General features: G+C 40.1%; 1 protein-coding gene across 1 annotated transcript; it reads left to right on the forward strand.

The window, feature by feature from the left end:
• Positions 1-13,756: 13,756 nt before the first annotated feature.
• SNCA (synuclein alpha) lies at positions 13,757-74,360 on the forward strand. The gene is made up of 6 exons (XM_051619675.1): positions 13,757-13,970; positions 15,857-16,002; positions 22,334-22,375; positions 29,387-29,532; positions 72,858-72,947; positions 73,737-74,360. Exons 2-6 carry the CDS (start codon positions 15,882-15,884, stop codon positions 73,767-73,769), a joined length of 432 nt encoding a protein of 143 aa, XP_051475635.1. The 5' UTR covers positions 13,757-13,970; positions 15,857-15,881; the 3' UTR covers positions 73,770-74,360.
• Positions 74,361-144,179: the final 69,819 nt, after the last annotated feature.

Consider the following 144,179-nt stretch of genomic DNA (forward strand, 5'->3'; position numbering starts at 1 on the left):
TAGTTATAACCATTGTGTTCTTAGACAGGAATATTTCTCATAAAAGAAAATCCAGGAAGTTAAAGTTTTGTATCTAAAGTAAGATTCAGAGAATAAGGTTTTTTTAGGTTTGTTCTGATTGCATAATACAGACCACTCTGTCCCTCTCAAAATATGACTCCTCTGAATCTTCCTTTGCATAGAACAGTAGTAACAGGGAAAAAATGGTTGCTTTCTGTGAAAAGGACATAGCAGCAGAGGGATTTTCCAATCGAAGGACAATATGTGCAGTTTGCATGGTTATAGCACAAGTCTTAGTGGTTTTGATGATTCAGCTGCAATCTGGGTCCAGCTAAGGCAGAGTCACATTCCATCATCAGCAACAATCTTGATCAAACTCAGAGAACAAAATACCCTACAGTATTTGAAGACACTTTTGCTGAAGTGTCGTGTAATAGCTGTGATTTTAAAGTGTATTCCAATATATTTTTTTCTTTTGCCTGAGGGCAAGTTTTCAGCCTTCAGAGACATTTAGGTATTGAACTCATCTTTTATGTGGGAACTGTGGCAGCCCATGAAGGAGATTGCTCTCCGCTTTGCTCTAACCTCAGTCTATCCTTAGGGCAAAGTGGACATTGGATAAAGTGGGAATTGGCAATGGCCTGGGTTACTTTTTTAAAAAACCTGTGAGACTTTCCTCGTGTTTCCTTTCTAGCAATGATTTTAATATGCAAATATAGCAAAGAATTTTCCTAGAAAAAAAGAAGTAACTGATGCAGAGCTCTAAGCTAGACCATTTCCTTCCCTATACTGTCTCCCAAGTGTGACAGAGGCACTGATCTTTAGTGAGCATTGTAACCTGTTTTAGCAGCCTTTAGGGGATGGTGCTAAAAGACAGTGCTCTGACTATTCTGGAGACCAAGCCATTCCCAAGTGGAAATAAATCAGCAAAATACATAGTAAAACAACAGTTATTTATGCAGCCTTTAAATCCAACAGAAAGAAAAGCTTGCCTAGCCCTAGGAGTCAAGGTTTTACCTTCAGGAGAATGTGGCAATCTGGAGACAAAGTAGTAATTTCTGAAGGACAGAAACTTCCTGGATGCACTTTTCATCTGTCTGATAGTGTGAAATTCCCACTCATATCTGCTACTGGCAAAGCTTTGTTAGCAACACCCTGTGAAAAACAAACTGGTGCTGCTAGAGATAAGCACTGAAAAGCTCCCATGCTAGCTCATTCCTTAGTACACCTATCAATAATATTCTGTGGAAACTAGAAGGAAGTCTGCGGCTGTGGCAAAAGATCAGAACAGTAAAAACTGTCTCTATTGGTAGCACATATTCATATCTGTGCTTGGCTGCTTTCTCACAGCTGAAGTTGGCTCCACAAGGAGTGATCAACCCTCCTGAAAGCAGTGCTGCAAGTGACTGGAAAAGCAGCATTTACCTGAACACTGGGAGCAGTCATACCCCTTGGCATTCTTATGTTTCGGCAGGGTCGTTAAGAGCTGCTAATTCCTCCAGAGCTTGAATCATCTCTGTTTTGCAGAGTGAAGTGCTAACAGACTGTATGCAGTGTATGTCTCTCTCTCCTTTGGCAACATTGGTTCTCTGATTTGGCTGGGGTTTTGTTCACCCCAGTAGGGGGAAGAAGGGAGATAGGAATGCTTCCACCTCAGCTTTAGTACCAAAAAGAAGGGAATATTGAAGTGTGAGAGAGGTGACTGAAGGGGAATAGAACATCATATGGACAGGAAACTGGTAAGAGACAAAGAACAGGTAGCTGACAATTACACAAGTAGTGCAAGTTCTGGAAAGGGTACCCCATGCTAAAATTTCGGGTTGCAACTTCGATTGAGCTTTCTTAGGGCTCGTAGTTGCTTTTAATTTCAAGCTGGTGTGGATGACACAGATAACTTCAAGAAATAGAACACCAGAATTAGGCCTACATATTTTCTACAGAATATCTCAAAGGACTCTTTCTCCTTCCTCACACTGTGTGCCTGTAGCAGGATGTAAAGCAGCAGGCAGATGAGTACATGAAGTATGGATCTGGGCTACTGCTGGCCTCACAAAAATGAGGTGGGAGTCCAGTTTAAGGTGGATGCCCTTTCCAGCCTTGCTTTCTCCTCTCCATTTCATTCCTTTTACTTCCTGAATATAGTAAAGCATACCTGGGACATTTCAAAAGTAGCAGCCAGAAACGATCCATCATTACCAAGGTAATAAAACTGGTGAGTCTATCAAGCTGCATGAGGAGCAGCCCACAGTTTGCTATGTCTGCATGCTGGAAATATCAGACTGAAGTGATAGTTGATATTCAGCCCATCACTGTTTCTTATAGCTGCTGTTTCCATGGCAAATGTACAGACTTGGCTTTCTACAGCCATACTGATAACTTTTCTTGTAGGTATGTATTTAATGGAAAATAGATTTCTTCCCCCCTCCCTCAGCTGCTCAGTCTGGAGTGAGGATCACAGATACTTTAAGAGATAGTGAGAAGCCATTTGCTTGGGTTTTTTTAAGCAGAAGAAACATTATACAAGGTATGCAAAGAACAAGTCTTAATGGTAAAATCAAAATTCACTAGAAAAAGTCTGGATGTGATTTCCTAAGATCACAGGAGTCCTGTTCATGAGGTTTTGTTTTTCTGCATTTTGCTTTTCTGAGGCACCCTTTAGTAGATTTTATTTCCATAATTTCATACACAGAACTGCTGTTGCCATATTCCAACACTGAGGCCCCACTGTTGCAATTAGTAGCATGCAGATAGCCATGAAGTTCAACTTTGGCCTGGTGCCAAACTTTGAAAAGGCTTAGTAGGATAGAAACCAGAAAGGGAAGGTGATAATAGAGCGGTAGACATTTCAGTATACATAAATTTAAAACTAAGTTTAGCCATAATTCTCTCTCCTAAATTTTGCTGCTTTTGCTTGAAATTTGTTCATGTTTGGTTGGATGCATGATTAGAGCGTGTTGCTGTTCAGAGGGTGGGTGTGTTAATTGTACAGGAACAAATGTGTCAGTCTGAAGTTTCTGTAGCGAGCTTTGGTTTGATAATGAAGTTCTGGTTCAGTAGGGAAAGAAACCTGATTTGCCTGGAGTTTTCCCAACTGGCATCTCTGTGGTCTCAAGGATATTGGGTCAGGCCATGGTCGTGTCTTAATTTCATTCACATGTGGCTCAGGGGTAAGCTGAGTCCCAGAACTGAACCAGTGAGCTGCACATTGTAGGGGAACCTGCAAAAGTAGTTCTCTCTAAAGTGGAGCAGTCCTGTGGCAGAGGGGTGTTTTCTCGAGCTAGATCTGTAAGCAGGTTTATTATACAAATTGACTTGATAGAAGAGCTGAAGATGCTGAATGCCTATGCAAGAGATTAATCTGATTTGCAATGACTGGCTGGAGCCATTTTCCAACACTGATTTTACTTAAAGTGTTACTTGGGGATTGATGTTCCTTTAAGACTCAGCATTTGATAATAGAGCAAATTACCTCCAGATATGTCCAGTGAGATCATGTGCTAATTTTCCAGTCAGAAAATGGTGTATAGCCATGTGGAAAGCTTAAAAATATGGATTTGTCAGAAAAGATATTCCTAATCAGATTAAATTTACTCTTCATTGCAGCTTTTGACACAATCGTTTGAAAAATAACATTTCCATCCAGAGGTAAAAACTTGCTTTCTGCTACTGTGTAGATTGCTGCTGTATGGGGCCACGCTCTTTTTTCCTGGAAACTTTGATAATATGTGAAATCTATCTATGTTGAAGACTTCCCAAAGTCCTCTGATATTGCAAAAGAAGGATGTTGTTCCAAGCTCCAGGAGTCAGCCCTTAGCTATGTACAGAGAAGCTTTCCCCATCATATGGAAAATCGAACTGAGAGACTTTTCTCTGGCCCATGCAATTAATTCTATTTCTAGAAAATTATTTCTCAGCCTTGACATGCCCTAGGAGAAAAACAAAAGCAAGGCAACAGAAACCTCTGTATGTTATCTCCAATTTGTGCAATTGTAGATTTGTTGTAGTGACTACTTTTTCCCTTAGAACCAGAAAGTGAAGGAGGATTAACTAGTGTGCTGTGCAATGGTTGCTGCAGCTGGGAGTTTGGATTTGGACTGTAGCCTGAAAGAGCCTAATTTAGAAAATAATGAGCTTTGGGAGTGAGTAATAAATCTAAATATATGTGTGTATGCTCATGCATAGTGCCATGACATAAAAAGTGCCACATGAATACTTGAATTTGAAAGATCTCTCTTTCTCAGCTGTATCAATAAGAGGAATACTGGAAGTTAAGAGGGGATCATAGGAAGTGACAGCAAGCAGCAACTGATTTCAAATGGAAGAGCTAGAAAAATTTTAATCCATGTGCACAAGCATGATTTCTTGTTTCTTGCAATAGCTTGTTTTGGTGGGGTTTTTTTCACATTTCAGATTGAATCCCCAGAAGCATGCCAGTAGTTCTACAGAAGAGGCTCATTTCTTTTAAAAAAATAGAAAGAATAATAAGGTCTTATTTCATAAAATTATTTGGGAGTTTTTGTTCTTAGAAAGTCCCCAAATTAATCAATTGCGTTTTTCACCACCATGGCAGTCACCAGTGGCAACAAGATGAAAGGGAAATAAAGAGAAGACAAACAAATTGAATAACTGAGAAAAAGCTTTCAAAATACAAATCCCTCACAAAGCAAATCAAACCAAAATGATTGTGAAATTGCTCCACTTTGCAAACTAAGAATTTTAAATTTCAAAGCTTCCCCTGAAACCCTTTTCCTCTCTTCTGTCAGCTCTGCTACAGTGCTAGGCTGGAGATGCATTGAACTTGTTATGCTTTCTCATGTGTAGCTGAAAGGTAGGACCTGCTACCACTGCTTTTAGCAACTGAGGAATGTAAGGTTGCAGTATGACACCTACGCACGTGTTCCTACAGGAGGTACAGCAATATGGGCTTGTTTGATCTATCTTATGGAGTGCCTTTAAATGCTTATGAAAAGATCAGACAGACTACCTGAGCCTTGTCAGGAAGGTACTGAGATATGTGCAAGCCCTCTACATAATATTCAGGCATAAAAAAGAAAAAAGAGAAAAAGATGTTTTCCAAGCATTTAGCAACTAGAGTGTTCACATTTGGTACAGGAGCTGCAAAGGGACTTTGGGAACCCAGGCTCTTGGAGTGCCCAACAAGAATCCATTTTGAAATGGATCAACAGAAGAATTAGGAGTAAGAAAGGCCTGACCTCCCCTTCAATACTACAGCTTAATCCACCATCTCTCTTTTTGGAGGGAACAGAAACATCTAGTATGGAAAGGCCCGGGATTTCATTGCCAGTCACATTGATGGGCCATAAGCAACAGGATCTTTCAGAGACCTAGAAACAGCACAGAAGCCACTAATTTGGCCTGAGAAGGGGCTGATGAATTGTGTTGCAGTGAAAGACCATGTAACTTTTCTACATAATTTTAAGCTCTTCTGATGTAATTTTAATAGAGAGAGAAATCCTGTCCTGCTCTTTCAACATCTGCAAAATTTCATTCTCCAGCTGATCCTACGGCATGTGCAAGTGTCTTTCCACTCCTGGGGAATGCTGGAGCTCTGAGTTCTTTGGGGAGTGATTATTCCTATCCTCCCTAGCAATTTTTTTTCTATTCAGAGGAAGAGAGGTGAGCTAGATGCTTCTTTTCTCTATCTGTACCAAAAAAACTCTTCTGGAATTTCTGAACTCATTTTGGATTCCTATAAGCTTTTTCTGGTTGGAATCAGAGTGGGAGCTTTAAAGCACAGGCACAGGACCTGCAACTATGAGCAGCTCAGCAGTGGTCCATTTTTGGTTATCAGAGGACAGAGCAGCACAGAGCAGCCAGCAGACATCAGGTGGGGCTTAAGAACTTCCCAAAGACCAGAAGGAGATGTGCAGGGCTTGCTTGCTGCAACTCAGAAAGACACTGAGTTAATCTGACAGCAAGTCTGGAAGCAAGAGTTACTGCCAGAACATGGCAATCAGGGAGAAGTGGGGTATAAACTATTTTTATTTTCTGTTGGGTTAATTGGTTGGGCTAATCTAACTGGGCTTCGCTAGTAAATTGGTTTGTTTGCCTAGCCTTTACTTGGATTGTAACTGAATTTTTGCACATTTTGATCTTTTTTAAGGAGCTTCTTTAGGGAAGGGGACAAGGCAGATCCACCTCAAAGCTTTGGCTGACTCAGCGTCTCATACCAGGCTGTGTGCAAAGTTAGTTCTGTGGTTCCTGTGACAAATCAGTCTTCCACAAAGTTGGTCTAAATCAGAGCCCAAATCAGGCAGGTAAAGTCAAATAGAGATCACTGAAGTGAAAAGCAGTCCCTCCAGTGAAAGAGGTGAAGCATTCACAGTAACCCATAATCACAAATCATTGCCTGCCTAGGTACCCAGTGCCCTGTGAAATAAGAGTTTAGCATCCTTGTAGTTTTTTTAGCAGTGACCATACAATATGGAGTGGATGGTTTCTCTTCTGCTTTCACTTGTCATCTTCTCTCCTGTTTGCGGCTGAGGTCCACACTATTCTAGGATTCTCAATGCTCCTCACATTCTTCATCTGTGCTTTATTTCCCTGGTTGCATCTTGTCATGAAACCGAGACAATAATCCCTTTGAGCAAAAACTATTGTCTGATCATGGCTGTAAAACATAAAGTACAATGGGAGATTCGTCAGCAGTTATGAGAACTAATAAGAAATGAATGCAAAGGTATATTGATAGGGAAAAGAAGTATAGTTTGAAAAGATTTTTAATATCTCTTGTAGATTAGGACCACAAGAAGCAGATAAACTGAGACTCTGATTCTATACACGTTCCACATCTATGTTTCAAAACACAAAAGGAAATATGTATTTTAGCCTAGTGAAAAATGCAGATGCCCAACATGAAAGCAGACCAGGCTTTTAGCGTGTATCTCCTGGATACACAGGGAACTGACCACTTGTTTTAAAAAAAAAGATTCAGCTATTTCAGGCAACATCATCTAGACTTCTTACACAGAGCACATACCAGGGGACTGACTACTGAGGGGTTTGAGCCACAACAGTGACTATCAAATGTGCCTTCAGGACAGTGCAAAGCTTTAAATGTCTAAATGTAAAAGCCTATTTAAAGAAACCAAATCAATAGCCTTTTTGGGGAGGCAACTAATTTGGGGCTGTTACAGGCAGAAATGCTGAAAATGTGACCATTTTTTTACAGAGTCACAGAATCGTTCTGTCTAGAAAGGATCTTTAGGCTCACTGAGCCCTTAACCTAACTACAGAGTCCAGTGCTAAACCATGTCACTAAGCAACACATCTACATGTCTTTTAAACAACTTCAGAGACGGTTTCTTCTAATGTCCAATCTAAGCCTCCCCTGGCACAACCTGAGGTCATTTCTTCTTGTTCACTGGGAGTGAATGTTCATTTACCAGCTGCCTGGGGTGACTGATTTCACTTACCCAGGCACTGAAATCTGAATCTCTCTCAATCTGACAGCGAGCCACCTTAGAGTCACTGATGGTACAAACAGCCTCAGAAGCAAGCACTCCTGCAGCTGGAACTTATGATTTTTTTGTCCTAATAGAGGTAGGATGTGACTGCTCTAACTCTGACCTTGCTGGCTGGAGGCACTTAAAATTGTCTAGTCATCTGAAAGCTTGTAGGTTGTGGTAAATACAGCTTCTACTCCAACTTTGATATATGAATGCTTCAAACTGCTTGTGAATTGAAACAAATTGGAGAACCTAACAGAAATTAAATGTTCCTAAGGTAGTTGGTTTTTTTCAAGACCTGAGCTTGAAGTTGTAACTGGAAAGGTAATTTAAATTAATTTAAATTTTCAGGTACATTTATTTTGTTCATGACTATGAGGAAAACATTTTTTGAATTGTCTACATTGCCCAAGCCTGAGTATACAGCCCCTTGTGAAGAAATCTGAAATGGTTCCATGCAGTCCTTCTGTGCTTTGCTTACTGCTGCATATAGAGAAATATGAATAGCCCAGATGTTTCTTTAAAATTAAGAATTTTAAATCAGGACAAGTGTCTGAATGTTTAGTGGCAATAAAAACATAGACAAGAAAGTACAGGCCAGTGGGTTGATTGCATTAGGGCAGGATTCCAATAAGTGATTCCATTTAATAAATAATGAAGCCAAGGAAACCAGAACAGTTAATAATGTTCTATCAGATATTTCTTTTGTTATCTTGGCTCCCTTGAGTCAATCTCTGGTTTAATGTCACTATGAATCGGAGTTGAATTGGATCTGTAGCTGGTGCTACAAAAAAGGGCTGGCAACTGATGACTGTATCATGAGTTTCTGGTGACTGGAGAAGCACCACCAAACAGTACCTAGGGGACCTACTTGGCTGGGAAGAGCCTGCATGTTGGAATCAGAGAAATGAAAAGAGAACAATGTGTTTCCTTTTCTGGAGAAGATTTTAGGTTTTCCCTATGGGTTAATATAGCAAAACATAATTGAACAAACTACTTAGTCTTTATGTACTTGTTCTGTGTATCATTGTTTAGACATTAATTTATTTTTTGCACATGTAGAATGTTCAAAAAGAGAATCTCCTTTTTGTGTAGCAAATGTGGGTGAACATCAGACACATAGAACTTCTGTTCATTAAACGTATCAGATAACAGACTTCTGGCAATAATGCAAACTTGTTCAAAAACAACATTAATTTCTGTGTGAAGATGCAGTTGTGTTTGGATTGCTCATACACTTAGTGTCCTTGAGTTTTGGTACTGCTGATGGCAAAAGCACCATCTGAATGAAAACTGCCATTCTGCTTTTGTGTGATGCCTACTTTCCCTTAGAAATTGTAGAATAAAGACTACTTGATAGAATGAAGTATGTTCCTGTCTGGGTTTTGCACTTGTTTAAACAGTTTGCTGGTGACTAACTTTAGTATCTAATTAAAGCTTCTGCCTTCCTGGTGTATCTCTTGAGAAATGCTGCCATCCAGGTAATTAATGTGCTGTGCCTTCACGGGCTCTGGTACCTACATTTGCAGCAGGCTACTTTAGAGCACGCAGTCTTATCATTGACCTTGGAGACACCTGGTGCTGGCCTCTTGCTCAGAAAAGGCTTGGAACAAGACAGGCAACACCTGATGCTACATGATGATTCCCACTTCTCTAGCATTAGCATTTTCAGTTATATGAGATGCTGCTAACACGTTGCATCTCATGTGAGGAAGATGATTCTTCAGTTACAATCAACTCATTGGAGCTGTGTAACACAAAAATCTTAAAGAACAAACAACACTGATTTTCCCAGGCACCCTTAGGTCAGCCTCAGATGACGTGCTGGTTGTCTCGGAGTAGAAACATGGTTCCAGATGGCCCCCTTGGCACTTGTGCTGCTCAGCTTCACTTAAGATCCCAGGTGTAACAAGACAGAGGTGCTTTGACCCTCAACACTGAATTTCTAGCCCAGATAAATAAATTATTTTATTGAATATTATCATTGCCTCTGAAATATGTGATGTCTCTGTAACTCCAGCCCTTACTGCAAGTAAGGATGAAGGTCTGGCAGGTTTTGCCTGTAACAGAAGTGGTATAAAACTGTGAAGCCATTATTCCTGTGGGTTGGAGTTATGTCAAGATTAGTGTAGTTGGGCTGATACTTACCAGGTCAGAGACATTCACCCACCTTCTTTAAATATATGTATACATGAAAGTGTATGTGTGTACATACATCCAACATGGTATCTCGGCATATAGATCTGTCTCAGTTAAAACAGTTGTAATACGTATACCTTGTAAATGTTCTCTCTCACATATACATATTCACCCAAAATGTCTAAGCTATGCCAGAGTAGCTTCTGGAGAGCAAGCTTGTATTTTACCTATGCTAGGTGAACTATTCTTTTGAAAATGTTTATGTTGTTCATGTTTGGAAGAAGAAAACTGAGGTCTAGCAACCTCAGATGAGAGGGGGGTTTCAGAAACTGGCCTTGCATGGTCTCCACCCATACACCTTTTTCTTGGTTAGCTCTCTGATACATCCACCTGCACTGGACATGTTCTGGTCTGAAGCTGAACATGGTTTGGCCTGTAGTTTGCAGACATTAGGTGGTACATGCTACACACTGCACCTGAGCTGAGAGCAGTAAGGTCTAGATTGTCTGATCTGACTGTGTCAAACCAAGATCTGGAACTGCAGAGAAATGAGATTTTTGTGAAAAAAACTGACACCAGAGAGGAGTGGGTCATTCAGAGGAGAAGTAATGAGAATAAAGACTGGAGCTAGGTATGGTCATGGAGGTCTATCTGTGTGAAGTGTTCCATTTGGGCTCTGGTTTTGATCTGAGATGAAGGACTCCTTATGCACAAAGACATTGAGAATGTCAAGCTGAATTTCAAACAAACCTGTTTCAGCTCTATTTACATCTCTTTTGAGGGTTCAATAGCATGACAGTGGGCATCCAGTGACCCAGCCTGTAGCCAGCACCCAGTTATAAGTATCAAAATAGCTCACAAGCAGAAAACTTTGCAATAGGAATTAGTTGGAAATGGCAACTGTTGCATAATAATGGATATGAATTTTAAATTAATAAACAATGCTTCCACTGAAAAACTAATTCTGAAATGACATCCTGCAACTTGATTGCACAAAGGCTTTAATGTGCTGAATTTTCAGCTGACTAAGCATCACTGGAAACACTCTGCAAGTGAGATGCATGTTCTTTAGTGTTTCATGACCACACACACTTCTGAATGTTAAGATACTGATGTGCTAAACTTTAGGCTTACCTTTAAACAAATGAGTGGTCATACATAATCAACTTTTTTCTTTTTTCTTTTTTCTTTTTTTTTTTTAAATTAATTGAGCATGTTTTTGAGTACCCAGAAATTGCTCACGCACACAGGTAGTCATAGCATGGTCAGTGATGACAGCAATAGCCCACAGGGGGACCTGAGAGAGAACAGAAATGCCAACATGATGCAAGAGTCTATGAAAATGGTCTCGAGTCCCAATTGTCTCCAAAGTAATGCACACAGTAAACTGTTACCAAGAAATACAAAGACTGAAATACATTTGCATAAAAATTGCAGTTTCATACAGTTAACAGATTTATCAAATTAAGACAATTTTCAGATAATCTGCAATCAGTAGAAAACACCCTGCAGTGGAAAAATCAATGTGACCCATGAATAGCCCACCCTAAGACAACTTCCTTTCTTACTGCAGCTTCTCAGGTTTTCAAAGGTAGCTTTTTACAGAATAACATCACCTATCTGCTCTGGGATAGCACCGAGGGACTGCGTGAGTCACTTGGAATAAATAGGAAAAGCTTTCACTTTAGTATGGAGTGTTCAAGGAGAATACCTTCCCAGTGTTTCCACATGAAGGGTTTTACATTTGAATTTTTTAACCTGAGGACAGTAAATTCTGAACAGTTTTAGTCTGCAACATTGTTAAATTGTAAATAATTTTTCTTTTCAAAGTGATAATGTAAATTTACTTGATTACCAGCAACTCAAACAGTAAGCCTGCAATGCAAGATGGATTTGAGGAGTTTTTATTTGATTGATTTTTGCTCTAGATGCTTATGCAAAGTAAACGGTGTCATTAAATAAAGATCTGCTTTAAGTGTGATCAGTGGGCAATCTGCTTTCCACTATCCTTTCTTCAGTCACGAAAGGCTTCAGGGGAGAATTTACTATGATAGTAATAGTACTGAGGAGACAACCTAAAAAAAACCCCACCCAGCTGTTGTAGACAATGTGGTTTAAATAGGAATTACCTTGGAGATGCAATGCTAATTCCCTACCATATTTAATTCTGTTTTCCACTGAAGTCCCATCCATTTTCAGAATGAAGAATTTCTTGTGATGACGTTCATACTGATTTTTTTTTTTACCCTCTGATTTAGAATTTACCAACTCCCTATTTTGAACATTACAGCTGAAATTTCAAACTTGATTTCTGCTGTGGTAACTGATCCCTCTTGCCTTTACCTCTCTATTTCTAGCTGCATGATTTTATTAACTGACAAGCTGTTCTGTTGTTTAACAGCAGAACATAATGCTTCCCTTTGATAAACACAAAGCTAAAAAAGAACACTTGCAAAAGCTAGGAGTTCAAACATCTGAGCTCTTCTTTGTAAAGTTTTCAGAAATCCAGCTATAAATATACAAGGATATTTATTATACTAGATTCTCTGTTATTGCTAACATAATTAAATAAGTGTATCCAGATTCATATTGCATAATAAAAAGCAACATTTCATACTCATAGTTGCTTGCATGTTAGAGAAGCAAAAGGCTTCTTCAAATCTGGAAAATAATACTTACATAAGGAGTGCAATATTCGTTTCAATTCTAATTTGACATATAAGTTTACTGGCATGGGTAGTAGAGAATGACTGAAGGAGTGGCTTTCAATGAGCCAATTTATATACTAAGGAATATAAATCACTGGGTCAGTTAACAACGTGTACAGAATATTATTTTGATTCACTTCAATTTACTCTCTGAAAGTATACCTATTTCCCTCTTCCCCATATTGGGAGGAACTAGAAATACCACATCTGGTTCTTGTACTACTAAGTATGAATGTGCTTGCATGGGATGAATGAGATCAAACACGATATGTAATTTAATTCCTGGGCTCCTTTATTTTAAGGCTTTTATTGAGAGTAGAATTATGAGGGAATGATTTGTATTCTCTGTCTGCACCTTCATACACAAAGAAAGCAAACATATTGCTGAGTGTTTCTTGGTTAAAACTAGCAGTGGAATTAACCAAAAGAAAGTTTATCAAACAGTATAGAAATATTAAACCTGAGAAGAGGAAGACTCTGCCCTACATGTTCAGAATGAAAACAAAACCAGAGATGCATCAGCTGTCTGCACAGGATAATGGACAAGAGATGCTCCTTGCATTTCATCTGTACCATGTTCTATTTCTTCTTTTGGAATGCAATAAAACCCAAACCGTTTCTATAGGTCTTGGAGGATTTTATACAGCACATGAACTGATGTATTGAAGCTGAAGGTCCATCTGTTCTATTGCCTTGTCTCCTACTGGTCTTGGGTTTTCATTACTAGATTCTGCTCCCAAAATAAAGAAGTTTGATAGCTTTCCCTTTCTGGGGAAAAAAAGGTACTTCTATGCATCAGATTAAGACTTGATCATCAGTAGCCATGGTGGAGGTGTAGGGGTCTGACAAATCTGGCAGGAGTCAGGTGGAGTTTCTCTGTGTTCCTGATTTGGGATGAAATTTTTAGGATTAAGACTCAAATTACTGCTGCAGGAGCATCACCTCCCCTACTTACAAATGAGCTGAGATAATGAATTTTGTCAGAACAGTCATACTGAACTCCAGTCACTCAGGGCTGAGGATTTGGAATGAGAAGAAAAAGCAATTAGATGTTTGGGGAGGTTTTTTAAGGATCTGGGGAAGTGAAACCTGGGTAGTACTGCAGTCAGCATCAACAGCTTCCTTACACTTCTAGGATGTGGCGCTCCAGCCTTTTGAGTGAGCGGTGGGTGTGAGGAGTCACAGGGGAACTAAGTCGCCTGGGGTCCCTTTTACTCTTGTTCCTCACCTGAGCCGCGGGGCTGATACAAGTCCTTACAGCTTATCACGCCTCCCACCTCCCTCCCAGGGAGGACGCGAGGGGGTGGGCGCAGGAGGCGGGGCGGGGGGTGCAGCCCCTCCGCGCAGCCCCCAGCAGAGGGTGGGCCGGGAGAACGCGGGGGAGCGTGGCACGAGCCTTCCTGCCTTGCTCCCTCCCTCCCGCGGCGCATCCTCTATCCACCCGTCGCGCTTGCTTCTCCCGCACACTCGCCGCCTGCGGGGCTGCCGTCGGGGGTGGTGCCAGCAGACCCGGCCCTCTCCCCCCTCCTCGGGGATGTGCTGAGAAGGGGCAGCTCCCCTCGGGCCCCTCCGCGCCTCGCCCGCCGCCTTCCCCGTCCCCCCTCGCCACGCCTGCTCGGAACGGGTCGGTCGCCGGTGGCGGAGGAGCCCGGCGGTAAGTGGCGGGGCAGGGCGGGGCAGGCGCCGTCTCCACGGGCAGCCGGGGCCGCGGGGGCCGCTCGGCTCGGCTCGGCCCGGCCCGGCCCGGCCCGGCCCGGCCCGGCTGCGCTGCCGAGGGGAGCAGTGGGGGGCGGCGGCCCCCGGGCAGCTCCCGGGAGGGAGGGAGGGAGGGAGCGGCGGGGGTGAAGCGCTCCGCGTCGGTTCTGCCAAGGGCTGGGCTGGCTGTGTAGCCGCTGCGGTGCGTTTATGTGTCTGTTCATAATATACGTATATATAATATATATATATATATATATATATTTCCTGTTGACCGTGCTCTTGTGGGCGCGGGGGAGGGAGGAGAAGCCGGGCGCTGTGGCCGCCTTGTGCCGACGGCGTGTCAGCTGGAACCTGTGGGTACCCATATGGTCCCGTCGCCCACCCCTCCTCGGTCGGTGCCTCTCTATATGTACATGTGTATACATATACATGGTCCCGGCGTCCTGCCCTCTCCCTCCCTCTGCAGGTGCTCGTGTATTTTTTGATTTGCATCCGCGCCGCCCGCCTGAGGTCCCCAGGTGCAACCGGTCACGGCGCGGCCCCTTGCCCAGGGATGGGAAACGGGCCTGGGGACTCCCATGCTGGAGAGGCTGGGGCCTGCCTCCCCTCGTCTCTGGGGGCATAAGCCCCTCCCTTCCCCAGCCCCAGGGTAACAGGTACCGTAGGCAGTTTGGCTGGAGCACTAATACTGCCTTTCTTTACACGCTCGTCACGAGTTAGTAGAAAGCTGCAGCAGCCCAAATGCCTTCCTAGACATCCATTCCTCCCACTCAGCATCTGACAGAGAAAAGAAAATAACAGGCAGCACTTTTTTCTGTGTGGGTGGAGGAAGAGAAAGGACTATCCATAACGGATTTATCATAGGGACCCTGACTTTGTTGTTTTAATTTTAATTATGACTTCAGTAGTTTTAGTGTTTTCCTGGGTTGTATAGCTGCCACAGAACTCACTTGATGGCTTTAGTGCAGTGCTTTTAAAATCCTGCATTCTTGCTTATGCTTTTTAGTAAAATCTTTTCTCAGTCCTGATACATGTAAATAACCCATTTGGGAAAACTCAGTTTCGAGAAGAATTATGTGGACCGGGCACAAAATGCTGGACTACTGGAACAGCAGCATTATCTATTTGCTCCTGTCCTTCTGGATTATAATGGCAGTTTCTTGCAACAAGTTAACATTTATCATTTAGAAGGTGTGGGTTTTGTTGTGTGTTTTTGGTTGGTTGGTTGGTTTGTGGGTTTTGTTTATGTTTGTTGTTTTTTAAGTTGCTACTGTTTCTTTGAGTTGGCTTTTTCATCTGGATGAGAAGTGGAGTGTCACCAAATCACAGAGATAAATCTTGGAATTTGTACATAAGCAGAATGGTCCTTTGGAGGAAATGATTCCTTGGTAGGCAAAGAAGGGACTTGTCTTACCAATGAATTGTCTTCCAACCAGAACTGCATTACCAGCAACCTCTGTGTAGGATTCTGTGGAAACAGGGTCTCCCAGCTTTGCTTGGATGGAGGGAACTGCTCAGGAAGCGCTGTTTAACTTCATATGTATGGCAACATGTGTGAAAATGTAAAGCTGATTCACGTAATTGTACTCCTCTCCTTTCTAGTTATTTAACTGCTCTTTCTGTCTGAAATACTGAGTGCAACCTCACATACAAAGATGTCTTTGTGTATTGCTGATAGAGATGAGGAGGAAAGCTACATCATATGGGGTTATAAATAACATAATTTTAAAGTAATTGTGATCCCATTCAGTTTTAATAATTTTTTCTATGTTTTCTAGGATAAAATGCTGAAAACAAATCTTACTGAAAGGGTACTGTCTTTTTCTTTTTTTTTTTCTCTAGAGTTGTGTGAAGAAGTTCTTCAGCCATGGATGTGTTCATGAAGGGACTTTCCAAGGCAAAGGAGGGAGTTGTAGCAGCAGCAGAAAAAACTAAGCAGGGTGTGGCAGAGGCAGCAGGGAAGACGAAAGAGGGTGTCCTCTATGTGGGTAAGTGAACAGCAGCCATCACCCTGCTGGTCAGTGTACCTTCACAGCAGGACCCTCATCATCCTGTTCTTCTGCAAAAAAAAATGCATAACCACTCATTTGAAACCATTGCAAAACAAACAAGTGGAGAGTTGTGCCATCCCCAGCTGCATTTTTTTGAGGCCCTATGTTGGTTCTTGTGTCACTGTGTTGTGCTGGCTGTGCATTATTGCTCTGTGGAGCCACATCTGTACTGCCACAAAGAACGAGGTTGTGTTGTAGGATGTGCCTTGCAGTACAGGTCACTAGCTGGCACTCTATTCAAGAAGTTTGCTAGGTTAAGGCTGAAGGGCTAGTTGGTACAGAATAAATAAATAAATAAATAAATAAATAAATAAAAAGCTGAAGATGAAGGTAACTTCACAGCATCCTGTAGAACATCTAGGTTTTAAATGGAGTTTTAAGAGAGGAAACTTGAGAGGTTAATTCGGAAACTGTGCAAAAGCCATTCTGTCTGCTTGAGATGTGGACAGTAACATTTTCTATGACCAAGTTCTGTACTTACTATTGCATTTCCATAGCAGATATTTTCCATGATTTCTCATGAAAGAACCACTAGAGTTAATGAGGTAGGTCAGGTAGACCCCAAGGTAGCGAAGCCATGAAGTGACTTATCTAGGTCACAAGAACCTTGCACAGAGCCAGGGATAAAATTCTTTTCAAATCCCAGATTGGTACTTTGGTTGCATAATCATTATCTTCACTTAGCAAGTATCAGGCTTTTGAGGACTACCTTGCAAATGCTGCTATGAAAAATTTGCAGGAAAAGAATCTGCCAACACTGTATGAGTAAGTGGCCATTTAAAAATAATTATGGACCTATTTATCCTATTCATCAAATGAAGTTGTTCTCTAAAAAATGGAGAGCAAAATATGCTATTTTTTGTAGGCCCTTTCTCTTTTTCTGATAATGTGGCAGGTCATTTCTGTAATGGATGCTTTTCATACCTAGGGAGATGTGCACAGATACCAAAGAGAAGTTAAACAGAGTTGAAAACCAGAGGCATTTATTCTAAATGGCAGCACTGGGGTCTCTGGAATTCTGATGTCTTTTCAGGATTATCTCTGCCCTTGCAGGATAGTGCCAGTCAGAAATGACAAATTATTTCTGCTTCAGGTGGTTTGGACTAGTTGTTTGAAGTACACTTTTCTCCTGCTGAGCCACAGCAAAGCTCAACAGAGATGGCAGTCATTTTGAAAACTAATTGTAAGATGAGCCTATTTTAAAATAAGTGCCTTCTCATTTTCACTATATCAAACAGTTGTTCTTTCACCATACATTTTGCTTGATATTGAAATTATTTTTCAGAGGTAGAGCTTTCTTTTTTTAAAATTTTGTTTTCTTGTCGTTTCTGACCATGCTTCTGGGGTCATTGATTTCTTTGTATTAGAAATCTACATTGAGTGCTAAATTAATCATTGTGTCTGACCTCTTCTTCAGGTTGCCCAAAGGCAACAGATTTCCTGTTGTCTTCAGTGATACTTTGGCTGAGGTTGAACTTTGGAGAGCAGGCTTGCTATTCATTTCAAGAATAAAATACTGAGGGCAGTGGAGCTCTGAGCTACAATAGGGATCAGTGCATATGACTGTAGTAATGGTGAAGGATATTCTTCCCACAGCAGATGGTTGATTTCAGGGGTGCAGAGCAATTTCAGTCATGCAGGCAAAAAGCCCTTGGTTGGAAGCTGTCTCCAGGAGCTCTGACAGCTCATGTGTCTGCTTGTGTGCCTGCCTATACCTGCTTGTAGGGATGCACGGTTTCCCCAGCTGAAGTTTCAGCAGGATCGAATAAGGTAAGGGGGCAGTGAGGAGCTGGTTATTTCTTTTTCCCAAACACACGGCAGAGGGGTTCTTCTCCTGAGCAACATTATCAAACACTGGTGTGATAATCTCTCCATTCTGTAGGCTGATAATGGTTGCAATGCAAAAGGTGGTGAAATTCCTTTATGAACAGAGGAGGGGAGCAGCACATTGCATTAGAGCTCCTGAAGGTTTATCTCTGCTGGTCTCTATCATTGGGTTTTCAGGTACAAGTTTCATAGCCACATGATGCTGTGAAAGCTGCCTGGCATCTCACAAAAAGGATCCTAAGAACAATGGGCAGAGGGGAACCTGTTAATTGTTTTAGATTTTGACAGTGAGCTCCCTAACATTTAGCTTTCCATTGCTGCTGAAGAACTAACAATAAGCAAAGTCTTTAGTCCATATCCTTTGGGTGATATGGTCTCCCACTGAAATCAATGGAACTTACGTCAATATGGAAAACATTGAACCCTTTTGTCCAGGCTGCTGTTAGCTATTATTGTATCATAATTCTACATGGCAAGAGTTCTGCTAACAAAAGCTACTGCTTGGGATGAAATGTGGTCATTGTATCTTCTCTCTTCCCCCTTCTTTCTCTCTCTCTCTTCCCCCTTCTTTCTCTCTCTCTCTTCCCCCTTCTTTTTTCTTTTTTTTTTTTTTTTTTTTTTTGGAACAAGAAAAATTCACTTTGGTACAGGGGGAGACATAGAACTCTGAGGGAGAGTGGTGTATTGGAGGATTAGCTGGAGATATTTTGCCCTCTCCATATTGAAGCATGTTCTTTCTTCCCTCAGTCTGTTTTCTTCGTCCTGCTTTTTAATTCCCAAGATACTATTCAATACAGTCTGCAGTGTATTTTTATGCTTCTTATGCTTTCAGGTATTCTTTTTCACCTACATTCCTCTGCTGATGTGCTTCAGCATTGGCCAGCTGAAATCAGTGGCTTGGTCTTGACTCATACAAACAGCATCAGAACCTTTGCCTATGTCAAATAATGGCCTGACCATTGATTAGAAAGGAGGGCTGAGACTTAGCAGTCCTGTGCTGTGTATGCCATAAATTTAAAACTGGGTCTTCACGTACCCTTCAAGAGCTGTTGGTCTGAAGCAGTGAGGAAATGAGTGGCAATACTTACCTCCACTCTCTTTCAAACTGGGAGAAAGAGGGATGCTCTTGCCTGCTTTTGATGTACTGCTTAAGAGCTCCTCTGAGCTCTGTGTGTGCTACTAGGGAGCTGAAGTTTTTGTTCAGTTGACTCTTTAGTCCATGTTCAGTGCTCAGGAATGGAATTTTCCAACCTGACTGTTAGGTGTTATACCCTAGCAGAACAAAGAAATAGTTTATCAGGAGCAATGTGGCTAGTGAATGAATTGTTTACTACTCCCAGTGCTTAGCTGGCACATGGCCTTAGAGTAGAACTGTTCAGTCATGACCTATTTGGCAAGACCATACAAATTCCTCTGCTGCACTCTTTTCATAGGGTTTCTTATTTTCCTTTGATAATAGAAAAGCTGCCAGAGTAGTAAAGGGACTCAAGGTCAGCCTGGTGGAATAATGGACTTCAGCACTTAGGAGCAAGTGTTTTCCCTAGACAATGATTTCTTCTTCCCTTAATTTGGGCTCATGTCTTCCTGTCTTTAACCATCTCTTACCTGACTCTCACAGAGGGCTTGCTTGAAGTAGTCTGTTCATCTCAAGCCCAGAAACGAGCATGTTGCCAAGCTGCTGATACATGCTTTCTTTTGGAATAATGATAGCAATGGTAATAAATAATTTCATTAAGAGAGTCTATTGTATTTTTTTATAATTACACAAAGGCAAAAGGCTTTGGCTTCTCCTTCCCCTTGCACAAGTGTACATTATAGGACGGAGGAGTAGCATTAACATATATTATTACTATTCCTTCTGCATCACCTAAGTAGTGTAGGTCAGTGTCAGGTTCCATGGTCTTTATATTATCCCTACTTCCATTCCTCTGTTCCCCCTGTTATGAAAGGTATAATGAGCAAGGCCATTGATGTTTTGGGAATGTCAGAATGAAAGACAGCTAGTTTCTCTCAGAAACATGGATGATCAGTTTTCCTTCATTACCAGCCAGAAGTCATCCTACAGAATTAAACTGTTGTATTTATAGGCCTATTCTGGCAGATCCTAGTGTAATTCTAGATTCTGTTGTAGCTGTGACTGCAGAAACAGCTACTTCCATGCAAGTGTGCAGTAGTGGGGCAAATAGTATTGAGCTCTAACATATGCTGTAAGGTCTGCGCTACCACTTAGCTGGTTGTTGGCCAATTAATGGATTTGGTTCTGCGAGGGTCTGCGAGCAGAGATTTTGCTAAAGAAAAGCCTGTCTTCCAGTAACAAAAGAGATAAGCATTAATTGTGTTTATAGCAGTGTTACATCAGGGTAAGTGAAGTAATAATCAACTTGTGTTTATCTCTCTGGAGATATATATGCATTGCAGGAGTCCTCGGGGTGTTCTGTTGTACCATCCATCTCTTAACGGCCCTAGAGAACTGAGTACTTGCTCTTCATAGGTTTTCACGTGTTAGCAGCTTGACTTGAAGACGATAACTTCAACAATACAAAAGAGGTATTGGCCAGGTCTAACACTGCATTTAAAAACATATGCTTAATATTAGGTATTCCAACAGGTGCACTGTAAGCCTGAAATGGTGTTTAGTCTCTGTCTAGAAATCAGTAGAACCATCATTTGCTTAGATTCCAGCATGTGTTCGAAGTGCTTTCCTTCCCCAGGTCTCATGGTGCTACAAGACTGAGAACCAAAGTCCTAAAAAAAGTCTTTAGACGTTAACACCTTGGATTTAATAAAGTGTGTGATTCTATCCATGGTAAATACTTTCACTTCAATAAGTTGTTTGTGGTTTTTTTTAAGAGAAAATCAGAATAAAATAGGGAGAAAGATTTCTCAGCTATTTAACCTCTTCGTTAGCTTGTTAAAGGAACATATAATTTTACTTGATGAAACTTCCCCCACCCCTGTTATTTATCATGGATTATTATTCTGCTCTAGCTCATAGACAACAGATCTTTTTCAATGCCCTGAACAATCTGATAGTGCCATAAATTGGCTTAAGTTTCATAAATTGGTGCTAGCAGCAAGTAAGACTTTGAATGAACTTGTATTTTATTTCAGTGTTTAATTGTATTATTGTAAAGAATTTTGAGCAAAGTTGCTTCCTTCTATATATTTCTGCTCATACATTTTCTTCTAATGTATTTCTGCTTCTATCAGTTTGTGTAAGATTTTATGCATAGCGTTAAGCCAAAGTTATACAGGTGTTAGAAGTGTAAAGTCAGAAGTATAAATTACAGCGTCACAAATACTGAATGACATACAGACAAAAAATTGCATTACAAATAAGGCCATTTCTGTTTTGGTAATATAAAAAAAAATATAAAAAGTGTCATCTTCTTAGGCAGAATAGGGTAAGATGATAAACTAGGAGCCATAAACTCTGTCTCTGTAATGCTTAATTGTTAAGCACCATAGTCCACAGATGAGTACTAATCCCTGAAATATAGCCAAATTATAAAGCCTGATAAGGACAAGTAGAGTTTTGGTATGGAAAACAACATGAAATTGCATTTTTAAAAGCAGTATATGCTAATTTGTTTCTTTTCCCACTGAAGACAGTAGAGATTGTCCCCCTCTATGCAGTGTGGTTAAAAAGTCTTAGTATTTTTACTTAGATGTTACAGAAATCTGTTTGATCTTCAAGGTGGCAGAGTTACATTGCTTACACAGGTCTTGTGTTACATCTCAGTCTAGAACTAGCTCTAGGTTCCTGTCTGCAGAATCTTTGGGTGAGTTGTCACATGAGCCCGTGACAAGGAGGACACCAGATGTGGCAGATCTTGGCTTTGACCCCAGTGGCATTTTTGTGTTTGAAACCTATCTACTGTTTAATGTTTCCATTTCAGATTAATTTTTGTCTAAATCTGGCTAGCACTACAAGCACCCCATGGTTTGAACCTCTAGGTCTTTATGTGGGTCAGTAGTGATTGTTAATCCCTGCAAACTGAAATCTGGAGAAGAGTTAAAAGATTACATTGTAAGGATTTTCTGGAAACTTTGGCTCTGATCTCCTGCAAATTCTTGCCTGAGTCTCGTTAGGATGTTAACAGTAACATGCTTTCCATTCATGTGAGTTTGCAAAGTGGAAGGCTTAATTAACACCACTATTAAAAAAATGGAAAGGAAGCCAGTACATACATGTAATTAACTGCAAAAGTGTTTCCCGTTTTACTCACCTTTCCACAGTCAATGAACATTCATGCAGTTGCTCTTCGTTGGTGCTTTTGCCCTTTGCCTTAGGTTGAATTCCTCTTGAATAAATTTTCATAATCTTTGGAAATCCTGTACACAGCTGTATATAATCTATATATTCATCTCCCTTTATCATCTGCCTAGGCTTTGCCAGTACTTAACATGTCTTTTCAACCTAGTATTGTTCTTCGTTTAGGTTCCAGGACCAAGGAGGGAGTTGTTCATGGTGTCACAACAGGTAAGACAATTATCTTTTAATTTCAGCTGCTTCTCTATGTTTGATTAACCAACCTTTTAGTTGTTAAAAATTCCAGGTAATTTTGGGAGCGCTCCAATTTATGGATGACAGAAGAGGATAGATAAACTGAGGCAGAAAGCAACACTCATTTTGTCAAACTGCATACACTGTTTTACAAGCAAATATGTAAATTTAATATAGTTATTTATATGTGAAAAGGGTCTTTTGAGGGATGTTCTGAATCAAAGTCAAGCTGTACTATTATGAACTAGGAGACTAATGAAACCAGATTACTGAACAGAAGGAAATAACTTACTTCTCCAGAAACAGATAAATTGAGGGTCTTCTGTTGTTTGTTTATTGCCAAAGGTGAAATATTCTAGATGGCATAAAAAAGTGAATTCTTTCTTAATAGCTTGGGTTTTGGGGGGATGTCTTTGGATTTGTTTTTGGTTTTTGTATTGCTGTAAAGAACTTCTGCCTATAGAATCTGAAATCCTGGCTGACATGTCCAGGTTTGTCTCCTTGTGATCTGAGGAAGCAAAACTGATCTGGAGGTGGGAGTGGAGGGGAGGGATGCCACTGGAGGAGGGCTGTGGAAAGCAAAGTGGCAAGAGACCTGGGCAGATGTCAGGAGGACTTTTATCTGCTGATTTAGGAGATCATAGACAGGTCTGATGCCAGTGGACAAGACAGGGATTACTGCAACAAATGAAGGAAGGAAATGTAAAAGGAGCCTCTTTCATACAGTAGGGACTGTAATAGTTAGGTAGAAAGTAAAAACCACAGGGAGTCTTCACAGTTAAGGCAAAAGAGGTCAGCAGTGTATCCATGCTTAAGACTTTTAGGCTACTGTCATGTCTTAACCCCAGCTGGTAGCTGAGCACCACGGAGCTGCTCTTTCACTCCCCTGTGGTGGGATGTGGGAGAAATGGATATAAGTTCAGAAAATCATGGGTTGAGATAAGGGTCTGGACCTTCTTGTCAGTGAAGTTTGCTGCCTCTCTGGGCAGCAACTGGGGCCCCAGTCAGGGATGTCACCCAGAAACTGACACGTCTAGAACAATTTTCAGACTGTTGCCCGTTGCTCGTCTTTCATGTAGGTACTTGTGATGTTGCAAGCAGAACTGCCAGGTCAATCAAAAGAGATTTGGGGGCCCTGGGAAGACTGCTAAAGGGTTCAGGAGGGTAGTGTTTTCCACAATCTTCCCAGTAATGGGGAGAGACTTTGGAAGAAACAAGTATGCCCAAGACATCAATTCCTGGCTCCAGGACAGGTGCCTCTGCTAGAACTTTAGTTTTTATAATCATGGAAGTGTCTTTGAAGCACAAGGTATGCTTGAGTCTCATGAGATCCAACTGTTCCAATGAGGAAAATGTCTTTGCTTGTAAGCTGGCAGGACTGATTGAGAGTATGAACTTAATAACCCCAGTATTGGCTGTGCTCTTTGTGATTCTTCATCCCAACCTGAGGTGTGTTTCAGATAACACACAGTGCAGTTTCAGATAAGGTGTGCTTGCTGTACTGTTAGTCATGCTGCCACTGCAGTACAGATATGCCCCATTGCTTCCTCCATTTCTAAAAGATTCTTGTCACTCATCATTATTTCCCACTGGAGCTGATTGGGTGGGAAGATACAAGGGAAATGGATTACAGGGAAGAAATAAATCAGTTTTGATAAACTAATTTGAATTTGTCACAGTTATGAGGGTTTTTAAATGTTTTGGTTTTTTGTTTTTTTTTTTAGAATTGCCTAATCTCTCAGTAGCAACAGTGTTTTTAACTTTGAAGTTAGTGTTGGGCATGTATATTTACATTAGCATTTCTACACTGAAAGAGGGTAAATTTGCATTTTAAATTGATTTGCAGATATCATTTTAGGTATGAAAAGAAACTAGTAAACAACAATGTGTAGTAAGTGGCAAAATGACTTGCAGTCTTCATTCTCTACAGAGTTCTTAGCTCACTGTAGTGCATTGAACAGGACATGTAATTTTCTGCTGTAGAGTATGTCTTCTGCAGATGTGAAGAAAATTCATGGTCAAGAAATCTAAGGTGTTTTTCCCCTAAGAAATTAGAAAATAAATAATTACGGGAGCAGAAAAAAACTTTTCTTTTTGTTCCCTGTACAGCCAGTGTATCATTCACCTATGCTCACATAAGCCTATGCAACTGTAAGTAAATAAATGGCAGTACTTAATATCACAACACAAATAAATGGTTGAAAAGTCAATCAAGAGTATTTTTAGTAACAAAACTGAACAGAACTTCTATGATAGTGCTTCAGAATTTAGCCTCAGGCTGAACGTGCATGCTGTTGTTACAAGGTTTGAAATCTCAGCTTGTCAGACCTCAATTAAGAGAAATATTAAGAGGGATCATTGCTATAATCAGTTGAGGATTGCAGCAGAATGAGATCTGAGGCACATATATCTAATAGCATGACATGTGTGGGAATAGTAACTGACAACAGTAGCAAGTAAGTTAATAGGGGTGATGTTCACCCAGCAGGGCTGTGGTAGAATAAAAGTCAAGGACATTTGTACATGTATGAAATGTGCTTAAGCATTGGGACTCAGTAGTAGGCTACCTTAGTGAGGAACTTCTTTCCCTTTTCCTGACAGAAGCAACCAGTCTTGAATGCTGCGAGTTTGCATCTTTATCTGATTGCAGTATGTGGAGTAAGACAGGAAATTTTAGGTAGATTAATAGAATTTTGGACATGTTTGAAGAGATGTTAATATTTTTTTTTTTCCTGAAATATATGAAACAGACTAGAAAGGCAAACATAAGGAGAGCACATCTGTTACATGCTGCTCCTATGAATAGAAAATTCAGAAAAGTTACTGTGTGTTTTAAGTACAAAACAGTGGCTGCTCCTCACCCACTTTAACAAATGGGAGACAAACACCCAAAGCTTGGGAATAATGGGGACTGTGCCTCAGTTTGCTTCCTTCTGGCCTCCTAAACTGAAAGGAGTTTGGCTGTTGAATGAATATGAAAATGAATGTAGGTTGAAATGTGGCAGTGAGGAGACCTAATGCAAAATCCAGAGAGCATAGTTTCTACAATGAAACAGTATGGGCTTGGTTGTTTAAGAACAGAGGAATTGCTTGGGAACATATTTTTAAAAATAATAATAAAAATATAAAAAATTGCAAGACTACAAAGAGTTTTCCTGTTAGGCAGAGAAGGTGAGTAAAACAGATTATGAGATATAATATGAAGACACTGAGAAATGCTAGTGAAGTTGTCTTAGAAATCAAATCCATTTAAATCAACGCTGTTGAAGTTGATGTGACAAAACTGCTTTTTAGGGCAGTTGTAAAGACCTTGTCTCTTTTCACAGAACTAGGAGTTTGCCAGTTCTGGTGGTCTTATGATGGGCCAGAGTGTTAATATCGTGTGAAACCTGAGGTGAAATAACACATTTTATTATATGAATAAAAATAATTCAAGAGGTTGGAGACAGTCAAATGCAAACTAGATTCACAGATGAAAATGAGAGTGTTTTCACAGCTGTGCAGTCAGTCCTTCCTTACTGTTGGAGTTTCAAGGTCTTTTTAGGTTTCCTATTGTTTAATAGTTTGTCATTGAAAAACCTTTGCTGGTGAAGGGGCTGGAAGCTGACACACCTCAAAGTGCTGATCATCCAAATATGCTTTTTGGTCAGCTGATTTCCAAAGCCAGAAATACTAGACTGAGATGCTTTTTGCTTTAAACAAAGTCATGCTTGTAGTAGGTTTAGTGGCATTGAGACATGAAAATGAAGATACCAAGCTGTAAGCCTGTTATTTGTCAGGTCACCCTTTGGCCCAACTTCTGAAGATGAAGGAGGTTTCCTTATTGGTTTTATGGGGTGTTAGCTGTTGTTATCTGACATGCCTACCTAATTAACATGTCTCCTGGCCTTTGACTACAAATGCACAAATCATCCATCTTGCTTATCTCCCAGGGATAAATGTCAAGAAAAGTACAGTATCAAAGATGAAATATTTACAGTCCATCTCCTGATGATCAAAGCCAAAAAGCCTTTGATGTGCATGTCCGTTTCCTGAAACTGAGTCAGACACAATATGTAGTTATGAGCTGTAATCGGGTGTTTTGCTGAATTCTTTTTCTTAATTTTTCTTAAGAATTTTATCTAATATCTGTTCTCCCTGCCATTCTTAATAATTGGTATTCCTGTTGTGTTTCTTTTAACTCCATTAGGTATGTGACAGGAAATTGTATGAATCGAAGAGCCTCCAATGTATTTATGGCTTCTTTGTAAATTAATTCTTTAACCACCTAAGGCAATGTTATTGTCTGAAATACACACTCAGAAGTATATTTACTGCAGAAAGAATAACTTAATTCAGATAAATCCTCTTGTTTTAATCTACTTTTGTTGTTCAAAATTGAAACAAACTAGTTCTGATTTTAAATTGCTTCAAATATTTTGCATTGGTATTGTATGTTAACCAGTTGTCTGTAATAAGTCCAGAAAAGTTAGCTTTAATGCTGCTAACTTTTGCACAGTGCTACAGTCAGTATTAGAATTTCAGTTTCAAAGTTGGCCTTGATATGGCCAATGTACACCATCCCAGGATCATTTACTGGAATGGAGTCTCTGTATAAATGGGCAGAAATAATTGGGCCGTAGAACAGCAGAGCTCTGCAGAAGCGGATTTACTCAGTTCTCAACACTCTTGACACAAAGCAGACATCAACTTTACAAAGACTTAATGCCTTAAGATCGTTAAACAACCTGGTATTCAGATTAATTTAATTAGTTGGTATCAACCCCCTGCATTCTGAACTGATTTTTTGGTGTGCATTTTATGCTTTTCCCGTGTTACTACTTAGTGTAAGCAATAAAATACATGAGACTGGAAATGCTTTTTCTTCTTCTTATCTTGTCACTAGGGTTTCAGAGCTGAAGGGCCACCAGGCTGGAGTTGATTTATAGAGTTGCTCTGGTAATAGGGACTTTGATGGTGTGTAGGTATTCCTCAGAGACAGGAAAGGCGACTCTCTCTTTCTCCTACTAGAATGAGTGTTTTTCCAAATATGTGCCATGTGCTGGATTTATCTTCATGGCCCAGATTTCTGAAGTGTGTAAGAAATTTTTCATGTTATTTCCTGTGTCAGCTTTTTAATGCTATGTCTGTGTTCTGGCTTTGACTGGGGTAGGGTTAATTTTCTAGTAGCTGGTATGGGGCTGTGTTTTGGATTTGTACTGGAAATAGTGTTAACAAGTTTTAAGAAGTTTCCTTCTCATAATGTTGCTCAGTGTGCTGCTAAAAGACTGTGCACAATCATGTCTTAAGGTTCTTCAGAAGTTGTGTTTCTAGGACACACCTTAAGATATGTGTTTGCAAGAACCAGTGAAAAACTTCCCATATATATTTCATGTGTAGAATCCAGAGCTTTTTGCAGTCTGTAGCTGGTAATAATCAAATGGGGCATCTTAACAGATGTCTTTATGCACTTGCTAGCATTAAATTAAACCTTTCCTGCTGGCAAAATTTGCTTTTCAGCAAAGCTGACTTTTTTTTTTTTTACCTACAGAAAAACATGGCAATAGAGTGATGGATGGATATAATTGAATTTCTTGTGAATTTGTATCTTATTAGCATATAGAGGCTGTAAGATAGTTGAAACAGAATTTTTCTGTTTCTAGTTTCAATGTATAGTCCGTTGTCCTGCTCTATAATAAAAGATCCTGGTTTTGGGAGAGATAATACTCAATCAGTTACTAACTTTTCTCTCCAAGTTACTTAGGATGAGCATTAAATGATCTGCCTCCATTCAGCTTATTGTTTGTGTCTTTATTAAAAATCACTTATTTGGCACGTTGTTTACCTTTCTAACTTTTTCCTAGTAGTTGTTGTTTAATGTCAGTCATAGCTATCTATGCTGTGTGCCCTGTCACGTGGACAGCTGATACTCTTTCTGTAGGGAATTAAAGAAATCTAATTTATCCATATAAAGTCTTCTCTACATATGTTTCCCAAAAAAGTCCCTGAAAGGGTGGCTTATCTGCCAAGCAGAATCCATCCCATGTTCATAAAGCTCACAAATAGAGCTGTGAATACATTTTACAGATCAGATGGGATTTGGGCTGGAGAAAAAATAGGGTTACTTAGAATGACAAAACTGTATGCTGGATGTATTTTTCATGACCAGTCCCTTGTGTAGATAAGTAAATGGATGTATAACTTTGAGGCATGAAGTCATCCCATCTCTTTCCTTAGAGCAGTTTTGCTGCAGTGCAAGTGGCTGTCAGAAAGAGCCCTTGAGGATGAATGAGCAGAAAGAACCCAGTGGTATTTTGAAAGGTAGAATGGTAACTGCTGATGTGTATGTAGTCTAAAGGAGTTATTGTTTCCCTGGGGCTTGGAAGTTAGCTATTAATCCAGTTTGCTTTGGCATCTTTGGCATTCAGTCTTTTTGTAGATTAGTGTGTTATAGATGGACACATCAGCAGTGGGGCAGAAATCTCAGAGAATCGGATAAAAGGATGCATTTGAAATTCCCGTGTTGAGCAACAGTAGCTCTGCTTATTAATCAAGTATATTAAAAAATAATAGACTCAAAAGCCATTGATTATTAACATAAAAAAATCTTGTCTTCCATGCCCTGTAACATGCAGAAAGTGTTTGGTAGACTAACTGGAATGCATTTTCAGACTTGGATATATTGAATGCAATTATTATACGTTACACAGTGAGCTGGGCATAATAAGGGCCCTTAAGTAATTCCTTTGCTTCCCTAAAATACAGCTAGACATGAATGAAAATGTCAAATGTCTTTTACATGAAAGAAATTGAGCCACAAATAAGATTTATTTTTACCTCTGCCATTCCAGTGTTACCAGATGGATAGTCTCATTTTTTAAGATCCACTCGGGGTTCACAAAGTATAATGGCCTTATGGCTCTTCATAATGTTGGGCTGTCAGTGACAGATAGATAGGTACAGCTCCCAGAGCCATAATGTGTTTTTCCATCTTCTGCTTCTCCTCAGTGGCTGAGAAGACCAAAGAGCAAGTGTCTAATGTTGGGGGAGCTGTGGTGACAGGAGTGACGGCAGTGGCCCAGAAGACAGTGGAAGGAGCAGGGAACATTGCTGCAGCCACTGGCTTGGTGAAGAAGGATCAGTTGGCCAAGCAGGTTTGTTTATTTTACAGTCTTTTCCTGGTGAAGAAGTGAATAATGAGTGGTGTCCCTGAATTAAGGGGCAGATGGAGTGGGGGTTTTTTTGTGTCCGTCGGTGGGATGAATGCAGGATGATTTGTGTTACACTAAACAAATGAACAGCAAAGAAAATGTCTGCTGTTTCTAGCTTGTATTTTGAGTAACTTGCAGGATTTGGTAACTTGAGTAGAATTGGGCATGGAATGTTACTATTCTGAAAAGTTGTTGAAGATTTGGATCACTGTTTAAAGTGATTTAGTGGTGATTCTGAATTTGGCAGCCCCTCATGGGGGCCAGCAGCTGTAGGATCGCTGTACAGATGAATGGGGAGGTAACTATTTTTCAAAATAACTCAAGATTGATAAGCATCCTGCTAGAGTTGAGAGATCAAACAGCAAATGTCAGGTTTAACAGCACAATTTGTATTCTCTACAGCTGAAGAGCAAAAGGTTTTGTGTACCAATTACTGACCAGTTAGATACATTGTATCTGAAGTCGAGCTCTAAGTGGAGAGTCACTATTTTCCATTAATGGAGTGACACAAACTCAGAAATGCCTCCAAACTATTCTGAACTCCTAGTTTACCCTAGCTCATACTGTAGATGAGCATCCTCATAAAACACTCTATGGATATTTTTATTTCAGCACTGAGGTGAACATTAAGTTATGTGCTCAATGTTACTACATTTGTGGTGCTGATACGCTGTAGTTACGTCTTTCCACTTACACTGGGTGAAAGTGACCCCAGGCAGCTGGTGGGAATGATGCTTTCCAAACTGTGTGTAGTGTCCTATTTGTCTCTTCTGGGTTACTTTTATCTCCAGACTTCCTTTTGTGCTGCTTTGTGTGAACATTTACGTGTTGGGGAAAAAATATTGGTGTTTTCATGAAAATATATTTGTCATTAATTTAGCATGAAGAAGTTTTATGCTGTGTTTTTTCTAGTTAGTGTCCAGAGGAGCTGTTAAAATTGAAGCCTTAAAAACTCTTTTTTATCCTTAACTGTTGTTGAAGTGTATTCCTGTTTGACAAATCCTCTTGGTGCTTCAGTTCAGCAGGGGGAGGATATTACATTGTGGTAGGCATTCACTTCACTGTGGTGGATTGGCCTTGACAACATTTCTCAAGTGGTTTTGCTGTCTTTGAAAGCAGCTTTCCTGGGGGGGTTTTGAGTCCTTTTATATTCAGCTATAAGTGAAATGTTGCATTTGCTGTGGCCATGGTCATTTGTAAAAGCTGTGTGGAAGATTTACAAAATCAAGTATCTAATGAACTGCCAGGGGACACACAAGTATGACATGGCCACAGTGGTCTGTACTCTTAGTTTATGCTAAAGTTCTTTCATAGTTTTACACTGAGAGTATTGGTTTTTTGTTTATAGCTTTTGAAACTCATAAGGATCATAACTGCTGTAATATGCAAGTAGCTACTTTATTATTGACCATACCTAATATTTTTATATTAATATTAATACATATGTATAGATCCTTATAATTGTAAAGTGAGAAGGAAATCTAATCTGACTTTCATTTAACTCAGTTCTGTATATTGTGATGCTTAAATATGAGTCATGATGACTGCAACAGAATAAAATCATGTCTGTGAACTTAAAGAACGTCCATAATGTTCATGCATATTATTCTGCAGCCCTATAAATACTATCATTATTCTGATCTGGTGCTCCATTCTTTAGATACGCAAAACTGTTAATTTGATTTTTTGATACTGATAATTTTACACTGAGATTCCCAGACATCTGTGCAGTATGGCCATCTAGCTTATTAGTGTCTACAGCTAATGGACTGCTTTGCATCTCTGTCCCTTACTGGTTTTGCAAGGGATGAGTAGACATTTCAAAACTGTTAACATAAAAATTTAATCAAGTAATGATATTCTGCAACCTAGTGTTTCTGCATTCCTGTGCTGTTCAGAGGTATGTGAGGTTGATTTTGCTTGGATTTTCCAGGTAAACTGGTAATTGTGTGGGAACCAGGCAGGGGAGGTGGGCTAGATGATCCTCAGAGGTCCTTTCCAACCCTCACTGCACTGTGAATGTGTGACTCTGTACTTCCAAACGTGTGAAGCCCATCAAAGCTAATGGTCATTGCTGGGATCTGCTACTAGTGTTCTGCTCAACTGTATGAAAGCCTGCAGTATTCCATGGTGACTGGCACATTTTTGTGCCATGATGGTTTTGACTTTCAGGTCACTGAAAACAGTCATGATATTTCTTTATCTGTGGATACAACAGTATTAATACAAAGGATATACTACATAGATTAATGGCAAAATACTTTCTTGAGATGTTTGTCTGAGGTTGCCTAGTAAAGTCTTTACTATTGTCATGGTTTGGACCATGAGGAACAGGTTTAACCATCCAACTGAGGCCAGGCTGGAGGGCTACTGTCATACCATGTTGTCACCTACCCACCCCATAGCTGGTGCAAGCAGACAGTGCAAAGGGACAGTGAGATTAGTGAGTGACAGGCTGAGTTGACAGTACCTGGGTGAGAAGTGCCCTGAGGGATTTAAACTTGGGCAGAAGCTCACTGCTTAGCATGGCAAAGGCAGTGGCTGCTAGAAGGCTTGTATCCGTTTTGAAAGGGTTAACATGCTGCAAGTAGCATTATAATAAATGACAAAACGATTCTTATGATTATTTAGATACCAGAGGTCCTTTCATGCATTGCCAGCATGCGTCTACTTAAAAATTATTTCTAAGGCACACTAGTGCATAGAGCCTATTAAAAATGGATTAAATCTTTGTAAACTAGTTGTACATTTGAGCCTAATTTTAAAATCTGCCCATATTAATGCTGTTATTTATAATCATTTGGATTCTTTCTGGAAACAGAAAATAATTTGCTTCTCTTTTTCATGCTTTCTTCTCTCTGTTAAGAGAAGACGATGGACTGAAGTACTGGGCTATACAGACAAAATGTTTATTTTTAATTTGTTCTGTGCTTGTGAGTGTTTTATTTGTGTACACTGGGAGTGTGCTTTTATATTAATCAAGTAAAAAATAAATTATAAATTACAAGTGCATTTGGTGTGGAAATGAACATATTTTTTTCTATTTTCAGCTCAGCATGAGCATACAGTTCCAGATAGTATGGAGGGCTACTAGCTAGTGAATATCTAGTGTATAGTGTTGTTTGAGAACCAAATAGAGATTATAAAGTTTAGTATTTTCAGATAGACAATTAACTAATTGAAGTTCTTAACCTTACTAAATTAATGCAAATTCTTCTCTAGCATCTCAAGAATAAATCTGTTGGTAAGATCCCTGATTTCTGTGGTGAACAAATTTATTTATATTTATTTATAGAATAGCAAGCCTTATCCTTACCAAGTTTAGGATCTGTACGTATTGTATTTGGTATCTGTATGTGCTAAATCCTTTTTCTTTCCAGACTGTCTCTTAATATAACACATTTCCAGTAAATAGCACTGTAAACACAAACCTACAATATCAGATAACATAGATAAATAATACACTTACAGAGAAGGCAATATAACTCATTGGTTTAATTACCAAGATTTCAGGGGAAAAGACAACTATAAGTGGGAATTTAAACATTAGGCTTTCCCCCCCCCCATAGAAAATGGTAATTTAACTAAAAGCCCTTGTTAATTGTGTTTAATATGAAAAATAATTTAAAAGAATGAAAGTCATGGTAACTTTGCTCTATGTTCTTCCTTCCATCCCAACCAGTATTTCCTGGAAATCCTTAGAAGCCAAACACTGTCATAGCACAATTATTCAGTACAGTGGACCCTACAAGTGTAGAGTATCTCTTGTATTATTACTTTTCTTGGTCAGAATAGCTAGTTTTATGAAGAAACAAAATTTTCAGTTTTTACATTGCTTACAGCCAGGGTGAATCCACTTTGGGGAGTCACTATAATAAAATATACCAATATGTAGCAGCCTTTTTCATACTTTTTACAGGGAAGCTCCATGTGACATTGTGCACTGCTGAGTGTAAAGACATGATGAAACACCTTTTCATTTTGAGGAAATGAGAGTAACTAATTTTTTATTAAGCATTCCAATGTGCTCCAGCCAGCTATTATTTATTCTTTTAGCCAGTCTTACTAGAAGAAGGGATGCAAATCCTCTGAAGATTCATTTCTTTCAGTGGCAGAATGGACATTTCTTTTATACTTCATTAAATGCCCATTTTGAAATACAAGTAATACTTCATCTTCCAAAGATTTCTGTTCTGTCTTGTTGCAAACTAAGATTCATGAATGTTCCGAAAAAAGTGTTAATCACCACCTGCAGTTTAAAAAAAAAAAACAAACACAAAACCAAAAACCACAAAAAAAAAAAACCCAGAGTTGAATATAAAATCTATCTTTCTTGCATTTTACGTTTTGTATTTTAAACATTCAGACAATGGTTTAGAAATCTTCCTGCAGAAATCTTACATGGAAATAACTAGAAACTTCAGATTTATGTTTGGCTTTTACTGATGTTATCTTGGATAGAAGTCCCCAGAGTTTAAATGCCTAACATTAACTTCCCCATTGCAGTTTTAGTAGTTCTGTTCTTACCTGCATACAATATAATTGCCTTGCTTAATACTTTGAAAAAGCTCAAGCAAGCATTTTCTAATTTTGTCTCTTTTTATCTTTTTGAGATACAGTTTACATATTTTATTTCCTCCTGTGTCGTAATACTGGCATGCAACATTTAAAGTTCTTGAAACCTTTTAAAAACTGATTTTTTTATGCATTTCTTTTTGTTCCAGAAGTACACCTAATCATGGCAAAATTTTGGTTTAGATGGAATTATGCATTGTGATAGAGTATTGGTATCTGTTAGTTTTCTGACTGTCTTTACACTCAATATACTCTACAGAGTTCTTGGCTTGTTAAAGGATCATTGGTTCCCCATCTTCTTTCCAGTCTGTTAGTCTTGAAAAGCTTAGCTCTGAAACAGAAGAGGAAAGCGACTGAGCAGAGATATTCAACTAACTTCTTCAGAAAGGGAGTTAGAAAGTTTTGCCACCTTTCCGTTGTCTTTTGTGCTATTAGCCTTCTGATGTCCCAAAAGACAATGACAAGCATTGAGAAGCATTCAATGAGAAGCAGGACAGTGTGAGTAACATGAGACTTAAACTGTTGTTACATTATCGGAATAAGTAGGTTCATTCATCTTCTCTAGAGTTTAACATGAGGAAAAAGTCAAGCTTTGAATGAAGCAAGGAAACATTAATAAGATTTTGAACGGGCAAATGCAGGAGTAGACTCCACACAATTAGCTTCTGTCATTGATACTTTTCTATAGACACTGTAGAGCAAGCAGGCTGCAGGGTGCAGCAACATTTAATTGACCTCCTAAACTGCTTCTTGCTACTTAGGGCTCTAATATAAGGCCACAGTAGAGAATGGATGAGTTTCTGATTAAATGTATGTAATCCAGATTCCTAACAAGCCTGTCAAGCAGTGAAAGGTCTAACCCTCTACACCTGAGCTGAGCAGTGCCAGTTCTGTCTGGTGGGATTTTTGGTAGTTCAGGGTGAGCCTGGTGTGACACTCTTGCTTGTTCTGTAGGAGCAATTACAGCAGTGGTTTGGAGAGCTTGCATACTGTGCTTTCTGGTAGAATAACTAGCAGACAGTAAATCTTCCTCCAAGGAGCCAATGTGGTTTAGATGATGTATGGGAGAAGGCCTACTCAGGTAGTCACAAATGAACATCAGTCAGACAATACATGCTTTCAAGTTTCTGTTTAAATCATAGCATGTGAAGAGTTTGAAATAGGTGTTAGTTTTCCCCTTACCATTTTATTTCTTGATCTATGCATAATGTATGAGTGACTGCTGCTAAATATCCTTTCTGTTTTGCAGCAATTAGCCAAGTTTCCTTTTTCAGTGTATGTAGGTGAACTGAGAGTGGAAGAATGAGGAGAGACATTCCCCACTAGGGGGTCCACATTGCTCAGGAGATGACTCACAGAAGACCCCTCTTAGCAGAAAGCATTTGTTAGCTGTTTTTTTGAATTAATGAAGGAAGTGGGACTGTCAGTGAATTGACATATCTTTTTGATTCTAATGTAGCTGGACTGATTTATTTTGGTAGGGCCTTTCTTGCTGGTTTCAGAATTTATGATGGTGAACTTTACTAAAATCTGTAACAAGTCAGTTTTGTAAAGCAAATCCATATTCTTGAAACAGGAGACTCATTTATTACTAATTATAAGACACCCATAGGCAGGTGATACTAAGGTTTTGAATCTGCTTTATACAGAGTCAAATCTGCCTCTCGTGATAGTGCACGTGTTTTATTTTTTTTTATGGGAAAGCTCAGGAATCATCTAGGTTGCACAGAGGTACAAATGTCAGTGGACTTCTGAAATTGCTTTAGGATACTCTATGAATGCTCTATACAGGAATGCAAGTGCCTTTAATTCAATTATTTGTAATTTGTTTACAAAATAAATTCAATAATTACAGTTGAGGCCACTTAATGCAATTTCATTAATACAATTCTGTGTTCTTTTGGTGTTTCCACATGGGCAAGCATCATGTATGTAGCTTAGTACATGTTGATACTGCATAATGACACTGTAAAGAATACAGAGTGCTTGAAGCAGACTCTAATGCTTACAAACAATTATTTTTTGTGAAATATGCTAATGGTGCCCACAGAAAATAGGTTGATAAATAGGAAGGCCATACAAGTCACAAAACCAGCAAGGAAATCCCATGTTTTTCTTCCACCTTTCTTTTGCCTTGTTATAAGATCTTATCTGTAACTTCCCTCTCAGCAGGTATGTGCAAGTTCTGGTAGCACTTCTAGACATGAGTAGCTTAATTTTATTTCACTCTGAACTCCACTATTTGAAATACTTAAAATTAGACTGGGCAAGACAGACATGAATATGTGCAGAAAATAATAATACTCGGGGAAAAAACAAGATGGTGAAAGATGGATGACTCCAGGTAGGAGCGCTAGAGTTTCTGTGTTTGTTGGAGACTGTTTAAGTGCTGGGAGGATTTTTAAATGCAACCTGTGCTTGCCCCCCCGATTAGAAGAGAAAATGCCTTTCCTGCTGTGGGGCACATTGTCAGTTATTTGTCTCGGAGGGCAGAGTAACAGTATTTAAAGGAAGATCATGTTCTTGTCAAAGCATTTCCATGCACTGACATCTGTGATTCAAGCAGAACTTGAGTTGAGTCACAAGGGAAGAAAACTTGAGTGGTATTATCCTAATATCCTGAAGGTGGTTGCCCTTCATTAATTCAGGAACAAATACAAGTTGAAAGGTCTTCTGAGTTTTCCTGTTTTCCTAATAGCTTTCATGCTGTGAGATAACATTTTAGTGCAGACTGATGTTCCGGATCTACCTGCTGCCTTCACTACTTCTGACCATAATGTATTCCTAATTACCTGTGGAGGAATTAAGTAGAGGAGCTTTCAGGTGGCATCATATTGCTCTTTGTTTTCTAGCAATTGCTAAACCACAGATTTAGTTTTGACCCTAGAGAAATAAAGTACCCCCATTCTTAAATGGAATGTGCCTATCTCCCTTCATCTCCAAGAACAAGAATTGTTTGCTAGCTGATAGAAGGGTGAACACATTCTACACTAGTTCATTTGTCAGGATAATGAGGTAATACCTACAATGTCCACAAATAGGAAAACGCAATTTTTCTTTTTTTTTTTTTTCCTAACTTGTGAGGGAGAAGCAAAAATGCTTCCCACCCTTTTACCAGAAGACACAAGTTTTAATTTATTATAAGGGTTTGCTTGTTTGTGTTCTAAACTATTTTTCTTGTGTTCCTTCTACCCCCTTATATTCTCCATATCTAATTGCCTTTCTAACTAACCTAATATGCTGCTCTGCCACCTTCCAGGCTGGTGTTGTGTTTGTCACCCCCATGTGTATATGTCCATTGCATTATGCAAGTCCCCCAGACTAACAGGGGGATGGTTCTGTTTCACAGTGTCCCAGTCTTTCTTATGCATCTATTTGTGGAATTTTGTGCAGTACTTACAGAAATGTGTATTTTTTTTCCTGCTCTAAATAGTTGTCAATCTTATGTTAAATATTCAGGAAGGTGCCACTTTCAGAGAGGAACATGTTTCAGTTTCTTGGGGGATGATTCATATTCATGCCAACTATTCCTCTTCTTGCCCACTGTTGCATGAAAGATTTGGCTGTTTCAGATGTGAAATAGTTTTATTTAACCCATGATAGCTGGGCAAACTAAACAGTAGTATTTTTGTGCAGCTTCAGGTCTGGATTTTATAAGCTTGCAAATAAGCATTCCTGGGTTACAATAATGGTCTCCGTAGCATCTTCTGCCATGTTTCAGTGTTCCTTTCTTCTGCTGGCTGAGAAGAGGAGTGTAAGCCTTGGAAAGTAAGGAGCTTAAAAGTGATTTATTCAGTGCCTATCTGAAAGTCATTATCTTCAGAGGATTTGTGATGATAGCTTCAGAGGATTTGTGTGTAATATCAGCCATTTGCCAATAGTGTAAAAGCCAAACATTTTAGTTGGCAGTTTTTTTAGCTAGCAATGAAAGTTTATGGTACTGAAGTGACTTTTTGGCAAAGCACTGCAATGTGTTTTCATGTCTGCCAGTCTCTACTCAGCAAAGCACCACAGTGGGATGTTTAATAGGTATGAATGGCAACTGAGGTCCTCAGATTGCTGTGGTGATGAGGGTTGTACAAACTTCAAAAATATTCAGGACTGAAGTGTGGAAAAAATACCTCTCTGTGAAGAAATAGATTTATATGTATTTTCAGCATACCAATCCAATGTCATCTCCTGAAAAACCAAGCCAAATAAGCCAGTAAGTCTGAAGAAGGGAATAAAGAAAGAAAGATGCAGAATGCTTTTATTTAGATTACAAAATTGCTGGCAGTACTGTTAGCACTTTTACTAGAAAGGAAGTTTATGTGAGGACTAGTGGTAATCATCAAATACTAGTGGCATGTGATATACACAATTTGATGGGTATTTTGACCACTGATAGAGCTTCCTAAAGAGTCTGTGTATTAATAGACAAAAAGCTTGTATGTAGTCTGGGACTTCTTCAAAGCTGCTAGCACATAACTAAAGAGAGGAAATGACCCATCTGTTCTACAATAAATTATCATTAAATTGTTTGGCTCTCACCTATGTTCAGCCATTTTAAGTATGTCCCTTAGAGAAAGTTGAGTGGTTTGTGTAAGGATTATTGGTAATATTTTTTTCAGTTTTTAAGTATTTGCCTCAAAGAATGAGTTTCAAAAGCTTCTGTAATATATCTGGAGACTGGAATTTGTTATTGAAGAAAGTTACATTGATTGTCTGAAAAATACATCTGAAAATGTTGATTGCAGGCCTCTTTTTCCCAGTGGCTTGTCTAATGCAAAATATTCCCTGTGAGGAAACTGAAGGTGTAAGCTGCTAAATTTGTCCTCTAAAAAAACCATGCTTTTTGCAAGAGTGAAGCAGGCAGAGAGCACAGTTCTCAAATGTAGTGGACATATTGATTGCCCTCCAAGCTTTTGGTGTCAGCTTTTAGAGCTGCTTGCTTGTGCTGTGTAGCACATGCCCAGGAGGTTTGCCAGGCTTAGGTCAGAAAAGTAAAACTGAAGCTGAAGATGAGGAGACACAGCCAAGAAAGAGCTTCTTTTGCCCTGCTTAGCAGGTTAGCTACAAACAGAAAGAGGAGATGTCTGTAACTGTTGTTTCTTCAGAAGCACATAAAACAGGATTTGTGCCTTTGAGGCTGCTTAATCCTCCATCCTGTGTGGAAGGGGCATCACCTAGAGCAGCTGCTACCCTGCCAATATTGTGTCAGCCACACATTTTACTTCTCTGGGGCTGTGGGACAAAGCAAAGACTCCAGGCTTTTTCTGGCTGACCTGTGTTATACCTTTTAATTGTGAAATGCAATCCTTTCTTCATGTGCTATTATACATAGAAAAGATATGGGGATTTTATTTTTTTCTTACTAATTCCTTGTGATGGTTTTAGGGCCCAAATGGTGCTTTCTGGTCTAAATGGATGTGTACAGGCCTGCAGTGGTGTGAAAAATTCCATTAGGGTGTCAGGGTGGGTGTCACTCATGAGAATGTGTTCTTAACCATAGAGACAGTATTTCCATTCAAGCTGAAGAAGATAAGAAGCCAGTAGTTGAACCAAACTATCACACCTAAAGAAACGTTTTTGTTACTATTTATTTATTTATTTTAAACATAGATGTACAAAATACGCTTTGGAAAGGAAAATACAAGGGCAACTGAGCTAGGGTAGAGAACAATTTCAAGACCTGGAGCTTTTGTCTTTAATTTTGTCTAAGTCTGGAACCTATGTAACCTCTTAGCAGTTCTAGTATTGAGAACTGGCTACCACCTTCTGATTGCTTCTAGTGTGAAGTATTTATAATTAATTAAGCTAATAATATATAATTGGTTAATACTTTACAGGTGTTTAAATGTGTGGTTTAACTGTAAGCATGTATGAATTCATTCAACTGCCCCAAACCCCAGTTTGGTAGAATTTATATGCCTAATGCAGTATATAGATATGTGCATGAAACACACTTTGCCTAATGAATATATTAATCACACTTAAAAATAACAACATTACCCTGTGCATTAAACACTTCAGTTAATTACTTAACACCATGTAAGAACTGCATTCTAAGCTGCTTGTTTAACCCGTCTGACTTAGCTAATACTTTGCGTAGTTGATCTGAACAAATGCTTCTTTTCAGATTCCTAGTAGCATGTTTTAATAACGGCTAGGTCACTTTTAATTTTGTGCATGCAATATTTCATCTTACAAATCCCTCAAGATATTAACCGACAGAGTTCAGATAGACACACTGTGTGTAAATGAATATGTAGAGAAAGATCAGAGATCAAACAGAGCTGGAGGCTGAATTAATTTCCCTCTCTGGAGCAAATTATTCCAACAGGTCAAGAGAAAAGTCACTGGAAAGGTGATGTAAATATGGATGTATTTTGCACTGTTCCTTGGATGGAAGAAAGAATTTTCCCCATCCTCCTCATCCTCACCATGGCCTCAGAAATTTGTCTGAAGTGCAATTGCTGTGTTTGATGATTCTGTAGCTCTGCATTTAGCAGCTAAAAGCTCTTCCTTGTCCACAGCATGGAGAGAGGCTACGTACTGTCACCCATTATGAGCATATGTTTGTGTAGCAGAAATGTAAAGGGCAAGGGCAGGAGAGATTAGTGATGGCTATTGTGATAGAGTGTAGTACAGGGTTGTCAGACCAACAGGTGGAAGATGGAAACTTCTGCTAGGAGCTTTGTTTATGTCAGTCCTTTCCTTTTGTTAGCTTGCATTTTAGAAAACACCTTTTTGAAATGAGGTTGAATTTTTTTAAAACATTTTTTTCCCAATAAATGTAATGTGTTTGCTTTTCTAGAAAGGTAAAATAATGGCTATTCTATTAGCTTTGAAGGAGAGTATGTGTTCACATACAGCTGACTTGCTATCTAAGCCAGAGTAGTGAACTTGCTTTTCATGGTCATCAGCATAATGCTTCCTTCGTAGTCTATTTTTGGTAGAGGTGGTGTGCTCATCATTCACAGGAAAGGTAACAGATTTAGCAGTGCTGCTTTTCACCTCCTACACACCATCTAGGCATTTGAGATGGTATTTTTAAGTCTTAGTTTTCTCTGCAGATTTTTTCCTGAGCTTCATTTCAGATGTCTACTTTATACCACGTCTAGTTGGACTGGTGTAAATGCCTGCCATTGCCCAAACTTGAGAAACTGGGGAGGCTGGGCAAAAGGGTGAAACCAGTTTAAAAAGAAGAGGGTAGACCTTGCTCTGTAATCAGTTTGGAGTGGTATAAATGCCTTGATGACAGTTAATATGATGATAGTGAGTTTGTTCATACTTACCTGGCTTCTTTGTTCCTTAGCTCAATTTTATGCCTCTAAATTTCATGTAGTACATAATGGGAAGGGAAACACCTGAATAAAGCCTTCAGTGGCTTCCTGAAGGAGGATCATGCTTGGCAATTCATCTTGGTATGCAGGCCAGAAGAAAATAACTTTGAGAACTATTGGGTGTACTTGAAATAAGGTTAGTGCAGCTTGTCAAGCTGTCATCCCCAAGTTATTGTGTTCTGCAGATTGTTAAATACATTCAATTACTTCATGTTTTGTTTGTGCACTTTGGGATTTAAAATTGGCCTAAGAAAACTGTTTTGACTAGGAGAGATGGTGCTAAAACCATTCTGGCTTTGTTCATTGACCGTGAGGTGTTGAGTGTCTCTCATTGGGCACAATGCTGCCACTCAAAGCAAAAGCCGAGAATTACAACAAAGTGTAAAAAATGTTCTGCGTTTTGGCCCTCCTCTTATCTCTTTTTACTGTATCACTTCTAACCACTTCCTGCCCCTGATCTCCCACGTAGACTGGTAGAAGGTCAGAAATGAATTGACAGTTTCCTATTTTTCTTACAAATGATCCACATACAAGTCAAACTAGGCTTTTTATTACCCTAATACTCTGTTTCACTTACTAGCTTAATTTTCCAGGTGTAAACAGGTACATTATCTTCATCTGGTGTGGCTATGCAGGAGAAACTGAAGCAGTAGTTTGAGAGAAACATTTTATTAATAGTGATAGTCCAAGGGAAGTAAGATCTCAGGTTGACTCTTGAACTTTTCTTTACATTTAACTGCGCATATCTGGCATTTAGGAGAAAAAAAAACTGTCAGAGAATCATAGAATCACAGAATGGTTTGAGTTGGAAGGGACCTTAAAGATCATCTAGTTCCAACCCCCCTGCATGGGCATGGACACCTCCCACTACATCAGGTTGCTCGGGGCCCCATCCACCCTGGCCTTGAACACTTCCAGGGGTATGTCTCCATAGCATTTACTAAACATCCTTTAGAAGGAAGAAAGCTTGAAATAATCTGTAATTTTTGTCTTGACACTAACTGTCCTCTGCTTGCAAAAATGACTTCAACGTGGCTGTCAGAATCCTGGTTCTGTTGCATGCTACCGTACGTAGTATATTAATGAAGAGCTCCTATGTTATAGGATCTCATTTCTTATTGTCCTTATTATAATGTATTGTAGTGTAATTTCAGAATATGATATCTGAAATGCATTGGATTGTTTTGTTGTTGTTGTTTTTAAAATTTCCTCCGAAGGGGAGGAAGGAATTTGATTGGCTCATCCCCAGACATTGTGGCCTGTCTTTCACAACACCTGACTATCTGTTAATCACAGTTTTCTGTCAGAAGAAAACTGTGCTTTGATAAAATGTCATTCTGCATGTGCCACTTGAGTCTCACCATTTGAGACCATTTTGAGAAGTGAGGGCAAAGAAGTGCAGAAATCCCATTCATCTTTTCATTAGAGAAGCTCTTTTCCTTACAGTGAAGCACTGCATGAGGTTTCCTCACTTGTTTCAGAGCAAGGAACTAACAGAAGTTTGAAAAGTCAGCCAGTAATGTCCAAGCTAAGCAAGCTTAGGAATGAGGGACCCTGACCAAGAAGCTCCTCTTTCGGCTGATTAATTGAACTGTGGTTCTCAAGATGCTTAGCCTGCTTCAGTCACAAAATCAAAGGGAAGGAGACCAGAGTCCAACACTTGCATGCTCTGTGGACTAGCACTGGGACTGGGGAAAACCTGGGGACTCATATTTGCCAGTGGGTTGTGCATGTGAAAGAAGCAGTTACTGGAAAAACATGCTCGTGCTTGACTGCATGCTACTCATGATCATCTTTGTGTGGGAGTGCTAGATGGACTTAATTGCTTTAATATCTTAATGCCCAAACTACAAGGGTATCAAAGGTAAGACTCCTCTGCTCTTCAGCCACTCAGTAATGCTCTGAGCAGGTAAACTGAACTGCACTCACTGGGGCTGCACAAGAAATAAAGAGTTTCAGCATTCAACATGTTATTGCAAGACAAGAAAACTTATACTGATAATACACAGTAATCAAAACTACATATGGAGGTGTGCCTCCGTAACTGATGAAGTGGAACTACAAAATTTAGCTACAGTGTAGTATATTGTTTTGTAGGTGTTATGATGAATAGGCTTTCAGTCATGTCTCTAAGTAGATGGGTTACAATCAGTGCATAGTTCCATTATGCAAAGTCAAACCTTGGGATATTTACATACAGAGTTTCTTCTGGTTTTTTGGACTCTGTTAAGAGCAACTACAACTCATCCCTTCTTAGCTTTTACTGTTGGAGCTGTGCGTGTCACAGCGTTCAAATTTTTGTTAGTAATCTCAGCCATTTTCTGGCAAAGTTGTATGTGACAGACAGAATAAAGCAATTGTCCTTGACAAATACAAAACAGAGCTTTGCCACCAGGCATTACTGAGTAATGATTAGAAAGGAGTCTCTAGAGAATGGAAATAAATTGGATATGTAATTTTTCTGGCTTTAAAATGTGACATGAAAATGTTTTGCTGTTCTTTGGTCTTTGTATTGTTCTTGCATAGCATCTTCAGTGTCATCTTCTCTAATTTGCTGTTGGAGTCAGCATTAGTCATCTGGGCAGATGCTCTATTCCAGAGGCATCAAGCAATAGGTGGATGACATCCAAATAGTACAGAGCAGCAAATAACAACAGATTTTTACCATGCAAGAATTATATTGGGATCTGTTAATTTCATTCCTTGATCCCATTCAGTATGTCTCTGGCTGCAGATAAAGGGCAGTTTTGAGCCTGTTGACTGTTAATTCCAGCTTGGGCCATTGTTTCTTGGATCAGCCTGGTAAGTCTGGAAGGTTGGAAAGACTTTAAGGAAACTATAATTCATTAGGGCCAAGTGGGTAAAGCTGCTATGGTGGCAGCTGGACATGGGTGGTGATTGAGTTTTCTTATTTCCTTTGACAGTAAGTTTTTATCTCACTGTTTCCTCAGCCATCCCAGCGTAGGCTGACACTTTTTGAGGGTGAGTACAACTAGGAAGGATGGGGGACAACAAGAAAGGATCATACTGTCAGCCAGAGGAACTCAACAGAAAAAATCATCTTCCATTCACTTGGTTTTTGCTTTCTGTTCTGCTTTCTATTCAAGATTGTTTGGCTCGAGTGCCAAGTATAAATGTCTATTTCTGTTTGAGAAGAGATGGGAACCTGAATATAATGTTGTTGTTATTTCAAGATATAGTTAAAAAGCATGTGTTCAGACAGCCTGAACTGGCAGTGCTGAGCTCATGTGTTACTTGTTTTCCTCAGTACAGACATGATAGATACAGATGCTGCAGAAACAACTTGATTTGCATGATCCTACTCCATTCTAGAAGACAGGGAGCCCCAAGAGTCCTAGTCAGTCTCTCAGCATTGACTGCACTAGCTTCAAGACCAGTCATTGTGGAGGTTGAATGGCTTTACCTCTCACATAGCTGGGGAGGAAGATGCCTTGTGCTTTAATGAATCCCATTTGGGGGGTGAGGGAAAGGTGCACACAGGCCAATGCTGGCTTAAAGCTGATAATTGTTGATACTTTTTCTGTACCTCTAATCCTGGACCAGACCCACCAAAACCATATCCACAGTCACAAGGGATTGTCCTCTAAGCACGCACAGTGCTGCCCTCAAATCCAATATTAACTGAAAGGAAAGCTATTAAGTAGAGCATGATATGTTTTTCAGTAATCTTTGGGTGAAGTCCTGTGCTGTTGTCTGAAGTTGCACTGTATCCTGAAGAGTGCAGTTTGGATGCATGGCAGAATACGGTTCTCCAGGCTTCGTAGGAGTACTGCTTTTTTCCTTTGGGAGTTTTTTTGTATTTTATCCAAGAAAAAAGCAATGGAAACATAACTCACTAGAATAGGATTCTCAAACATTTAAACTGATGAAAATCATTAGTTCTTACACTCTGAAGGGTATGCAGATTATTTCAAAGAACTGAAAAGCAAAATATCACTTTTGACCTTCAGAACAGATGTTTCTAATAATTTCAGGAACTCAAGGCAGGAAGCTTCTCTTGCTGTTTGGGAGGCTGAAGAATATAAATTACATTAATTACTCCAGTTACTAATATTGATGTCAGAGGTGCAAACCTGAACTGGCTAACTGTCTGCCAAATGTAGACACATGTAATTGTAGATTCACTTCCTCAGTATTGATTTAGGCATCTGCAGGTAGTGTTTAGGTGGCTTACTGGAACATCTCCAGCAACTATTGACACTGGTTAAAATTTGCCAGCATTCCTAAAGCATTTTAGAAACTGTCCTGTCAACAGTTTCTGAACACTAAAAGAAATCTTGATGCCATCTGTCTAGTCATGCACAGCCCAACCCTGATGAATTGCCTGTCCTTTTAAATTTAAACTAATTAAATTTTTATTTGGGTGATGTCTGACTGTCTTCAGCTTTTAAAATATTAAGTTTCTTACAGTCACAAAAAAACACAGCTTCATAGCAATCTCTTTGAACAATGTTTGTATTTAAAAGCTTCTAATGCAAAGGCAAGGAGGATTCTCATAGACCAGTGTGAAATTGAAACATGACATTGAGTTGTTCAGTCTTGGAGCTGCCTCTTTTGGTAATGCTGCTTCAGAGTGTTTAATGTTGTACCAGATTTGCAATGTAGATTTAGATTGTTCATTGTGCTTCTTGAAATTGTAGCCTGCACTGAAATGTTTGGGGTCTCTTAAAGTGTTAATATTTTTGTAGGTTTTCGATGGGAAAAAAATAGTTTGGGTCTTCTATGCTGTCTGCTGCATTAAAACGAAATGTTTTTTAAGTTCTGTTTGAGTCAAACCAGACTCAAATGGCTGGAACTGTTGCCATAGCTTTATTTGCTTCTCAGGTCTGAAATGTCTAAAAATGAGTGAAAAAGAGTATCAGCTGCAGTTTGTCTGTTTGGAAACTATTCTGTGTAGCAGTTGTTGGTTATTTATTTATTTATTTTAGGATTAATCAGGTCACAGTGAATATATACTCAATTTGGGGCATTAAAGTAGGCTGAGAAATCCCTCTGTCTAGAACAATGTTTTATAACATGAGATGTGTTTCATACTCAGCAGGCAACACTATCCTGTTGCTATAGAAGAGCGAATCATTTAACTCCTGATTGTAAACTCCTGGGAATGACAGCTGTAGGCATTCAGTATTACTTTTTTTTTTTTCCCTTCCTGGTGCCTACTGACTAAGTGAAATGTTTTCCATCTTTAAGGAGTCATTGATTTCCTAGGGGCATGAATGTTGCTACAATTATGCATCCTGCTCCACCTCAGAAATAAACATTAGGTCTTTATATGCATCTAAATGTAATGGATACAAGAACCTAAGAAGAGCTGTAAGCATTGGTGTGGTATGGGAATCTCATTGCATTCAGCATTCCTTTTATTTACATTCTCATTTTGGGGGAATCTCATTTTGAAGGTGCAGGAAATGCGTGTCATGGCCTCACTCCAAAATATTCTTTCCTTGCCAGCAGGGATTTGCACTTGAGGGAATTCCTAACCCAGAGGTGCCCCAGGAGGCTGCATGAAAGGTGCTATTGTTCGTCTGCAATACCCTTCAACCTTGTCCAGTGGTTATTTGAATGCATGTAACCCTCTGCAGCCACAATATCCTACAGTAAGGTTTTGATCATGGCACTGGTGATTTTATTTGATATCTTTTAGTTTTCATCTGTGAAGACAGATGACCTGTCATTCCTTATTAACCTCTTAGCTGTTTTAGCAGGTAAAGGTCAAGGTGATGACCAAAAAAATACCAAATCTGAACACTTCCCATTGCTCTTCATCCTGATATTTTATGTTAACTGGGTTTCTGTTATTTCCACTTCCCGGAAAATATTCACATAGCAATAAAACGGGAGAGAAGAGGAAATCCTACACTTCAGTGTAACTTGCTCATTCAGTATAGCTATGTTTTAACTGTCATAGACTGAAGGGTCTGAGGGAGAAAAAAGGAAGGATAGTCATCTGTCTTGGTCTCAGTAGCTGTTTTTTTCTATCGTACTTTTTCTCGTGCTTATTTTGAAACCTCGTTATGCAGAAAAGAAATTTAATTTATGTCCACAAATGATGTGTGAACAATTTAAATTTCCATGAATTCGCTCATTTTTCAAAATTATTTGGATGTTCCAGCCCATTGATTACTCTCTGTTATATGCAGTTTGTTACTTTCACTCTGTATTTGGTCACTGATTGTGTGTAATGTTCCTGCTCTTGGGTGAATAGTCTTCCAAGCTCCTAAAGCCTTTCTGAAGGGACTGTGCAAATACTCCAGCAAATACATTACTGCATGCATATTTGCAGTGCCTTCTCATATGTATGATAATAGAATGTAAATAAAAGGAATGCTGAATGCAGTTGAAATGGCTGTAAGAATTATGTTTGTACAAAGTGTTCTGGAATATTTTGTGGTGGATTAGTGTTACTGCAGCTTCTCCATACATTTTTAAATAGATGTTGAAAACACACTGACTTCAAATTTCTCTTTCCTATGCACCACTGAAATAGAAGTTTGTACTGGCTATTTCTGCATGATGAGCCTTAAGTTATTTTATATTTTATTTTTTTATAAACAAATACATAAGCAAAAGTTCTGCTTAGTCCAAGACAAATTGCATTCAACTGCTACTGTCTCAGGAATGTTCTGGTGCAATATTTTGGACATCTGCTTATTAAAAATAAAAAATAAATAAAATCAAAGACTAAGCAGTGTTTCTCTATGGAGATCATCACCAATTGATGTTGGAAGTCTTGGCAGGAAAGGGAATCTGCCGTTGTGGGTATGTATGAGTATTAGCAGAAGGCTTCTTTTGTAGTGAGACTCATTGGGATAATTAATTGTGCTGACCTTTAAACTGTTGGTGTTAGGTTTCAGACTTAACAGTCAGAAGTGAAAGGAACAGGTGGCATCTCTGAGCTGTATTTTGGGTCTCTCTGCAGTTTTGAGCACACATGTATGTAACAGTTACACTTGGCTCATGTTTTCAAGATTTGCTGTTATAAAGAGTATCTTTTTAAAGTTAAAATGTAGGCTCCTAAACAAATACAGATATAACTTCTGAGATAAATTCTGCAGGTTTTGTGCTTTTGAGAATCAGCTTCTAGATTTTAGTTTTCCTGTTCAGCTGCCAATATTCATAATTTCTTCCACTTCATTACAGCTTCTAAATTTGTGACTAGTACACTGTCTTTTTTTGTCACAAATATTTAGGGAAGCTGTTAACAAAAAATGAAACAACACCAAAACCCTTTAATAACCAATATTCTTCCTTTCCAACCTCTCAATTTAATTCACAAGGCATTGTTTTTATTAAAATAAATGTGACTTAATTTTTTTAATTAAGCTTTTGTGGTACAAACGCAATTGCTTCATGAAAATCTAACTGTATTAATTCCACTGTGCCTCTTTAATGCCCTAATGGTGCAATACTATGTGAAAGAAGCTATTTTGTCAGAGAGGATTTGCTCTTGTTTCTTTCTCGTTTCTGTTTTCCTCCAGCCCCAAGATTTTCAGTTGTGTATAATGCTGGCCTACATCTCTTACTAGTGCAGTCAGTGGGAGATTTACTGATTTCTTCCGTGAGAGCAGCTTTAGGGCCTGTGTGGCATGGTTCACACATCCCCACCCTAGATGTGTAACTCTTTGTTCATGAAGTGCCAGAATACCATGCAGCTGCCTGTGGTTGCCAGTTGGTTTTCATTTATGCTCATTTTAGGCTACCTGAAGATCTGGTCAAGTATTCAATAGAAAATTCAATGGTAGGGTAACGGTACTTTCAGAAGACCATGGTATTTCACTTTTGGGTGTTTTTTTCTTTAAGTTGTGATGGTTTTTTGTTTATGTAGGCTTGTCCAGTGTGTTTTGCTCCCTCCTCTGAAGGAACTGGGGGGGAGGTTGCCTTCAAATTGGTGTTCTTACTCTGTTTCTAAGGCTATGAATGAGAAGCAATGGCTTCTTGAGAAAGTGGAATAATATACCCATTTTAGCTTTTTCATGATGCAATTCTCTCCCATCAACCTCTACTCTCTGCAATGGAAGCCCATCCTCGACAGTGGAGAAGGCAATTCAGTGAAGCTCTATTTGCAGATAACTCCGTAACATTGACTATTTCGAGGTAAAGGAAACTTAAATTGCTGCTTGTCCTGTTGTGTTTTAAAGAGCAGCAACTAATTACTGTGTTTTCTTCTCAGCAGTGGTAAAATAAGTGGGGTCATTTTAGCACTAAAAATTAGGACACTACCCAAGGCAATTGCTGAGTGACCTACAACTGGGATTCTAACTTCAGGTGTCTAATTTGAGATTAATTAGAAGTGCCCTAAAATAGGTATTTCTAAAGTGCCTTCAACTGGGCACCTCAATGTAACTAATTCTGAACCACTCTTAAATGGCCAAAAAGTCCAACAACAAAAATTCCTCAAGCCGGTGATTAAAACCCTGCACTCCACCCAAATGCATTCCATAAATAAGTGACATACTCCCACCAGAGCAAAATTAGTTGAGGAGAAAAAAGGCTCATGTTAAAACTCACAAATGTCATCTTTGTTAGCATGCTGTGTGTAGGAGCCTTTTCTAAAAAGGAGGATTCAGTACGATGTGAATAGATGAGTGCACTATGTTAAGACTTGTGAAAAACATAGTAAATCTCCAAGTCTTGCATTATTCAGTATGTTGTTGGGAACACTATTTCTCATTGTTTAATTTGTAAGATGTCCTGTTCCACCAACTACAATGCAGGCCTGAAATTACTGCTGCTCTTGGGAAAAGGAAATGAACTAAGGTCATTGTTTTCATTTATTTGAGCCTCTGAGAAAGATGTGGTGGTGTTGTGTTCAAAACAAATGTGGTACAGAGGTGCTTGGAGAGGCTGGAGTCCTCATGTGCATAACCACACAAGTACAAATTAGGACAGGCCAGAAAGAAGCCTTATTAACTATGGACATGGTGAGAGAACATCCGTATGGTGTCTTCCACTCTAAGCCTCTGTCAAGTGATTGCAGAGACCCAACCTATAGGGGTTTTTTTCAGGAAAAAAAAAAAAGAGAGAAAAAAAGGTGAGAAAAAAACAACTGAAATCTTTATAAAGCCAGGTGGCCGTCCCTGGGAGAGAGGGACTCAAGTACATTAAGCTTGCTAACTGCTACAGTTCTCAGAAGGCATCAACAGTAAAAAGTGACAATCATAGAATCATTGAATGGTTTGAGCTGGAAAGGACCTGAAAGATAATCTATTTCCAACCCCCCTGCATGGGCAGGGACACCTCCCACTAGACTAGGTTGCTCAGAGTCCCATCCATCCTGGCCTTGAACACTTCCAGGGCTGGGGCTTCCACAACCTCCCTGGGCAACCTGTTCCAGTGTCTCACCACCCTCACACTAAAAATTTCCTCCTACTGTCTAACCCAAATCTACCCTTTTCCAGTTTTGGTCCGCTACCCCTTGTCCTATCACTACCTTATCTGGTGAAAAACCCCTCCCCAGCTTTCCTGCAGCTCCTTCAGGCACTGGATAGACCACTATAAGGTTTCCCCAGGACACTAAATAATGAGGGGATGCATCCAACACAGCTATACACAACCAGTGGCTAAGGTAATGATGGGAGCAGCATACACCGAGAAAGCAATCTGCCCTATTCCAAAGCATGTGGAAATAAATAAAAAGCATTAGTTCAACAGTCAAAGCATGTAAAATGATCAACAAAGGTCCAGTGAGGTATACAGTGTGGACAATGTGTCTTCCTTTTTCCCATAGGCAATTGATGTTTTTGCAAAAAACCCAGAATATTAAAAAGGAATATTCACCCCAAACGGTGATACATGAACATTCATATGGCTCCCCCAGAAAACATGTTTCAATGAGGAAAACTATTTTCCTGTGTAAGATTCACTTATTTTTCCCCTGCCAAGGACTGGGAGGATGCTTTGCCTGTGAGGCAAACACAGGTAGGTTTTCTTCATAGAAGATAAAGGAGCTCAAAGAACAGTTATTCTTAGGATGAAACTGGGGAAGACAGAACATGTGAAGGTTTCGTCAAGGTAACTTTAATTGAATTGAGGGATAGTTTTGAAGCTGGTCATTTCTGGTGATGTGATAATTAACAATTACATGTTTTGCCATTGTAAAAAAGCAGACAAACCAACAATAATGCACAATAACCTGCCTGAAGGTAGGCAAGCAAGTAGTCATCCAGCTCTTCAAAAATATGGGAAGTGACATTTGCAGTAAATGAAAGAAAATTCAAGGTTGAATGGATCAAGTGAAGCTTTCTCCAGATCCCTCTAGTACCAGTTGTAAATGGGCTGGATAATACTGAATACTAGCTGCCTCTGTAGCAAAAAGGATCACTGAAACAAACTCTAATAGATGCTTGTTTTCTTCTTAGAAAGCGATTGCAGCTCTCTGACTAGTTCAAGGACACCTGAACATTTGTTGATGACCTCTGTTAGTGGCAGCTATTGAATGCTGCTCAGGTGGTCATTTCATCTGATTTCTAGTGACCTAAAAGGATGGATTCCTGTATATGTCAGACCTACATCTGCTCTTTCCTTAACACCTGAAGTAGCAGTAGCAGCCACCGATCAAGCAAGCATATCATCTCATGGTGCACCCTCTTTCTTAAAATTAACAGTTAAAAAGTAAACAATTTAAATTACTGATTTAGATTAGCTGCACTGACAGATATATTAATAGAAATCTCACTTAATTTTCATAAAAGATGGACCAAAAAGGATATTTTTAGAGAAATAGGTTTCTAAAATCTGTCTTATTTTGAATATTAAACCACACTGATAATTCATCCAAAAGAATTCCTTACAGGTCACTTAAAAATTGTCCTCTCTAGCAAATTAATCATAGTGGATAAGGCTATAATTGTCTACGCTTTAGGCAGTTCTGCTTTACTGTACACTTAAATTATATTGCAAAGCATCATATACCTGATAACATCTCAAAGTATATTAAAACAAGGATTTTCCATTTCCAGTATATTTTACACATTTTGACTATATTTTCTTAATCCTGTGTAATATAACTAGGAATTTCTGGATTTAGTGCTGTGAGTTTTATTTGACATATCCATTCGATGTTTTAAGATTAATTTTAATGCTGCAGTTCAATCAGTTTCTTCATTTCCTCTTATGAAGAAACATGTGTTGGTCCACATGGCACTCAGGAAACCTCTGTGCACAAAACTGGGTAATGTAATGACAACAACAAAGTTGATGCTTGGAAAATAGGCTAGGGCTTGCAGCTGTGCAGCAGAAAAGCACAAAATTCATTAAGTAACTAATGAGCTCAATGGTTTTAAGTGTGGGGAGGAATGGCTTTGTTTTGTTGAGACTGAACTCTTGCCAGCGAAGGAGAGCAGGAGGTAACTATAAGGAAACATTTGAATGTCTGAAAACTTGGTTTTCTCCTGGATTAGTTCAAGGGAAAAAAACTGTAGCAGTGTAAGGAAATTACTAACTACACTGTTTCATATCAGACATACAGGAAGCAAAAGATATGCAGTTCTGAAAATTGTCTCCCACAAATGACTCTGCAAGAAACATCAGAACTTGGATTCTGTAAAGGACCGTGTGTATCCTTGGATTTGTGCTTTTGTGTGGGTACAGAAACATGAGTGCATGTATGCAAAAATCCTGAGCAGGATCAGGACATCAGGGTGCTGCTGTTAAAATAAATTGAGCTGGTGGATATTGTTAGTTTAAACTTCCTCATGGAAATGCCAGTGCTTGGGCTGTGCAAGGGCTGTGGGAATTAGGGCCACTTCATATTCTTTCAAGCCTGCTTGCATCAGCTGTCTAGGCTTGTGCATGTTTCTTTCTTAACATATATAGCATCAAAACAGCTTTGAACCTGAGGACAAGTACTCTTTTCTGGCTGTGGTAGATGCTGTTGGTGATACAGGCCCTACATGAGACAGATATTAGTCATGGAGCATTTTGCACTTCCACAGATGCAGTCTGTAACTTTGTGTGCAGAGAACGGAGGGGTTTAGGTAGCACAGCCCCTACATTCCATTTCAAACAGGCAGGATGATGGGGATGGAGACCATGGATCTCATTCAAGGTCAAGACTAGGGTTGAGATTTTGGTTGGTGTCTATGGCAGGAATGCAAAGGGGAGAGAGCAGGGAGTTTCCCATATGCCAGCTACACCTGAAGGGACCTAAATCACTCGGGTCCCAGCTCAGTCAGGCTGAGTCTGATGTAAAGCACCTGTGGGCAGCACTTCTTGAGCTGCCTTTCTCCACCTGCCAGCCAGGGCTGTGCTAGTACCTCTCCAGTGCATATGGTGTTTGTCAGGAGCTGCACCCTGGTGTCAGCAGGCAGTAGCTGTGACATACTTTCTGCTTAAGAATAGCAAAAACCTTCTTCACTTTACATAAAAATAAAAATGGTGTGAAGCAGCTGAATAGCATGTAACCCTGATAGTGTAAAGTTGGCAGGAGAGGCAGAGCTTTCACCCCTTTCTCCTAGACACTAGCACAGGCTGTACTTGGATGAGGAGGGACTTGTGTTTGTGTGGTTCAGTGTTTGTGCATTGTCTGGCTTCTAAAGGGAAAGAGTTCAATTGATTTCTCTGTTAAGAGCTGTGCCAATGTAAAAATGGGGCTTGCAACAGGATTTTACAAATATTTTGTGGTCATAGTTAAAACCAGATTTTAGAGATATTCAATACACTACGTGGGATCTTATGTCTGGTTATCCTTTTGGTAGCCCTGTGGAAGCTGAGCTACATTGAAAGCTTCCATAGTCTCTAGAGTATATTTAATATCCTAATAAATTTACCAGTCCAATAAATAGTTTTAACTTGCTTTTCTGAGCTTATGGCTTGCACTAGTTTTCCCAGGCATTGGGTAAATCAGATTTTTTAAAAATGCATTTTAAATAAGATGCAATTGTAATTTAGATTATGGGAGCTGAGAACATAAGAAAAACACCCATTATCATGAGGAGGGTGACTAATATTGGCAACACTGGCAAATACCGATAGGCATTAGGAGACAAAGAAGAGCAGATGGCATTTCATTATTTTCTGAGTGCTTTGCTTATCTCAGTATCTCAGATGTAGCTCTTTGAAGAATATTACCTGAATTTTAATCTCTTCCTTCTCAAACATTTTAAAAAATCCAAAGCAGAGACTGTGTTATGGTCACTTATGGTAATGTCACAGCACAGTACCTGAAGTGTCTCTGCATGTATACTAAGATTTTTTCTCTGCTTAGAAGGCACTGCTTTGTATCAGCAGTGAACAATTTATTTTCGACTTTTTCCCCCAAACTTGCTGAATAAAGCAGAAATTGTAAGTAAACATGACATGCACTTGACTTCAAAACCTTGTCTAGCTGGAATTATTTGGCTTTGTAGCATTGCAAAGCTTATCTGTCCATACTTCAAATGAACCTCAAGAAGCAGTCTGGGGAATAGAGAGGTTGTCCAGGGGAGGGGCTGTGAGCCAGTTCCTGCTGTGCAGTTTGTTAAGAGCAAGCATCATCAGAGAGTGGTTTTTGCTTGTGAACTTTGCAGACTTTGAAATAGGCTCTTTCTCAGCAGTCATAGAACACTGGGAAAAAGCTAATTACACAGCCTAATAATGCATGGGAAAGGAAAGAAATGTTGTTGAAGAAGTACTGGCAGATCTTTATTATCCCCAAACTGGCAAACACAGAGTTAAACCTGTCACTGGATGTATGGAAAGCTTGAAAATACTGTGTGTACAATGAAAGATTATGATAGATGTCTGAGGAAAGATTATGTTTAGAAGACAGAGAGATACTGGTACAGCTCTCACAGGAACTTCATCCCAAATATCAACACAGCTTTTATAGTAAAAAATTAGTTTCAGTTTAGGGAACCTTTTCAGAACAAACCATACCAGAGAAAGAACTGCATTGCAAGAGTTAGTGCTGCAATAAGTGTATCAATAAAGACAGACTGGTTTAATGATCCCAGTGTGTACAATTAATTCAGCAAAACCAGTGAAAAGTCGGGCTGGGATTTCTGCAGGGTGAGTACACTCAGCATTTTGGCAAGATCATCAGCTAGATTTAATTGCTTCGTTAGACTTCCATGCAGAAAGACAACTTTTAATTTGTAATTCGTTAAATATGGGCTATTGAGCAGCATCAGATTGCTATGACTAAAGCAAAGAAGTGTATTGTGGAAGGGAATAACAAGTTGTTTTCTTCTGAGCTGGAAAGGTCCTTCAGAATTTTGGGAAATATTCTTACCGTGCTGGGATGTTCAAACACCTACTGGGTTTTTTACTGAGATTTCAAATCTCAAGGTCAGTTAAAATATAGAACTGAAGAGGTAAAGCAGCAGTAGTGATGTTCGCTGAGCTGGATTGTTGAGGGGTACTCCAGGTCTGGTAAATACTGCATTTTGGTAATATTCAGCTGCCAGCCCAGCATGCTGGAGGAGTTGTGCTGGCAGCCATCCAGCAATGACCACAGGGCTCAGAGCAGAGTAGGTTCCACTCGGGGGATGTGGAGGAGAGAAACCTCATCCCTTCTAAAGATCTGGCTGCTTGGGCCAGGACATCTTCCAGTGTAATAGCAAGGGACCGTTCACTGCAACAGGTCTGTGCTGACTGGCCTTGGAGGACTGCTCTTACCTGAGATGGTGAAAAACACAGTGAGGTGGGGATGGGGAGTTCCCTGCTGAATTAATAGAAGTCAGAAATATCTAGAGTGTTTTGGATGAGATGCTCAGTGGCACCTATTTTTTCCTGGCCCTTTGTTGTCAAATCTGCACCCCTCCCAAAGAGATGTATAGCATTATAGTATTTTCTTTGCCTCTGAATTTATGCTCTGAAACTTCTAAGACAAGCATTAGCACTTTAAAAGCTCCATTTTATAATCAGGAAGTGGAAATTGCTCTCCAGATTGAGAACAAAATAAAATGAAACATCATGAAACAAATAAAAAAAATTAAAAGAATCAGAAAAAAAAAACAAAACCATAAAAAACTGTCCAAAATGAATTATGATGGATGTGACACAAGAAGATAAAAATAAAGAATGGTTACTAGGCTACATAAGCCCAGTAGCTAATATACAAATAACTGTTCCAGCCATGGTTACTGAGACAGGAGAGACTAGATTTCCACACAATGATTATTTTTCAGAGATTAAGGGCTAGGAAGGGATGAACAGCTGCAGTATGAGCCCTCACAGATGGGCAAAACCTCTCCTAGTATCACTCTCATAATTAAATTTCTATTACATGAAGTTACTTTTCCTTCAACACTGTACAAGTTCATAAGCTTTATAATATTTAGAAAATATTTACAATAGTTGTTGTTTTTTTTCATGGACCTCTCTCTGTGTATTCATCATTGTGAACTTTTTTTATATTAATATTCTTCCTGGGTTTTTGTATGATTTTCCATTGGTACGTTCACTGTATAAGCTCACTAATAAATTTAGTTTTGCTTTGCTTACAGCCAAACCTCCATCAGCTGCTGTGAAGCAGCTTCTGTTTTTCAGAAGTAGTGGGATCATTCAGAACCAAATCCCTACCAAAATTATCTGCCTTCACGCAGTGCAGTTGAACAGTTATGCCTAATCAGAACCATCTCCGCTCTTTAATGTTTATGTACTGGGAAAATTCAAATCACAATGAGACTGTATGATTGACCAGTCTTTGAAATGAATTTTGCTTTTAGAGTTGCAATGATATGGGGTAAATTACAGTCATGGTAGGTAAGCGAACTATCATGGTAGATAAGTGATCAATCATGGGGTCTGAAGTCAGCACTCTGATATATATCTGCCAAATATGTGGTTCTAGATACCTTTAAAATACTTATTTTAAGAAAGTGGTATGTCAGGGGGTGGCACAGCCTTGATGCATCACTTGCGTTCAATCAAGTTTCTTGTGCTACTGTGTCTGAGCTCTAACCTCTGTGTCAAATGGTACGTTTATCAGTGTTAGAAGTGAGAACGGAAAGCTGTTCTATTAGTCTCTGTGATAAAGCCTCTTGGGTTGTCTGCATGATTGACAGCAGTTTTGAAGTTTTATCAGAGAATAAATTTATGGGCTTAGCCTAGGGGTGGACAAAAATTTACATCAGTTACACACTGTTAGTTTTTGCTAGCACTTTGCCCTGGTGTTTATTTGTGCAAAACCTGTTTTAGAGTATGAGGCCAAGTTACTTTGTAGTGTTTATAAGAAGGGGTCACTTGTCAAGTGGAGTAAAATAAAGTTGTTATAGAAATAATTAAGAAACGGTTAATCGAAACTGAAAGGGATGTAAAGGAGCTGCTAGTGGTGGCTGGAATGCAGGAGGAAATGGTGATAGTCCATCAGAAATCAAGGCTCCTTCCCATGACTTGCAGCTCTCCTCATTGGCTTTCTCGTTCTCATAAAACATAGTGCCTTTCGCATAATATTTCAAGGGAGATTTTTTTTTTTCCTTCCCCTGAAGAATAACTCAATTTGTAGAGCAGTGTATTCATTATTTGTTCTAGTTTTTTTCATACTGTTGAACAAGCTAGTCAGTGTTTTTTCCTACAGGAAACGTGGGCCGTGCTGCGCTACAGGCCTAGTTCTCTGTACAAGCAAGTCACTGGAAATGCACCAGCAGTGACCACCGGGAGACCCATGCAGTCTAACAATCACATTTCAAAAGCAATTTTTTGGCAAATATCCAGGAAATACCCAACATGGGCTGAAGAAAAGGGCATTATGACCATATGGTATTTTCTGTGAAGTTAAAAAGTCACTGCTGAAGTGCAAGGCCTGACCCACAAACTCCTTCACTGTGTCTGTAAGGCTGAAGCCTGAATTATTCATCGGGTGGGGACTCTGAGCTAACTGCAGAAACCAGCATGCTTAAGGTGACTAGTGAAGAGTCTGAACTGGTGCTTTATGATGTAGATGAGACATTAATACAACAGACACGGTAACAAGCAGGGGAGAGGTTTTCTGTGGGAGGGTGGAGGAGCCATCTCTTCTTAGGTTGTTGACAGAGAACCTGACCAATGGAGCTGGTTAAACCTGTGCTCCCAGATGTTTAATTTTAGCTCATCGATTAGAGGGAGATACAGTCTAGTATTGTGTGATTGACATTAAGGTGAACAATAGTCATTTGCACTTAAATGGGATTAACATGTTCAAGTGCTTTAGGGTATTGGTGCCTGTGGGACTGGCTTCCTACACCTTTGAAGAGGGTGGTGTTAATTCTGTGTTCAAGGAGTCCAGCCACTATTCAGAAGACACTTAGCTTTGAAAGGGGATACAGTAATTAACATTTATTTCATAGGAGCTTCCAAGATGTACATGGGTTCTGTGCATACAGATTGTGTAGTTCATGGGGTTCACAACCCCATCTTCTATCTGATTATATTAATTCTGTCTTTTTTCATTAAAGTTTAGGAGGTAAATCAATTTTTTAATTTGAGGATACTTTTTTTTTCTCCTAGAGAAATGGGCAAATGGTGATAAATTGTATTCAAATGAAGGAATTAGTATTAGATTTGAAACCAGTTAAACAATCATGGAAGGAAAATAAATCCTTTCCTTCTGATTGTTAAATATTTAACAGGCTGCTGAATTATGAAAGGTCCTTTTTTAAGATTTTAAAATGACAAGATAAAAATTACTTTAAATTCTCTAACATTAGCATTTGTGACAGGAAGAATCTGAGAAGCAATGTCAAATGCTTGAAGTCCTCCCACTTGCTCAGTGATCACTGAGTCACTGTACTGATACCAGCCAATTTAGAATATTTCACCCTTACTCTATAAATTGGGGCTAACTCAATTGGGAAATGGGAGCATCATCCACACATCACAAAGAGGTGGAGCATTTTTCTTTCCCACAGGGTGAAAGTATAAAAAAATATCTTCAGTGCTGAAGGGGTTCTGTTTCTGCAGTGAACAGACATTGGGGGAATATTGTGTCCAAAGCTTGCTTTGACTTAGATAAAGCTTGGTCTCTACAGGATTATTGGAACATGCATTAGGAGCACACTTTGCTTGAATGCTGTTTCTTTGCATGTGAATCTTAATGCTTCTATTGCACTGAGGATACAGTAGAAGAGCTCTCTTGTCAGTGATTTAATTTGAGAAATTACAGATGGATAAATGCTGAGTCTTTCTATCTCACAGGATAGAAATGATTTGCATCAGATTTCAAGATGTCATACTGTATCATATTAAGTAGTTTGGCACTTGAAACACTTGGGATTTCTGAAGTTAGTTCTGGATTCACTACAGTGTTAAGTATTAAAACTGTGTAAAAGCTTTGACTTCCATGGAACTAACTAACTACTAAAAGGTGTGCTCAAAATCTTTGGCTGAATCGTGTCTTATATGAATTGAAATGTGTAAATCAAGTTCAAGCAGATCACCTTTTAAGCTTTTCTTAATAATATTATTTTAAGCTTCTTTATCAGATTGCTCACATATAGTATACATTTTTGTCATTGTTGTGAAGAATGTGTTGAATTATTTTTCTGCAAGAGTCCATTCAGAAAAATGCTTCTGAATATTTGTGGTACAAGCGAGCATTCTGTAAATACCTTTTTGATAATGATAGATTGTCCAAGGCACATCCTGCAGAAGTGTTTCCAGTTGAGTTGAATGTAACCCACTAAGCATCCATACTTTATGTATGTATGTTTGAAAAGCTGCAAATATAGGAAAGAGATTAACAACGTTAGAGCAGTTGCTGTTGCAGTTTTCAATGCCACTGCCTTTCTTGGATAATTCTTGGCAGGTGGGCAACTAAACCTGAGAGTAAGAACCAGTCAGTTAGCTGTCTGCTTTTACAGAAATAATACATGAGTATAACAGAAATTACCTTTATTTTTCAGGATAGTTTCTCATTGAATCTGCTTGCTGAGAAATGCTTATTATGAAATAGTAAATATAGGATCCGCTTTTATGCTAAACCACTACAAAAATTATCATACTTTAGTGACAGCCAATGAAGTACCTCCATGGTGGGAATGCACAAATACTTACTATCAGATAACAGAAACAATTTTATTTGGAAATCAAGATTAAAATACAATTATTTAGCATACTGGTGAATGTCTTTTAGTTTGTGTATGGAAAACTAATTTTACTTCTAGCATCATGTTCCACATAAGTACTTTCTAGCAGGGCTCATTTCTAGAATGGCATTTGCTCATAAATTCACCAGCTGGGAGTCTAACCAATAGTGCTTGAGCATTTGCAAACACTTGGGCATCCAGCTGTGGCAATCATGCAAGTCAGTTGAGTGTATTCAGTTCTACATGGGTGATTCTCAAGATCCTGGCTGTCATTTTTATCTAAATGTTCACTAAACAGCATGTGCAGAGAAACACCATTACAGCTGGTAGCAGGTAGGTTTTTGCGTTGTTTTCAAATTACAGGCAGTCATATTATAAATGCACCTTCTTCTTCTGCAGCCCAGACTGGTCCTGTCACTCTTTTTGCATCATCCTCAGTACAGAAAATCTGAAAGAACTCCACCATACTGAAAACCTAGACACTGAAGATGGTGTATTGCTCTAAGCAGCATATTCATGTTCATTGCTGTAACAGCAAATGTGGCTTGTAGGAGAAAGAGCTGTTGTGACTGTAGCTGATTTGTCACGTGTTCTCTGAATTCCTCCTCTGTTTTAGCTGAGCACCCCTATCTCTATAGAATAAGCTTTGATAATCATTCTCATTGGCATGACATGCATTAAATTATTCTCAGTCAGCTTAATCTGAACTTCCGTGAACACCACGTAGCTGGCTGTTATGCTCTGAATTTGAAGAAAAGTGGTTTCGTTTTGCTTTTTCTATTCATCCTCATAGGATGTAATAGTGTAATGAGTGCAATTGCTAAACAGTATTTCACTCAGACGTTCCTGGCAGAAATGTGTTTTTACCTGCTGTTCCTGATGAACAGAATGAATGCTTTGCCTCAGCTGCTTTTTTGTGTGCTACATCTATCGTGTGTATGCATAATTTTTTTCTCTCATATGCTTAAATATTAATGGGGCAGTGTCTGGAGTATGATTTGAGTCCTGTCTCTCAAACTGTAAAAGCAGAGTGGAGAAGAGGATATTTCCCCTTTCTTATGCTCCTTGTGGCTTTGGGACCAACTACTTCTTGTGAATTGTAGCAGTTTATCGTGATGACTTTACTGTGTCTCCAGTTCATTCCTGGGTGCAGAGGGCAGATGTCTGCTTAGCAGATGAAGTTTGGGGAACTACTGTGATTTATAATAAGAAAGAACCAGAGGAAAAGTGTCATTCTAACAATTCTGACAAGTAATTTTCCATGCAGCTCTGGTCCTTTAAAAGCAGCTCTGTATTTTTAATTTCAAATAGTTTGATTTGGTTTATTAATAGAAGGCTCTTTCTGGTAAAAACAGTGCAGAAACAATTCCCCTTTGAAGCTCCATCTGTGGCTGAGGAGATTCTCAGCCCATGCTGGATCAGGTATTTTTTCAGTGTTAAACACCCCTGGGGCTTGCCCTTCTTGTCCTCTCTCAGCCTGAGGAGCAGCACCTCTGGCATACTTGACTCTGCTCCAAACACCAAGCAGCCACATCCCTTGTGTGCACTTCTCATAAATGAGCACTGGAGATAGAGGGTAGTTGATAATCAACAGTTTTTTTCTAACTGTGTTGTGCAGACAGACCAGCTGGTTTTGTTCAGAGAAGACTGAATTGAGTCAGGGTAACAGTCTTTCCAGTATCAAACCCTTGCTACAGAGAGAAAAGGGACTGTGTCCACTGGGAATAAGACTAGAAGTACTGGTGCTAAATGGCAGTAAGGAAGATCGAGGCTAGACACCAGGAAAGATGCTAATGAGAACAGTAATTAAGCATAGGATTAGATTGTCTGGGGATGCTGTGGAATTTTTGTCACTGGAGGCTTTTAAGGTGGCTTTTCACAGACATCTCTTGGGAATGATTTAGCAAAAGCTGAACCTACCTAAAGGGGAGGTGTGACTTAGATGACTCCTCCAGGACAACAAACATTTGTCCTCTTATGATTTTCTGTTTATGAAGAGGTAGTGAAGATTTTTATGGTATGTATCACATACATACAGCAGCAAATGTTTGAAAAGAGGATCATAAAGATGGGCTGCTCTCAGCAGTACAGGTACAAGTATAAAAATGGCTTAGCAAGGTGAACAGTTGCACCAGGCTTGTATTGGCATGGATAAGAGCAGAATTTGGCCTGGGAAAGGCTGTTTTGCTTTGAACTCCACTCATGCAGTGCAGAGGATAGCAGGCTTTTGTCTGATGCTTTCCTTCATCTAAGCCAGAAATGAAAAGCAAAGTTTCCTGGTTTGAGCCAGGATGAAGCCACTTTTCCTTTTACTGATTTTTTTTTTTTTTTTTTTTCCTTCAGTAAGCTTTCTTTTAACGAGTAACAAAGTGTTCTGGCTAGGACTGATAACAAACTGGAATGCTTTTGTTACTGATGGGACTCCACGGCCACATCTTTGCCCTGCTGGCTCAGGCACTACGAGAGATCTGTGACTCACCTGTAGGAGGCTGAATTAGACAGACAGCAAAACTGGCCAGAGATATTCCATTCCATGTATCTATGTAAGCTCAGAGGAAGGTCAGAGATCACGAAGACAGCTTCCTTCCTTTTTCTCCTTCCCTTCTCTTCCATCCATAGCCGGCATCCAGGAAGGACTCCATCCATCCCTCACCGTCGACCCCCAGGCTCGAGCTCTCCTGACCCTCATCATTCTGAGCCCTCTCTGGCAGCTCTGGGACTTTTCGGAACTGTCTGCAGCTCAGGAGATGCTGTGGGAGTTGCTGGGGGGGGGCAGGAGGCAATAGGGGTTTGCACATTCCTGAATACATTTGTTTATAATTGTATATATTTTCTTTTCTCTTTAGTATTGAATGAAAGCTGTCTAGTTTAGTTTTCAATCCAGAGAGTCTCTTTCCTCATTCTCTCTCTCTTTCCCTACCTGGGTGGAAGGGGATCGAGAGCCTTGTTGGCACAAAGATAACAGTAACAGTGCCCGGGTAAGGAAGAAAACACAGATACTAGAGCATTGTATATTTAGGTACTAGTCCTTTAAGAGTCTCCCTGCCTTTTACACCTTATTAAGTAAACTTTATAAAATAATTATTTCCACTTAGTTAAAAATAATTATTTCTTCTTCTACAGAAGAATAATCTGAGGAGACGTATGTGTTGTTTGTGTTTTAGGCCAATGGACTGAGAAGTAATCTTTCCCAATGCAAGTGAAAGCTCTGAAGAGTTGTATACTTGCTTCCAAATAAAGAGGGATACTTCAGGAGTATAAATTTTAAAATGGAGGCTGACTTTCCAGTCTTTTGTAGTCTTTACAATAGATCACAATTTCAGGAAATACACCTGAAACCTTTATAGCTCAAATAATTGCTGCATGTGTTTTTCAGAGCAAGTGCTTGTTTCTTCCTGAGAATAAACATGTTTTAAGATTTCCCAGCCAGGTAGTGCTGTGATGTGTTGGAACTGAAGGAGTGCTTTAAAGAGGGATGCTTGCTGATAACAACTGAAGAGTAACCACTTCACTGACAGCACATCCTATCAATCAATTACAGCCTTTGAAGTGACCATGCTGCCACTAGCTCTCCTCAAAGTTTATCTACTTGTACTCTGGAGAGAGCGAAAGGGAGAAAACCCTGCCCTCTTTCCACTTGCTGTAGAGCTCTCTTTCTTTAACAACTTCCTTGGAAGTGACTGAAGTTACGTCACTGGATTGTAAATACACTCACACAAGATGGGGTCCAGAGCTGAAATGTGTTTGCTCTCTGGGCCTACTGTAACAAGTGGGAACTAGGGGGTTGGCTGGTCCTGCAAGTTCTGTTTAGGGAACATTTTCTAAGACTAGGAGAAATAACTATGGTTTAGAGATTCCTCTTTTAGATGATACAGCGTCAAATGAACTTCGCGTAGTTGAGAATTCTTTTACAGAGAACTTCTTTTCCTCCTTTGATTTTCTCTCTTAGGAAAGAGAATATATACCCTTGGAATCTCTACAGTAACTTCTGGAGTTTATCTGCACTAAAAATTTTCAGAATGTTGAAATGTGATTCTGGTATTCAAGCAGTTTTAAATAAAGTATGGTAAAATAACTTTGCAGCTTTGACTGGGACCATGCAGTTTAAAATCATCTTTACTAACTTAATGGAGCCAAATCCATAAAAAGTTGTTAATTTCTATGCTGACTGCTAGGCTGATGTGTGTCATTCTTCTAGTTAACATGATCAGTCAATATCCTGTATCATTATGTTTTTATTTTATGTAATGAAGGCAAAGCTCAGGTATCATCATTGGAGGTCCTTCTTGATGATGGCTTCATGCAGATTGGAGAATCCTCCACTGCTGCAGGGAGGATTAAGATGAGTTTAGCTGATCTCATGGAACTCCTGACAGATGTAGGGCAGATGTAGGACAGAATGTTCTTAAGCACTTCTAAGTAGGGTGATTCCTTTAGGATTATCTAAACCTAGTTCACTTATCGTTTCCTGACAGGTCCCTTCATCTTTCCTCTCTCTTTTAAGTTGTGATCATTCTTGCTGTTCTCCTTTGGGGTCTCCCAACATCCCCAGCAAGGTGCATTGTGTAGACCAAATTCTGTATTCAGGAGAAGGCACCTTTGAACTGGATTAGACCAAGCAGATCACATCACAGGCTTGTTAGTACAGGAGATAATGGATTGCCTATTTGGCAGTAAACATGACATTGCTGGCCTGTGTTATTCTTCAGCTTTGTAATTATTTTCTGAGCACCATTTGCCGTTCCTCTTTGATTTGGTGAGTGCTTAAGTGCAGCATCTTAACACTTTCCTATTGAGCTGCATCTTACTTATTTCAGTCACTTACTCAATTTTGTCAAGGTATCTTTGAATTATGTAGCAAGAATAACAAAAGTAAACTTATGCTGCTTATTGTTCTTTCTTAATGCATAAGACCAAGTGTGTACAGTAAAGTGCAGCCCTTGGTCCTTCTTCCAAGTCCTTGTTGAAAATAGCATTATTACTGGACTCAAGATTTCTGTGAAACAGCACTATGGAACATCAGTTCTTGAGAATGTAAATCACTATGTTGATTGATAGTGGATATTGTTTGAGCAGATTAATTACCCTAAAATATTTTTATTGACCTATGCTTCTCTACTTTGTTCAGGAGAATGTCAAGAGAGGTGCAGATGTGACTGCAGTCCTCTGATATGACAGTTAGTGTGTATAATCCCCACTATTTTGCAATCAGAAATTACTACAGTCTTTTTTAGTGTTAAGCTCTAGGTTTTTCTTCCTGTGGATTTTTCAATGTCACCACAGATTCAGGAAGCTGAACAGGCTGTGAGTTATGGATGCATTTATATGCATTACAGATGGTACATTGACTCAGCCCCTAGGCAACCTGTAATTAATGCGCGTGTCAGTCACTTTAGAATTTATATGACCTGCTGGTCTGACCTGTGCAATGGGTGGGTTCCCCATGTAATCCATTAATCAGCAAATAACAACATAACAGCAGCTCTAATTAGCTAATTTTACCTGTCTTGTTTATGCAATAATACGATTCTGAGTTTGAGGAAAGTTGATTTCTTACAGAAATGTTCCTGTTGTACTCTGAACTGAGTCTCATCTTTACAAGTAGCACTAAATGGGGAATTTTAAAGGAAGGAAACAAAAGTATACACAATCTATATTGTATTGAAATATGTTTTTCTATGAATTTACAACTGTTATAAATTGTTGAAAACAGCAGGTATTTCCAACTACTTATGGGCACCAAGATGGACTGATAACCACACACACTTAGGAAGTCTTCACATTCGTTCCTCTCTCCATAGGCCTCAGTCTTCATCCTTCTCACTTTTGTCATTACCCACTGAAGGGCATAAAAACATGAATCAAAATGCAGCCTGTAGCTCTTGCAGGCACTATGTCAGCCTTTTGTTGCAATTGTGCTATCACGCCAACATTTATTTGTTTAATTAAATCTCTTCTTCACTTCCACTCTCCATTTAAGAAGGGGGGCAACAGTTTCATTTCATTATAGGTTTTCAAAATGAGTTCTGCACTGGAACAGCTAGTTTCCTTCACACATAATGCTTTCTCATAATTTCCTTCAATTAGGTGTTTAGCTTAGAGATAATTAAAACTATATACTTCTTTCTAGCTAGTGCACAGATATTTCTCCTTTCTGTTTCTCTGGAGTAAATCCACTAGAGTGCTGTTAATGGGTTGTCCTTCACAGCTCAGGCTTGAGGGCACTGACTGTTGCAGTGAACAGGAGCTTTAGAGCATCCAAAACTGATCTGACAACTCAGTTATAATCAGTAAATAAATTGAGGCCTTTTTAATTATATCTTTGTTTTGCATGTTGTGAGGAATTTGCTTGTTCTCCCATTGTGCAAGTTGGGGTTTCTGATCAAAATAGCTGTAAAAAAAAAGTTACCAAAAGGAAAAGACAGTTACTTGTTTGCTGAGGTCCAATACTGAGCCCCTAAGTATTGTGATATTTGGTGGAGAAGAAAGAATACAATTTACTTTCTATTCAAAGGTGAATTTAAATCCCATTGGCAATCCCACTGTAGCAAGAAGTGAATTTAGGTAGTACGTATAACAGCTGCACTGAAGATACACAAAAGGAATCCCCAAATGTTTCTTTAAGCTCCACCATACAATGACAGTCAGTTGCTGTGGGATGTTCTTACAGGGTATACAATACCAAAATGAAATGGGTTTACTCAGGCTGGAGGGATTATTTGGTTACTGGATGTGAAGGGCTTAAGGCAGCCCTGCTGAGTTGTGCATTTAGGATGTGATAACAAGCACGAGACCAACAGCTTTAGGGATAAACAATTTTTCTCTAAATAACAGTGTGGTAATAAAGGCAGATTAGTAGTACAATTATCCAGACTGAAACAACAGCAAATTCAGTAATTCACTAGTAGTGGGCTGGACATAAGATTCGGGCTCACAAAGATGTACATGACCACAGCTATCAGGCAGGCAGGGAGGGAGCAGGCATGGCTTATTGGGGAATGCCAAATTCCCGGATGGGACTGGCCTTTCTAATGTTGAATAGGGAAAACACTGTTCAGGCTTGTTCACCAAGCATCAGATCCTGCCTCTCTGCCATTTCTGTCCTCAGTGTGCTTGGAAATACAGTATAAGACAATGCTACCCTTACTGTAATATATCAGTACATAGTAATGCAAGGTGGTAATGCTATTGGTTCTGATTTGCTAATTTTTAAAAAAATTATTATTATTTTTTTCTTTCAAGCTCCCACAGGTACCAGCTGGTACAACATACTGGACTATATTAAAAATGCTTTGCATGGAACATTTTGTTGAGGGTCTCAAAGGACTTTCCAAACGGGACTTCAAAGGTCTTTACAAAAGAGGTGTGCCAAAATTATCTTGTAAACCAGCTTTTTCCCTGTTCTAGTTAACTGTTTTGTCCATAGTGCCTCCTATCTTGGTTCACAGCTAATCAGTAACTATAAAACATTCACTAACAGACTGTCAAGTGATGTGGTGTGACTAGTGCTTATTAAGGTTATAATAAGTTATTTTGTTGAAATTAACTATGACTTCCCAAGTTACATTAATTTGTCAGGTGTCTGAGATATGCCTCTCCTTGTTTTTATGTATATAATTGATTGTGAACAGTGTAGCTTTCTACTAGAGAAAAAATCCTCCCACAGTATCTGCATGAGAAATTTCATAGAGGTCTCAAGAACAGAAAATCAGCATGAAACAACATGAATGTGAAATTTTATGGCAGGAGCTGGACCAGGTTATTGAGTGGAACTGTGGAGTCTCCATCTGTGTTGATGGCAAAATCCAACCAGGCACATCCTTGAGCAACCTGCTCTAGGTGACCCTGCCCTGAGCTGGGATGTTGGACTAGGTGATCTCCAGAGGTGCCTTCTGACCTCTGTGATTAGTGAAAGTGACTTCCAGGGTGATGTCCTCTTGCCAGTGTCAAAGATTTAAGAGCAGACACTTTGGTAGCCTGGTTTATTTATCTCAGAAAATGGAATCACTCCAGAAGGAATTAGTCTCCAATCAAAATGAGAATATACATGACTCCTTCAGCATTCATAATGGAAAGAAAAAACATGTAACTAGCCAGAGTGATAGCAAATTATACTGCTTAGATCAGCTGCTAAATTACAGTTAAAATGCTTCCTTTTGAAGTTGCTTTGTCCATGACATAAAATAATTTATTTCTGATGGCAATAAAAATAAAAACAGGGCTATGTCTTCAAGAACACTTTTAAGTTAGTTTGATTATTATTTTTTTGCAAAAGGGGTCATTTCACACTGTCATGCACACAGCTTAGCAGGATTCATTCCTGTACTAAAGGAGGAAAAGTCAACATTTTGGAGCAATTGCAGCAAATAATTTCTATGTCACATTGTGCACCAGTTACTTTGTACCTGTTCCTTGAGTTAGAAACAGGGCCTAGGGTCATGAAATGTGCCAGTTTACAACGATGGGACGCCATCTCCCCTTTGTTTAGAAAATGAGGCAAGTTGCTCAAAAAAATGAGAGCAGAGCACACTACACCGCAGTCCTTCCTTCCTTCCCATGGAAGGTGCGGGTGGGCTTCTGAGTTGGTGGCACGTAGGTCTTGGACTGTACAAGTCTGACGGTCACAAAGCTTTGTGAAGGCAGATGGGAGTGCTGATAGCAGAAGCTAACACTGCTCTTTCTTCCGGTGGACAGCACCGTGTGCTGTGCTGTGCTCAGTTCTGGCCACCCACAAAAGCTTGCTTCCCATAACATGGGGTCTGAGGGCACAAGACTCTCTGCACATGTAGAAATACAAGTCTTACAGTGACCATGCTTTAAACTGAAATAGAGGCAGGCATTTGCTTTTTCTTATGGGAGGGCTCAGGGGACAAGCAGATATCCTCACCTCACTATTTTTTTTAACACCTGGTTTATTGGGTAAGATGTAATTTTCCCATTTTTAAAGTTTTGCTCTGCAAAAGATCATATGCTCTCCAGTTAAAAACTGACTTCATCACTGAGAAGCTTATGTTTAGCTTTTCAGATCTTCTAATAAAAAGCTTTCCCTCTGGAAATGCCCTTCTATATGGTTTAAGAATAGAGGTGGCAGCTTCAAGAGAAAATTGCATCTTTCGTACTAAGATAAGAATTGGTCTATTGGGTGTTTTCCCTCTTCCATAACTGAATCAGGATATGGAATTATTGATCAGAAGAACTTAAAATTGCTTTTCTTTGTTTTAGAGGAGGTAAATAATGATACAAGGTCTACCTTAGAGAGCTCTGTGTTACTGAGGGTGGTTGTTTACTTTTGTGATGTCCTAACTTCAGAGGAACAGTACATCAGAAGCAGAGAGAGTCACCATTAAAAATTATGTGGTTGCCTGTGCTATACATTTAAATGTGACTAATGTGACCTTGAGTAATGTCATTCTTGTCTAAACTGCAGTGACATAAATATGAAAGGTGGTGTTTTTGTTATTGTTTGCAGCTGGACAAAGGTGATAAGCTTTTCCCAGGCAAAGACTTCCCTTGATGGTTTGTTCTGGCTTCTGATTTGCTTAATTTGAAAAAAAAAAAACCCATATTGCTGTTGTAATTGATAATGTATTTTACTAGTGCTGCTGATTGTTTTATTTGAAGAGGAATTTCCATCCTAAACTCAGTGAAGCAACTAGGGAAGAGGATATTTTCAACCTTTCCTAGGCATTGTGTCTCAGTAATCCTGCCCTGTGGCTGAGGTTCCTAACAGTGTACAAGCTTTGAAGCTCTTCTTTGAAATACAGCTGGCAAATCTTTTTTCTTCATCGTTAACTAATGGTCCTGGCGGTTTCATTTGCCATCTGTTTTCCTGCTACAGATAACATTAAGCTGCATGCTTTCTTCCTCGTGCAACTTCAAGACTGATTTTTGGGCACAGTTTCACTTGATGTAGTGATTGTTAGCTGAAGCTGTTCCTTAATGATTGGGTAAAGCAGAAATTAAATTATATCTAGGATTAAATGGAAAAGCAGTAGACCAGAGCTGTAGGTCCTTAGAGCTGGTCTGTTAGATCAAGTGCACAGCAGCAACTTTAAAATTTGCATTGCACACACTATTGAACTATTCCAGACAAAGCTGCTAGGGACTGATGCTACTTCTCATGAAAGTAAATAGCCATAAATATTCCTGAATATTTGTTTAGAAGTTACAGTAATTAAATATTGCTCATCAAATAAGCTTAGGATCTTGAATGTTTTTATAAACCAGGGCAGAACTGTAATTTGGCCCAGGTTTTCTGATAATTTCATGCTGGAAAAGTTGTCTGTCATGTTGAACATCCAAAATTATTCATTCCTCTGGAAGACACAGGCCTAAATAAAGATATTAGCAACCTTATTTATTTATGTCCCATTTACGACCTTTTGAATTTGTCCATGTTATTTATGCCATAGAGGAGCTGAGGATGTTAACTGATAGCAGGCATGTGCATGGAGGAAACTTGGCAGAATAGTAGGCATTGACTCCATAGAGACTATACTGTTTTCTTCTAAAAGAAAAAGCATATCTGGCTCCACTGAGAAGCAGCGGGACCAGATACCTTCATATTTGTCCTTTCAAAGCTAGAGAGAAGGATCCACATTACGGAAATAAATTTGGCATATCCTGGACTTAAGTGATGAGAGTGAAGATCTTGTGTGTGTGCACATGCATCAGTGCCAGAAAAAGTGCCAGAACCAAGGAGGAATAGGATTTGTATTTGGCAGACATAGTCACAATTTGTGCATGGAAAGATGCAGCAAATGAGGAGCAGAATATTATGAATAGGCTCACCTGATGAAACCACAGAGAGAACTGACACATGGCAAAGAGTGAATAGCAGAAGCCTGATAAATACTATGTGAAGGTAAAGAGAGTTTAGTGCCACCAGTTTTGAGTATTATTTTCTATTTTGCTTTAAACTCTCAGAGATGAGGTTCAGGTTTAGCCTCTCTTATCCTCATGTTATTGATATCCTAAATTTAATTTAGCATCACCAGCCTGTAAATTGCAGACTTTGAAGAATTACCTCATTAGTCTGGTTTGTAACTTACTTAATTTTGTATTTCCGTCTACACTACCATCCTGCAGGGATTTTTTTAAGTTAATTTCTTCCTGAGTATCTGTAGTTGTTTTTAGTGCATTTCTGTCTAGATTGGCAAGTGGTATAAATCAGCATGGTTGCAATAGTTCCACTGAGCTACTTTGTCTGTTTTCATATCAATTTTCTTACAGTTCAGGACGAACTTCAGCATGTTTCTCCTCTGTGAACTTCTGTAGTAGCAACTACTATGGGAATTGGCCCAATTAGAATGTTGGGGTTTTTTTCCTCTTAATTTGTGTTTTGTAAATAAAATCTACAGTTCTAAGACAACACTTATGTAATCTTACTCAACAAGTTATTCCCTCTGCTGTTGCAATCCCATGAATACCAAGAGGTTCTTATGAAAATTGCTATGTAAAATAGAATCACTTCTATAATGGTCAATGACAGAGGCCCAGGAAAAAAAAGTGTAAGAAGCTGCCATGTATCATATACTAGTACTGCGTAGAGTAGCATGCTGGTTGACATAAGCAAGCATATAGAGGTGTGATCCATCAAAGGACAATAGATTTTCCCAATACAGTTAGGTTCTAAAACTGAAGGAAAAAAACAGCATGCAATAATCTGAATTATCATAGTTCTCCCTTTTTTTCAGCCACTTTGGAATGTCCCATGAAAAGGCTAAATCTGTAAAATAAGCCATGATTTATGAGAGTATTAATGTATCTATAACATTAAAATATACAATTTAATTACTAACTTAAAAAAATGCATAATTGAATTACTGTTTCATTTTTGTGTCTTGATACAATCCAATTCTTTTGGCCTGCTTTTACAACTACTTTTACATACCTGTGACTACTCCTCCAAGTAGCTAAACAGAAATTAATGTGATAACCTGCTTAAAAAAAATTGTGTAGGACTATATTTCCCAGACCAGTTTCATAAGGAGCAAAATATTTGTTCTGCTTCGTAAATTGACCAAAGCATTTTCTGTGGAATTAAAATATTTTCCAAAGATATTCAGCAAGTTGCTGATGGTACTGTTCTTTTGTTCAGATTGATTTCTTGGCTTGTCCATGGCAAGAGACAAATGGCTTATCAACACTTCAGCTATTCAGAAAGATGATAGTAGTCATTCCTATGGATACTGCTGTGGAATATGGAACAGATCTTTCTCTTCACAACCCATGGCAACATCCCACAATGAAAGGACAGGCCAAGAAGTCAACCACTGATGGGGATGAACAATACACTATGGCATAAATTACAAATGACAAGCAGTTACAGTCTGTGACTTTTCTTTCCCTCTTTTAAATGTAGAATGAAGAAGGTTTCCTGCAGGAGGGAATGGTGAATAATACAGGTGTTGCTGTGGATCCTGAGAATGAGGCTTATGAAATGCCTCCAGAGGTAAATCTGTTGTGGTATTTGCTGTGAATGCATGCAGGAGAAGGGCACAGGAGAACATGAAGGCCTGCATGTTCAAGTTACATATAGCCTGGTATAGGGCACAGCAGAACCGCAGTCTCTTTGGCCAAAATCTTTCAGAGGTGTAGTGCTGGGAATCAGAAAACCCATTGCTTTCTTGATACTAAGGAAATTTAACAGTAAAATTTTGTGTTTCAAAACACTTGTGCCTGGGTTGCTGTGTAATCCACAGTAAACTTCCATGTTTTCCTTATGATTGATGTGGAATATGGGAAAAACTGCAGCTTCGTAGATTGTTTTATTAGCTTGCCCATTTATCAAGGCATGATGCTTTGTAAAACATGGTAATTCATTGCTAACATTGTTAACATCTTGAATATCACTGAAATTACAGACGCTGCTCATGTACCCTTAGTTAAACACACATTTAAGTGCTTTACTGACTTATACAAGTATCTGGTGGGCTGTTCAGCCCAGAGGTGGTCCTCCTCCCTCTCCAAGTGAGTTGCCATGGGTGGTCTTGAGAGATTGTGGCAACATCAGCCAGATAGCATGTTAACTGCTGTAAAAGCACAATTCTCCTGTAAATACCACAGCTTGTAAAGTGCAGTATCTGGAAGATGTGACAAAATAATAATAAATGGCAACATCCTGGTCACATGAAAATCCATAATGCTTCGGCGTTGAATCCACTAGGACTAGAACAAGCAGTGAAACTAGGATATATTTATATGAAATATTAGTAGTGCTGATTTCTGTTCTCCTCATTAGGAAGAGTATCAAGACTATGAACCTGAAGCATGAGAGTCCTTTCCTTCCTTTATATCACCTGAAATCTACTAACTACTAAAGATGTCCCATCCTGTACAAGTGCTGAGTTCCAATGTGCCCAGTCGTAACATTTTTTTACAGTTTTTACGGTGTATTTTGAAGTCTTCCATCAGCAATGATTGGAGTATCTGTGACTGCATCCACCTTGTTTCAGCATTTCTGCCTGCTGAAATGAAAGCTGGTTGGCAGGATCATTATTGTGCTGTGGATATTGTGGCTTCAAGTTTAAAAGTTAAAAAAGTAAATATTAAATAAAAACACCTAAGTGTCTACTGCTTATTTCTAACTCTGTACATGTTTTGTTGATAAGCTGTCAGTAATTTGATATAGTTTATGATACAATTTTTATTTGTTTCCTATGACTGTTCTTTCTGTGCAGAGATGACTTATTGTGAGAGCTTTATATATATGTGTATGTATTATACATATAAAAACAAGTAATTGAGCATGAACTATGCACCTATAAATATCTGTTGAAAATTTATTGTTTTGTGGTGTGTTTTATTAACCTGTGTCTGTAAATAATGGTGTTCAACTGAAGCGAATAAAATGTAACCCATTAAAGTGATCTTCTAGATTAGTTATGATTTATTACACCTTCATTCCTCTCCAGACGCCCCTGTTAAGGTGTTCAGGTTGTGTTGCTTCCTGCAGGAGCAAAACCAGCAAATGGAAGCCCAGTCTATACCAAAAACAGGATGAAGAATGGAAGAATCAGACTGGTACATGAGCTGGAGTAAATTGTTGACAAAATTGATTCATTTGTAGTGCTAATAAACTTTGTGTTGTAAGGAGAACCTGAGAACAAATGAAGCCATTAATAATGGATTGCAGCAGATTATTAGAAAATCGTGAGGCCCTTTGAGGAATTACTGTTTCAAGGTTGTTAAAATGTTGGGTTATACAGAAGAGGAATGGTTTAGTTGCAATCAATTTGTCTTGTTTAGAGACCCATTTAGCAAAAGTACAGTCTATTGTCTGTTTTTAGACAAGGTAATTTTTGTTATTGTGTTGCCTGGATACTTGTCCATATAGTGAAAAGATTTAAATGTGAGATGCTCTTCTTCTGTCAGGTTTTCTTTTCTGCTAATTTGGATCAAATGTTGCCTCTAATCTGAATGATACAGTGGGTTTTTTTCAGTTAAGGTTCTCTAATCCTGAGTAAGATTTTGAACTTCCCTTACAGCTAGTCTTTCCAGTGTTCTATGGCATGGGTTTTAAAACAGGTAAGTATTATTTTCTGTTTTTATAAATGGAGAAACTTAAGCACAGCCACATAATACATGTCACTGGTATGTACAAAAAGACACCCTAAACCCCAGAAGCTGAACTCTCAACTTGTGCTTGAACTGAGCTCCTTTCTGGCTTTCTGCAACTTTTCTGATATTTGCATGCCCAACCTGGAAGGTCTCTTTCTGGGTATGTTCCCATCTCAGCTGTATATGGTGGGAGCTGATGTTGTAGTACTATGAGCCAAAATGGCATTAACATATTGGTTTCATAATGCTTAGAAAACCAGTGCTTTAATTTCCCATGTCACCCACAGTCCCAACCTCCTATTTCTGATGAAATTGATTTATTTCAGAAGAATTCCTATCAAGTTCTTTTTTCAAAGCAATTAAAAATTCCCTTGATAAGCTCAAACAACTTGCGATTTTCATCTGTTTCATCAACAACTGTTGATTTTCATCAACAGTTAAATTGTTTAATGCAACCTAAAGTCCTGCACTTTTTTTCAGAAATCTTTCATTATTACCTGCAACAAACCACTAACAATTTGCAGTCTCCTTCACAGGTGTGTCAAAAGAATCTCTTGACTTGGACATCTCTACTCTTAAAATTTATCTTAATGCCTCCATGGCAAATCTATTCATTGTGTCTATGGAAAATTAATATCAGAAGAAGGCACGGTGTAAGATACTGCTTTTATAATTATTAATGCACTTTAAGGATATGTTCTAGTAGGAAGACTTGGGAAGAAAAGCCTGGTACTGTGGTGTGATTTTTCCCAGCATGTAGCAGGGACTCATCCACCAAAAGCAACAACTCAGACCTGCCAGCTACCTGATTCTTCAGGAAATAGCACCGGAAATATCATCCTAAGAAGAATATGTATTTCTGTTGTTAATCTTCTCTTCCACAGCTTTGAGGTCTTGATAGCTCTACTGTTTCTCTATTAAAGAATCAAATTAAACTATTTTGTTGCTCACATTTTGCAAGTAAGTTATGCAAGTCTTAAACAAGCTATGGGGAGCAGTATGTCTTGAAAAACAGTTATAAGAATCAATTGACTCCTGAGGCTGGCCTACATCTGAGCATGTAGGAGTTAATTATTTTCTTTCACCAGCTAACATGAGCAAATCATTCATGATTTTCAGGCCATTCAAAGTGTACCATTGGCGATCATTTTGCTTCTCATCCCTCTTGCAGACATGCCCGCAGATGGCCCCAAAAGTCCGTGGGACCCCTGGTTACTATGGCAGCACAGCATGATGCACTGCTCTGGTAACAAGCTGCATTTTAATTAGATTCCTTAAGGGCTGTCTGGCCATCCTTTCCAGGTAAACAAAATGCCATTTTTTCTTATTTCCTGCAGCAAGATGAATACTGATGCACACATTGCAGATCTCAGAATTGTGTTGGGTGCTAAAGCTGAACTAAATAGATACTCCTGTATTCAGATTTTTTTTAAGTGTCTGCCCTGAGTATTAAAAAATGCTTCTACTGGTGTAGCAATGCCTGCCAGAGAGGAATATACCTCAGAGCCCTTTTTTGCTTAAGAGCCAGGATTTCAACTCAAACTGAGAACAATCTTCTGTCCTCAAATTTTGAGTTAATAATGAGTCTCACCATTTTCCAGTCCTCCAGGGAAAAACACGTTGCTTTTTGTTATAATTTGACAGTTTTAATTTGTCTCATAATGGTTATTAATTAGGCACATTGTAATAATGTTTTTATTACTGTAAATCATAGTGTTAATATTTGTGTTACATGCCTTTGGTATAATGACTTTCAAGTCGTATTTGAGGGCTAAGGCAAGAAATACTTTCCTGCTTTCCCACAAGACCATTGTAGATAAGGTTAATACAATGTCCTAAACACGGGGAAGAGTGACATGGATGCATCTCTTCAGGAATACATATTTTACTCATCCTGGCTTTCATAACACAGGCAGTCTAGACTCAGTGATTGTCATATGGAAGTATCTGACATGGACGGCAGGACAATCAGCTGCAGCAAACTCGGAGTAGAGACCTCTGCCTCCAGGAACTGGGAGACTTGGAAATCCAGCCATCCCCTTAATGGCTGGAATTCTTCCAGGAGCAAAATGGAAGGAAGGTACAGAATGGCTACCTATGCATATTCATAAAATCTTAATATACCATATAGAACTTACTTAATTTCTCTCCAAGATTTGATCCAAATTTCTCACAGAAATCAGTGGAAAGATTCCTGCTGGCTTCACAAGGGTGTTTTAGGACACAAATAGCTCCAGGATGCATTTCATCATCTCATACAACTGATGTGTGGCAGTCCATACTGACTTGGTGAGTTTCCCATTCTCTTCTGTCAGATGGTGCGCAGTGGAGGTGGTGCTCCAGGACTCTGATCCCTAGCTTGCTGAAAATAAAGGAGGTCTTTTCCTTGACTTGCATGGGTGTGGGTGATTTGTGGTGCTTCTCTTAAGCCTGCGTAACAGAAACAGCAGAGATCAGATGATCAGGGTCCCTCTGCAGAACATGTAAATAGAACATGTAATAGCAAAAGTAGCAGAAAAATGAAGATTACCATAAAATCCCACAGTTAAGTCCGCACCAGGCTTTCTCAGCAGCACTGTGATCTTACATTCTAGCAAAATACTGTACTGTAAATACTGCATGGTACAGCATACCTCAAATGTTGGGTTTGAGTGAAGTAGTTGCCTTTAGGTATATTGCAACCTTAGAGGTAATTACTCCTTCAGGTAATTGATATTTAATGACATAGTAATGCATATTAAATCTTTGTGTTCTATTCTGAGGTAGCTTAAGAGGTAAGTGTGAGAAGATAGATGGTTCCCTGATAATGATTTTGGGTTCAATTTCAGTCAACACAGGGCTTCCAATGATTCTGACTAAATGATCTGACACTTCTTGGCCCCCAGCTTGAGGCTTTCAACATTATTGGGAAATAAACTAATCATGGTCTTCACAGGGTATCATCATTCTGGTTGGATATATGCAGGTCTGAACTAATAGCATCAGTTTTCACAGAACAGACTTGCTCTTGGGTTGTGGTAACCAAAAGCAAATGAGCTCTTAACCTCCATGCTGCATTTGTAATGGAAAATATCTGTTTAAACGCAGACATAAACAACTTTTCTCAAGCCTGCCTGACATTTAATGTGTAACTCAGAAGGTTCCTCTGATCTAAAAAGGCTGGCAGATGGAGAAACAGCAGGTGGAACCTCAGATGAGACAGCCAGGAGGTAACAAACAAGAGTAGGAAACTAGGTCAGATGAGATTTCTTCCATGTTGGAAGAAATGCTTTGAAAATGCTTCCTCCAGTGAAGGTATGAAAGTTGATTTTCAGCATTTTCCATTAATATTTGCATCTCTGAATACAGGTCAGAGTCTGTCAGCATCTGATACATCTAAAGGGCATATTTTTGTGGAAAAGGTGAACATCTGACATTTATGAGTGAGCTGTTTTCATCAGCAGCATAGAAGATCTATTTACAAGAGGCTAGAGCACCCATGCATCTCTGATTATTAACTTGGGATTTAACAAGGAGAATGTTCTTATGAAAAGCAAGCTGCTGGGATGCCTCCACCTCTTTTTTTCTCTATTGACCACTCCCGCATTGGTTTCTTTCTCTCCACTAATCTGCCAAATTGTGATGAAGTAGCAAGTGTGCCTGGAGAGCTAGAGTTTAGCCTTTGACCCTCCCTTTAAAAAGAGGAAGGACCACAGCTCATCTGCTCCTCAGGATGCTCCCATTGCTACTCTGTCCAAAGACAGGGCAAGGCAGGGACACTCCCCAAAAGCACTGGGGCAGAGAGGCACAGTGGCTGTTCAGGGATGGCAGAGGAGGAGGTTGGAGAAGCAGAACAAGCATGAGAACCTTGCTGAGATTTGGCTGGCATCATCCTGCCTCCTTCCCCCAGGCAGTGCTTCTGGTATCAGAGGCTAAGGATAGAAAACAGCCCGTGGTTTTACAGTGGTTCCAAGGACTGACACTTAAAGGAGATGAGTAAATTCAGAGCAGGGCTGCTTTGCTTTCCATGAGGCAGAATGCCCATGCTGTTTGAGGAGACTTCACTTTTTATGTTGAATTATCCTTTCATTTTTCCACCACCTCAAGTTCTCTGTACAAACAAAACAGATGCAATTGACTAAGGAGTGTTCTAGATTAATAAAAATAAGGCAAAGTATGAAAGCTGATTCTGTCAGTCTCCTGCATAGAAAAGGGAATTGCCCAATACCCATAAAACTGTTATCCTCTGTTATTTGATCAGAAGTTTTATTCATGTGAATATCAGGTGTAAAATTCTGTGAAGCCTTGCAAAAATAACAACGATGGTCACCTAGTGTTATCATTTGATAAGATAGCATCCGGCTGAATTGGTTACATTGCCCACTTCCCAAAACCAGAAAAATCTTACAAGGAGCAGCCTTTGGAAAAAGACAAGGCAGTGCTGTTGAGTAAAAGTGGACAAATGTGTTAACAGTGAAAATTAGTAAAGAACAATTATTTTAAAATGCTACACAGTAAGGCCAAAAAGAAATTAAATCTGTTATCTTGGACCCATAAGTATGTGGCAGTGTTCATTGGCAAAGAAAGGTGATGGCAGCTCCCACAAAACGCAAAACTCCCCTTATTTATTCAGCTCCCTCACTACAAATGAAGTTCCTTCCTGGCCCAGATTTGCAGCAAGAATGTGGTATGTTTCATTTGAATAATTGGATGTTCTTAGGTGTGAAATAAATGAGAGTGAATTCAAAGCCTTCAATTTTCATTTTCACTCTCAGTTTTATGAAAGCTCAACAAATTCAAATATGATGATAATTCCAGTCTGTTACAATCTGTACAAAAAGCAGTTGTTGTGCACTAAGGAGACAGATCTCCAGTATTAATGCATTTCATGGACAGATGAGTTTTTCCTGCCATTAGGAGCTGTTCAGTGCCTGTGTGTTTATAATCTAGTTTTACTGTTGACTGCACCTGATAGAGATCTGCTATTTGGAAAATGCTTGAAGAAAGAAAAGGATCTCTCATATTTTTCAAATTGCATACATTTTATAATATGTCTGACGTGATTTTATACATCCTTATGAAGACAGCATCCTGGATCACATTGGATACATAAAAGTACATATATATATATATATGTAATTTTTAACGGATTATGTATGTGTGTGCACCTGTATGAGTAAGTATGTGTGGGCATTACCATTAGCACTATAAACTGCTGCTATTGTGGTGGTGGTCTTCATTGGGAGGAGATTATCCCCAAGTTCAAAGAATGCATTTTTAAGGCATTTAACATAAATACTAGGTAATATATGTGAAAGCTTCCAAATTCTAGCCTCAAAAGTAAAAGGCCAAGCCTGCATTAGCAGCATTTTGCAGATGTAACCACATAACTTTACACACCCAGATGTGGTTTATCTTAGCGACAGCGAAGGGTTACTGACATTGTTTGGTCCTTCACAGTGAAATGCACTAGATTAATAAAGAGGCACTGTTGCTATTACACCACTACATTTATGGGCTAGGTGTTCTTGATGATACAGCTACATCAGTCAAGAATCACATTTTTTCTCACTCGTGTTGTGTTTGGTGCTCTCTTGGGGGCTGAAGCATGTGTCATGGTGCCAGTTCCACTTGAGTGCGCGTGATAATAAAAGTGCCCTACCCAGAAGCCCTGGCATTGCCTAGTTACACAATGGATTTTTTGGCAAACCTTTGTTTATGTGGGGTTGACCTTCTGTAGCAGCATGTTTTTTCTGAACCCCTGAATGCCAGTGGGACATGAACAAGCTCTTAATGTGAACCATCACATTAAATCTGGGAAGTTTGTCTCTCTCTCTCTCATGAAGAGAGAAACTATGCTGCTTAAATAAAGGGAATTATCCTGAGGTTTAACATACTCCTGAATAAATGAGTGTTAGCAGAGCAGCTCTGGTCTGGATTAGCTTCATGGCAAGGCAGCTCCAGGACGATATTAGCTGGCGAATGCAAGTCAGTCTGGAGGGAAGGAAAGAAGCAGCACACGCTCCCTTAGAAGGGTGGGTAGATCTGAAAGAAGAGGATTGGCTGTTAGAGGAGTGCACTTTGGAATAAATGCATTTAACATGTTGATAAATCCCCCTTCTGTTCTCTCTCTTTAATCACTTTGTCTTCTCTTACATGTTGCAAGATCATTGTTCCTTGACTATTTACTCCTCGGTACAACGGGACCCCAGATAATACTAAAATGTAGAAGTATGTAGTGAAGGATGAGGATAATACAGTTAAACTGGAGGTTCATAAGACAAGTGTGTTGCTTCTCGAGACCCTTTTGAAATCCTCAGGAGAACAGTACAGGTGGTGTTGGAGCAGAGTTCGGCTCTCAGCCCATGCAGGCTACTTCAACTGTTCATAAACTGTTGCCTCAGTTCCTGCCAGCCTTTTCATTACACAAAACACAGGTGCTGGCGTAGAAAATGAAGTTTGAATATACTCAACAGCAAAGAATTTCGACATAGTTTAAAGTGATGTACCTGTACCTGCCCAGTACCTACTGGAGTGTCTGAACCAGCTCTACCTCCACCTAGCTGACAGGGCTGTAATTTTCAGAGAAGATGCTGACTAAGTAGTGAGTTTTACTTTACCTCAACAAGGAAACTGAGAAGGAAAGGAAGAAGAGTGTGTGGCTGCACTTCTGCAAAAAGCAGATGCTTTTTAGAGGTAAATGGGAAGTATTGCTTTACCTCTAGAAGCGGTGAACCTAGTGTAGGGCTCTGCCTTCTGCTCTTGTGTCTGTGATGGGCATGAAAGGTTGCCATTAGAAAAGTGCATATCCTACAACACTAGCACAGCAAGGGCATTCTTTGGTAATATAATATACGGAGACAGACTTTCAGTCAAATTATGAAAATTGCATATGTTGTTGTGGTAGGAAAGTCATTCCCAGCTGAATTTGTGACCCCAACTGTAAAACAGAAGTAGCTGTACTTGTAAATTGCTCATAGATCTGGGAGATTCACAAGCTCTTGGCTAATATTGACATAATATGGCAGAAGATAGAACTGAAAATTAATTTGCAGGTAGTTGCCACAGTTCGATGTTTCTTTTCCTCTGCCTTCACCTGTCACACATTTTTGTGTCTTTTACTAGGGCTGAATGGCTACCTTGACTTTAAGAAACTCAGGACAAGATCAAGACAACTGAGCTGGAAAGTTCATTCAAAAGAATGAGATAGCAGGCTCTCGTGTCATGCAGGTATTACTGCTAAAGTGTCCAAGCCACACTGTTCCTAGAAGGCTGGCTTCTTTTTCTTTTTTTCTTTTTTTTTTTTTTTGTTAAAGGAAACATTACTACAAGGATTTTTTTTAACATGACATTTATCATTCTACTGGTGGCAAAGAGCAACAGCAGTCTTTTCCCCCAGCTTCTTAAATAAAAAGCAAAGAATGGGCTCATTTAGATGTAAAATGAGAAAAAGTAATCTAATAATCTTTAGTTTTCTCATTAAATAAATTGAAACATCAATGTTCACATGGATATAATTAATTTGCATGATGTCGTTTGGCAGCTGAGCTACCTAAAGATTAATGTGTGTCCATCTTCCCTGGCTTGGGGTGATGCCCCTGCCACATGCTGACCCCAAGGCCCAAATCTGCAATGACCCCTGAGCTAGAGGAGAGCTCTGATTTGTCGTGATCAGATCTGAGCTTGTTGACTGGGGCAGCAAGACTCTAGTTTGTGTTCTGGTTCTGTTGTGCCCAAGTGTTAGGAAGCAGAGTGCATCCTTCTGAGCCATATTTTTTACCCTCAGGATCTGGAAAGAATTTCACTCACAAACAAGAATGGTTCTGTCACTCTTCCAAAAAAAGTCCTACCAAAGAATTGTGGTAGGACAAAAGAATTTTGGTAGGACAAAGAATTGTGGTAGGACAAAGAATTTTAACTCTTAGATAAAGAATTTTAACTTCTGTCTTTGTCATCCTGCTAATCTTATAGTGTTCAGTTACAAAGCCAAAGGTGTGTTGACTATCAGGTTATGACCTTGCACATAACTGATTCCCATTGAAATCTCTTTAGAGGCAGGATGTGCAGGAAGTCTAGGGTCAGGACAGTTGGAGATGAGCTGACATAAAAGAAAAATTAAACATCTGCTTTTTTTTTCCTCTTTCATTTATGTTATTCCCAAGCAAAATGGTTATGAAAATTTTAATTTTTGTGGGTACATTACTGGTTAATAAGTAGGCAGATTGTCCATCTGAAGGGAAACAGAGCAACAGAGCTAGAGAATGGAAAGCAGCATTGTGGTGGCTTCTCCTTAATTATATTTCTGTATCTGTCCTTCTAGTTACATGTCACAGTGTAGTTTCTAGAGCTAAGAAGGAAGCTTGGAATAAATGATCCAGGTGAGAACCAGATTTTAACTGGCACTGGAGAAGCAAAATCCATTTTAAACTAAAAGAACAATTAAAAGTCAGGCAGACCTCAGAGTCCAGATTTAATTAATCTGCTCATTGCAATCCAAGTCGTTTATTATCATGCTTGTCAGTCTGATTTCTTTCTCCAGAAAGGAGACTGGGGTCACTTTGCTGTTGCTTTAGAATCTCACTTTGCACAGTACTTTGCTATTCAAAAATCCTAAAAGAAGCCATTTCCTCCTGCTGCCACTGAGAGCATCCAGGCTTCAGATTTCTGCCTCTCTCTTAGGTGTATCAGAATTACCTTCTCCAAAAGTAACTTTGTACAATTTTTGTGGGTGTGCAAGGCTTTACCTGTCACTTGAGGAAAGCTTGCTGAAGCACAGTGCAGCCTGTTACTTTCCTATTGGCATTCCCCCAGGCTCTCACAGAGGTGTACTTCCAGTGCCATTTTAAATGGTGTTGTTTGTAAGAAAATCAGTATTTGTGACCACCTGTACAGTTTATTGGTCAGATCACTTGTGTCATTTCTGTGTTTTCTGATAAGACTGTACATTCTCTGGCCAGGTTTGCAGCTTGTTTTAGATCTCACTTTCACAGTAGGTACATATCCACAAAACTCCAGATGATTCAGTTATTATTTATTGCCTGTATGAGGAGACCATCCTCAGGCCCTAGATATGATTGGGCCAGGAGCTTTAAAATCTCAGGCTGAAGAAGCAGACCTGACTAAGAGTGTAAGTGGATTAGTTATGATTTACAAAGCTGGAATGGAGATGAGGTTTTGGTGACTTTTTAGAACATCTGGCATATCCCCAGTGCCAGGCAAATAAAGAACAACATTGCAGGGAATGGCTGTGAAATGCTTTTGTTTTAAATGCCATCAGTCCCCTGTTTGCCACAAGTTACATATGCTTGAGGGTGCGGGTGATTGTTTTTCAGAATCCATTGGAAAAACCCCTGCACTGCTGACTGACCTGCTGGGGATTGAGTGCTGACGCTCTGATGCAATGTTCTTGCATTTTCTGATGAAAGAGTGGGTAAACTGTGGAGTACTGTTAGCAACTGAGAATCAAGCAGCGGGATAAGCCAGCACTTGGCATGCCCCTCACTTTGTTAGGATGTGACCGCAAGGTCAGGGCCAAGTGTTTCCCTGTACAATCATGCCTTACCACTTGAACACAGGAACAAGAGTGCTCTGGCAGGTATCTCTGCTTCTCTGCTGAAGTGGAGCTGTTTGAAAACATATTTTCACCTCTGCTCTGCAGACATCAAGCTGAGATGTCAGGCTTCTGTGGTGGGGATGCTTTGTGTGAGTAATCTCATCCCCTGTTAGTCCAAGCCTTTCTACTCCCAGGGTATTAGCACTAACGGTCAGCTGTGTTTAATTATAAACTACCTGGATAATCGGACAGGCTTTAAGGACTTGCCTATTGCTTTTGATAGTTCATTAGAAGTTTTTCTCTATAGCAACTTGAGAGTAGGGCAGGAAACTTCATGAATTCCAGGCTATCAGTATTAGTTCTCTGTGAGCAAAGTGCTGAAAATTTCTGTGGCTCTACTGGTCCTCAATAAACAACAGGTCAACTCTTTAAAAGATAAGACCTGGGAAAATACTGCATTTTACAATACAGTTTATAAAGCTGGAAGGTTCTAAACAAGGAAGAAGTCCACATTCACATTTCCAAAATCACTTTGCAAGTTGTTGTTTGATTTTTTTTTTTCTGCTAAATGAAATTTTGGAAAAATTCACTGTATCCCAAAAGTGTTTTAAATTTGGATGAAAATTGTTAAGATTTTTCATATCACTTCTAGAACCACATCTCTAGTAATATCTTCCAGTATTTCTAACTTACATAAGAAGCTGAATTAAAACTGTTACTATCTAGATAGAAGCATCTTAGGCCTGTCCTGTCCCCACAGCAAACTCTGGTCTGTAGATCAATCATTGCTATTATTTTAATGAATGGCACCCTCACCCAGATTTCGAGACCAACCATTCTGTGGGCTATCTTGAAAACCAGGATCACCTTTCAGGGCCATGTCTGAATGTACTTCAAAAACTTTACCAAGAATGTTATTCTTATGTCATCATTTACATATAGTTTTTAATAGGTTCTTCCCAAAAGCAAGGAACCAAACAACTCTAATCTAGTTTGTAGCACCAATATACCTTGAGTTTTTTTGTTCTTAAACCGTAATTGCCATTCACGCCATCAGACAAGGAGCTGATGAACAGACAATCTGTTTAGATAGGAGGTTTTTTTGAACAAATGACTCACCAAATGATATGTACTGTTTGTATTTCTGTTAATCTAGTGACAAAATGGAATAAAATGCATTCCAAGTCAGGCTGTCAGTGCAGGAAAGGCAGTACATCTGAATCACAGTTCCTGCTCCTCCTGGCTTCACCGCTGCTCCTCCTGCTCTTTCTCTTTTTGCTGCGTGTGCATATGCAGCCTGAATTGTCTCACAGAGATTAAGAGACTGATGAAGTCTGGGGATTTTCCAGGTTAAGGCTTTAGGTAATTTGTTGGTCAACACACAGAAATACAAATATCCGAGTTACAGACAGGTACAACCTTTTGTCTGAGCATGTTTCCAGGAAGTTGAGGTTACTGTGCTACCTGCTGAAACCCTTCACCTGTGTATTTAATAAGCAGCTTTTTATGGATACTTTTAAAAATCCAACCCCTTACATTTTTAGCTCTAGAGATGTCAGGACAAAAGCCATTGTGATGGAGAGGACTTGTAAGATTTTTGTTTGTTTGTTTGCCTGTTTATTTGGGAAGAGATTCTTGTCTTTGCAGCCTGCCCAGAGCTAACGGATAGTCACACCACAGACATTTCTCTTGATTTTTAAATTACTATTGATTAGAAGTCATGATCCTTTTGTCACTTGTAGTCTGTAATTCAGATGAAAAACAACATCTGCCAAAATGGAAGAAAACAGACGTGTTTCATTTAAGCAGCTCTAGAAACACTCATTTAACTCTGTACCAAGTATATCTCATTTCATATTCGTGAATTAGTTTCTTGCATCAGCTCTTGACTTTCAGCAAGCTTCTAGCATGTCACACTCACACTGAACTACCCCAATGGTCATTTTAAAGAAGACAAAGTGGGAGTTGAGGAGTAAGCTGATTTTGGCTTTGAATCTGACTTTTTTATTTCTTCTTTCAGCAAGGAAAAAACCCAGTGGCAAGTCCCCAAGGTAAACAGAAAAGAAAGAAAGAAAGAAAGAAAGAAAAGAGCCCAGTTCTCCCTCCTCAAATCTCAGGAGAAACTACTGTAGAAATGCCCAGCATGACAAGTCTTCCAGTCTGTCCTTTTCACATCAGAAGCCTCCTTTTTTCAGCTCTCTTCATGCACTCCTGGTTTCTTACCCACTCTGGAGCTCAGTGTGATCTCAGATGTTTGGGGAAACTCCAGCATTCACTGATACTTGACAGCATCCAACTGCAGCTTCTAAGAAATTACTTTTAGATTTTGAACCAACTGGCCAAAGGCTGGGACAAAGGAGATGTGCAGAGAGGATGGTAATGAAGCTCAGCAAAGAGAATAGAAATTAAAAAGAAAGATCTATTGCAAAGAAGAGGAGAATAGAGACAGAGTGGTACTCTGCTTCTTTTTCTGCTCTTAGTTGCTGGCAGACTTAATTTGTGTGCTTGAAACATCCAGACCTTCTGTCTCAGAAAGGCTACGGTCACTACCATGTTTAGACAGAGTAAACAGAGTGGCTGCTTGATGGCAATAACATTAACAAAAGCAGGCTGATGACTCAGTGTAAAATAGCATACTACAATTGTGCAGTGGCATTTGTTTCTAATCCACCTGCTGCTGCTTGTTGATTATTTGTTTAATATTTCTTTATTCATACATTGCACCACCCTTCTCCATCATTTGCCAAAGTTGTATTGCTAATGATTGACTGCATGTGGCACCCCTGTGGTGCAGTGCTCAGTGCAGGGTTACTTCATGCAGTGCTGTATTGAAACAGCAAGTGAGAAAATTGAAACCTAGAAAAGCAATAATTTATTACAGCAGAAGTGAGCTCAGAATGAGTCACACCACTGACAGATTCCGACTTGCAGCCAAACTATAAGAGGTTTTCTTTTCTGCAATTTTTTTCTCCCTCTCTGTTCCAGATGTGCTCTTCTTAAAAGCTCACAGACACATTTTCCTTGCTTGGAATTTTTTGTCCGTTCTTATCTACAAAAGCTCTTGAAAAAAGACCCTAAACCTGAAAACTGGTCAATATGTGAAGATGTAGCAGGGCTTTTCTTCTGTCTTCTGATGCTTTGATAGTGTTAGTAGAGGATGAATATTAACAGCAGGTATTTTGGGACTGTAAAATATAGCCTGGAGGCTGATGACTACCTGGTCTGTGAAAAGATATTTATGCTAGCCAGGTTTTTCCAAAAAGATATCTATGTCATTATCAGTTTATTTGGAATTTAGGGCATTTGCTCAGTGCCAAAATAGGAAAACTTAGATTAAGGCAGCGCTTTAAGGTGCACCTCTGCTTCCATTTGCATACTAGAAATAGCAGGTCAAACATCCTTTACCTCCTAATGGTAAGCAGTTCTCCTGAAGAGCAGGCTATTGAAACCTGCTGCTACTTTGAAGGTTGTGCAGTTTGGGATTGTGTCAGTTAGAAGCCCTGTTTATATCCCTGTCCACAGAATAGTCTTTCCATCTTGAGGCAGAGTTGTGCAAATGGCCAAACAGCAGGAATCCTCTTGTGGAAAGTGCAGTTAAGTTCTAACTTTTTCACAGGTGAACAATAGGTATATTACATGATTAGTCAGTCTTCTAAATTCAAAGTACATCTATATTTTATTTTATGAGCTGTGGGGAGGCTGAAGAATGAGACTGAACTTAATTAGTAATCTTTATGTGCAAACTGTTTCTGAATCTCAGTAGGAGTTGCTAAGAAAACAATATGAAATAATATTATAATATTAACAGTGACAAGGACTACATTTACTTTAATTTCTGATGCTTTCTCAGCCCTGGGTTGTTCCTTAAAGAAAAGGAAAAGCCACACAAGAAAATTGTATACCTTCAATTCTGTACATATGTACATAGACACAATATTGAGAAACTTGATCAGTTCTTTCCAAGAGAGGAAGAATGGGTTCTGTTTCAGCTTCATGTTCATCTACTAGCTTTAGTAGTGTGTCTGGGGGAGGTAGGCTTGTTGTCTTTGCCATCAGAAAAACTCTTTGTAAAGGCTGAGGTAGCTCGAACAGATCAACTGTTTTATAGGTGTCCTTAACAGAGAGCAACAGCTTTTTTTGTATTCTGCATCAACTTGAAATTGTTTGGAGTATGTATGTTAATATGTGCTGCATTATTTAATTAATAAAAAGTGCTTAAGAGTCTGAAGAATCCCAAAAGACTATTTTGAGGTTGTTTGTTGTTGTTGTTTGGTTGTTGTTTGTTTTTGTGTTTGCTTTTTAAAAAGTTAATCTTCTTTGTAAACAATTTGGTCAAAATGTGAATGAAGTGTGAAAATCTTGCAAAATGTCAGTCAGCCTGCTCTAGTTAGCATCCAAAAACTTAAATTTTAGGTTGATGTCTTGCAGACTTTGATTTAAAATAATAAAAAATATTAAGTATTTCTCAGCTGTGCACTGGAATCATAGCAAGTCATGTTTCTCAGAGGACAAACTCAGTGTATTTTTTTCCCCAAGCGAGGGAACAATGCAGTGCCAGTGCTGGGGGTGGGGGAGGATGAACCTGCAAGGACTTGCTTATCAGTTAGATCATGGAGAGAGCAAGGAAAGGGGCAAACATGAAGCCTGGTAGAGATCTCACAGGAAGTGGGTTCAGGGCATTTCATTTCAGTGACGCCAACAGTTGCAGAGATGAGCACAAGGAAAAGGTCAGGGGTAGGACCAAGGCTCTGAGAGCTATTTCAGCAGAAGTTTGACTGAAGAGCATTGATGGCTGGAAGAAAGAAGGCAAGGTAGCTCCAGACATCTGCTGTGCATTACACATCTGGTGAGCTTAAAGAAGTTGAGGAAGTGAAAAAGCAGCAGCAGGGGTGGGCCGTGGCATGAGATAGTAGGCAACACAGGGACAGAGCTGAAGCACTGTAGTTGTAAAGCAACATCTTCCAAAAGTGTTCAGCCTGCTAATTAGAAATGGATATGTGAGACTTACCACTTCCACAGAGCTGTTAATGGACAGTTTTGTTGGTTTTTTTTTATTTTGAAAACTTGGTGGTTTATTTTTAAAACTTGTTCCAAGAAGATGTGTCTTTTGCCCAGCCTCATGGTAGTGTCTCAAGGAGTTAAGGCACTGCTGAATCTGGCAGACACAACTGGTGCTTCAGACTGGGCTCGCAGGAAAGAAAACTGTTGGCTTAAACTGTTTATCTCCAAAAGCTTTGCTTCCCACCAGAGACCTTGTATGCACAGTACTTAAATCTTAGGTGGATTATTAACAGTAACACCCTGGCGTGCATGGTTATACACTCTCTGAAATCACCCTTCGGTGCTCAGTCAGTCACCTCTTCAGAAGGCTCCTGCTCTTACAGCACTGGCATATTTCCGTGTGCAGCACAGTGGAGTTTTCAGATTAGCCTTGAAATGGGACCTTTTGCATCCCTACAGCAGTAGTTACATCTGCAGCCTGTGCTTTCAGCTGCTCTGTTTTTCACTGAGAGGTGGCATAGTGTTGGGGTGAGGTTGCCAGCATCTATCCAGCTGGGTTTCTGGAGAGATGAAGAGGCAGGTATGGTTCTGTCTGTCACTGCCCATGAGGCCAGGGAATGGATTCAGCCTGCTAGAACTTTGGCTGTGATGTGTAATTATTCCTGAAAAGTGTTTTTAACTGTAGCTTAAAAACACATGAGATCTGGAGATTGGCAGATATTCCTAACGGGCAGGAAAAAAAAGTGTCATTATCAGTATTTTTTTGCATTTTAACTCTCAAAATAGGCAGGCCAGTCTCTGTGCTACTTACAGTTATATCACTGGAGAAGAAGTCTTGAGGTGGGCAGTGAGTGTCAGAGCTCAGGTGGTAGAAGAGCTGGAGAAATTCACTGTGAGAAAATTGCTGCATGGGCTGGGCAATGTTTCCACTTAAAACCACTTGCAGAAAAAGATTAATTAAACAGAAATTAATTGATATACTTACTGGCTTAGCTGAACAGATAGAGATGTCAAATGTTTCTCTCTCTAGAGGATACAGCCTATCAGCTTACTCAGAGTCTGGGGAGCACAGGCAGAGAGAAGCTGCTGGGGCAGCAGAGGTGGCAGTGGCCAGTCCTCTGCCAGGTATCCTGCCAAGAGCTCATGGGCTTGAACTATGTGGTGGTGAGGTCATTTGTGGTGCTCAGTGGTCTGCATGCTACAAGCAAGCAGGTTTTGTCATCCCTTTACCTGCTCCAAATATAAGGTGTTCACCTCTCAGCTGACAAGGTGCTTATACCTAATCTTGGTGTTGCAAAAGGCATCACTCATTCTGCTATACAACAGGAAAAACCTGTTCAATAAAAACAGTTTCCAGAAAACTGCAGCTGGTCCTTTCCCACAGACACAGAATGTATGGAAGTCCTTACACTTTTCAGTTTGACTGTGAAAGAAACCACTTAAGTACCATACAGGGCATTGCCATCATAATATTTCTTTAGTGACTGGAGATCAATGGTACCAGCATGTTTCTAGTGTTGCAGGATCTGAGGTTGAATCTTTTTGGTTTTCATCTGAATTGAAAAAAACCCAAACACTTGTCACTCATTTCTGGTGCCAAGAGAAATACAACTTTCTTCCCCCATACATGGATATTCAAATGACAGTTCCTTTATTTTCCTGTGGGGAAGCTATTACATGGACATCATGATGGTAAAGAGTTTAGGTTTTGTTTTCAATTAACTTCGTTTTCTCATTGGCTCCATAAAATTCCTTATGTCTTCTCCAGCTTTATGTATCTCCCTTCTGAAGACAGATTCTCTTCATGGGTGTACTATAGTTCTCCTTCACCTTTATACATTTTTATCACTGTTTCCAATTCCAACTCATGAATTTATTTCTATCCAGAGCAGTAGCAGAAGCTGGAGAGCTGCAATAAAAATTTGACTTTTCATGCTAGCACAATGGAAAATTTCCTCATAGAGAATCTGATGTCTCAGGTTCAACCTAGGTTCTAGGTTAGTTAAAAAGCTCAATTCTGGCTATTGGCTTGTCAATACACTATAGTTTTCTCACTATTACCCACTTCCCAACAGACACTTGGCTGGAATTTGGTTTGGAAAAGATGGAAACAAAGGTCTTCTATCCTTTCAGCTCTGGTTTACAGCCCCTTCACAAGCTGCTGGTCACTGTAATACATTTCCAACCTGTGTGGCATCCTGAAAATACTAGAAACAAAGAACAAGGTGATTAGCCCAACTACTTGGGATGCTGCCTATCAAGTATAAATGGTTAATCAGCTCTCCAGAGAAAGCCTGTGTGGAGTGCAGCCTTCTGCTCAAAGCATTGGCTTGATGGTCCTGCTTCTGTCTTTAGCTGATGTAGTGTTCTGTTGTGGTTGCTGGCATTTCTGTTTTCTGTTTTTCTCCGGTGTTGTTTTCCATGAGAGAGATCTTAGTCAATTGGAATGGGTAGAATAGTAACATAATTATATCCTTTTCTTTTCAAAAAACACATTTCCCTGTTGGCTCTCTTTTTTTTCCCCCAATTTTTTATTTTTATTTTTATCAAGATTCAATTATTCATCAGCCATTTGTTCATGATGCTCAGCTTCAGTTATTTTGGAAGTCCCTGAGTTTTTCTAAGGAAATAAATCTATTATGATTGTTAAGCATCTCTTTATGTTACATCAAGGTCCTTATACACTGATCTGATAGATTAAAGAGGTCTTAAACTGCAGCCTTCCCTGCTGACATACACCAATTACACTTCATGTCTGTTGAACAGAACTGTACTTTAAGTAGATTATTTTTTTAAAAATATGTACATTACATATAGAATGTCAAGTAACTACAGGCTGCAAATCTACTGCTGTGTGAAACTACAGGAAATCCATATGGCCTTGGGAGTTACACTTTCAGGAAATGTGCAGCAGTCACTGCCATACATGTGTTGCAGTACACTGCAGTTCTCATGCTGAGAAACAGCTGCACACTGCAATCTGCAAATATGTGTAGAGTAATTTAGGCTGCTTTTAATACACTCATGTTTGCTGCTTGTTAGCTTACAATTGAGAGTATTCTCATTAGCCAGAATGATATTTTGCTGTGTGCTCAATAAACGGCACAAAGGGGTACTTGATTGTTAGGTCCCAGGTGAAAAATATTCCTAGTCAATGACCCTTAAATACTTAGACGATTCAGAACAATGAAATGAGAAGCAGACTTGCCTGTTCCTTTTCTAATATAGCATGACATTTTTCAAAAGAGCCTTTAGTGTTTAGAAACCCTCCAGCTTTTGTGCTACAATTTGTTTAGTGTACTCCAGGTAACTCTTCAATCTTCTTTTAGCCACAACTCCAAGCCTAACACAAAGTGATGGAGTCTGCCTCTAAAGCAGCTTGCAGGCAGGGAGAAGAACTGATTTTGTTGATGGTGGTGTTTTTAAATGGAAAATGACATGTTGCCTTTAATAATCCATCTTTTTTCCCTACCTGTTCTGGAAATGTTTTCTATTTGTAAGGTCTGTTTTTCTTATGCTATAAAAGGCTTTATTCTACTGAAAAATTTCCATAACCTCTGGGGTTTAAATGCATATTAATGTATTTCAGTATACTGTCCAAGGGGAAAGAAAAGTACAAACCATTACTGGGATGTGAAGGGAGGTGTATGTAATTCATTAGGCATCTGGTTTTAAAATCAAGCTGCTGACCTGGGGGCCAACACAGCTCTTGGCTGTGTGCACCAGGCTTCTACCCAGGGCAAGACTGGGAGCTAGTGTATAGCTATACTTTTTATGCATGTATTTTCCCACTTTTCCTCTACCCTTTAAATCTCTGTGTGACCAGCCTGCACCTTTGGTCTGCATGTGTTTTGTCTCAACAGGTGCTGATTAGAGCAATCTGGAAAGAGTGGAGCTTTTTGATTCCACTGCTTCGAGTGGGGGTGCTTGGGCCCAATTGTGTGTTTTTAAAGGTGGAGTAATGTCTTCACTGCTTCCTCATGCTGAAACGGAGATCCACTTCAGAAATGTCTTCAAGTAAAGATGGATGCAGTATGTCAAAAAGCTGTGTACTGCCTAGGATTTAGATATCAGAACAATGACTTCGGTGAAAAGACCTGACATGCTGGGACAGAACAATTATGGAATAATATTCTCAGCCATCATTTTGAGGGAAAACCAGCACAAGAACATGTGAGCACAAAAATAAATGCCTTCAAAACCACCAGAATGTTTCATTTATGCAAAATTAATCACCTCTGCTGGGGAATAACTCCCAGTACACATGAGGAAACTTCCAGTAGCTATGAGAATAGAATAGCACAAACACAAATCAGCAAAGATCTCTTAGGTACAAGCGCAGCAGAAGAGCTGCAGGGAAGGTGATCCCACGAGAAACTGTTTTTGCAGGTTTCTGTTTGAGGTGAAAGGAACAGATGGGCTGCTTTGTGGGAAAAGGAAAGCAAAAGCATTTCTGTCCCCTTCAGCTCATTGCCTTCCTGAACTAGCCTTCATCTCCTGGGCCTCTCCATCACCCTTCTATTAAGTTTATCCACAATAGTCTAATTTTGCTCCTCTCTGATCCACAGAGACAGATGATCTATGACTACTTTCATTTACCCTGTCAAGTGGCAAAAGACTGCAATTTTTCAAAATGTTGAATCTATGAAGAAATCCCATTTCCCAGGAAATACTGAGGAAGTGACAGTTAACAGTTCCTGGGAGGCTGGAATGCTAAGTAGAAACAAGCAATATTTAGAAATCCTATTAGCAGAACATGCAGGACTATATTCCAAAAAGTATAAAAATATTTCAAAGCCAAATACTCAAAAATAAGAAAATACTTGGCATTGCTTTTCCCTCTTGGTATTACTGCATAATTCAGGCTTTGATTAAATGTGCATCTTATTTTCTGCCTGATCTCCTGTCCCCACGAAGCCTTCACATTCTTCTGCCTTACAACTCTATATAGTATTCATCCTACTCTGACAGTACCTTGAGAAAAATAGTCCTAAGAAAAAAACTTGGCACAAAAAGGAAGGAAGACTGCCTGCCATCAGGAACGCTGGACTGCAGATGTCTCCTCTACCACAATTCACCTGCTCCCCTCTCTCCAACACCATGGGTGAAGCAGGCTCCTGCAGCTCTCCTACAAGATGCCAGATCTTTCCAGAAGCCAGAGCCATTAGTGCCATGAATCACACAGCTTCAGCTGGCTCAAACCACAGGGCTTTGTTTTAGAGACATTTTTGTCCATGCAGCGTCTCTCTTCTTCCTCACCTTGACAAATGCAGGAGGGATAACACTGTCATGCCCACCCCCTTTTCTGGACAATGTGTATCTTCATGCTTTTGACATATTTAATTTGTTAGCTGTTGTGCTCTTTTAATTGCCATCTATAGCAGATCCATGTGAACACTACAGAAATATAGGAATGAATATTGCCACTTGCCAATAAATTTGCATCTGTGCTATTTAATTTCCAGGGGTAAGGGGCACTGCCTTTTGTTCTGTGTTTATGAAGCACTGGAGCCATAATAAAGTGTTGAGGCCTCTGAAGTCAAATGGCATCTCTGAGGTCCTCTAGCACCAGAGCCGCCAGAGTAGGAGGGATGCTCCCAGGAGCAGCCATGCCTGACTGAACTCAGAATGTGAACAGCCATTCATTTTTTTCCTCCCTTTAGGTGTCAGGAAGACCTGACAGGTGGGGAGAACATGCACAGCCCTACTCTGCATGGAACCGTGACCCATATCTCTAAAGCTTTTTCTGAGTGAGCACTGCTGGCAGGGAACTGTGGTCTGGGTCCAGGTCAGAGGGGAAAGTCAAAGCTGTGCTCTAGTCTATCACAAGCAGGCATAAAGATGGTCCCAACTCCTGAAGCTGAGCTTGGGGGTCTTTCCAGAGTCTGGACAGGAGTAAGAGCCCTTCTTGGGCTACCTGGGCTATGGCTCAGGCTAAGCCACCAAACCAGCCACTATTTGACCTTAATGCCCTACTGCATTCATGTGTCTCTTGAGGGGCACCCAGTCCTGGTAAAGACATCCAGGGCTGAGGACTCAGTTGCTTTAATTCAGAATGTGTTTCAGTGATTAATCATTCATGATGAAAAGTTGCATTTTACTCCCAGTTTTAATTTATCTGGCTTCAGCTTCCATCAGGTAGCCCATGTTACGCTTCTCCTTGCTAGATTATATAGCAATTCAGGACCTTCTTGTCCGCCATCCCCCAGGGAAGTACTGGTACATTGCTCATTAAACTGATTCTCTTCTTTTAGCCTTTCAAGTGCAAACTGCATTCTTTGTCTCTGGGGTCATTGTGGAAACTCTTTTCTGCATCTTTTCAAGTCTTTTCAAACGAATTGGTAACACCTAGCTCAATGTGACTGCCACATGCTCCTCTTTATGCTGCAGAACGTGCCTTCTGTTCTAGTATGACACTGGGATGTCAGGGTGGGATTTCTGGACAGTGTGGCAGAGCCTTTCTTGAGTTGCTGCTCTAGGATGGAGACTGTCATGTTCTAAGCTGTAGCCTGTGTGTTTAGATATGGTGCTTTGCACTAAAACCCATTAAAACTAAAACGTAATGGCCAGGCCCATCTTCTTAGATGTCTCTGTTGTTCTCTCTGACTGCTTTTCTGTCTCGATATTTTCATTCTAGCCATATTTGTAATCTGAAAATTTGATCACCAAAGTTTTTTGAAAGCACTGGATCACTGGTGAAAACAACTGAGTTTTATCACATCTAGTATAGTTCCATGAAAAAAAAAATCGCTAGAAACAATGTGATTTCAATTATTGTTGTTCAGTAAAATTGGGTTCTTGAAATCTATCAGGCTGTCAAGTCAAATCCAATCCATACAAGCCAGTTTCTATCAGAATGCTCTGCAGAGCTAAACGGAGCACTCGAGCAAGGTCTGTGTGGACTACACTATGCACTCGTGTTTTTCTCCGTGGAACAAACCTTAGATCCTCAGGAATGCTTTCCATAAAACTGTTTTGATGGCATTAATTACATCCTTCACTGTCTATCAGTTGAATATTGTGTTAATTTCCCCATGTGGTATCCACAGATAGAACTTGTTGGACTAGTCATGTGAGTGTTACAGGCATCAGGGGATTTCCTGCTTCTCCTCAAAACAGGTACAAATGACCACTGTTGCTTGATAATCAAACAACAAATAGTTGCTGTTATTTGTTTGGGGTTTTTTTAACACTACATCTGCTTGAGAATGTTCACTCTGTTCTGCTTGGGAACAGAAAGAATATCAAACTCATCCTCAGCTCTGGAACTTTTTTTGTATGTCTGTATTGCTTTCCTCTGTAATTTGACAGAAGTTGTCAGGAAGAAAATATTGGCCGGAAAAAAACTAAGGACACAGTAGCATTAGCAACAGCTGTCCTTAACTTGCAGGGGGAAGAAAAGTACTCTGTTCACTTTAAAGAAAGCCTATTTTTTGAAAATTGCACATTAAAATATATGTGTTTTAGCAAGTTTCTCTCTTTGGTAACCAAAAATATTGGTTTTAACCTCATATTTAAGAACCTGTAACATGAATATATAGATAGCTTTGCACTGCCTATTAATTCAGTTGCTTCTGGAAGTCTCTGATCTCATCTGTCATTGGACTGCTACTGACTTTGGATTGTATAATATACCAAAAACTATGGGCTAATCAGACTGTGATTCATGGAGACTGAACAGGGGCTTCAAAACTTTTGTACTCCAACTCTTCTCTTTGTGCATCAACACCAAAAAAGAATTAGTACTTAAACCATGTAATTTGTTTTGCTCCAGGTCTTCAGCTTTGAGTTGTTGTAATTGCATTTGAGAATGAAGCTTGCTCGTGTTTTTATTATTGTGCTTTTCATTTTAGTTTTTTATTCCTAGTAAGGTGGAACACGCAGAAAAGAAACTAGAACGTAGTGCTAAAAGTGTAGTCTGAAGTTTGCAGAAACGAGATGCTGTAATTTGGAAACTATCTAAATCCTTCTCCTTATTTCCTAACAGTAACTATAGTTTGTAAACTATTTGCAGCATCACGGATATACAACTGTACCAATTTGAGAAATTAAAAAGGTACTAAATGAATAGAGCTGGACTGATTTTTATGCTCTCCAGGTTTCTTGGGCAATTCCCAGATGATGGGAAAATATGTCAAAATATGCTGGAGGTGTGCATTTGTAATCTGGAATTTAATCCCTTTCCCCCTCCCCAAGTCTGACTGATTCAGTGTTTGGATTTACTCCGTGCAGTGAGGATTCTCTTACTCTGAGCCAAGGGCCACCAGAGCCAGTTCCAACATTTGACAAAGACCATCAGGTGATGTCCTGTTTCCACCAAAAGGGCTTTAAAGGTTTGTAAGAGTCTCAGATGCACAGCACAGAAATTTACTTCCGCTGCAGATCAGAACATTCCCTGTACCTAGGGCATGTGAGGCCTCACTGAGTCTTTATGTCCTTCCCCACATTCCTAGTCTTGCAAAGACTCAATTTGCGATACATTGGAAAAAGTTCACAGGTTGTTGGGCCAACAGCCCTCCAAAACTTGGTTAAAACATATCTCACTATGCAAAAAGAATGTCTTTACTAAAAGTTCTTCTGCCATCTCAATTCATGTCCTGTTGTTTTACAGTTCCTAAAAAAATGATCCAATTCATCACAAATCTGAGAGAGAGTGTGAGGCTGCTTAATGCCAGCGAATAAAAAACCCATGAGATAGAGAGGCAAATAAAACAAACAAACAAATCCCCAACAAACAAAAAAACAACAACAAAAACTCTATTGCCTTGGCTTGCTCTTTATCACACTGCTACCAGTTCTTTTTGTACTCCAATTAGTCAGACAGCATGTTGACACAGCCCAGACTGTGTTCGTAGTGTTCGTACATGAAAAAACAGCATTTTTAATTACACACTCGCCTACATTTTCATAGTGACAAGCCTGCTGTAATTCACAGTGTTATTCATTCTCCTTAATACTGATTTTCTTATCTTTTTTCGCAACCAAGAGCTTTCATTCTCAAATTCATATTTTTTTTCCATCTGCAGTATGTACCCTGGTTCACAAGAACACTTTGATATTAAGGTTCCTTAATTTTATTTATGAATTATGTGTTTGGTTAGACCTCATATCAGCAATCTGGTCATTTTTCACCTCAGCCTTTAGAAAAAGAAGCAGGTCCCAGCAGGCACTCTGCTGCAGCCCCACAGCACCCACGTCCTACAGAATGTTCCTGATAGAGGTGGGTTCTTCTAAGATGAAGGCAGGACACAATACACTCTCTGGAAGACAAAGCTTCCTCTCCTCTCCTCTCCTCTCCTCTCCTCTCCTCTCCTCTCCTCTCCTCTCCTCTCCTCTCCTCTCCTCTCCTCTCCTCTCCTCTCCTCTCCTCTCCTCTCCTCTCCTCTCCTCTCCTCTTCTCTCACCTTCCCTTTTCTTCCCTTCCCTTCTCTTTTCTCTTTCTTTCTCTTCCGTTCTTTTCTTGTTTTCTTTTCAGAAACAGACTTCAATCCCATATCTCATTTCAGTTTACAATACTTTCTAATTGGGCTCACTGATTAGTAGTATTTTTTAAGTAGAAAGACAAGCTCTTTTTGCTACTCATAAAAGGCAGTGAGTTTATTAAGTGTGAAGCAGAATGTGTTCATTGCCAGCTAAATAATAAACTCCCTTTGACTGCAAATCATACTGTATATTTCATTTTTATAGCAAAGAACACAAGTCATATTCTATAGCAGGGCTGTTTAGTAGGTACTATTCAACTTCATTCTCACCTTTGTTTATCTTTCAAGATTAGAAACTGCTCACATTTTATATGTGCTCTTTAGAAATTACTTCCAGAAATCAGACAAGCTTGAACCAATTTTTTTCTGAATATCTTTTAAAATTAATCTTCCAAACAATTACAAATTTGTTTATAGCAGTATGTAGCAGTTAAATATGAGGAGGGCTCATCTTCGATGTAATGTACACACATTATCTAGTGAATTTAACCAATTACGTTGCATCAAAACATTAAAAATTGTAAACTTCTTAGCAAAGACTATTATAATTATATTGGAGCCTGAAGTTCAGTTAAACTATTAATGAAACCCTTAAGAAATTTCTTTTACTCTTCTGAAGGAGAAAATAAAAACCCATCCTAAAACCTCCTCTGTATACCACAGTAAGTAAAAAAGATTTAGCAAGGCAGTTGAAACATAAGCAGAATGCTTATGTTCTTCTGTAAATTTCAGCCTATTAGATATTGCTTAGGGATTAACATATGAAAACAACAGCTCTTTTGACTAAATTTCTTTAAGTAATATTCTCTGTTTCTAGGAAACCTTTTAATGTGGGCGTGATATTACCCATTTCCCTCTCTGCCTTTCATAATGAAGTAAACAAACCCAAAGACCACTCCAAGCTGTGCAAAGGCTTTTGAGAAAAACATTTTGCAAGCTATCTGATAACCAGGGTAACTTGAACTGTCAGGATTAATTTTCCTTAGAAAATCTGGAATAGATGCATGTCGCAAGCCGGTACTGGAGAGCCCGTGTTTCTTAATCTCCTCTTTAAACTCTTTAGACAGAGGAGTACCATCTTCCAAAGTCATGATGTAATTTGTGAGTCTGCTGAGGTCTCCCCCCATGTAGGCATCGTAAATCACTTTGTACTGCTCCCTCTGTATAGCGTACCCACGCCTCTTAAGGTGCTCCCAAAAGGGATGCACAAATGCACATTTTTGCAATTCCTCCTCAAAACTAGGGGGAGGTGAAAATGGCGCCTCCTGAACTTCAGTGCTTTCCTCACAAATTTCATTTTCTGCATTTTCTGCACCAGCACTTACAGCATCTATATCACCTATATCCCCCTTGGTAGCCATTTTTTTATAATGAATTTTTTTATATATATATATTTTTTTTTTTTTTTTTTACTCAGATTAAGCCATTTCAGAGCTTGGGGGGCTTCTAACGACCCCCGTTATCCCACTTCTGACACCAGATGTCGCAAGGCAGTACTGGGGGGCTACCAGCTGTCAGGATGCTTTTGCGACTGCCCCTCTCAATGTGGAGGGGTTTTTGAATAAGCCCAAGGGTCACACGTGGCGCTGCCTCTCACGAAGGAACGGCCACCATGGGACCATACTTCAGGGTGGTAGTTAGAAAGCATCCCCCACCCCACCACGCTCAGAAATTGTGTCTAAAACCAAGGTTTCCTCCACAAACTAATCAGTTTATTAAGGGTTAACACAAACCGAGGGATGATGTTTAGGGACAATGCAAATAAAAATGGCTACCAGGGATATAAATATGTAGGTAGTGAGAAAGTGTCCTTTAGGGAGGCAATGCAAGAAGTCTGGTGCTTTTGAGGGAGAGGGTTAAGGACCAAAGGGAGGAGGGAAGGAGGGAAGGAAACCCAACATCAGTCCTCCTTAAGAGGTCATGCTGTGTGTGCAAGTATGAGGGAAGGAATGTGTGTGTGTGTGTGTGAGGTGATGTTACCCTCTGGCGGCTTGTCCAGCGTCGGTCGGTGGCCAGAAGGCAGGGCAGCAGGTCCGTGGTGTCGGAGGGGCAGCCTCTCGGCAGCGGGTGCAGCGCCCGCTGGTTTCCCCTCAACCGGCAGCAACACGGGGAGGGGGCTCCGGCCCCGACCCCAGGGCTCGAGACCCCGGCACGCTCAGCGCTGAGGCTCAGGCTGGACCCGGGGTGTCCCACGCAGAAAGCATCCGAACGAGCCTCAGGGAGGGGGGAAGGGCCCACCTGCTGCACTCGCTGCCTTTGATCCCCCCGTGACCCACCTGCCCAGTCAGTGTCACTGTCCAGAGCCAATGAGTGTCCATGAGCCCCAAGTTAGGGCAGTGACTGCCAGGGGCACAGGATGGCTTGTCGCCCATCCTTTCTGTCCCGGACCACAGCTGTTGTTTTGGGTTCAGTTGTCCTTGAGAAGCAAGTCTGTTTTAGTCCGTTAGGTGGGCATAATCAGGAGAGGCCTTCGCTGGCTTAAAAGGCATTTTGTTTAGACTTATGTGGAGAAGAAAAGAACAGTTTCCCACAATGCATCACAAAGTTGTTCATTTAATATAAGTGTACTTCTGGGCTAAAAAGTAAATCTGACCCAGAAATTAATGAATCATAGCCCACAGACATCTGTGCCAACAATGAGGCAAAGCTGAGCAAAAATACATTTAGAAATTCTCTCCTAACCTCTAGTTCATATAATTTAACAAATGTTTACTAGAGTTTTAATGGATCTAGCAGTTCATGGCAGAAGATGCCTATGGAATTAATTTTCTAAAGCAATTAGAGATTAATATTTCATTTAGTATTAGTACCCAAAATAATGTATCCAAATTGCCATGGTAATATGGAGGAAATCATAGAATCATAGAATAATTAAGGTTGGAAGGGACCTTAAAGATCATCAAGTTCCAAGCCCCCTGCCATGAGCAGAGAACCCAACCACTAGACTAGGTTGCACAAAACCTTGTCCAACCTGGCCTTAAAAACCTCCAGGGATGGGGCATCAACAACTTCCCTGGGCAACTCATTCCAGCTCTAATCAACAAAGCCAATGTGGATATTCACATTGGAATCAACCTTTTGCTCAGGGGACAGGGCACCTGCCTATCACAGGGGTGCTACATCCCAGTAGTGCTCCTTTGCTTCTGAGCAATGTTGATGGCGTTCCCACTTGGTTCCTGTAACGCACGCCTTCTCCAGGTACTTGGAATTGCACCTGTTTGGGGGCATTGCACAGCCAAAAATCTTCTCTAGAGAACCCACTGTCCTCAGGTGCTGAAGTGTGGCAGTCAGGGTGCCCATTAGTAAGGCTGTTGTCTGAGTATTAGCAGTGGAAACCTCTTATTCTGTTGACTGGAGGAAGGGCATACTATCCTGTCTTGGGTTGCAAGTGTTCCTAGCTGGTAAGCAGAGACGGAGCACCACAGTGTGTGGAGAAGTCTCAGGCATTTCACAGGTACGGCCCGTTCCTAGTCCCACTCACACCACCTGTTCAGTCAGCCTAAACTTGGAGACTTAGAGCTCTGTTTTTTCAAGGTTTCTTTCTTATTGTATGAGTTGTTCAGTTAAACAGGAGATGGGACAGTAGTGTCCAGCTGGATGCAGAAGGAGAGCTGTCATTCTGCGTATGTCACTGGTTTTGTTTTTAATGTGGTTTTGTGATCTCAGATGCAGCCCTGTCTTGGTCTGCTTAGGCTCAGTGCATAATTGTGTTGCCTCTGCTGACTGCACTGGCTGACATCATCCTAGGAAGTTGTTTAAGTGGCTGGAATCCAACTTCCCAGGGCCTCTGAAGACTTTCCTGATCCACTGTTTTTCCAGGCACTGAATTGAGCAAAGCTTGCCTTTGGTTAAGAGTCCTACTCTTAAATACCTTTGGAAAAGGCTGGGCCTACCCCTGTGAGTGGGCTGGTACCCTCCACTCAGCAGAGCAGCTCTTCTGAGGCACTGGTGACATGATCTTGCCACTGGTCAGATTCTGCCTGCTGGTGAGAGATGTTTAGCAGAACTGCTGGAGAGGATAGCAAATGAAAATGACACTGCCTCTGTATCTCCTCTCTGAAACAGAGACTAATTTTCCAGCCTTTGGTAAAGTATTTCCTCTACACAGGTGCTGTTTACAGGCTGAAAGCTAGCCCAAAGAAGTGTCTGGAGAGCAAAAGGAAATTGGTAGGTGCCAGGCATGGTGGGAGAGGGAGGAACTCTGCTCCAGGTGCCTGCTTGACCTCATTCTCAGAAGCTGCACTTCAAACAGCAAAATATTATTTAGCTATCTTAGGCATCATTTGGATAGAGGGGATGCCCACAGCTGGGCCACCAGAGCAGCAGGTTTGCTGCTGTTTGGGGAAGAGGGGATGGAACAGAGTTCTCCAGTCACCTTTGCTCCTATGATGCAAAGCTTCATGAGGTGCAACTGTGCAGGAAGCAGAAATTCTTCAGGGATAGGGCATGACTCAGAAAAAGGCAAGGAAAGGAGCAGGCTTGTCGGTGATCCCTGCAGAAGTTTACCAAATTGACCTTTTCATAAGGGAAAACTAGCAACCATTGATGTCAATTAATTGCTCTCCTTTCTTTGCTCTGCTAGGGATTGCTGCAGGTGATATTTTTTAAATGAATCCATTGTTTGAATGAAAGCAGTGAGGGATCAGTCAGAGTGCTTTCTACTCCCACTTTTCACATTGTTTTAAAGATTCTTGCATTGATTGAAGTTAGGAAAATTGTGCTTGTTTGTTTATTGCACGGGTGTTAAGTCTGCAGTTATCTCTTGCTATTTTGTGGAACAAAAGCAAGCTACAATACAGCTGCACCCAGCAACCATGTTATGGTTTTATCAACCAGCACAAAAGCAATGGGGAGTGTTCTCAAATCAGATTTTATTTTAGAGAACAGTACCACATAGAAATGGCTGCACAGCCAGATCCGTTATGAGACAATATTTGATTATTTTAAGTTGATTTCTTCTATTTCAAGCAGAAATCTCTGCACCAGAAATTAAAGAAAATTTTATTCAGAAACACCTGTACACAATGTATTTGAACCAAAATATTTCCCTTAGTAGGTAGCTGCTCCAGGGGACCTTGATATTCTTGTTGCCAGCAACAAGGTCTGGTGATCAGCGAGGGAGCCCCAGCATGTTTGTCTCCTGGACATCCCTGCTGTACATGTTGCTTCAGAGGAGCCTCAAACTTCCAGCTCCCCCATCTCTGCACTCTTACAGAAGCACTGGCATTTCTAAAAGCACCATGCCCAACTTTAGTTTAGGGGTTTCAGGATATTACTCTGGAGGCTGGAGTAGAGTGTTGTGAGGTTCTGAATCTTAAATTCTTTCATTTACTACCGAGGAACACAGAAGAGTATTCAAGAAACTAAAATATCAAAGTAACTGGACAAGAATGAAATGTCAGACTCTTACATTTCTGCATTACTTGTTGAACACTTTCTATACACTTCTGTACACTTTCAGCATTTTAAATTCTTTAGACCAGAACAGAATATGCATGCCACAAACTGGGAACATTTATGCAGTCTTGGATATATCAGACATAGCTTTTTATTTCCAGTGAGATTTATAAAACAAACCAGTTATCTCCAAGCATCGCAGAGTATAATTCACTCCTTTTCTCCAAATAATTCCAACTCATGCCTAACAGGGTTTACTTTTATTTTTAAGGTAATTCTGAATGATTTAATTGTGGTTTTCCTGTGCAGTGCCGTGGCTGCAGATGTCTGATGAAAATATTCCTGAGGTAGATGTTACTAAACACAGTCCCTGTGTTCCTACTGCAAATTATTCTCCTCTGGGTATTTTAGAGGTTGATAAAAAAAACATTGGGAGTGATCCAAACATCCGTTTATAATAGCATTGTACATCTAATTCCTCTCTTCCTGGTGAAATTCTCAGATGTGTAAAGTGACTGGATCTTTTCCAGACCCTTCTGTACAGCTTAGAGAAATCCTTCCAGCAACTTATTACTGACTTACAATAAGCACGATAGACTGATTAGACTTACAGTTGGCTTGGATTGTAATTTACAGGCTTTCTTACTTTAATTTAGATGGATACAATATAGAGTGTAACAACCACACATTTCACAGATTCTTTCTTACAAAATGCCCAGCAGGGATAGACAATCTCCATTTATATTTTCCATTGAAAATTATAAATACATGAGCAGAACTCCAGTTTTAACTTCTGTCAATTTTACTTTTTTTCCACAGCTGAGGACTATGTCTGTAAGCCTCAGGATAAATTCATGTGTCTCTGAACTTACCTCTTCTTTGTGTTAAGAATTTAGCTACAAGACCAAGCTGGGTTTGCACTATCCAGTAAGACTCAGAGATACAACAGTACTGATCTCTGCTGATGTCAAGGTAAGTCCTTCAAATGCTATAGGACTGAGGGCATTCATATAGTTTCAGAAATTTCAAGGCAAAACCATAGTCTTAAGGATAAGAATTTTGCTGGCTCCGCACTGTAAATCTGCTTCTTCAGGTGATGCTTCAGAGAGACTGTCTTACCACATTCCAGTACTTAAAGGGTAGCTACAAAGAAGATGGAGACTCCCTATTTACAAGGAGTCACACAGAGAAGACAAGGGATAATGAGCACAAGTTGCTCCTGGGGAGATTTCAATTGGACACAAAAAGTAAATTTTTCACCATGAGGACAGTCAAACATTGGAATAGTGTCCCAAGGGAAGTGGCAGATTCCCCAACATTAGACAGTGTTAAGTCTCATCTTGGCAGGGTGCTGAGCCATCTCATAGAAGCTCTAGTGTTACCTAGAAAGGTTGGACTGGATGATCCTTGAGGTCCCTTCCAATCCAACATTCTATGATTCTATGAATCCTGAGAGACAGATAGTTCTTAAAAGGTCAGCTCTGCTTTATTTTTTAAAAATGCAGTATATTTTGTCCAGCTGATTACCAACAATTATTTAACACTTGTTAATTTATTTTTTTTTTCCCCATTCAGGCCTGCTCTGGCTGTTTCTGTTACATTTCAGACAAGGGAATGCTCAAGATGTGGGGCTGGTTCTCAGGTGGCACCAACAACAGCGTGTGACATGTATGTCCATCAGAGCAGCTGGAGCTCACAAAATAAGCTCTCTTCACCTCCTCTGGGATATCCCGGCCATAGAAACATCTTACTAGAGGTCTACACAGGTGATCCAGAGACAAATCACATTCAGCTGCTCATGGGCCACACCACCTGCTTTGATATCACTATATTACCAGGCCAGTATATAGCTGGGTCTTGGTGTTAATTTGCTCTTAGAAGAATGACAGCTTGTTTGAGTGCAGGTGAAAAAAAAAAAAAACAACCTTTAAAATCCACTGTTACAGAGGTTTGAACTTTCTGGGGTGCTTCTTGCTTTTGGAACATATGGAACTCATTTTTCTAAGGTAAAGTAAACTTGTCAACTTCTGTCCTCCTCTGCACAATGTATAAGAGCATAGTATACTACCTAAGCCAGAAATTAATTCATGTAAAGACCTACACAACTTGAGGACGTAAAAGGTTGCTGTGATCTGTGCTTTCATAGTAGTTCCATGATGGCATTTTCAGTGTGTGGGTTTCGCTGCTGGTTTCTCAGGTGCTGGCCTAGGTAGACTTCAGGAGAAGTGCAGGAATACTCCTGGGTTCTTGCTACTTACTCAGATGTTGACCTAGAGAATAGCTTGTGCCTACTTTTAAGTAGAGCTATAACTAGGAATGTGTTCATGTTCATAGATTTGGCAGATAATGGTCTTGTTTCCCACCTCCTCCTCCTCTTTGGTCAAAACAAAACTCTCAGCATCTAATATAATGTACTCTGCTCATTCTTCTTTTACCTCAAATATTTCAAGGTAGGTAGAAGTTTGCCTGAAGCCCCTCTGTGGTAGCTTCTGGATTTGATGAGTACTACTGACACAGATGGAGGCATCATGAAGGGAATCCCCATAACACACTGAAAATATAAAGTTTCTGTCATGTTAATGTTCTTTCTCCTGGTGACATCCTAATCCCCCACCCACACCTCACACTCCCACTCTCTAGAGGCTTCTATTGTGCATTATTAGTCACTGTTTCTTCATGCCAAAATAAACCTACCTACATTTTTCTTGTTATCTTGTCTGCAAGGGCCCTGAAATTCTCTCTGACTTGCTTTGTTTGAGCAGCTCATCCGTTTACATTTCTTTCCTCCTTCTTAGTCATTAGAAAGCATTCATTACAGGGCTCGAGAGGCTAGGAGAGGTCAAGAAATGTTGTGTGAGCCCTTTACTAACTTTTTACTAAATGCAGGTCTTTTTTTTGTGAAGAGTTCTGCTCAATATTTAACCGTTCTAGCGTAGCTTGAGAAACTGTGCAGCTTTTGTGAATTTTGCTTTGAAGTCTGGCGGTAAAACAGAGCTATATCTAGTAGAATTGAGATGACTGTAATGAGAACATTTCATTCTGAGACTGAAATTTCCCAAGTCAGGTGGTTTTGAAGGCAACTTCTGATTATGAAAGTACTGCCTAGCCATGATGCCTTACAGAATGAAAAAAGAAAATCCCACAGTTAACTTACAAAACATTTCCTTTTAGATATTATGAAAATTTCTTCTCACTTCCCTCCTGAGGAACAGTTTTGAGTGCTCAAGCTGAATTGCAAACTGTTGTTGACTTGTAAGTATATAGAAAGGACAGACACTAGTAATAGCACAACTACAGTAGTCTCAGTGCCCAACTCCAGGAAATAAATTGCATCCTCAGAAGATACAGGTGGAATGTGTATTAACATTTTGTAATTAAAAGATCTTTTTCTTAGAGGGACTGACAGCTCTTGCAGAGAGACCTTTCAGACTTTGGGAGTATGATCTGAGGTGACTGATCCTTTTGTAAACTCACCCTCTGAAATTCTTATGGTAGAAGAAAGGTGGTCCAAGACACAGTCTAAGCAGCTCAAACTGAGAGCACCAGAGTAGCTTTGCTTCAAAAGATGCGCTCGCTGTCACATCTTAACAGGTCCCCCAGACTAGGTGGTCAGTGCAAGTATTCAGACAGGTTTCTGTATTAATTGTCTGGTTATGTTTTAGAAAATAGATGGGAAAATAAAGTGAGGGGCACGTGTCAGGAAAAAAATCTTGCACTTTTCTGAACAGGTTCTACAAGTTCTCCCATCGGTAAGTTTAGATTTACCCACTGAATACAGCTCGTGGGAAAGACGGAGTGATTGAGGAAACGTTCGAAATTATCAAGTCTTTAATGCTGGGAAAAGGGGCCGGACCCAGCCAGGGAACATCTCCCTGGGAGGGGAGGCTGCCAGGAGCGCCTGGTTTTGCTGACATGACATCGCCATCTGGTGACTAGCTGGAGAGGACTGCCCTCAAACCTGGTATGAGCCGCTTGGGTCACTGCCAGGGCCACCCAGCCCTCCACGGCCACCGCTGTGCTGACAGCGAGCCCCTGGCGCACTCCAGCCTCTCCATCCACGCATGGAGACCCACGCCCACGCATCCCCCCCTCGGCCGTGGCTGCAGCCGGCGGGGAGGGGCGAGAGCTGTCAGGAAATGTCGCTAAAATGCTAATGAGAATTTTCCAAGGAAAATTAAAAGTATGAGCTTTGGCCTAGAGGGTGGCTCTTGGGCTCAGATCTGGTTCTGTGTTTGATGTCCTGTCCTCCTAATTTTAGGATCTCTTTCCTCCTTTGTTCAGCTTTGAAGATGGTCTGCTCCACATTCCTGCTCTGCCACCAAATCCAGTTTTGCCCCTAAAGCGTAGGGGAAAATGGAGCATGTGAGCTAACATTCATAAACAAATCATCCTTTCAGCACTTGGTGAAGCAGTGCTTAATGTTGGAACACATTGTTCCCTTGCTTTCATCTATATGATGTTTTCATCTGCATAAAAATGCATAAATAACATAAGAAATTAAGTGAACAACTACAAACATTATATAGCTCTGCTCATGCACCACAGATGATGGTGAACTATGCCAACAGAGAGACAGAGCCCAAGTGAACTGTGAAAATCTGACTGCAAGATGCTCAGTCTTTAACACGGATAGGTGACTCATTCTAACTACCAAGATGACTCAGGATTTTTATTTCTTCTGAAATAAGAAAACAGCCTAGTGCTTTAGCATGGTCACATAAAGAAATGAGTCACGCTTTGGGATGAACCACCAAGCTCTCTTTGAGAATGTGAATGTATGGAAAAGAGACCAAGACCTCAAATACAGTAACTGAGTGTACTGGATTCTTTAGCTAAAGGCATCTTTTTGTCATTGAGAATGAAAGGAAAACTCTTCAAGAGTTGAAGAGTTAGTACCTCTTAGAAGAAGAATAACTACAAGTGTAAAATGGATTTCTATATTCCTTAATGGTTTTATACAGATAAAGAGTAGTATGAAAGTTCCCAGTATTAATTGCACTTCAATTTGAGCACATTAATTACACTAATTAGAAAGTCATCACAATGAGTCTTATTAACAAATAACACCATGTTTTAAAATATAGCTAAGTAAATAATAATAATAATAATAAAAATAATTTGAGCCTCAGAAAACTTCATATATGGTAAAGTTAAATATGACTAGTAATGTTTAGCTGGAAGGGTTTCCTGAAAGTACAACATTAGCAAACCATCTGTCTTTTAACCTAAGTTTCCTGTAAACACCTATCAGTACAGTGCTCAATGCATCCACTGCTGACCAAGCTTAAAATAATGGTCAGTATTTCATATGCCCTTTGGAAAATAAGAACAAAAGAAACCCCACATTTGGACTAGCTGTATGAGCACAAGGCTACAATAATAGATAGCTATATTGTGAAGAAACAAGACAGGAAAAGAAAACACTCTTGGAAGAGATTGGTTCTAGACTTTGAACTAAGGAGAAACCATCATCTATGAGCAATCTTATTTTTCTTGGCTTGAAAAAGATACATATCTGTTCACTGCCCTGGGCCACAAGCAAGTAGTATTGGAGAACTAAAATCTGGTTACATAAATAAAAATTATCATAGATGGAGCCCTGAGGGCAGATCCATGGCTCTTCAGGAAATCTACATAGTACTACAATTAATGCTTCATTTTGCCAGTCCTGCATTATTTTAATGGCAGTTAGTGAACTCAATAGTCTATATAAAAGTAATAGAAAGAAAAATTATATTTAATTTCTTAACTTACAAGTCTTAAAGGCTCTACTGGAAAGCATTCAAAATATACTGGACACAAATGCACAGGTTTTGACTGATCAGTCATCAGAGTATCCCATTTCAAAGATGTATAACTGGTAAACAGCCTCTGCTGAAAAGTAGAGCTTTGATTATTTGCAGGTAAATTGACCTGTATTTCAGTTTACAATCCTGTTTGTTGTAACTAATTGGATACTATATTTTTTCTTCATACTGAAAAAGTTGGGAAAAATGTCTTCTGTAAGATACCCTGATGATTTTGGGTGAGCAGGATGAACCCTGTTCATGAATGAATGTGCCAAGTGAACAGATGATCGCAGGCTCAGGGAGGCTCCAGTGAGCCCCATGAAGCTCACCAGCACAGCATAGCTTTCTTGCTCTGTGGCATTTTTCTCAAGATCTGTCTCCAGACATTATAAAGGTTTAGTAGTTGAAGCCAATCATAAAGGACAAAAAACCCCAAACCTCCTGAATATAGCTTGTTCAGCAAGTTAATGCATTTAAACAGTTGACCATTAGACACAGCAAAGCAATACTGACTCCTCTTAATCCAGCTTAAGTTTGTAAAGTTACAGCTAGCTACAGTTATATTCATTAGACATTTTGTGCTATCCAATACCATCTTGTGTTTGCATTAAGACAGCAAACAGGTCAGGTCCCTAAAACATGTAGGAGTTCATCATCTGAAACCTTTTGCTGAGGTCCCCCTGTAACTCATGTCGCCTGTTTCATTGTTTTGCTGACGCTCAAGCTGTGACTGAGGCATCCACGCACATACACATCCCACCACCTCCAGGAGAAGATACAGTGACTTCTCGCAGAAAGGCATTTTCTGCTCCTAACAGTAGCTGCAGCCTGTCATTTTCAGGTGGTTTGGCTGCTCAATTGCCTAGTCCCGACGCTGTTCACCATGAGCCTAACAGGCAAACAGCAGGGATACCATGTTTCTGGGGCAGAGCCAAACACTCTCTCAGGATGCCTTGCTGTGCTCTGTGTTGCCCTCTCTGCTTTTTTTCATTTCACAACTTCGCTTTAAGGGTAATTGGGTTTTGCTCTCTTACTGCTGGAATACAAAGGAGTGGAACGGATATATCAAAGCCAGAACTAAAAAGCTATTCAGGAGTCAGATTAGAAAGTCCCTTTTTTCTTTCTTTTTTAACAATGACTCCTACTAGGCAAAGTTTCTAGGACAAAAACACCAGGCCTGCATAAAAACCAATTAGGGCTATTCTGCAAAAATACGTGCATTTTTAAAAAATCTATTCTTAATGGGATAGGAACTGTCATTTGAGGTATTTATAGACCAATGATTCTTGCTATTTTGCTATTGTCAGATCATTTACCCATGGTAGTTTTCTTTTGTTAGACTGAACGTACATTATTGCATGACTGTGCCATGGCGTGACACAGGGCTTGGAGCTGGGACTTCAGCCCTTGCTTGGAGAAACAGCATTGTTGACAGAGGACAACTGGTGGATTATATGGCCTTAAAAAGTCTGCACATATTACCACAGACAGGAAGGTGTAGCTTCTCTGGCCTCAAATCTGTCTCATCTTTGAGCTACTACAAGTACTTGTGCAATCAGGCGACAGGCAAGACTTGAGGAGCTGAAAAATAGCCTGGCTGAAAGCAATTAAGAAGTTTATTTTTCAGGCTGCTCAGTACTTCAGTAATCTCATAGAAAAGCTTGTGCTAGCACAAGTAAGCAGTGTGGAAACAAACAATCAGGGAGGAGGGCTGCCTTTTTCAGTGGCTGTGCTTGCTTAGGTAGGCTGGAAATGTCCTTTGAAATACACCCAAAGGACAGTCATTCAAAATTGTTTGAGTCACTGCACAGCCCAGCTTGATTCCCTTTGGAAAACACAACTCGGACTGTTAATGCCGTTAGGGAATTTACATTTGGAAAGTTTCCCCAATCTAGAGACTTACTCTGGGAGGTAAGCTTGACTAAAGTTAAGGGGAGAACAATCACTGTGTGACACACCATCACTGAACACTGTTCCTTGAATTAAAGACTTTGTCAGCTTCACAAAGCAAAGATAAATGTGAAGCTTGCAAGGCTCAGCTTCACAAGCCAGTGCAGCTGAAATGGGAGTGGGTGAGATACACCATCACTTGCTTTTGGGCAACTGGCTCTTAGGGGCATGAAATACTGGCTCACTTACTAAAATAGTTTAGGATGGGATTATAAGGAAGTTTTCTCATCGCATAACACATGGCCATTGGGCTGCTCTAATTTCCAGGATTTTGTGAAATATTTGCAAGAAAATGTAAACATGAATGTGTTGATGTCTGTCTGCTAGAAACACTTTCATATCACTTACTGGTGGGATAAAAGCATATAGCTTTCTTTAAATTAGCAGATAATTCATCTTGCTTAGACCTAGAGGTACATGTTTGCACACAGGTCTTTAGAGAGTGTCATCCATAATGGGTGTCAGTCGCCTCATCTGTCTAACCTGGGAGATTATCAGCATAAAAGGAAAAACACACTGCTAGCCACGTTTTACTTTATGACTTTGTGACTAAAACCAAAGGTTCCTGCTGAAGTTCATCTGTGCTATTCTATAATAATTCCAGTACTGGCAATGAAATGTGCAAAAAAATGACCACTGTGTCTAACCTGCTGGTCAGCAAGATGCAGCAGATCACTGAAGAAAGGCTGTCAGGGGTGTGGAGGATGTGAAATGCTGTCTGAAATACCACAGAAGCAGCACCAGCAGCCACTGAGTAAACCTCTGCAGTACAAGCACTGGCAAGGCCAGAGACAGGCTGTAGACTTTTGTAAGTAATTAGTCCGGGATGAAGGGATGAAGAAGACCTTGTAGAATCAATTTAGACATCACAACAAACCATTCAAAGGGAAGGGTTACCTATGGTGAGTGTAATCCTAGCAGTAAAAATCAAGGTCATTCTCATTTTGCAGGAAGGTGTACTTGTTTTAAGAAAGGTGGCAAATCCTTTGTGTGTGAAGCAGAAGGTTTTGACAAATGGTGTGAAGCAAAGGACTGTGTAATTCAGGCCAGTGAATAGGGACAGGACTTATGAGATCAATACTCATTAGCTACCATTATCAAGTGCAAAATATGATCAGAACTGATGGAGTCACATAACTTATCATCACCCACCAGCTGAACTGTGGTAACTAATGTGGCAGTTGATAGTCAGCATGACCAATCAAAAATAGAGCACATAGGAAGAAGATGAGGCAATAGGTAGAACTATGCATACACTCGTAAAACTAACCTTGAGCTGTATCCTTAGTTACCAGCTAACCAAGACTGACGTTTAGTATCCTAGTCCAATGGTGATGACTTTTCCTTTACCTAGTTTGTTTGTCTGAACACATAAAAGTATGCAAATCTAAAGATAAGGTGGGATGTAACCCTGGGGCTTCCCCTCAAACATGTATACTCAGTGAAAAGCAAATGCTCAGACCAAATTTATGTTTCAGAGCCTGTTTTGACTTTGCATGCGGAGTCTTCCAGAAGGTTTCAATCATCAAACAACATATGTGGCCTTCACTCATCCTCAAAACTAAGGAGCTGTACACAAATCCTAAGGTAACATAAAATTAAATATGTGTTCAGCTGCTGATGATGAAATGGTTGGTACTGAAGAGAGAAAAGGGCTCTTTCTGCCTCCTGACTATCTTGAGGGAAGGTGTATTTTCATATATGGGGATTTTTCAGCGGCTTTTTTCTTCACATGAATGTGTGACATGTAAGAAGCCAGAGAAGTGCTGGGCTGGTGGATGAATAACAAAGAAGAAACATCCCTCAAATGTGGTATGTGCACAGCTCTGAACTCATGCCTCATCTTTTTCTTTTTTTTCTGCTGGGTTATTTGCAATCAAGTACAACACCAGCTGCCTCACAAATGCTCAGTCAAGCCCCTGCTGTATCCTCAGAGCTCTTTACAGTTTTAGGTTGCTCTTGCCCTAATCTGAAGTTTATTAAAAATACATTAGAAAGCATATTTTGCCTGTCTACGTGGAGGAATACAGCCCTAGAAAGAGTCATCCTGGTATCCAGAACAGTGCAACAGGATGTGTCTATGACACAGGCTGTAGAAGAGCATCAGCATCCAGCATCTCACCTCTCAGGCATTTCCCTTAATAGTAGCAAAAAGCTAGACAAAGTTCTTCATTCATCACAGAAAGGATCATTGCAACCCAAGCTGGAAAAACTACAGAATGTAAAATGAATACAAAGTGGAATATGATAGGTGCAAGTCTTAATTAGGAGCTAATTATCTTCTGATAGCACTGACTCACAGGTGTTCTGAACCTCACAAAAAGAGACAGGAATTCATAAGGTAATGATGACTTTTGACTTTATTGCAAAACTGATGTGTTACTGTCTACTGCAGTTCAGTCTAGTCGTTTAATTCATGCACTTTTTTTACTTTTTTTAAAGGAGAACTAAGGAATACGAAGTGTTGCTAGATTGAAGGGATGTTACCAGTTCCACTTTGCATGCAGCTAGTTCTGTTGCTAGAGGATGAAGTCAGTCTGAGCTTACAAAGACCCATGCAACTGTAGAGTTATTTTTTTTCTTTTCTATCTGAGTGCACGTGTTTACATGTAGAGTAAGAAGAAATTACAGCACAGAATCATGGAATCATATAATAGAATCACAGAAAGAGGGGTCGGGCAACTAGTAATGTGAGCTTACACATCTGGAGAGGACCTCCAGTCACTTGATGTTACAACGGTCCATGCCAAACCATTTTTTTCTACAGTGGTATGAAGCCCTGCTTGCATTCAGCTCTGGTGGGTTACCTTCATGCTTCTGCTGGTATACAATTCTGGAAACTCAGTCCCAGCACTGAAACCTCCAAATATCCAGGTAAAATGCACTGTTGAGGGGTTGGTACCTGTTTGTTCTGCTGCCAGGACAGTCTAGTAGTTTAAACAGAGTTCTCTGTTTACTGTAGCTACCATTCTGCAGTGTTCCTGATTAAACTCCTAGCCTCTTCTAGCTTTCATTTTGTTGGGTAAATAACTCATGCTTTCAGGTTTTTTTTCCTAAGTTGCCTGCAGGAATGTAAAACATTAGGCAAAAATACAGGTAAAATACCGAGAAAGAAATTCAACAGCTGTGCCGAGATAGAGGAGTAGAGGGGTTATTTCAAAGAAAAGTAAGAGCAGAAAAGGAAACAAAAATGTAGGCTGGGAAAGAGTAGTATGAGGCACTGTGCAGCTGACAATTTGGGTAAGCCTTCTAACCTTGATTTCTCGTTAATTTAGAAAAAAAAAAAAATGAAGGCATTCATTAATACATATACCATTCTTCATACCATTGGTAGACACAAAATTATAAAGGATTTTTTCTTTTTCATCTTTGGAGGAGTGATCTGCTAGTTCTGGGACATTTCTGAGAAAAACAGATTTCCAAATACTTGCTCAGAAGACTGCATTGAAACAAAGACATGGGTATAACATGTCTTGTTACATGTAAGGAATTGTTGCTGTTTCTATGGATAACGCTGTTGTCCTACGCTTCTCCAGCACTACTGTATTCACGTGCTACCACATGTGCTGGCTAAACACCTGTGGTAGCAGACCCTGCTGGAGTTGGTCATGTCTATTCTGATACGATACCTGAATAATTTGTCATCCAAAGAAAGCCAGAAGTGCGTTGCTGGTTGCCTTCCATTATTCAGAAGCAAGGAACAAAATACCAAGCTCATTTAACATCAGTGCTTCTTGCCCTCTTCGTTTTATGCTATGACAGAGTACTCCACAGCAAGATCTCTCACACTTTCCCCAGGTGTAATGTTTCTTAAGTGCTTGAACTCATGTATTTGGGCTACCAGGTCTGACACTGGTAAGTGGCAAAACTCTGTATGACTCAAAGTAAAACAGACAAACTGGCGTATGGACTCAGATCTTCCTTGATTTTCTCCATACCATGCTTCAGTTGCTGGTATGGTCTTGCACTCAGATATGGTCATCCCTACCTTGTAGTTGGGTGAACAGGAGGGATTTATCTGGGGTGTTAATTGTTGCTTAAAAAATAGGAGAGAATACAGCAAATCCTAGGCATTTTCCCTTTTAAATGTATTTTGATTAAACACTAAAGTGGGCAAAGGCTCTTCTAAGCTTAAAATTACGGCTGGAAAAAAAGCTTACATTAAAAAAAAAAAGAAAAGTTTTTACATAATCCTTAAACAGACACTAAAGCTACCTAAAATACTTGAGCAAGCAAAAAAGTACGTAAATGAGCCCAAATTCAAATGTAAATAAATCAAGCAAATAGCTCAGTTCAACTAAGAGACTTAAATTTCTGGTTTTAACATGGAAGTTTGCTACCTCTTAAACAAATTATATTCCTAGGCAAGAGGTGTGTGACAAATGTAAAACTAAAAAAGTGCAATTTACATTTTGAACTGATATAAAGAAAGAAAAATTACATCTCAATGGCTTAGCCACCCTTTGTCATATCTTTTGTAGCTCTTCAGACAGCATCAATTTAACACCATTATTTTCTGTAAATGTGCTATTTTCCTCTGCAGTTATTCCATAGATTTCACTAGAGAACTACCAAATGATCTGAACATGCCTCTTGCAGCTGGTACTTTACTCCACCATGAAGCTGCTCTCTGGATATAGATGGGAAAGTGTGTGTTTTGCTCACAGTATATACGGAGTTTCTGTAATTTTCCAGGAAACCCAGCAACTCTCATACATTTAAATGTATGTCAAGCAGAGCAAAGAAAGCCATACCAAGCATTCTGCTTAGAGGAACCGTTACAGAAGCTTTGGCCATCTGTAGACAGGGAGAGGATTCCTATCTTGAACCCTTGGTTGGAAGGCATTATGGAGAAAACCAGGCTGATGCCAGAGAGCATTTCTTATCTGCTTGAAAACAGCACTTAAAGTGTATTTCAATTGTATTTGTCTGCTTATTATCTTCATGTATTAAAATTTAGCAATAATATTCTAATTGTTATTTATTTTAGTAAAAAGGATCATAAAGCTTGCAGTAGGGGGATATTAAAAAGGATATTAGAAGATTACAAAATCATGATAAAGTAAAAATTGCTGCTGCTCAGGCAGGTATTGACCATGCAAAGGAAATTAGAACAAAGTCTTGTGGAGAAAAGAAAAGAGGAAAAAAATAAATAGTGTAGAGAGAATGGGATTAAGTTCAGCACATTTTGCACCAGTTTTCAATGAAGATTGCAGCAGAAGCTACTGTGGCCTATAAAAATAAATAGCTGAGCATTGAAGCTAGATAAAGAAGATGCTTCTAAAGGTTAAAAAAGACATAAGGAAACAGATTCAAAAGGTTAAAAAGGACCAGGGAAACAGGATATTCCAGATATCTCCATTCCAGAGCTCTGGCTCAAGGTGACAAAGATTTTTTTACTTAAATAACACAAAATGACATGCCATAAGTACCATGACCATAATAAGTTTTTCTGAGAAAGGTTAAAAAAATATGTTGTGCAAACATTACATCCTGTCATCTGACCTCAGGACACACAAAATTCTGAAACATGACAGAGAAAAATAGAAACATTGTGCAGTATCAGATGGCAGACTGAAGCAAACTAACCTCTAGATCCAGAAGACATTTTTTGTGTGTGTGTGTGGTTTTTTTAAGACAAGAAAGTAGAATCTTTTTCATCTACTTACACTTAAGCACAGTATTTGATTTCATACTACCATAAAAATTACTATTTAAATGGAGGGAGACATGATCTAATAGAAAAGACATAAAGCAGATAAAAAAGCTGCCCGAAGGGCAGCGGACAGTCAGGAGACAGCTGGCTGAGGGACATAACACGAAGCAAGTTTGGGGATGATGTCTGTGGGCCTCTATGGTTGTGCAGGTGTGCTTTTATCACATGACCTTACAATTATTAGTTAGTGTTTGATACAGCATCATATGGACTGTATTTGCCTATTCCAGGTGCTCAGCATACTTAGGTGCTCCTGTAGTAGATGGTGTGTATGACTGGAAAAGTTCTGCACCCATGGTAGCAATGCCATGACTGGCCACCTGCATGCTCTTTAAGTGAAATGACACAGCTCAGTAGGACTTGCTGAGTCCAGAACAAATGCCATGTCAAACCATGAATCACTTAAGAAGCTCAGAGACATTTTCTGAGCTCCATAGAGAAGTTGAAAAAGGTGAGCAACCCCTGTCTCATGGCAGGTGAGACAGAGGTGACTGAAAACAGAGCAGGACAGCACTGTAATCAGAACATCAAGTTGGACACATTGCAGGGTCCAAAACTCAGCATTTAAAGAATGCTTTGCCTGAACTACTCAGTGACTTGCATCTTTGTATAAGTGCTGCCCCTTAGCAAAATGAGACATGGATTTTTCCAGATGATGTATCTTTTTCACACATTATGACAAAGCATGAGATTTCTACTAATTCCTCCACTTGATTGAACAAAGCTATCCTAGTGAATGACAAATAGACAGAATTTATAAAACAAAATATTTTGTAAAGCTATTACCACTAAGCTTGAATTTTAAGAATAAAAAAATGATAAAAGACAGATTACTAATTCCATCTAAATGACTGACCTTATTGCTATTCTAATAATCTCCGTGTAATCACAATATTGCATTGATTAGCTCACTGAAATGTAATCTTATTAGTGGTTCACAAGGTTGCTTTTAATCTAGCTGATTATTCTAGTGCATCTCTGAGTAGTTGGCTCTGCCTTGTTGCTGCTCTTAATGAACTGCCTGTGCATTAAAATTCCCCAAATAAAAATTATTACCCAAAAAAAAAAAAAAAGAAAGAAAGAAACAGACAAACAAACAGGTTTTCTTCCCATTAATACTATTATTGCTTGTTTCTGCCTCTTGGTGAAGAGCACCTGACTTGGTTAGGAGCTCCACAGCTTGAGACAGGCTTTGTAGTTCTTACAGTTTCTTTCAGTAATGGTGTAGTTCTTATATTAATCCCTATTAAGACAAGTAATTGTTTATGGAGAACAGCTTTAATAGCAATGCAAAGGTTTCGCTCTGCTTCTGCCTGTGTATTGAAAGTCACTCAGCTGTGAAAGATTACACTGCCATCCGGGGAATTGTGCCAAGGGAAAAGCAAGGTCCCTCCTTGCAAATGGACAACAAAAGCACTTTATGCAGTAATTGCTGGTTTGGTACAAGAGTTAAAAGCCAGTAAAATGGCACTAGAGCTGGTCAGGAAAAAGCAAATGTGGAAAGAAGGAACCATTGTAGCCTGGTTCTAAGGAGTTTGCAACCTCACCAAAGCCACGATAATTACACCAGGGCTGAACTGAGCCATGCTGTCTTCAAAGAAACAAGCTGTATCTAGGAAGAATAAAAAAATGTAAGTATTTGATACAGTGTTTTGAAAGTGCATTAGTTGAGCAGTGACATCTTTAGCCATCCACTCTCCAGTGTCTAATACCCCAGAAACCTAGGACGGTGCAATGGCTTCATCTTCCTGCTGTCCTCCTCGCTACCAGTCTGGTTTAATTTCCTGTATTAGGAAAAGAAATACTTGTCTCTATCCTGTCCACAAGGGACTCAGCTTTGCAGGTCTGTGTGAGGGAGGAATAGTGTTGTAAATCTAGAGCTGTGCAGTAGAAATCAGGGACGCTGGTATGTGCATTTTCCAGATGTTTATTGCTTGGGTGTTTAAGGCTGCACTTGCTGTGGCACTTCCTGGGGCTGTTCTAGATACATCTGATGGGATGAAGAGTTTAAAAAGTTAGATGACAATTTTCAGTCAATGGAAAAGGGGAACAGGAAAGGACCTGGAGGAATGGGTGGTGTTCAGCCTCAAGGTCCACCTCCAGTTATCAGTGTGAGATGGCCTAAACTGCTCAGTGCTTCCTAACATGTCCGGGGAATCCTGCTCATGATCATTGCACACTGCAAGGGTGATGCTTGGTGGACCCTCTCGTCCCTTACTAAGATCATAGAATCATGTGGGTCATAAAAGACCTTTACAATAATTGGATCCAACCCTAAGCCTAACACTGCCAAGTCCACCAAAGATGAGGCATTTCTTAGCAGCACTGAAACTACCCAACAGTTGTGTGTCAACATATATCTACATTTGGCACCCCCAGAGGGACTTGTGTTCCTGTGCATGGTGTTTGGGTGGCATTAAAGTGCATTTAAAGTGCTCAGACTTTTATCCATATATCAAATTGAGCTTGACCAGGTTTATAGCTGTTGCTAAAATGGTATAAACCTAGAAATGGAACTAAAGGACATAAAACTGCTTGTGTGCTTATAATTAATTTGTCATTAAAACAGATGCCTTCTACTAAAGGATGAGTAACAATTTAATAGAGTCTGTGTGAGCTACCTCAGGCTATTTTTACTTCTAGCTTGTAGCCATGTTGGTAATGAGAATGAGCATCCAAACCCAGCTTCTATCTGTGGGACACCATGTTTGTCTCACCCAGAGCTGTAGGGCATGGCCACACCATGCCCTGAAAGCCTTTTTAAAATGGTAAGCATCCAAAATTCTTTTTGATGTAACTAGTGTGTGGGTTGCAATGTTGGTACAGGTGTTTATAGCATACATGGGAGAGAGATGCAGTTATGGATATTTAGTCTGCAATAGTAGAAAAGAATGCATGCTAAGAAAATAGCATCTATTTTGCCTCAGCTGTTTTATATGGATCATAATAGAGATGATGTAATCAGGCTTCTTTAGCATTTCTACCTAGTATAATTTTTGCTTTTGGCTTTGTACAGATAGACAATGAAAATACAATCTCCTTTCCCCATGAGTGAAGAGACTGTTAGATCAAATGCAGTGGTATGATACTAGCTGTAAACTGCCTCTGAGTTCATGATTTCATGATAAGCTTACTGATCCACACATTGTCTCCACTTTACGGGCAGTTTCTGATGTGAGCGGAGAGCACAGATGTTGGAAGAAGGAACTTCTGCTGTGCTATTTACAGAGAAACAAAAAGTAGACACAGTAATAAAGGTAATAAGCTGGCTGAACAACAAATCACAGACTGGCTGACATGGAAGGGACCTCTGGATATCCTCTGGTCCAGCCCCCCCATGCTCAAACAGGGCCACCTAGGGCAGGCTGTCTAGGACTGTGTCCAGATGGCTTTTGATTATGTCCTATGATGGAAAATCCACAACCTCTCTGGACAAGCTGTGCCAGTGCTCAGTCACTGGCCCATGGGAAAAGCCGTCAAATTTAGCTTCTACATTCTGGGTCAGATACTTAACTAGGACAATCCTTGCAGCTGATATAGTCTTCAGCTCACTGTTCTGTCCTGTGCTGAAAACTTATCTTATTGTCCCATGAAATTCATACTCCTTTCAAGATTCTGAATCTGCCATTCCCCTTCGCCTCATTGGCAGCCCCTGGCTAACAAGACAGATGTTTTCAGAGTGGAAGAAAACTTTAATGTTTTTTCCTCTCTTCCTACATGTTTTTGAAAAAAGCCCTGAAAATCATGACCCAGACTTTGTAAGACACATTGTGGTGCCAACTTAGGGAAATCAGCCTTCAAGACATTCAGCTTCATGCTGACCCCCAAGGATGCCACCAGCCAGTCAAAGGGACAATAGTTATGACAGAACTGCAGCTCCCATGTTCTCTTTCCATGCATGATCCAAGGGAGAGGGGAGCATATGCAGGAATATACTTCTGTTTCAATGTATTGCTATATGACAACCCCACCACTGAAGTGATGTGCATTTGCACAGCACCAGGGGAGTGGACGTGCTCCATAAGTGCTTCCTTTTGTCGTGGCTTTCCACCAAGCTACACAGTGCGTCTCCAAACAGCTTCATAAAGGAACTAGAGAAAGTCTGCTTGCAATAAGCATATAGCTATGAGCATGTCCCTCCACACTGATTAAATGCTTGCTTTTTATTCATGGCTCCTTCCACTCTGATAAACATCACAAGCAGCCTAATTATGGGGTTTTTTTCTGCTACTCAACTTGTGTTCATTAATATTATCTACACATATCTCCACATTATACCATAGAGACTTGGAGTCAGATTTTTCAAAGGCTTTTAAGCACCTTATGCATAATTATTTCTATCAGCTATGACAAGGACAATTTCTATAAATTCTTGTTTTCACCAGTCAGCGTAAGGAAATCTGGTAGTTTAGAAGACCATTAGACAAACATTCTGAGTAGAAGTGAGGCAGAGAATGTAAAGTCCAATTGGCTGGGGATTTTCAGATTTCCAAGTTAAGTTTCACAATAAACAGAAAAATAACTCTGAAACATAGTCAATTTAAACAGTCTGTGTTCCACTATACAACAGAAATTGCTAAATAAAACACCTTGAACTGAATTCTTTTGAAAAGTGGACTATTATGAAAAATAGCATGCTACAGTATTGTCAGAATTCCTTTCCTTATCTTGTTCTCTGTCCCTCAACAGGAGCTTTCTGATGAAACCTTCTTATTCCAGTTACAGGAGGCATTACATTTGCAGGCTTTCATCCTGCTGGGGAACTTCAACTACTCTGACATCTGCTTGTGTCTTGAGGAGGCTCTCTTGAGACAGTGATGTCTCCTAGTGAAGTTCCAGCTTACTGGTGTTTACTCTCCTAGGTCCCTACATAGTAGATTTCTTTGTGTTTGAGGAAACCAGACAGAAAAGTGGTCTTAGTCAGGAAGCCAACAGACAATTTAATTTAAATGCACACCCTAGCAATCTTGTGACCCTGACTTCTGCTTCATTTCAAAGCCATGTGCTGAAGCCAGTGCGTTCAGCAAGCTGTCTCAAGTGTCCAGGCTCTTCAGGTAATTCCAGATTGTGGTTGATGTGGTGCCACTGGGAGGAGGAACTTGCATGATCCGTGAGTGATTCTGTTCACTAACAGAAGCTATGAGCTCATACCTCACACCTCAGTGCTGGAGGCTCTACAAGCTAAACTACATGTTCAGGTAATATTAGTGTTACTTATAATTAAACTGTCTTGTTCTGACTGTGACTCAGTCAGAATGCAAGAAAGAAATTACATGCACACAAAGCTCAGAAGATCCTTACCATGCACAAAATATTGGTATGACATGATGCCACTAAGTTGGCAAGAGTGTGCATGCTACTTAGGTTTAGAATTAAGTTCAGATTCAGTACAGGATGTGGCGAGGCTAATGAACTTTGGAATGGTTTTTATTTCCAGGTGTAACACCTGAGTCCTAGATCAGGAGAAGACATTGTGCAGATGCCAGCAAGATACAGCTGAAGTCCCACGGAAGTTTGCTACCAAGGCAGAGAATGGCCTGACAGGAAAATGAAGTACTGCAAGTCCTGGTTTCTTACGGTGCACTAGGACCTCAGTGACGAGGCTGTGGTAAGTTGGCAACTGTGTCTCCCATCATAGCCCTTTACAGAGGTTTATGATAACTAAATTCTGGCAGAGTTGTAAATTTAGCAGCAGAAAAGCTGCTCTAACATTTGAGTAAGGCCCACTATATCCTTAAAAGTTGCTGGCACAGTCAGGCAATTAATGATTAAAATGTATTTGGGCCAGTGTCGCATCCTGTGTCAATGACAAATCTTACATGTTGTTAAACTGTTCTGCAGCTGAGGCTCTAGTCTTCAGAGTAGCCTCCTTGTGTGCCCACTACACTCACAGCACCACATCAGCACCAGGAAAAAAAAAAAAAAAAAAAAAGGGCAATGGACTCACATTCAATTTTAACCTTCAGGGAAAGAACTCCATGAAAACCTCCAGAGTGTAATGAGGACTTGATATTTGTTACTTGTTCATTTAGGGGGTTGCAGTGTTGTTCATAACCTTGGACAAGCAATGAGGGCAGATTGCCACAATTGCACAGGAATTTTCAATTCCCTCTCCAGCAGGCAACTGGAAAGTTAAAGAACTAGAACTGGGAACAGGATTTAGCTCACATAGCTTACCAGAGGGGCAAAGAGAGAGGAGGGGGAAAGCAGACAAATGGCAGTAAATAAAGCCTATGAAGGAGGCTGATAAATGGGATTGCCACCACTGTTGGCTCAGGACTAAGGCTATGAAACGGAACGACAGAAAACAAAATGCAGAGAGAAGGCAACCAGCCATGCATAAATTTGTTTGCTAGAAAGAAATACCATTTGGTCTATAGATGTATCTCAATAAGAGGCAGAAATGAAAATCTGTCTTAAAATTACTTGTGAGAACAGACAGAATAGTTTGCTATTTTATACCAATCCGTCTTTCTTGCTGATGTCTGTAAATACTGGTGCTTAGTTCTTTGAATTCCTACTTGTTCTGTTCTGGCATTATTCTCTCTCCATCATTACCAACATATGTGGAGTTAGCCATCTGGGAAAAAAAAAGTATATATTCTAAATTATGTTTCTTTCTCTGCTGTGATGTGATTATTAACTCAGATAAATGAATTCAAGCTATTCTTAGCTATTAGCAATCTGCTAGAGGATGACAGTAAATTACTCTCTACCTTTTTAAAAAATGTTTTGAGGTGTATGGAGTGAGAGCATCAAATAGTAACTCACCCTTCTGAGTAATAATACCGGTCATTACAGCACCTGTTCTCACACCTTTATCAGTCAGAACTGCAGCTTGCCACAGTTTTTCCTAGAGATCTACAGGGACTAGTGTTTTGGGGAAAATGCTTTTCAGTTATTATGAAATGGGTAATTTTTTGCCCGTCAGCTCTTCAGAACCGGTATGGATTTCTTTCACTGTCTTGTTTTACTTGCTTTACTGCTGACCATACATGGATATTAATTACAGCTGGCCCACATGTTTTTGCTCACATGAAGCACAGCCTTCAATGAGATGCCACAGATACAGCTTTGAAAACTCACGTTTCATTATATAGCTGATAATTCTGATAGGCAAAATGGAAAGTATTTGCATGTTATTTGTTTTTTTTTGGTGACATTAGTACATGTCTACATTTCCTTATGGATGATCAGCCAACCTTTAAAAATTGAAAGTGAACATTTGCCTAAAGTGAATAGATTTCTTTCCCTATTTATTTTCCTTCTGTTACTTATTTTAAATATACTTTTCCATATGTATTCTCATTTTAGATGTACATATATAGACAACATACATAGAGAGACAATATATACTATTTATAATATATATATTTTTATAATATATATGCATATATCTTGTGTATACACCACCCCCAGTGTAATGTTCCAATTAACTGGGAATTGTACAAAATGGTCTATGGTTATATTTTTAGCAAAACTAAGATCTGAAAAGAAAATACGAATTGTAAGCCTATAGTATCACATTCTCATACCATCTCCTCACTTTTTCTGTATCTTAAAGGGCCCCCAGGACTCTGCACAATAAATTTTACATAGGTTCTGACATGAACCTTTCTGTCAGGAGTCACCAACCGTGTAACAATTTGTTTGTTAGAGATAAAGGAAAGGAAGATGGCGTGAGAGCTTTACTATGAGCTCTAGATGCCTTGTCTCCATAGGTCTTACTGAAAGTACTTCATTTTTTAAGTTAATGTAGAAATAATTTGGTATTAACTGCTAACTTTCAACACTACCAAAACCCACCATCATCTTTTGCAAAATTTGATCCATACCCCCTGACTTTTTTTCTTTGTGGGAGGAGGGAAGGGGGATATTTCCTTAAAAACTTGCATTGAACAGCTTAAATGCTTGTCAGCTGCTGCTTTAGCAGAGCTCTCTGTGACTGTAGAAAACCAGTTATGCTATTCCTTTACATGATACTTGGGTTGTAAGAGACACGTCCACAGGGTATACTAATTTCTGAGCTGATTTTTGCAGCAATATCATGACAGCAAAGTTTAGTCCCCTCCTGCTGACAGGGAAAGTAAAGATAAATAAAGAAAACAACCATACATGTATTTTAGTCATGGCCATGTCTAGCATAGAAATACAGAAGGAAAAACAAACCAGGAATAAAATAATTCCCTATAATTAAGTTCTCAGGTCCTGGGTCCTCTGATGTCTAAATCAAGGACTAATCTAACAGGGCTGTGAGCCATTCTCTGCACCCCAAGCCTCTCCTTCAGGCTGTGATTTCTATTGAAAGAGGACGCAGGGGTGCGCACACCTCCCTGCATGGGTGCCATTCTTGCCTGCAGCTTCATCTGTGTCTGGTGTGTATTTCTGGCTCCCACAGTTCAGGTTTCCTCCAGGTGCCCTGGAGGGGTTGAACCATCTAATAGAAAACTCCCATCCACATTCTTTCACCTACTCACAGGACCAGGACACAAAGCTGAAACTCCAAATCCCAGAAGCTTAATGTTATTTTACTGGTATAACCATTCAAGCAGGCTCCAAACTTTACTACAGTTAGTGGAAGAATCCCGTCCCTGTAGGGGCTTTGGATAAGCTTAGAATTTAAAGGCAGAAGTCAGCAAAAGTCTTCAAAAAGATGGGTTTGCAAGTGAGCACTTTTTTTTTTCTTTTCCTCTTCTACATATAAACACTGGACTGAACATACCAATTTATTGTATCTGCTGGCAAAAGGTCAATAGCTACTTTCTTCCATTTAATGGAAAGAAAGCATGAAGAAGCACCATGATTCAGCCTTCCATCTCTGCACTAGATTATTTATAGCCAAAATGATCAAATCCTCGAGTTCACAGGCAGCATTCACTTCAAGGAGAAATCATTTCTCTTTCTTGTTGCTTTGTGTATGTAGTTGTGCTAACCAGTATTTTTAACAAAGCTTTTTTGACAACAGCAATATTTAGTAGTGAGAAAACTAAGTGAAGCTGTGCCAATTCAGTCCAAGATGAAAACTCAAGACTTTCAAAGATTAATTACTTAAAATGCAAATATTTCTATCTAATATAGTCCTTCAGGTGCTGAATCTTCAAGATTTTCAGCAACTTCTGAAGATGCTGAATAGCATTGTTTTATTTCTTTTAATTGGCTGGGGAGAGCAAGAATGACTTTGTAGTCAATTGGCTGCTGCATCTTCATTGGAGTGGGATGAGAAGGACATATTCTGCAGTTGGAATACTTATTCATGCAGAGTTACTAAGAAATATGATTAATTCCTGGCACTGTAACTTGCTGTCACCATGTAATTCCTATGTCCTGCCTGATGCTTGAACAAGTAAAGTTCATAGTAAGTCTTTCTGTCCAATGACTGTTAAATTACCATATACAAAATGCAACACCAAGAGAAGTTAAGACAATTCTGCTGCAGGGTGCAATAGGGAAATATGCAGAGTAAAACTGCCTCAAGAAGGGGAAGGAGATGAATTTGAGCTTCTGGCAGCCATGAATATTAAGTCAGTAGCTGAAAGAGCAAGGTGCTGCCTCAATACAAAACTTACCTTGTCAGAATACGTGTCAGTTTGTATGCCAAAGCCTAGGGAGATGCAAATGAAACACCTTGCCCTTGAACAATAGATATGAGGCCTTGGAAATTCAGGGACAGGAAAATGAAGTTGGAGGGGTAGATTTATCTAGTGAAGCACCTAGGACTCATCAGTCACCTCGAGTCCTTAGGACTTCTTCAATCAAGAAGGAAAGGAGAGTAATTGTAGTGGGTGACTCCCTTCTGAGGGGGACAGAAGGGCCCATCTGTTGACCGGACCCATCCCACAGGGAGGTCTGTTGCCTCCCTGGGGCTCGCATTAGAGATGTTAAAAGGAAACTCCCTGATCTTGTGGGTTCCTCTGATTACTATCCACTGCTGATTTTTCAGGTTGGCAGTGATGAAATTATCACAAGAAATGTAAGGGCAATGAAGAGTGACTTCAGAGCCCTAGGACGGCTAGTTAGGGGGTCTGGTGCGCAGCCAGCCTTTCACAGTCTAGGAGGTTCCTCCAGTGCATTGATGATAACTTCTTAATGCAAATGGTGGACAAGCCAACTAGAAGAGGAGCGCTCCTGGATCTTGTATTAACTAACAAGGTGGGCCTTGTTGAAGCAGTGGTGATCAATGGCAGCCTTGGCTGCAGTGATCACGAGATGGTGGAGTTCAGGATCCTGTGTGGAAGGAACAGAATACCCAGCAGGATCATAACCCTGGCCTTCCACAAGGCAAACTTTGGCCTCCTTAATCAACTGTTAAGGGAAATCCCATGGGACAGGGTGCTAGAAGGTAAAGGGGCTCAAGATAGCTGGTCAACATTCAAGGACCACTTCTTGCGAGCACAGGATCAGAGCATCCCAATGGTTAGGAAATCTAGTAAGGGAGCTAGGAGACCTGCATGGTTAAAAAAGGAACTACTGGGCAAACTCAAGTGGAAGAGAAAAATCTACAGATCATGGAAGGAGGGGCTGGTCACTTGGGAGGAATATAGGTCTGTTGTCAGAGGATGTAGGGAGGCAATTAGGAAAGCTAAGGCCTCCTTGGAACTTAACCTTGCAAGTCAGGTTAAGGATAATAGAAAGGGCTTTTTCAAATACATAGCTAACAAAACTAACACTAGAGGCAATATTGGCCCTCTGATGAATGAGGTGGGAGCCCTGGTGACAGAGGATATAAAGAAGGCAGAGGTGCTGAATGCCTTCTTTGCCTCTGTCTTTACTCCTGCAGGATTTCCCCATGAGCCCCAGATTCATAAAGCCCCAGAAGAAGTCAAGATAGAGGAGGAGTTTGCCCAGGTAGATGAGGATTGGGTTAGGGATCAGTTGAGTAATCTGGACATCCATAAATCGATGGGTCTGGATGGAATGCACCCAAGGGTGCTGAGGGAACTGGCGGAGGTCATTGCTAGGCCACTCTCCATCATCTTTGGTAAGTCATGGGTAACAGGAGAGGTGCCTGAGGACTGGAGGATAGCAAATGTCACACCAGTCTACAAGAAGGGCAAGAAGGAGGACCCAGGTAACTATAGACCGGTCAGCCTCACCTCCATCCCTGGAAAGGTGATGGAACAACTTGTTCTTGTCACTATCTCCAGGCATATCAAGGATATGGGGGTCATCAGGAGCATTCAGCATGGTTTTATCAAGGGTAAATCATGTTTGACTAACCTCATAGCCTTCTATGAGGAAATTACTAGGTGGATAGATGATGGTAGAGCGGTAGATGTGGTATACCTTGATTTCAGTAAAGCATTTGACACCGTCTCCCACAGCATCCTTGTAGATAAGTTGATCAGGTATGGGTTTGGTGATCAGGTAGTGAGACGGATCAAGAACTGGTTGAAAGGAAGGAGTCAGAGAGTTGTAGTCAATGGGGCAGAATCTGGTTGGAGGTGTGTGACCAGTGGAGTCCCTCAGGGGTCGGTACTGGGACCGGTGTTGTTCAATATCTTCATCAACGACCTGGATGAGGGTATAGAATGTACCCTCAGCAAGTTTGCTGATGACACTAAGCTGGGAGGAGTGGCTGACACACCAGAAGGCTGTGCTGCCATTCAGAGGGACTTAGACAGGCTGGAGAGTTGGGCGGGGAGAAACATGATGAAGTTCAACAAGGGCAAGTGTAGAGTTCTGCATTTGGGGAAGAAAAACACCATGCACCAGTACAGGTTGGGGGCTGGACTGCTGGAGAGCAGTGTAGGAGAAAGGGACCTGGGAATCCTGGTAGACAGGAGGATGACCATGAGCCAGCAATGTGCCCGTGTGGCCAAGAAGGCCAACGGCATCCTGGGGTGCATTAGAAAGGGTGTGGTTAGTAGGTCAAGAGAGGTTCTCCTACCTCTTTATTCTGCATTGGTGAGGCCGCATCTGGAGTATTGTGTCCAGTTCTGGGCCCCTCAGTTCAAGAAGGACAGGGATCTGCTTGAGAGAGTCCAGCGCAGAGCTACAAAGATGATTAAGGGAGTGGAACATCTCCCTTATGAGGAGAGGCTGAGGGAGCTGGGTCTCTTTAGCTTGGAGAAAAGGAGACTGAGGGGTGACCTCATTAATGTTTACAAATACGTAAGGGGTGAGTGTCAGTGAGATGGAGTTAGGCTTTTCTCAGTGATGACCAGTGATAGGACAAGGGGTAATGGGTGGAAATTGGAGCATAGGAGGTTCAAGGTGAATATACGAAAAAATTTTTTTACTGTGAGAGTGACAGAGCACTGGAACAGGCTGCCCAGGGAGGTTGTGGAGTCTCCTTCACTGGAGACATTCAAAACCCACCTGGATGCGTTCTTGTGTGATGTGCTCTAGGTGACCGTGCTCTAGCAGGGGGGGTTGGACTAGATGATCTTTCGAGGTCCCTTCCAACCCCTATGATTCTATGATTCTATGATTCTATGATTCTATGATTCTATGACCTAGTTGTGTATTCGGGGCACCTCACTGCTCTGAACTTCAGAGTCTTAATCGCACTGGGATTTTGCTGTTGAAAACCCTGATGTGTAGAATGCATATAGCAAACAAGTAGGAGAATTAAGAGTTGAACTTTTCAGCTTTACACTGGACCTTTAGACAGTACTAAAGTCTCTATAAATGCTTTTGTAGATATAGTCCTTCATTAAATATTACTAGTGTATGGCACTGTATGACTTGGGTTTGACAACAATGCTCTTGATCCCCTCCCACCCAGGTAGGGAAGAAGACAGAGAAAAAGAGAGAGACTTTACTGATTGAAAACTAAGCTACACAGCTTTAATTAAACACTAATGATATAAGAAAATATATACAATTATATACAAATGTGTTCAGGAAATGTACAACGCCCCTATTGCCTCACCCCACACCCAGCCACTCTCACAGCACTCTCCTTAGCTGTGAACAGTCCCGAAAAATTCCAGACTGCTGCCAAAGGGAGAGCAGAGTGATGAGGGTCAGGAGATGCACAGCCTAGGGGTCAACAGTGATGGATGGACAGAGTCCTCCCCAGACACCGGCCATGGACAGAAGGGAAGGGAAGGAGAAGCAGGAAGGAAGTTGTCTTCTGTGATCTCTGACCTTCCTCTGAGCTTACATAGATATATGGAATATCTCTGGCCAATTTTGCTGTCTATCTAATTCAGCCTCCTACAGGGGGGTCATAGATCTCCCCGTAGTGTCTGAGCCAGCAGGGCAAAGACATGACCTTGAAGACCCAGCAGTTACAAAAACATCCCACTGTTATCAGTCTTAATTGGAACACCCTGCTACTAGTTAAAAGAAAGCTTACTGAAGGAAAAAAAAAATAATCAGTAAAAGGAAAATTGGCTTCATCCTGGCTCAAACTAGGACAGTGTATTATAAATGGTTTCTTACTCACATTTGAATAATAGACCCATTGTTATACTTGTTTTAAGGAAACTACAGCCCCTAATACTAAATGCTGTCTGCCACTTTTTATGTAATACTAGGGTCTTCAAACTGGTACCTCAACTGTGCCTATCTTAGGAGGTGTCAAAAAACATTTCTTTAATTAGGTGCTTTTAAAGAAAGGTTACCAACAAGGAAAATAAATACAAGTACTTTTGTAACTAAATGAGTAAACAAATCTCCACCTCATTTTTAAAAAGATCAAAGAAAAAGCTCACAATCAATAATTCTGCCCTGGGAGAAAAAAGTGGCAGAGATTAATATGACATTCTGTTGGTACCTGCCTGTGTATATGAATGGGAGAGCAATTACTTCCCACAATGAAACGGGACAAAATTATGTATCTTTACACACAGTAGACAGAAAAAAATATGTCCTTCTTATTCAACTAAATTTTCTAGGACAGTACACTAATACATTCTTAAATAATATCCAAGTAATATTTCTCTATAATCTATTTCACCTTTTTCTTCTTAATAATTATTCTTTAATAACTTCCTGTATATCAGATACATTTCTGTATAGGTATATCTGTATATTTTCTTGTACAGATTCTGAGGAAAGAGTCATATTTCTGAGCACTTATAAAAGAACTATTCAATCTTGTTGTAAAGGCCACTTTCTTGGCCTTGATAAGATGGAAAAAATAAATTGTGTATGTGAATTCTTCTTTTCTACTATTCTTACAGTTTTCCTGCCTTTCAAATAACTATGGGCTGAGTCTGAACAAAGAAAGAGAAGATCATACTGTAGGATAACTTGTTAACTGAATGTCTCCCCTACATTTTCTTTGCTAGTAAGGAATAGGAATATTAGTTCTGCGTCAGGTCTTGCAGGACACCTATGTCCCCTAGACATGCAGAAAATCTAGCCAGGTTAGTATAAATTCATAAAGTTTTTTTAACTGTGTTTTTGTTTTGGAGTAAAAAATCAACTAGACTATGTTTTTATTCCCATGGAACATATCCACAGAGTTTGAGACCAGGCAGCCACCTTCCTCTTCCAGCATCAGCTGGCTACCAGGAAGGGTGGTGATTCATTACCTGCTGAGCACAAAGACAGGCTGTACTGAAACTGAGATACAGATCTGATGCCTGCCCCACACAGTAATTACCATCCGTGTCAGGGCAACATACTTCCTCTTCAGTTCATATTTGACCCTTGTTGTCATTCTTGTTGATCTTTCCCTGTTCAGCATGAATTCAGTATTGTATTAATGAAACATTAGGAAAATGGCTGAGTTAAATCTGCTCCAACACTTTGCACCAGCCACTCTTCTTTCAGCAGGCTGTTCGTCATCACTGCCAGTACAGAAAACAGGCCCACAGCCATGATGTACCTTTTGAGTCAAGCATGCTCAGATTTTACTGTCTTTCCACTCTGTTTCCTTCCTGCTCAAGCAAAGAAAATAAAATATTTTCCTCTGTGTTGGTCTGCTTAAAAGAATTTTGTTTTCTGCAGTTCTCAGGGAATATTTCAAAACTCTCTCCCTCTGGATAATGTACCCACAAACTGCTGAGCACTGGCTGCTCTGCAGCAAAGAACATGGGCAGAGAATTTAAGCACGTATTTAGGTGTTTTGCAGCATTCTGCTGCACAAAGTACAGCAAAGTCCCCAGTCCAACAAAAATAACATAGAAAATTCAGGTTTAGGACATTCACTCCAGAGCAGTCAGAGGAATTGGATTTTAGTGAGGTGGCCGTACAACAAACTAAGATACAGAGGGATGATCTGTGTTCAAGAAACAGCTCTAGGTGTTTTCCCAAATCACAGGAGGGTTTTTTTCTGTGAGCTAATGGGAAAGAAGACCTTTCTTGAGTACTGCACCTCTTTCTAAAGCATTGCAGGTGTTCATGGCAGAGTGCAGTAGTGAAGCCTCGACTGTGGCTACTTAACTGACATTTAGGTTACAGGAAAACTTATAGTTTTTCCAAATGGGTGAGGACCTGCTGAGACTGCCAGAAAAAGAAGTATAAGCTTTCCATTCTGCTTCATTAATATATTTAAGCCACCTCAGAGCTCTTAAAAAACCCCACCCCCGTTTTTCTCCTTTTCTCTTTCTGGCTTTCAAAGCCACCTGATGCAATCAGTAAATAATTCTGATATGAGCACAGAAGAATGGCTGTCATTCACAATTTCTGGATTTTATGTACTTCTTTCATGGATTTTTCACTAATTCTTGTTAGAACAGGGGCTGAAATGGAAATAGATAATGACTTTCCCTGACTACAGAAATTTCTAACACTTCATTGGAGAGTCTATAAATTCTTGTTGAACTGTATGGATGAAAAGCAGTTCAGCAGTAGAAAAGAGCTACTTGCCTTATACCCCTGGAATTTGTTTGCTCCAAAACCCTGGTTAGGGACAAGGGCTGTCATTTCAGGACATTTGAAGCATCAAATATATGATGAAAATAATTAATTTTGAAGTTTGTGACCTGAAAGGAATTGCATAGCACATATACTCCTATTTAACATTCACTTTTGCATTCGTTACTTCAGCATATTAATGCGTACAAATTATGGCTGACTTCTAAGGTGGTAAGTTAAAAAAAGGCAATCTAATACATTATTTTAACATATATCCATCTGGGCTTCTAGGTGCCAACCTAAGTAATAGTAATAATACAGTAATAAAAGCACTGAACTAAAAGACAATCTAAAAAGCATTGCATTTCACAGGCTTATAAGAATATGCCATTTAAAATGAGTTAAATATAAATTGAAGTAATAAAAAATTTCCTACTGCAGTATCTAGGAATGGCAAATCATACAAAATAAAACAGATTAAAATAATCTATCCACTTGTCCAGCAGTGCAGAAGCAAAGGGAACAGATTAATGTATTAGATGTCTACAGTATTTGGTGTGGCATGCTTTACGCACACTAGTCGTAGGAGGGATCCCTGCACAGGAATTAAGATAAAATTAGTATGCATCCTTTTTATTCTCTCAGAACCCCTCTATTAACCCTAGCTACTAGTCAGGACAAGTCAAAGGTAAAAATCTGCCTAGATCAACCACTTTCTTTGAAGTGTGCAAAACCAGCAGCAATACTTTTTCCATGTACCTGGTCATAGCAACACCCTGCTGTTACCCTCACACACATCTGACAAGTGAATGAAATTACTCCCCCAATGGAAGATCTTGGCATCCTTGCTCTACTGAGCACTGAGCAGTTCAGTGGCAGGACTTCAGTGGTCCAGATTTTAATAGGGCACAGTCAGAACTCAAGCTGCAGAACCGAATATTGGGCTAAACACTTGTGAATAATCACTGCCCAACCTGAGAAATCAAGGCATTGATATTCTGGCAAATATCTTTGCAGGTTTTACGAAAGAGGCATTTACATAGGTGCTGATATTACTTTCCTAGACAACTAGGGTCTTGCTCACTCCAGGATATCTTATGTGATATGGCCCAATATATACTAACGTGCTAATGTTAATATATTAACACTAATATATGTCTCTAATATACTCAGACAATTAAAATGGTGCTTATGCCATTTGAAAGGGTTGCATTTTCTGGAGATTCTTGCATAATTCTTAAAAAAGGCTCCAAAATATTTTAAAAATGTCTTCCATCAGACATACATTTATTCAGGTCTACCTTTATCCTGTGTGGTCCAGCTGTGATACGATTAAGAAACTTCAAAATGCCTCACATGAACAGTTTTGTAATTCTAAGCTTAACTTACATCCATTTGAAAAATATTTTCCAAGAGTGCCTTTGTGCCACTTCAGAGGCATACTGTATGGTTAATTTTTGCAAAGGTGCTAGCAGCAGCTCTGTGGGCTGAGCACTCCAGAAAATGTGTAAGCACCAGAGAGTAAAGCCTGGTCTTTCAAGCCTAGTGTCTCCCACTGCTATTCTAGTTTTATAATTCATTGTCACGAGTTCATCATCACCTCTTTCCTCTGAGAGTTGTTACCAAGAGAGTGCTCCTCACTTGGTACTGGAAATGAAGTATCTCTTATCTAAGAGTGTTTACCTTAGCTTTAAAATAAGGAAGACCAGAAAAAAAATGCAGTTTGAAATACTGTGAGTACCTCTAGCCAGCAGGAGAGCAGCTGGTGTTAATGATGCACTTTTTTCAGCACCATTTTTCAGAGGCTCCAATCCCTAATTGACTTCAGTGAATGAATTCCATGAAGGCCAATCACAAAATTAATAAAGTCATTATTGATGGCCAGATGTATTAATAAAGGCTTCTCTGAGGAAGAGAACAGAGTTGCTGTTCCACCCAGTCTCAACTACACATTGGTGGGAGGAGACAAGTATCCTGAAACTTTTCATTCTCATTATGCTTATTTCAACAAGAAAGGCAGAAGTGGCATATAATCCTGGTGGTGCAGCTGGGAAGGCTGAACAGCTTCTTCCTTGCTAAGTGGGAGACAAGGGGAACACTATTGCTTGGAAACCTAAACACTGTACCTGGAAAGTGTGTAAGCATTGTTACCTCAACAGGTTGGGAAACTGGCAGTGAGAGATGAAAAGCCAAAACTAGCAACTGGGTTTCAGCCAAGGCTGCAGTGACTGGTGGTGCTGTCAAGTGGGAAGGGTTTCCAGGTGCAGAGAGCTGGGGAGTCTCTGTGTTGGCAGAGAACCATCCCCCACTCCTCCCCCTAGGCTCTGCTCTGTGCTGCCTGGGTTGTGAGAGGCTGGGTTAAGAATGGTGCACAGTGAGCCATGATCACCTTGCTTACCAGAACACCAGGTGAAGAAGATACCTTTGGAGGTGTTTGTGTGAGTGCTGATAGGTAATGATGAGATCACCATCTACTGGTGTGAGAAAACACTTGCCACAGCTCAGGCACTGATACTGTGTATCATGCCTTCCACCTTATGTCTGTCTTTAGACCTGTTTATATCCATCTGACCTGGCAGCCAGCAAAAGCTGGGCTCCTGTCTTGTGTGTCAGCACCTGTCAGGGATCCCTAGTATCAGCGTTTACTTGCTAGAAGGTCAGACTTGGCTCAGCAGCTCACAATGCAAAGTGAGTGTGAGAGAGTAATAATTAATGGCTTTGAGTTTTCCCTCTTGTTTAAAGAGTTGGCTGTCAGACAAGATTTGCTGCACACAGAAATGACAGGCACACACTCGAAACAAAAGAGATAGCTTGGAAATTATCTGTTAAAATTTTAAATGTCTGAGAGAAGCAGTGGTTTTGAGAAACTCACAGGTACCTGAATCCTGACTACAGCCCATCCTTTGTTTAAGGAGATTACTCTGCAGCTAAGGTAGCCTTGACTGTAGCATTTAGATGTCTTCCCAGAGATCTGAGTGCAGTGAAATGGAGTGATTTAATGAAAGGGAAAATCTCTCTGTGCAGTGTTCTGTGCTAGCTGCTTTCCCTGCTGCAAGCACAGAGCTCTACTTGTGGGCCAACACTTTTACATTTCATTTCATGTAGTTAGATGCCTATAGCAGCTTACATTCTCTACAGGAGCTCAGGGACACTAAGCATCTTTGAAAATTAGGCCACCCTGCTTTCCTTCCCATTGAGTGCTTAATCAGAATTGCTTGAATGGATTCCTAGAACTTCCCTTAGCTTAGAGAAGGATGGAAAATAAAAGAGAGTGAGGAAAATCTTATTATTTAAAGAGGCTGCAAGTGTCACCATCTAACACCTTGCAGTTTTAGTGGGTTATTTCCACTAGATAACTGGTGGACATGCAAGAGATGTGAATTTTTTACATGGGATCCATAGAAGTTGGAATAAAATGTCTATGGCTCATGTGTAGCTTTTACTTCATCTGCTGCTATGATTGAATTTCCATAGAGAGATGTCACAGACAATAAGGCTTTCGATTCTGCCTCGTGACATTATCAGTAGCCGGCTAGTGAAAGTACCACAAAATATAAAAACTCTGAGGAAACTCTGCACAAGGGAATACTTACCAGTGAGTTCATCACTGAGGTGAAAGGCTGCTAGAGTCTGTCTCAGATCTGATTCTTGCCTGTATTTTCTGTAATAGCAACAATATGTATCATAATTTCAATAAAACTCATCTTGAAAGATTTGCGAACACAGTTTAGTGGACCTCATTATTATCACGAGGTCAAAATTATCTTGACAGCTCAGAGTAATGGATTGGAGAAACAGGATGCTATTCAACAAAAGGAAGTGATTATTCTTAGCTAGGCAGGAGTTGTCACTAGCATGTAGGAGAACAGCTTTGGGTATAACCAGAGCATGGGTTCAGTTTTACACAGCAAGACAGATGTAAGGCCCAGTGACACAGGTAGAGCTGTTCCTGCCTTGAGGCTGGAGATGAACTAGCTCAGCCCAGACTTTCTGCCACCTATTAGCAGCAAGAGAAAGGGATAGGAGAGGTCTGTCTCCATTTTCCCCCAAGGCAGCTAAGTGGGGCTACAGCTGACACAGACACATGACACTAGGTCTGGGCTGAATTCCAACTCATTAGCTCTCCTGAAGACTAAATTTCTGGCCAGGGGACAGGAGCAGTGTTCCTATAGACATTAGTGAAAGTAGCACAAGCACTCTCAAGGGTACTGCTTTAACACCTAATACACATTTTGTTACTCATGGGTTTGCAAAGAACACATTTATGTTAGAACAAAAGAAACAAACGAATAAAGGCAATTTAGTAGCTAAAACATAAATGCTTGTAATCTTACTTCTTTGTGGCACCAGCAGCCGAGCTGAAGCCAGGATTTAAAGTTATATGAGTCATTTAAACCAATTATGTACCAAAACTCATATTACTAAAATATAACCCTAGGGATGTTTCAAAGGCATAAATAATTGCAATCAATGCAAACAAACAAAAAAAATTAAAGCTAATAAAATCAGAGGGTTGCTGGTTTGTTGGGGTTTTTCCCCCTTTGTAAACACCTCTGTTGAGTGAAAGAAGCTAGGCTTTGCAGGGCAGTCTACAAGATCCTGGAAAGGATTTTGGGAATGTATTTAGCCTTCAGAATGCGACTATCAGGAAGACAACTCTTTTGCAAAATGGCTAAGAGATTTAGGAACCAGCCTACTACCGTTTTTCACTAGCAACTGTGCTTGTGCATTGCTTTGTCAGCAGAAACTAAAAGTAAGAGCCATCTAGAAAAGTGAAGGCAAATGTAAGAGCCGTAGCTGCACAAAGTGAGAAGACAAATTCTTGAGTTCAGATCTGTGGCTGATGTCAACCCGCACTTGCAATGGTCAGTTTCCATGTACTGTGGCTCCTAATTCAACCCTGCATGACAGCTCTGGGGCTCTGGGCAGGAGCAGTATTACAGGCCATATAAGGCTGATTGTGGAAAACACAGATAATTTTGCTTGCTAGGAGAGAATGTGGCAGGCTGCTTTTGTTGCCTTCACACAGTGGCTTCTCATCATACAGTGAGAATGTAGTGAGACAACAAGCAAAAACTGGCACTCGTGAGCAAGAGGTGTGTCGCAAGCTGGTACCGGGGGGCTACCGGCTGTCAGGATACTTTCGCGACTCCCCCTCTCACTTGGCATCTGAGCTGGCCACAACTAAAATATCCAAGTGATTCACATTCTTTATTACATTTATCTCCACAATCAACCTTTGAGACAAGAGATAATCTCCCTCTCTTATGGATATGCGCTACAGTGAGGTTAAGATACCACTCACTTTTACTAGACAGGAGCCAGCTGTGGATTTACAGTATTCTATTGTCCTAATAGCTTGATGGACTGGGTACAGCCACTCTAATTAAAGCATTTGAACCTTTTTCTGCACATAATTACTAAGGCAACCCTGAAAGATACAACTCCATGGACAATCATATCCCCAAGTAGACAGATTGCTTTTTTTACACCACTGGTCACCGCTCCACTATGCTCGGATAAAGTGGCACTTTGGCTTTGCAGCCCAGGAATGCTCTGCATTTGTCTCACAAATGATAACATCTTAGGAGAGGGAAAAATCTACCTATTGTGACATCAATATTTTGCTCTTCCTATGAGAACTCTCATCTCCAAATAAAATCCAAGCAGCAGTATTAGAATAGAGCATAGCTTCTTTCTATCATCAGATGACAAGTATTTTCATGTAAACCCTAGTTGTGTACATCCCCCTGCAAAGTCACCAGAAAAGATTCTGTCAAGTGCAGATTTTCTATTTTACAGTGACACCTGCAGTGTTAGGAGGAAAGTGCCACTAGCAAGAGCAGTGCTGCTCAGCTGTTTCCCAGTAGGACACAGGCTCATTAGCTTTGAGGGCAGTCTGTAAAGCAGCGCCACACGTTGTCAGCCTTGGAAGACACTTTCAAAACCACAGCTCAGCCATAGGTCTGATGAAGAGCAAGCACTGATTTCTCAGTGTTATTAAGCAAGCCAGGGTTTCTCCTTTTCAATCTAATTCAGTCCCCCAGCAGAGTGAAATCACACCTGCTTTTGCAGCAGTGGTAGCTGCCAAGCTCTCCTTGGATTTCAGCCTTCAGGTCTATAATCATAACCGCTATATATGATCCCTGTGCTTTTAAACAAGGTGGTGTGTGAAAGGCATTTTTGGAAAATAAGCAGCTGTTGAAAAATGACAGTGCAGTCAATCCTGTGTGTTGAGGAATTTAAGTTCAGGACTGACTTTGCTTTCTACATCCCAGGCATCAGTTATCAGGAATTCCACACACACTATTATTTTTTATCTCTGGTGATTTTTCAGAGGGTTTTCAAATAAATAAAATAAAATAAAAGACAATTCTCTCTTCTTTCTGTTTTGGTTTGGTTTTTCCTAAGCTAATTCAGCCCCAACCTCTGTCATCCAGGTGCTGACAGCTCTTGTCATAAAGCAAAACGAGGACAGAGATTTTTTTCTGAGGTTTATTGCTTAGTTTGTGACAAAAATGCACCTCTCCACAGATAGGTATATTCAAAATATGCTTATATACTGTCCTCCAGATATAACTGTGCCATTCATCTTGAGACTGCTGAGCTGCTGTGGGTAATCCCAAAAGATAAATTCAACTGCTGCCAAAAAATGGTGCATGCTACACTCTCACTAATGCTATATTTGGTTGTATTCACCAGTTCTTTCTACATGTTTAACCATAAGGGCATCCATTAACAGACATACAACTCTTAAAAAGATTCAGGTGTAGCCAACAGTAGCCAGACTTCAGTAAACCAGATATTTGCAGGTATCAACTGCCAATAATAATGGCCAGGTCCTCTGAGGAAAGGGAATGTTTCTTACAAGAAGATGTGTGAACAAAAATTTTGCATGTCCTTGGATCTGTGACTATACCAAGGCCTTGGGGAAGTCACAGATTTGTGTGTGGGCACAGATATTTTCAGGCGTAGCAGCAATTTCTTTATTTTTTTAATCACCTCTAGCTGAAGGGGTTTTCTTCTTCCACTACTTCTGATGTGCTGTAAGCCTTTGCTCCACCTCTTTAGAAAGTCCAGCCTGGTGTGGTGATCCAGCCTTCTGTGCGCAGAGGTGACAGAAGCCTCTCTGATTTCAACTGTCTGCAAAGGACCCACATGTCATGATCTTTTATCTGCCAAACAAACTGATGACAGGAATACAAAGGGAATATAAGTAAGAGAACAGCTACAAGGTGACCATTTTAAAAAATATATGCTTTTTATGGTGAAAGTTGGATTGCTTACAAGGAAAACTTGTGTTAGGGAAACTAAGTCTGCTCTTACTAGTGGGAGTAAATTCTGTCTGATTAATTTTTTTAATTCCCTACATATTAATTACCTACAGTCTGTTGAGGGAAGTGGATTTGGAGCAGTGACTGAGCAATGTTTGGAGGTGCATGTGTAGGAGTTATATGCCTCCATGTTACTTAATGTAAACAGCAGAGCAGCCTAAGAGGAAACATGGGTCTGACTCTACCTGAGGGCCACAATCCAGTGAGTGAAGAAAACTGTGATAGAGATACAAAAATCTCAAGGTCTTCTGGAGAGATCAGGACATGAAAACAGATGTTGCAGGGTAGATTATGCAATTTACGTTATGCAGTTGCCCAAATTTTCTCTTGAGGGACAGCTTCATTCAGTAATCTTTGTGTTGTTGCTGTGATAATTCTTTCCTATGATTTTCTTCCGTGAGGCAAGTCACAAAGCAGGAAATACTCGTATCTACTAAAGAAAGTTCCTTCTGTGAAGGTGATGATTTCTAGTTGAGCTAGCCTGCCCACACGCCCACCCTGCTGCTGGTTTGCTTGGTTTGGGTGGGGTTTCTGCCCAGGGGCAACTTCTACGCGGGGAGGCCCGGTCTGCAGAGGGACCATGAGGCCACCAGCGACGCTTCCCACCCCGTTCCGAGCAGCCGCCCTGGGGTGGCTCCAACACGCGGCCTCACAGCCCGCACACAAGCTGCCGCTCCCTGGCACGGGCTGGCTGCTTTTCCCGGCCTCAAAAAGCCCTCAAAAGAGCCTTTTGCTGGTCTTTTCTGTTGCGTTTCCCTTCCCCAGTGCGGGCTTACCTGCACTGAAGCTGGTCCCCTTGGCTAGTGACAGCTGGAGTACCTTGTGCAGCGCTCTTCGCTGGGTGAAACACTGGCTGGATGGCCGGGCTCAGAATTGTGGTAAATGGGGTCAGATTTAGTCAGTGGCTGTTCACCAGTGGTGCCCCTCAGGGCTCAGTTCTGGGGCCAGTTTTGTTCAATACCTTTATCAATGATCTGGATGAGGGGATTGAGTGCACCCTCAGTAAGTCTGCAGGTGACAGACACCAAATTGGCTGGGATTGTTGATCTGCTTGAGGGTAGGAAGGCTCTACAGAGGGACCTGGACAGGCTGGATCAATGGGCCGAGGCCCATTGTATGAGGTTTATCAAAGCCAAGTGATTGAGTTCTGCATGTCAGTCACAACAACCCCAGGCAACGCTACAGGCTTGGGGCACAGCGTCTGGAAAGCTGCTCAGCAGAAGAGGACCCAGATGAACATGAGCCAGCAGTGTGCCCAGGTGGCCAAGAAGGCCAACAGCATCCTGGCCTGCATCAGAAATAGCATGGCCAGCAAGACTAGAGAAATTACCATGCCCCTGTTCTTGGCACTGGTGAAGCCACACTTCGATTACTGTGTTCAGGTTTGGTCCTGTCACGACAAGAAGGACATGGAGGTGCTGGAGTGAGTCCAGAGAAGAGCTACCAAGCTGGTGAAGAGCACCTAGAGCACAAGTTCTTTGAGGAGCAGCTGAGGGAACAGAAATTGTTTCATTTGGAGAACAGGAGGCTGAGGGGAGACCTCATTGCTCTCTACAATTACCTGAAAGGAGGTTGTAGCAAGGTGGGTGTTGGCCTGTTCTCCGAAGTGAATAACAATAGGACTAGAGGAATGGCCTGAAGTTGCCAAAGGAGGTTTAGACTAGATATTAGGAAGAATTTCTATACTGAAAGAGTGGTCAGGCACTGGAACAGCGTGCCCAGGGAGGTGGTTGAGTCTTCATCCCTGGAGGTATTCAAGAAACATGTAGATGTGGCACTTCGGGGCATGCTTTAGTGGACATGATGGGGTTTTTGTGGGTTGCGTGTTGCTGTATTTGTGGGGTGTGTGGTTTGGGGGGGGGGGGGGGTGTTATGTTGGTTTTTGTTTGTTTTGATTTGTTGTTGTTTTTTCCCTTTCACATAGCTGGATGGTTGGACTTGGTCATCTTAGAGGTCTTTTCCAAACTTGACAATTCTGTGTGTGATTCGGCATGAAGTTTGACCAAGGGGATAGGGTAATACATGGAGATTTGGGAAGCTTGGTCACTACTCTGGGCTTTACTGCAGTGATAATACCTTCTTCACTACTGCTTGTCCCATCTTTTCCCTCCACTGCCTTTTCAGCCTGAAAGCCCTCAAGGTCAACGTTATCTTGTATATTTGTACAGCACTCAGCATGCTGGAGCCCTTATCTCTATTGGGCTTCTAGGTGCCAACCAAAGAATAATAATAATAATAAGATAATAAAAATTATTATTAATAATAATAAGATTAGGCAAAGACAGCATGTGACAACAGTCCTTGTAGAGTGTAACATGGAAGCTGTTGCAGTGGGAATACATGTTGGAAAGGATTTCTGGGCTTCAATGGTGAATGTAAAAAGGTTAAGGAATGTTAAAGAGGTTAAAGAATGTAGAAGAGGTTAACGAATATAAAAGAGTTCACTCTTTGAGTCACACATAAATGTACAGTGTGAATCATAATACAGACCTAACAGCAGGATGCAGAGATGCTGCCCTACTTAGAGTATGGCTTTGAAAAACCTCACCAACACAGATAGAAGCCAGGACAAGGATTACTATATTTTATTGGAGGAAAAACAGGAGAATTCGTACACACTGCTCTTAAACTAGACCCTTTAACTATATATTTGCCTAAGCTTCTCTCAAAAAGTTCTTGCAGGTAAGCAATGAATGCTATGGTTGGTAGAGAATTGCACAACACAGCCTCACAAGTGAAGCAGTGGGCCATTTAGTACAGTATCTGCATCCTAATCTTGCCTCAGTTATGAATTTTCCTGCCAAGCATTTAGCTAGAGGAAGAAATTCCACAGGTAATGGCTTTTTATGAAATTTCCTTTTTGGAAAAATACCAGCTGAAAAGAGGAGCAGTTTCTTTAAAGTCTTCTCCAGCTCAGGAAAGTGGGAGCTGCTGCTAGGAACAGAACGCTACTGTATAGGGAGCTGGGGTGGACCTTGGTAAGTCCCCACTCCCCTGTGTGACAGCAGGAACAAGCTTACAAGCTCAGCTTCAAGTTGCAGAGCAGGATGGAGGGAAGAAAAAAGAAAGGCCATACTGCTACCTGATGATAACCAGCTGTCTTAAATGGTATCACCACCTGCTTCCCATTTAAATGTTTGTAAATCTCTCTTCTTTCTCCTGATTCCCCT

This window comes from Apus apus, chromosome 4 (genome assembly GCF_020740795.1).
Source record: "Apus apus isolate bApuApu2 chromosome 4, bApuApu2.pri.cur, whole genome shotgun sequence".
NCBI lineage: Eukaryota > Metazoa > Chordata > Aves > Apodiformes > Apodidae > Apus > Apus apus.

Bases quoted from the DNA above. Each gene is read 5' to 3' on its own strand.
- SNCA (XM_051619675.1), top strand. From the start codon at position 15,882: ATGGATGTGTTCATGAAGGGACTTTCCAAGGCAAAGGAGGGAGTTGTA. The intron at 16,003-22,333 runs GTAAGTGAACAG...TTCTTCGTTTAG, and splicing joins AGAGGGTGTCCTCTATGTGG to GTTCCAGGACCAAGGAGGGA. The intron at 22,376-29,386 runs GTAAGACAATTA...GCTTCTCCTCAG, and splicing joins TGTTCATGGTGTCACAACAG to TGGCTGAGAAGACCAAAGAG.